We start from the raw sequence: 114,053 nt of genomic DNA on the forward strand, positions 1-114,053 counted from the left end.
ATCATTTATTATGAGTACAATTTAGCTATCTTCAGGCACACCCGAAGAGGGTATCAGAACTCATTACAGATGATTGTGAGCCACCATGTGGTTGTTGGGAATTGAAGTCAGGACCTCTGGAAGAGCAGTCCACTGAGCCATCTCTCCAGCCCCCTACACTAAAATTCTTACTGATGAATAAACACAAAAAAAGCAAAGGTTTCAGAAAGGAAAGAAAAATAAGCCTGGGTATTTATTTCCATGCACCTACTTGAATGCAGTGCCTGAGGAAGCTGGAAGGTGTTGGATCACCTAGATCTGGAGTTACAGATATTGTGAATTGCTATGTGGATGATTTTAATGGAACCTGGATCCTCTTTGGAAGAGCAGTGAGTGCTCCTTAACCACTGAGCCATCATTTCAGCCCCATATTCTCCCCTTCACTCCCATGGCATGGTTGTACTTGCCTGTAATCTCAGTATTTGAAAGGTAGAAGTAATAAAATCAGGTTCAAGATAGCCATAACTTAATAGTGATTCAAGGCCAACCTGGGCTATGTGAAATCCTAACTCAAGGAATTGAAAACAGAAACAAATGGAAATTCTCTTTTGAAGTAGAAAATCTGTAAGGCTGAAGTCACTTGCTCCACATAGTGACTTCCAGGCCAGCCTGGACAATGTAGTGAGACTTAAATGTAAGGGTGCTGGTGGGGTGGCTGAGCAGTTAAGAGCACTGGCTCTCAACTCTTAAGAGAGATCCTGAATTCAATTCCCAGCAACCACATGGTGGCTCACAACCACCTGTAATGAGATCTGATGCCCTCTTCTAGCATGCAGGTGTATATGCAGATAGAGCATTCATATACATAAATAAAAAGTAATAAATGGGGGTTGGGGATTTAGCTCAGTGGTAGAGCGCTTGCCTAGCAAGCGCAAGGCCCTGGGTTCGGTCCCCAGCTCCGAAAAAAAGAAAGAAAAAAAAAACAGTAATAAATGTAGGCGAGGCGTGGTGGTGCACACATTTAATCCCAGCACTTGGGAAGCAGAAGGCAGGTGGATTTCTAAGTTCCAAGGCCACCCTGGTCTACAGAACAAGTAGGGCTCTATAGACAGACCATGTCTCAGAAAACAGAGCAGCCAGTGAATCTACACGAAGGTGGTCATGCTTGGTGGCTGCACAATAGAAGCCACCTGGGCAGTCAGGCATTATTAGCTTGCAGGGCCCTCTGGGAGAAGTATGAAATAAACTAGCCCCATGTGTAGCCATACATTGTCAAAAACTCCATAAATCATTCTTATGGGCAACCTGGATAGAACATGGGCTGGAAAAAAGAGACTTAAGTAGTAATTCAAGAGGCATCCTTGAACCAGGATACCAGTGTCCCCTATAGCAATCAAATTAATTGGTTGAGTCATATGATTCCTAAGATCCATTCAACAAATAAAAGGGCCTATTTTAAAAGGATTTCAGCCAATAATATGGTGCTTGCCTAACATGTTTTGTTTGTTTGTTTGTTTGTTTGTGTTTCAGAGCTGGGGACCGAACCCAGGGCCTTGCGCTTGCTAGGCAAGCGCTCTACCACTGAGCTAAATCCCCAACCCCGCTTGCCTAACATGTATAATGTACGGAGTTCAATCCCCAGAGCCACCAAAACATTTCATACAGTAGACGGCACACCTATTTTCTTTTTTGTTTTAGAATATTTTCTCGTTTGATAATTTCATATATGTATGCAATGTTTCTTCAAGTCCATCCCCAGCCCTCTCCTCCCACCCATACTTGGTTCCATTTTTAAAGGAGTTTGTTGGAGCTGAAGACATGGTTCAGTGGGAAAGCAATGGCAAGAGCCAGGCAGTAGGGCCGTACACCTTTAATCCCAGCACTCCAGAGACAGAGTCAGGTGAATCTTCCTGAGTTCAAGGCCAGCCTGATCTACAGAGCAAGTTCCAGGGCAGCCAAAGCTACACAGAGAACCACCCCCGCCCCATCTTGAAAAAAAAACAAAAAACAGTTAAAGAACCCTAGTTCGGATCCAAGAAACCATGTTTAAAGTGGGGAGAGTGGCTGGAGAGATGACTCAGCCATTAAAGGAAAGGCTCATTATCCAGTGGGGTAGGGGGTTGGGGCTGGACAGAAGGCTCAGCAGTTGAGAACATTTGCTGCTCTTCCAGACAATGCTAGCACCCAAGTTGGGCAGCTCACAACCACCTAGAAGTCTAGTTCCAGGCAATCCAACACCGTCTTCTGGCTTCTTCTGTCATCCACACAGGAATGCTAGCAAGACATACATATAATTTCATTTTTTAAAGGAGAGGTTGATTTTTGCAACACCGTTATTAGGAAACCATACCCAGGGCCTTGTACATGCCAGGCAAGCTCTCTACTCCAAAAAGGTAAGCGTATGCATTTATCTCCACTTACAGACCCCCAATATATGGCAGTAAAGGGAGAAGAGACGATGTAGGTTGGAGGATGGGTCACCAACCAAAAAAGAAAAAAAGAAAGAGTGAGTGAAAAAAAATCTGGAGCCAGCTACAGCAGGCAAGATTTTTTGTTCTGAAGCCTAAAAAGGCTTAGGAATTCTGGAGGCACACTGCTTCTGTCCCTATACTTTTATAGCTACATGATGTTGGAATAGCCACTTACTGACTCCACTGAAATCCAAAGAGGAAAACCAAGGGTGAAACAGAGAAGCTAAGAGGTGAAATGGCTCCAGGGGGCTGAGAATTCCAGGGAAGACAATGTTACAGCTCTGTTTTAAAAGCTTTGTGTGATTTGACTTCTACAACTATGTGTATCGTTGATTTTTTTAGTTGTTTTTTCCCTTTTAGACAGGATTTAACTCTTTAGCCCAGGCTAGCCTAAAAGGCAATTTTGTGTATTTTGCTTGTGAGTATACCGGCACCACATATGTGTCTTGTATCCAAGAAAGCCAGAAATGGGCATTGAGTTCTCTGGAACTAGAGTTACAGATGGTTCTGAGCTACCGTGTGGGTGTTGGGAACCAAACTTCACTCCTCTAAAAGTGTAAGTATTCTTAACTACTGAGCCATCTCTACTTTTGACAAAGGTAGGAGAAAAAAAACAGGTCTAAGTGAGGTAGCAAATGTTTATAAATAACCTAGCACTCGGGTAGTGTGTGCTTTGAATAAAAATGGCCCACATAGGCTCATAGGGAGTGGCATTAGGAGACAGGGCCTTGCTAGAGGAGGTGTGCCACTAGGGGTGAGCTTTGAGGTTTAACAAATGCTTAATCCAGGCCCAGTGTCACTCTTCATGCTGCCTGCAGATCCAGATGTAGAACTCTCATCCACTTCTCCAGCACTATGTCTGTCTACATACTACCATACTTCCCACCCGAATAATAATGGACTAAACCTCTGAGTCGTAAGCCAGCCCCAAGTAAATTGTTTTCCTTTATAAGAGGTGCCATGGTCATGGTGCCTCTTTACAGCAATAGAAACCCTAACTAAGGTTGCTTAGGTAGAAGGAAAACCAGTTCCAAGGAAACCTGCCTTACACAGTGAAACACTGTTTTAAAAAAGTTGGGGGACAGGGAGGTGGAGATGTAGCTCAGTTGGTAGAGTACTTGCCTAGCAAGTATGAAGTCTAGGTTTGACACCCAGCATCACATAAGCAGGGTGTGGTAGCATATACCTGTAATCCCAGCAGGAAGATCAGAAGTTCAAGGTAACTTTTTTAAGACATAGCAAATTCTATTCCAATCTGGGCCACAGGAGAGCCTGTTCAAATACATTTATTCAAATTAAAGATACCCCAGCACTCAGAAGACATAAGCAGGCAGATCTCTGTGAGTTCCAGGACAGCACGGTGTACATAGTGAGTTAAAGGACAACCAGAGCTCCAAAAAAAAGAAAAAAATTAAAAAAAAAACTATCCATTAAACAAATAAAAGAAGATCATGTCTGGGAGATAGCGTTCAGTTACAAACATGAGGACCTGGACTTAATCCCTAGAACCCACATAAAAAAAAACTGAGCATGAACAAGGTATGGTGAAGCACACCTTGCACACCTTTAATCCTAGCACACACAAGACAGAGAGAGGCAGGTGGATCTCTGAGTTTGAGATCAACCCAGACTACTTAGTTCCATACCAACCAGGGCTACATAATAAGGCCTAGTCTCAAAAAAGCAGTCCCTGCCCCAACAATAAAAAAAAACTAAAAGACCTGGGCATGATGGCATACTGTTTAACATTACTGCTGTGGGAATGGAGACAGGAGGATCCTTGGGGCTCACTGGCCAGCAGCCTAGTCTCCTTGCCAGCTCCCAGTATGTGAGAGAACCCATCTCAGATAACAAAGTGAATGAATGTTGCCTGGGGAATGACACCTGAGGTTGAATTCCAGACTCAACATAAATGTGCACCTCCCTCTCCCTACACACACACACACACACACACACACACACACACACACACACACAAACTATTGTAATTGGGAAAGTAAAACTATTCAGCGTCTCCAGACAGCAGGAAGGCAGTATAGATGGAAAAGTGAAATGTACACCTACCACAGTCAAAATATTAAGTGTAAAAATAGCAAAAGTGACTAAGTGGCCCAATCGAATGTCTCAGAAGATAAAGGCACTTGCCACCGAGCCTGTCAACCTGAGTTCAACTATCAGGACTCACATGGGAGAAGAGAACCTCTGCCCTCCACAAGCACATGATAACTCAATACAAACAGGATGAACGCAACTTTTAAAAAAAAAAAGGTAACTCAGTATGTGAAATGACAAGAATATTTGATATTCTGCTGGTGATAAGAAAAATCGGGGGATTTCTCTTTGGGAAAAGTTAATACTGAAACTCTGAATGTTAATTTTATTTATATAAGTAGCTGTCTTCAGACACACTGGAAGGGAACATCAAATTCCAGTAGAGATGGCTGTGAGCCACCATGTAGTTGCTGGGAATTGAACTCAGGACCTTTAGAAGAGCAGCCAGTGCTCCTAACCGCTGAGTCATCTCTCCAGCCCAATACTGGAACTATTTAAATGGAAAGTTGAATATGTACCTCTCTTGGACCAACAATTCCTCTTTTGGGGACTATAAAACTATAAATAAATATAATAACTATAATAATAATAACTATATAAATAAGAATATTTATATAACTAAATATAATAAACTATAATCACCTAAGAGAATAACTATGTAGTAAAGTTAAAGACAAATCTATTCTGTGGCAGGTGTACTGGATGGCATGTGTAACCATGTTCACAGTGGTGATGTTCTAATGACCTCAGTCTGCATCCAAACACAAAGTCTATCACCAGTAGAATAGAGTCATAATTACACTATGATTTTTACCATGGAATGCCAAAAGCAAACAGCTGCACACAGTGATGGGAACAAGCTCAATTCTCATAAGCATAATCTAGGCAGAACCAGGCATGGTGGAGCATGCCTGTAATCCTATGGTTCAGTAGGCAAAGGTAGGCTGAGATAGGAGGATTGCCTCAAATTGGAAGCCACCCTGGAGTATATAATTCCTGGTCAACTTTCAACTTGAACTACAAAAGATCATCTCAACGCACACGCACACACACACACACACACACACACACACACACACACTATATTGTTTGATTTGTTTTTTTTAAGATATAATCGCATATAGCCCATTCTGACCTCAAAAATTCTATATAGCCCAGGCTGTGTTTGAACTTATAATCCTGCTGCCTATGCCTCTAAGTGCTAGGATTACAGGCATGTAACACCAAAGTGACCAAAGTGCTATTTTGGTTCTTTTTTTTTTTTCCGGAGCTGGGGACCGAACCCAGGGCCTTGCGCTTCCTAGGCAAGCGCTCTACCACTGAGCTAAATCCCCAACCCCCAAAGTGCTATTTTGAAAAGTAAAAAATAAAATCCGGTACCAGGAATTGTGGTACATTTCTGTTGAAAGACCCAGAGTTGGGGTCAATCTGGGGCCAGTGGGAAAATTCCCATCACAAACCTCCAAGCACAAGGACCCCTCCCTTCCTGGAAGAAAAAAGCTGTTTTTGTTCCTGGAACAGCTACAAGCCAAACTGTCACACAAAGCTACCTGTGGCTTCTAACCGACACCCCACACACACTTTGGAAAGTCTTGAATGGTACACTGAGTCGATCTGAAAGTTGTTTCACTCCACCAAATGTGCATTGTACCCTGCCTAGTTACCATTGTGAAAAGTCTGCCCCAATTGTTTGCAAGGTATATAACTCTCTATTAAAAGTCTGCTCAGGGTCATCTCCCCTTGAAGTGGGATGACCCCAACATGTCGAAATTAAACTCCTCTTGCTTTTGCGTCAATCACTTCCTCCATGAGTCTCATTCAAGAGATCCTGGAAGAGGTTCAATTCGGACCTTACACTGTGAGTTCAAGACCAACCTGCTCAGGGTTGGGGATTTGGCTCAGTGGTAGAGCGCTTGCCTAGCAAGCGCAAGGCCCTGGGTTCGGTCCCCAGCTCCGGAAAAAAGAAAAGAAAAAAAAAAAAAAAAGACCAACCTGCTCTACGTAGTGAGTTACAAGACATGATGAGGCTTTGTCTCAAAAACATACACACCAAAAATGTTAAGTAGGACTTAAAAAGACAGAATGACATCACATACACAAACTTCAAATGCAGGCAAAACCAAGCTGTGTGGTTAGTTTAAAATGGACATAGCTACTATAAAAAGGCATTCACTATGTATACACTGCTGGAAGTACACACCTGCAGTCCCAGAAACTTGGAGGGCATAGACTAGAGGATCACAAATTCAAAGACAGACTGGGCTACATAGGGAGTTCAAAAACCAGCCAGGACAACTTAGCCAGACTATCTAAAAACAAAACTTAAGAGTGCTTGTTTAGCAGCACATACACTAAAGATTGGAACAAGGCAGAGAACATGAGCATGGTCCCTGTCCAATAACACCACAGTTCATGAAACAGTCCATATTCTTTAAGTAAGATTTTTATTTTTATTTTTATGTGTGTCTCTATGTTAGTTTGTGCATGTGAGTACAGTGCCCACAGAGACCAGAAGAAGGTATCAGGTCTCCTGGAGCTGGAGTTGCAGCCAGTTGTGAACTACCTGATGTGGGTGCTGGGAACTGAACCTATGCAAGAGCGAAAAAGTGTTCTTAACCACTATATCATCTCTCCAGCCCCTAAAAATTTGTTTTTTTAAAATATTTTATTTATTTTATGTATCTTCGGACATACCAGAAGAGGGAATTGGATCTAATTACAGATGGCTGTGAGCCACCATGTGATTGCTGGGAATTGAACTCAGGACCTTTGGAAGAGCAGCCAGTGCTCTTAACCACTGAGCCATCTCTCCAGCCCAAAGGAGTACTTTTTTTTTTTTTTTGGTTCTTTTCTTTCGGAGCGGAGCTGGGGACCGAACCCAGGGCCTTGCGCTTCCTAGGCAAGCGCTCTACCACTGAGCTAAATTCCCAACCCCTCAAAGGAGTACTTTTTAAATATACATATTGGGGTTGGGGATTTAGCTCAGTGGTAGAGCGCTTGCCTAGGAAGTGCAAGGCCCTGGGTTCAGTCCCCAGCTCCACTCCGGAAAAAAAAATTTAAATATACATATTATATATAGTACATGTTTAGAAAAAAAGAGAGAGCTGTATCATATAGAATGAAGAAATTGAGATGAGAAGGTAATAGTTACTCCAAACAAGGAAAAGAATATCTGCCACACTATTCGTAACAGTTCTGGCTCAAACTTGTCACCTGCCCCAGAAACCTTTGGCCAAACACAAATGATCTGTAGGTCCTGAGGGGTTCGTAATAGTCAAAGAACTCTGGAAACACAATTGCCAGGTAGAACTGTTCCTCCAGGTCCATTGAAGGTGATGGCAAACAGACCAACATTTGCAGCACACTTCCCACTCAAATGTCTAAAGTTTAGCCTTCCAAAGCATACACTGAAGGAAACCTACAGCTGCTAATGTAAAACTCAATTGCTTGCACTGTGTCATGATTATGTAACTGGAGACCTGAGTTATTGCCTTTCCTATTAAAGTTACTGCCCCATGTATGACTGAGGCTAGCCTACCAAAGCAAGGCCCAATACAGAATCTTTCTGGAAAATAAAGTTAGATTGTTTTAAAGACAAAGTCTCTATGTATCCCTGGCTTTCCTGGAACTCGCTAGACCAAACTCAGAGTTCTGCCTTGCCTCTGCCTCCCAAGTGCTGTGATTAAAGGCCTGTGTCACCCTGACAATGATTTGAGAGGAACAATTATATTAAGTGCTTAAAATGGCTCAATGGCTCAATTGGTGCTAAACTTTCAGAAAGCACTGGGTTTAATCTCCAGCATCAAAACAAAACTCTATGCCTTTAATCCCAGCATGCAGGAGGCTAAAGCATGTGCTTGCTTCACATTTATATTTAGTAATATCCATGGGACTGGTTAAGAGCACCCCCTGTTCATACAGAGGGATCCACATTCTGTTCCCAGCACCAACAAGGCAGCTCCTGGAGATCCACCATCTCTTCTGACCTCTATGGATTCCTACATGTACATGACATACCTGCATACACTCAAGAACATACATATAAAATTACTTTTAAAAAAATTCACATACCATGGCACATGTGTGGAAGTTGGAGGATATCTTGTATACACGTAAAATTAAAAAATTAAACGCCAGAACCTCAGTTCCCCAGCAAGGTAAAAAACAAAACACACACATACACACACACACAACCTCAACAACAAGCCTTGAACGGCATGCCCAAGGTGTTAACAGCAACTATGCATTTTATAAAACTTCTTTTTTATACTTGTAGAAATGTCTACATTTGCTAAGGATGTAGCACCGTGGTAGGGTCCTTGCCTGTCCACCACAAGCAAGGGCCTGTATTTAATCCCTAGTGCAAGGGAAAAAATGTTCAGTTTTGGTCAGGTATTAGTGGCTCAAGTCTATGATCCCAGCTCCCTGAGACAGATATAGAAGCATTGTCACAAGTTCAAGGCCAGCCTGGTCTACATAGGGAGTCCCAGGCCAGGACACATCAAAATACAACTGAGAGAGTGAGAGAGTAAGAGGGGCCAAAAGCCTGATGTAGTATACACAGCTTTAATCCCAACATTCTAGAGGCAGAAGCAGGCAGATCTCTAAGAGTTTGAGACCAACCTGGTCTTCATACTGAGTTTCAGATAAAGGGAAACCTTGTCTCAAAAGGGGTTGGGGGAGAAGGGGCAAGGAGGGAGGGAGAGAGGAAGAAGGAAAGGAAAGGAAGAAAGGAAAAATGGGGGCTGACAAGATAGTTTCATGAGTAAAGATGTTTGCTGGCGGGGGCTGGGGATTTAGCTCAGTGGTAGAGCGCTTACCTAGGAAGCGCAAGGCCCTGGGTTCGGTCCCCAGCTCCGAAAAAAAGAACCAAAAAAAAAAAAAAGATGTTTGCTGGCAAGCCTAAAGATTTGAGTTCAATCTCTGGGACCCTATACGATGGAAGAAGAAAAGTGACTTTCATAAGCTGTCCTCTGACCTGTATGTATGTACTCTGACATACAAATGTCTCCATATATACAAATGCACCAAATAGCCAAGTGTAATACAGAATGTTTATGCTGATGTTTGTGTGTGTCCATAATCATCCCACAAGCAGGGGTTGAGACGGGAGGATCAATGCACCTTCCAGGCCACACCCCTACACACACACACACACACACACACACACACACACACACACGTAAAACACACCTAAATAATGAAAATCTGTGCCCTGGACCTAGGTGGTTCAAGTACTTGAGCTATGTGGAGGAAAGGAAGTTACACTGGAGGTTTTTCTTGTCATCCCTAGTGTAATGTCTTCCTATTTCCCAAGCCACCTAGCAAACAGTGCCTATGATAGAGGTGAGTATGCTCAAACACATATGCAACTCCCAACAAACTAACAGAAAACAAAGTCCAACAGAAGTAAAGGAAAAAGCAGAGCTTAGGATCTAGAGAGATGCTCAGTGGTTGGACAAGCTTGCTATGCAACCTCGAGGACCCGAGTTTGAATTCCCACACCCACATAACAAGCCTGGTGTAGTCTCTGTACAATTGTAGTCACAGCACTGTAGGGTAACAAAGCCAGAAGCACTACTAGCTCCAGGTTCAGAAAGCTCCTGCCTCAAAGGAATAAGGTAGGTGGAGATAAAAGATACCCAATGTCCTCATCCAGTGCAGCTCTAAAATGCACAAACAAGCACACTACAGATCACACACACACACACACACACACACACACACACACACACACACACACACACACGACTGGAAATGGAGCCTGTTGCTCTTGCAGAGACAAACTTTGAACATGTGGATAGTCAGTGCCAAGGACATTCTGATGGCACATATGATGTGTCCTAAACGGGTCAGTGTTTTTTCTTCTAGAAGAAGAAATAAGACAAGGTATTCAAAGTCCATTTCTGAGATTATATTGGTAGTGAATGATACTCTCCTGGTTTTGTACCTAACCTAGCTCTGGAAAATGTGGAAGGCCAGGTGAAGAATATGGATTTTACAGAACAGGACTTGTGAATCTGGGGAGTGACACCAGTGCCTTTTAAAGAAAGCCATCTATCTCTGTTCTCTAGCTTCCCAACTGGCTAACTGATTGGTACCTGGGAGGCAGAATACTGGAGACAGCATTTATGAGGAGTCCCTGATGGGAGTCTAGAGCTTTATTTTTGGGCTTTATCACACCTTCCTAATTTGCCTATCTCCATTTAAGTCTAACCCCTTTTCCTACCAAGGAGATGAGCTGGTTCAGAGGCAGCAGGATCCTAGGCTAGTAAAAAGAGTGACCCTTATAATGCCCTTGACCAGCAGCAAAAGAACCATCATCTGTCCACTGTTGGGATCCTACCACCTCTTGGTGCATCTTTTGAGGTTTCAGGCAATAGTGGTGCACTCCCATGAAACGTTGCCTACACTTATGACATGTGGTTGACATACAACATGTGACCACATATGTTGTTCATATGTCAGATGGAGGAAAGGTTCTGTACAGTCTTTCCAAAAGCATTTGTAGGGCTTCTTGCCTGTAGACTGGAGTGTCTCTGAAGGTCGGGAGGCTGGGTATCAGCATCTCTCCAGTCGCCATATTGGCACAAGTGTTATTTTGTAACTGTGGGTGCCCCTCCTTGGACCCTGGAGTCTTCTGTATTCTGTGAAGTAGTTATGAGCTGCTTAGGTAAGATGGTGACTTTCCGGCAGTCTGAGAGGCTGACAAGCAATATTGAGATTTTAAAGTCTGAAAGATGAGAAGTACCTAAAGAAATGTTCAACATCCTTAGTCATCAGGGAAATGCAAATCAAAACAACCCTGAGATTTCACCTCACACCAGTGAGAATGGCTAAGATCAAAAACTCAGGTGACAGCAGATGCTGGCGAGGATGTGGAGAAAGAGGAACACTCCTCCATTGTTGGTGGGATTTCAGACTGGTAAAACCATTCTGGAAATCAGTCTGGAGGTTCCTCAGAAAATTGGAAATAGATCTATCTGAAGACCCAGGAATACCACTCTTGGGAATATACCCAAAAGATGCCCCACCATGCCACAGAGGCGTGCTCCACTATGTTCTTAGTGGCCTTGTTTGTGATAGCCAGAAGCTGGAAAGAACCCAGATGCCCTTCAACAGAGGAATGGATACAGAAAATGTGGTACATGTACACAATGGAGTACTACTCAGCTATCAAAAACAATGACTTCATGAAATTCATAGGCAAATGGATGGAACCTAAGTGAGGTAACCCAATCATGAAAAAACACACATGGTATGTACTCAGTCATAAATGGATATTAGGGGTTGGGGATTTAGCTCAGTGGTAGAGCGCTTGCCTAGGAAGCACAAGGCCCTGGGCTCGGTCCCCAGCTCCAAAAAAAAAGAACCAAAAAGAAAAAATAAAAATAAATGGATATTAGCCCAAAAGCTCAGATTACCCAAGACACAATCCACAGACCATATGAAGCTTAAGAAGGAAAACCAAAGTGTAGATGCTTCAATCCTACTTAGAAGAGAGAACAGAATAGTCACAGGAGGTAGAGGGAGGGACCTGAGAGGGAGAGAGAAGGGGGAGGGAAGACAGAGGGGGCAGAATCAGGTATGAGAAGAGACAGGAGAGAAGTATAGAGGGCCAGGAAATTGAACAGAAATATGTAGGGGGGATGGGGAACTGGGGATAGCCACTAGAAAGTCCCAGATGTCAGGGATGCGAAGGGCTGCCAGGACCCAATGGAGATGAAATTAGCCAAAATACCCAACAAAGGGGAAATAGAACCTGTAGAAACCATCTCCAGTAGATTGGCAGTCCCCTAGTTGAGGGATGGGGACATCCACCCATTTCGGAAATTTTAACTCAGAGATGAGCGGATAAGGGGTGGTGGAGGGGAAACTGGGAAGGGAAATAACATTTGAAATGTAAATAAATAAAATAACCAATAAAAAAATTTTTTTAAAGATTTTATTTATTTCATGTATGTGAGCACACTGTAGCTGTCTTCAGACACACCAGAAGAGGGCATCAGATCCCACTGGATCCCAGATGGTTGTAAGCCACCATGTGGTTGCTGGGAATTGAACTCAGGACCTCTGGAAGAGCAGTCAGTGCTCTTAACCGCTGAGCCATCTCTCCAGCCCACCAATAAAAATTTTTAACCCAGAATTGTTCCTATCTAAAGGAAATGCAGGGACAAAAAAATGGAGCAGACACTGAAGGAAAGGCCATCCAGAGAGTGCCCCACCTGGGGATCCAACTCATATTCAGATACCAAACCCAGACACTATTGCTGATGCCAAAAGTGATTGCTGACAACCTGATATGGGTGTCTCCTGAGAGGCCGTGCCAGAGCTTTACTAATACAGATGAGAATGCTTACAACCAAACATTGGACTGAGCATGGGGTCCCCAATGGAGGAGTTAGAGAAAAGAGTGAAGGAACTAAAAGGGTTTGCAACACTGTAGATAAAACAATATCAACGAACCTGACCACTTAGAGCACTCAGGAACTAAACCACCAACCAAAGAGTGCACATGGACAGACTCATGACTCCAGCTGCATATGTAGCAAAGCTTCATATGTCAGGCATCAATGGGAGGAGAGGCCCTTGGTCCTGTGGAAGCTCAAAACCCCAGTGTAAGGGGATGCTACAGTGGTGAGGCAAGAATAGGTGGGTGGCTGGGGGAGCACCCTCATAGAGGCAAAGAGGAGGGAGGGTGGAATGTGGGGGTTTGTTGAGAGGAAACCAGGAAGTGGGACATTTGAAATGTAAATAAATAAAGTAACCAATAAAAAAACGTCTGGGGCTGGAGAGATGGCTCAGTGGTTAAGAGCACTAACTGCTCTTCCAGAGGTCCTGAGTTCAAGTCCCAGCAACCAGGTGGTGGCTCACAACCATCTGTAATGGAATCTGGTGCCCTCTAATGCTGTGTTAGCAACAGCATATGCATATACATGAAATAAATGTTTTTTTAAAAGTCTGAAATACCTGGAATTCAAGAGGGGATATATAAAAGCTACAAGGATCACTGGGGTTCAACATCTGACCCATAAAGGGAGACATAGCCTGAGCCTCAGAGGAAGGCGTGTACAGGTAGCAGTCCATGTGTCAAGGAGGTTATGGTGGGAGACAGTGTTGGGAACCTGGACTCAGACACTGTTGTTGCATTTGTGGAAGGCATCAGTGAGACTCCACTATAAACTGAGCCTGGCAGATCATTGCTTCTGAAAGATGAAGGGGAATCCAAGATTAACAGCAGCCTCTCATCATCCAGGGAGTGCTGGTGTGAAGCCTGCTGCTGGATCAGCTCCCCGGCCTCTTTCTCATTCATGTTGAGTTGAGCTCAACTGAATATTGGGACTGTGGAGTTCCACAGCCAGGTCAGATCATCTGTGAACTCTGTCAGTGCTGTCACAGACATATGTTCCAATACCACTACCAAATAAAAGGTTTGAAAAGGTTATTAGGTAATGGTATAGCAGCACTCAGAAACCTGCAGCAAGAAGGTATGCATTCTAAACATAGTGTGGGCTACATATCAAGACCCTGTCAAAACAAGCAAAAGTTGTGTATATAGTTCAGTGGTAAAGTGCTTATCTAGTATACATAAAGCCCAAAGTTCAATTCACAGAACAAAAACGAAAAAAAGGATGGGAGGGAGAAAGGGGGGAAAGTGTGGTAAACACCTGTAATCCCAGCAATGTCGAGGTAGAGGCAGGAATATTAAATGGCCGTGGTCATCCTCACTATGTAGTTGAATTGGAGGACAGTATGGACTAAATGAGATCTTAAACTATAAACAATGTATTTGTGGCAACAAATATAACAGCAAGTTGAAATGACGACTTCCAAAGAAGTGAAAAGAAGGGCTGGAGAGACACCAGCAGCAGTTAGTGAAGAGCACTGGCTGCTCTTGCAAAGGAAGTGGGTTCAATTTCCAGCAAATACATAGCAGCTCACACGAGAACTGATACCCTCTTCTGAGCTCCTTGGGCACTGCACAAATGTGGTACACAGGCACACATGCAGACAAGATACCTATAGACATAAAAAACTTGAAAATTAAAATAAAAATAAAAATAGTGGCCTTTGCATAGGAATGTGAGGAATGGATGTGTGGAGCAAGCAGACTGATTTTGTTTAAATGCTTTTTTTGAAAAGTAGACAATCTGAGTCTGAAAGGATGGGTGGGGGGCAGGGGCTGGAGAGATAGCTCAGTGGTTAAAAGCACTGACTGCTCTTCCTGAGGTCCTGAGTTCAAATCCCAGCAACCACATGGTGGCTCACAACCATCTGTAATGAGATCTGATGCCCTCTTCTGGTGTATCTGAAGACAGTTACAATGTACTAACAAATAAATACTTTTTAAAAAAGGATGACTTGGTGGTTAAGAGCACTTGCTGCTCTTGCAGAGGACCTAAGTTCAGTTCCCCATACCCACATCAAGCAGCTCAAAATTGTAATTCTCATTCCAGAGGATCTGATGTCATATTCTGGCATCTGTCAGCCCTGCGTGCACAGGGCACACATGCAGACAGGTGCACACACATGTACATAAATGGAGGATTTTTAAAAGGAAATTGTAGAAACTATCTCAACACTATTTTGTATATTTTCTTTTTTTTTTTTTTTTTTTTTGGTTCTTTTTTTCGGAGCTGGGGACCGAACCCAGGGCCTTGCGTTTCCTAGGCAAGCGCTCTACCACTGAGCTAAATCCCCAACCCCTTATATTTTCTATGCTAGAGATTAAAGCCATGGCCTTACACGTGCTCAGCAAGTGTTCTACCTCTAAAGTATGTCCTCAGTCTAACCAAGAATAAAAAGAATGCTCTGGAAGCCACAGTAAAGATCAAGAGACCAAATGTTGGACTAGAGATGTAGATTGCTTGGTAGAATGTTTGCCTAACACTCAGGAAACCCTGGGATCCATCTGAAGCACAGATGTACAGGCTATGGTGGAACACGCCTGTAATCTCAATACTTGGGAAGTAGGGCAGAAAAATCCCAAGTTCAAGTTCTTTCTTGAATACAGAGTAAATTCCAAGCCAGCCTGTGCTACATGATACCTGGGCTATCGTGAGACTCTGCCTGTCTTAGTTTGGTTCTCTGTTGCCATGATTAAACCCTGACCAAAAGCAACTTGAATGAGGAAACGATTTATTTGGTTTACAGTCCATTCCAGGGCAGCCAAGGCAGCAACTCAGGACAGGAGCTGGAAGCAGATACCAACAGAGGAACACAGCAGTCTTGGGGTTACTATTGTGATGAATTGCCATGAGCAAAGGCAACTTGGGAAAGAGGGGGTTTATTCACTCACTGTGGGACATTGGACCATGCCACCAGACTTGGTAAGGTCAAGTGGATTCAGAAACCCCGACAATTCTCATATAACTGTTCATCACCAGCAGTGTTGGCATAGGCCTTTAATCCCAGCACTCAGGAGGCAAAGACAGGCAGATCTCTATGTTCAAGGCCAGCCTGGTCTACAGAGGGAGTTCCAGGATAGCCAGGGCTATACAGAGAAACTCTCATCTAGAAAAACAAAAACAAAACAACAGTTCATCATCAACAGTGGAGAGAGCAGGCACTCACAAAGGGTGGGAACCTGGAGGCAGGAACAGGTGCAGAAGCTAGAGTGTTGTACTCAGATTGCAAAAACCCACAGAGAGACCAACAGGAACCACAACTCTGATGCAAGTACATGAGAGTCTTTATTCAAGCTCTTGAGCTTGGGCCAAAGACCTTCCTGATCCAACAGGATAGGAGAGTGACCCCCAGGTCTAGGTGAAGGGCGTTTGTAAAGGAAAAAACTGCAAGCAGAGGTTTCCAACCCTAGGCATTACATGAGAGGTAAAGGAATGTTGGCCTTCAAGCTATTTGGTTTACAGCATCTGGTTAAACCATAAGGAGGGAGCCTGCATCAAAAAAGGACTGTCTTGGCCTGGGAACGACTTGTTTTCTAAGGTTACTGTTAGCAGCTAGCTGTAGCTGCTGTGTCTATTTTGCTACTGCCAGGGACATTTTGTGATTCTTCTCAGACCTCAAGGGTGGGGGCCATACCTCTCTAAGGGCAAGAAAACTTAGAATGGGGTCTTGAGAACCAAATGGAGGGCCATTTTAGGTGGTCAGCAGCCATGCCATTAAAGGGAGGAGGAGGCAAGAGTAACCGCTCCTACTAAATCTTTTTTAGTGTAGCTGGGGACACAGAGTGGGAGGCGAGGAGGACTGGCTGGAGAGAGGCACATGTGCCTTGTCTTGTGTGCCTTGAGAGGTAGAGCGGGAGCATGGTTGGCTCTGAGGTACACCAAGGAAGCTGAGGGTGCCAAGATCAACACTGGGAGGATGAAGGCCATTCAAGCTCCTCCCCAGGACACACTCAAGCATCGATGGCATATTGGGAAGATTGGAAAATGTTTATAGGAGGCCTTAGCTGGGACACCACAAAGTTCTCAAGGACTACTTTTCCAAATTTGGTGACACTGTAGACTGCACTCTGAAGTTAGATCCTATCACAGGGCGATCACGAGAATTGACTTTGTGCTATTTAAAATGTCAGAGAGTGTAGATAAGGTCATAGATCAGAAAGAACATAAATTGAATGGGAAAGTCATTGATCCTAAAATGGCCAAACCCATGAAAACAAAAGAGCCCGTCAAAAAATTTTTATTGGTGGCCTTTCTCTAGACACACATAAAGAGAAAGTAAAGGTACTTTGGTGGTTTGGGTGAGGTTGAATCCATAGAGCTCCCTATGGGCAAGACCAATAAGAGGCGTGGTTCTGTTTTATTACCTTTAAGGATGAGAAGCCAGTGAAGACAATGGAGAAGAATACCACAAGGGGGGTTGGGGATTTAGCTCAGTGGTAGAGCGCTTGCCTAGGAAGCACAAGGCCCTGGGTTCAGTCCCCAGCTCCGGAAAAAAAAAAAAAGAAAAAAAAAGAAAAAAAGAAAGAAATACCACAATGTTGGTCTTAGTAAATGTGAAATAAAAGTAGCCATGGTAAGGGAACGGTATCCGAAACAGCAGCAGTAGGGATCTAGAGGAGGGTTTGCAGGAAGAGCTCGTGGAAGAGGAGGTGGCCCCAGTCAAAACTGGAACCAGGGATGTAGTAACTATTGGACTCAAGTCTATGGCAATTTTGGCTATAGCAGCCAAGGTTACAGTGGTTTTGATTATAACTACACTGGTTACAACTACTACTATGTATATGGTGATTATAGCCATCAGCAAGTGGTTATGGGAAAGGATCCCAGAGAGATAGTCATCAAAATAGCTACAAACCACACTGAATTATTCCATTTGCAACTTATCCCCAACAGGTGGTGAAACAGTGTTTTCCTATTTGAAGATTCATTTGAAGGTGGCTCCTGCCACCTGCTAATAACAGCTCAAATTAAATATTTTTCTATCAAGTTTCTGAATGGAAATATGACCTTGGGTCTCTCTAAAATTTAATCCTGAATTCTCATTAAAAGAATTTGCTTTCGGGGTTGGGGATTTAGCTCAGTGGTAGAGCGCTTTCAAAAAAAGAGAACAAAAGGGAGTTTATTCTGCTACCTCAGTGCCTTCAAGAGGGGTGCTGCTTACTGGCTTGCTCCCCATGGTTTGCTCAGCCTGCTTCTTATAGAACCCACAATCATAAGCCTGGGGTGGCTTCACCTAGAATGAGGTGGACCACTCTTCATCAGTCACTAATTAAGAAAATGCCCTAGAGCTGAATCTTATAGAAGCATTTTTCTCAATTGAGACTTCCTCTGATGACTTTAGCTTGTATCAAGTTGACATAAAACTAGCCAGTACAGGGGTTGGGGATTTAGCTCAGTGGTAGAGCGCTTGCCTAGGAAGCGCAAGGCCCTGGGTTCGGTCCCCAGCTCCGAAAAAAAGAAAAAAAAAGAAAAAAAGAAAACTAGCCAGTACAAATGGCCCCTTTTCAACTTGACACACAAACATCACTTTTCAATTGCGATCTTTTCTTGCTCATTTATCCCCAAGATGGAGTATTAATATTACAATATAAAACAATTTTTTTGAAATAGGGTTTCTCTATGTGGCTCTGACTGTTTTGGAACTTACTCTGTAGACCAGACTGGGTTTGAACTTACAGAGATCCATCTGCCTCTGCTTCCCAAGTGCTAGGATTAAAGGTGTGCGCCACCACTGCCTGGCCAAAACATAAATAACTTTAAAAGTCCCAGTCATTACAAGTTCAAACACATTAAAAGTTCAGTCTCTAAAACATCCAATTTCTTTAAAAATCCAAATCTCTTTCAAAAGTTCAAGGTCTCTCAACCTTGAGCTCCTGTAAAAATGAAAGTTAAATACTTTCTTCAACAGTGAAGGACCAGGGAACCGTCACAATCTGAACAAAAGAAAACTGAACAACAATGTAAATAACTTAATGTCCAATTGCCTGGGATTCACTCACGATTTTCTGGGCTCTGTTAAGGGTCTTGTGTCACTTCACCTCTGCCTTTGGCTGCACACATAATTTTTCTTCTAGGTTCTGGCTGGCTCTACTCCATTGTTACTGCTGTTCTTGGTAGTCATCCCAAAGCACTAGCTCTCCAAAACTGTTGGGGTCCCTTACTGCAACTGGGCTGCCCTTTCACTGATAGCTTCTCCTCGGCTCTCTTCGTGGTGCCAAGCCTCAGCTGCTCTCCTCACCCTTCACACCTTCTAAGCCAGCACCACCTGGGTGACTCTTACACCACCAAGTTCAGCTGACACACAAGACACAACTTTGGCCAGGTATGGAACACAGCTTCTGTGTGCTATCAGGAAACACTTTCCAGAAGATTTCACCTCAAGGACACTGGTCCCTTCCCAATCACCATTAATACCTCAGCTCCAGCAAAGCAAAGGTTTCACTTTGGAGGTTCTAGTATCTTGTCAGCCACAGCTGGTTCTTCAGCCCCAGTTAACCAGAACCACAGAACCACACCAAAAGCCCAGTGGTCTTTGCATCTCTCTGAAACTTCATAAACCAGGCCACCACAGTCTGTACCACTCTCAACTTTCTTATCTTCCAAGCTACCACAGAGCAGATCACCAAGCTTTCAATACTCAATGACTTTTCTAGCCCAAAGTTCCAAAGTCCTTCCACAATCCTCTCAAAAACACCATCAGGTCTAGGACAGCAATACCCCCTCTCCTGGTACCAACTTGACATAAAGCTAGCTAGTGCAGCACTTACTGGCTTGCTTAGCTACCTTTCTTATACAGTCCTGGCCTATCTGTCCAGGGATGACGCCATCCACAAGGGGCTAGGTCCTCCTACATCAATTAACAGTTAAGAAAATGCCTTATCAACATGCTCAGAGACCAACCTAATGGAGGCGAATCATGAATTGAGAGGCCTTCCTAGTAGGTGTTTCAAGTTAACAACTAAAACTAACTGCAATAGAATAGTGCCTTTAAAAAAAAGAAAAGGAAATTCCCATTAGGTTTTCCATTTGGGAACTTTTTTTTTTTTTTGAGCTGGGGACGGAACCCAGGGCCTTGCACTTCCTAGGCAAGCGCTCTACCACTGAGCTAAATCCCCAACCCCTGGGAACATTTTTTGAGCAAATCTTTATCCAGTTGTTACTTTATATGTAGATGGTTCTAGAATACTGACTACTCATCCCATTACTCCCATGTTCTTATTATGCAGGGCTAAAAAGCACAACTGGATGCCCTTGAGAAAGGGCTATTTTCAGAGTGCCTGGATGGACAGCAAAGAAATCAAACCAACCACTTAAATAAAAATTTATTGACAATAATAAAAAAAAAAGAAAAGAAAAGGAGGGAGCTGGCACGATGATTCAGTAGTTAAGAGCATTGACAGTGTGCTCACATACATAAAATAAATAAATCTTGAAAAAAAAAATCTCTGCAGAGCCCTGGCTGTCCCAGAACCCAGTGACTACCAGGTCCCCACCCTGTCCTTGCTGCATATTAAAGTATGTAAATAAAACATTAAAATAAAATACACAAACACCGTGTCTACATCCGGCTCCACCCCAAACTTCAGATCCTAGATGTCCTCTTTTCACACAGCGGGAAGGTCCACAGCAGCTCTGGACAGGCTCACCCGCTTCTTGCTGCCTAAGGAGCCACCTTCTCCACCTCTGTCTCCAGAAAGTCAGCACCTTTCTCCTTCACCCGCAGCAAAATGAGTCCATCGTCCACGTTGATCTTACTGCCCACCTCCACCACCTTGCAGATGTTCTTATAGTCCAGCCAGAGGATGCTCTCGTCCCACTTCTCCATGTAGGCGTTGTCCAGGGTGATCTTCAGAGTGGCTCCCTTCCTCAGCTCCAACTCTGCAGTACCGCTGCCCTTGATGAGTCCAGTGGGGATCTCAGGTCCCTTTGTGTCCAGAGCCACCAAAATGGGACGGTAGAGAATGGGATCAGATGCAAAGCTTTCTGGGCTGCATGGACATTCATGATGGTCTCTGCATGGTACTCATGGGTTCCATGAGAGAAATTCAGCCAAGCCGCATTCATTCCAGACTTAATCATCTCCTTCAGCATCTCCATAGACCGGGAAGCAGGGCCAATGGTACAAATGATGCCAGTGTTGCTGGGCGTGCTCCAGGAAAGTAGGTGTCAGTCATGGCGGCATGGAACTGCTGGCTCTGAACTTGGCCATGAATGTTGACAAGACCCAAGGCTTCTACAACAAGGAAGATATGGTCATTGTGCCGGCCAGGTGGCGCCCTGGCTCTGGCTTCACCAACACCATGCATGTAGTGCCTGTACCTTGAGGACCTTCTGGAGCCCCTTTTCTAGCCCCCGTCCCTTCCCCTCCCCTGTCCTTTCCATTAATCCAGCAATGCTTGTAGTACTCACTCTGGACCATAGTGTGGCGCTGGTGGGCTGGGACACCAGGGAAAATTGATGTCTGAAACATACGATAGAGCCCAGCTATTTCTTTTAATTAATTAATTTATTTAATGCATGTGAATACACTGCAGCTAGTGTAGCTGTCTTCAGACACACCAGAAGAAGGCATCAGATCCCATTATGGATGGTTGTGAGCCACCATGTGGTTGCTGGGAGAGCAGTCAGTGCTCTTAACCTCTGAGTCATCGCTCCAGCCCCGAGACCAGGTAATTTTTATGGCCCTACCTGAGCCAAAGGTGAAGGAGGAATGCAGGATTGGAAACCCTCTGACTTTATCACAAAAGGGCAGCATCATCTCTGTGTACTATGCTCTTGTAGAAAGTTGTCCAGAGAATTCCCAGCCCTGGCCTGGAGTCAGGAGACAGCAAGAGCAGGGTTGAGGGCGTGGGGCCCAGGGTTCCGGTGTAGATGATTTTTGGCCCTGGCCCTAATTTGCTTTCCCAACAGCTTTGCCCCCCCCCAACCCCCCAGTGCATCCACTGCTGTCACGGCAGACACTCCATTCTCCACCTTGTATTCAGTGCAACCTTGTATTCAAGTCCTGTTGCGCTAGTGCCCACCTGACTGTCAATAAACAACAGCTGAAGCATAAATAAATAAATAAATAAATAAATAAATAAATAAATAAATGGAAAGTGAACCTGAGTTCGAATCCCCAGCTGGCTATAGCCATACCCTCCCCTCCCCGACATGTAACTTTAATTTTTTCAATGTCTACTTTTAATCATCATTAAACACTAAATTTTTAAACCCTTTAACCTCCCTTATAACTCACCACCCACCAGAGGTATTGGGAAAGAAAGTATATGGCGGAAGTGGACCTGTTTAGAAAGGTTCTTTGGAGCGATTCCCATCTGTATTGTCTGGAAATCAGCAGTTCAGCTCACAGGTTAGCAGCAGCAGCTTGATCCACTCACTTCACGGATATACCAGCAGTTCAGTTCAGTAGTAAACACAAATCAACAGTGGTGGTATGACCTAGCAGAGAGCCAGGCCTTAGCTTCAGCGCAAGTTAGCAGGAGGGACCAGGAGGGACACCAGGAGAAGTTCTCGACTATGTCTCTCTCAGGGAAGCAAAGACTAGAGACCAAGTGTCACACAAGCAAGCCAAGTTCAATCTCCATCACGAGCCTTCATGAGTCCTTTTATACTCCCTCCATGGGCCTTGCCTCACCTGTGTCTTGCCTCAGCATGTGAGTCTGTCTCAGCTGACATCACTCTGCCAGTCAGCTGAGTCTATGGAAGTGGCAAGAAACTGAGGTATATCACCAGACTGTGGAGTCCTGACAATGGAGCTCATCTATGCATTGTAGGGTAAACCAATACATGCATGTCCTTATGGAAGAATCCTTCATCACGTCTCCTTTCTTGTGCTTGCTTTAGCAGAACATCCTTTCTCCTGTGTCTGCTACAGTGAAACGTTCCTTTACGAGTCTGCCTTAGTCTTTCACCTGTGTCTACTTCAGTGCAACGTTCCTTCATGTGTTTACCCCAGCAAAGCGCCATCCAACACAACTGACTCTCCAAAGAACCCTTAAGTTTCCACTTCTCACATTCACACATTCACACATGCGCGTGTGCGCACACACACACACACATTATATATATATATGTATATATATATATGTATATATATATATATATATATGAATGATTGATAGGCCTGGCAAGATGGTAAACACACTTGCTAAACAAGCCTGATGACCTGAATCAAATCCCTGAAACCCATGGTGTAAAGAGAGAACCAATTCCCATAAGCTGTCCTTTGACCTCAACATATTTGCTGTGACACACACATGGCCACATATACAAAACACATCATACAGACACATACTAATGCAAGGATCCATGATTTGCTGAAGAATGACACCCGAGACTCAGATAGTATGTAAAGGCAAAGAGACATCACTGAGGTGAGGTGATACCTTCTGGGGAGTGTTTTCTGAGAGCACAAAGAAGCTGTGTTCCAGAGATAGCCAAGGTTGTACCTGCTGCAGCAGCTTTATTTGGTAATGTGTAAGAGTCACCCAGGTGATACTGGTTTTAAAGGTATAAGGGGGCCATGAAGAGCAGCTGAGACTTGACATTGTGAGAGGCCATGGAAGGCCATTGGTGAAGGTACAGCCTCACTTGCAGTTAATGGCCCAGGACTGAAGGGGTCATGCAAAGGAGTCGAGACTTGGCACTATGAAGAGAGCCTATAGAGGCTTACAGGTGCAGTCTAGTTGCAATGGAAACCCCAGTGTATTGGAGAGGCCAGTCCCATGGGATGACCACTAAGAACAGCAGCAGCAGTGGAGTGGATCAACCTGAGCTTAAAATGCTACAGAGGGCAGAGATGAAGAAGTGACACCAGCCCTTTGGAGGAGCCCAGATCATGTGTAGATTCCAGACATTGGAACAAGAAGCTGTGAAGCTGAAGTTGCCTTGGAGACCCCAAGATGTTCAAGATGCCAGAGCCATGGGCTATCTGCTGAGGAAAACTGCTAAGAGGAGAAAGAAGTGTATTGTAGTCAACAAGGATGAAAAAGGAGCTGGAGATCTGAAGACCGCTTTGACGTCAGAACTCAAGAGCAGTTTGGAGTTTGCGCGGCTGCTTTCCTCCCTTGCTTTGGGGTTATAGTTTAGTGATTGGATGAATCTCAGAAAAGACTTTGAACTTTGGACTTTTAATATTGCTGGGACTGCTGTAGACTATGGGGGCTTTGGAATTATTTTGCATTATGCTATGGGTAGGTACAGCCCCAATAGACTCATGTGTTTGAACAAGTCTATGGGTGCTAGGGAGTGGAATGTGATGGTTTGTATATGCTTGGCCCAGGGAGTGGCACTATTAGGAAGTGTGTGACCTTGTTGGAGTAGGTGTGTCACTGTGGGTGTGGGCTTAAAACCCTCATCCTAGCTGCCTGAAAGCCAGTCTTCCACTAGTAGCCTCTAGATGAAAATGTAGAACTCCCAGCTCCTCCTGCACCATGCCTGCCTGGATGCTGCCATGTTCCTGCCTTGATTATAATGGACTGAACCTCTGAACCTGTAAGTCAGCCCCAGTTAAATGCTGTCCTTGTAAGACTTGTCTTGGTCATGGTGTCTGTTTACAGCAAAAAAAAAAAAAAAGAAAGAAAGAAAGAAAAGAAAAAAAAAGAAAAAAAAAAGAAACCCTAAGACCCTAAGGCCCTTTCAGTAATGGGCCATCTCAAATCCTCGAGATGTTTCTGAGGCCCCTACACTAGCAGCTCCAGCCAGCTCTATGTCCTAGTAACACAGTGGAAATGGCCACCCTTTTAACCTGATTGTTTGGAGGTGCTAGGTGGTTGATGACATTCCCACCAGAGTAATAGGTCATTCTAGGTACAGGCTGAACTAGAACACAAAAATTCTCAGTCATTTACAAACCAGGCCATAAATGCATGGAGTAAGCCCCAAGGTACAAGCCCACCAAGCATTCTCTGGGGGCAGCATATGTCCTGCAACAGTAAGGGTTACAGTGCAGTTGCAGAGGTGGGAATTGTCTGGGGGTACCTTATTTCCAATGCAGACTTCTTGTCCAGTAACCAACAGTTCTGTGGTAGTCCGGTGGCAGAGGAGTTAAGAACTGGCAATCCAAACAGCCTTCTTGCTGGCCATTTTGAACTTGACGACAAGGTTGTTGCATCACCCTCTTGGAGGACACAGATAGTAAGGGGGCTAGTGGCTGGTGCAGCAAAGAGTAAGCAGCCGGCAAGCAGGATCAGAAGCATGGGAGCAAGCAATTTCAGAGGATCAACAGGGTATGGGGTGACCTTCCATCATTCCTGTGGACCTCAACTGTTGGGTCCTCTTTTCTAGCAGGCTTAATGTGGGAGTGGTGTGTATCCACGTCCTGATGCCGTCTGCCTTAACAGCCATAGGTGTGGTCGGGATCATGGTGTGAGGTCCTTTCCAGTGACGTTCCAGAGTCTTGTGGAGCCAGTTCAATGAGAAACCCAAGGTCACCCTTGGGTACTATATTACTGAAGCTTTCTCTAGAGCAATGGTTCTCTAGTAACATCTGCAGCTCTGCCATTTTCCACCCCTTCTCATCGCTTCCTCTCATGTTAAAGAGACAGAGGCAGATGAGTCCACCAGGGACTGGAGCGCTGCCGCTCAGATCAGACACTAACCACCCAGCCACCTGCCCTCTGCCGGGTATTGTGTGACTGCACCTCCTCCTCTTCCTTCTAGAGCAGTGGTTCTCAACCATCCTAATGCTTTGTTTGACCCTTTAATACAGTTCCTCATGTTGTGCTAAACCCACTCATAAAATTATTTTCATTACTACTTCATGGCTATAATTTTGCTATGGTTATGAATTGTAATGTAATGTATGTAGTTTTGGAGAGAGAGGTTTGTCAACAGACTGACAGAATGAGTATATATTGGGGGGTGGTCTGGAGGGATAGTTCAATGCTTAATACCCTAGTTCTTTTTTTTTTTTTTTTGGAGCTGAGGACCGAACCCAAGGCCTTGTGCTTGCTAGGCAAGCGCTCTACCACTGAGCTAAATCCCCAACCCCAATACCCTAGTTCTTATTCCCAGCACCTACATGGGGCCTCAGAACCATCCATAGCTCCAGTCCCAGGAGCTCTGACTCATGGTGCATAAATACACATGCAGGCAAGACACCTATACCTATTAAAAATATTCTTTTTTAAAATAGGGATGAGTATTCCATTGGCTTACATAACATGGTCTGGGTAGTCCAACACTAGTGGTCCTCACACTGAAGAGATACAATCTACTGCCTTAGTGATTCCAGTCTGGAGCTGAGGACAGGCCACTGGGCTTTAATTCATATTGCAAAGCCAAACAAGCTGAGTTCTAATGACAGGAGAGAGTGGCAGCAACAGAGGCAGAAGCAGCGGGAACAGGACTGACGACATTCTTGTCAGCAAAACATGAACAGGGTAGATGAATTCACCAGTCTAAATGCCAACAGGACAGATGAACTGGGCAGCAAGACGAAAAGGCAAAGAGGCAACAAAACAAAACAACAACAACCAAAAAAACAAAGCATCCTCTGCCTCAGACCATATTACACGTGGGCTGCTGACAGAAAGCACTCTCCACAATTAGGGTGGGCCTTCTCATGCCAATTAAGGCAATCAAGAAAATCTCTTTCAAGTGTGCCTAGAAGCTCCCTCATGGATGATTCTAGATCTTGTCATATTGACAATCAGTATTGACCATCACAACTACACTGTGAGCTTGAGGGCAACCTGGGCTACATGAGGCCTGGGATATAGGAGACCCCGTCTAAGAAACAAATGAAGATAATAACAACAACTGGGCTACATGAGACCCAGTCTTAATTTTTTGAAGAATAATTTAGGAGGAAGGAGCCTTAGATATGGAAGAGATTGAACATTGCAGCTTTCATCTAGATAGTACTAGTTGCATATTCAAAAAGCAGCTCAGTGAATAATTTTGCCCATGCCATTTCCTGGAATTTTACAGCTGGAGTCCAAGGCTTGCTCCAGCTCAAAAATGTTGCCTTTAGGTTTTCCTTTCTTTTTCTATTGGTATGTATTCATTATACTTACAGGTTCACAAACATATATTTAACAAGGCATCGTAATCCCAGCACTTGGGAGGCTGAGGCAGAACATGTGCCATGACTTTGAGGTTAGCCTCAGCTACATAGTGAGTTCCAGGTCAGCCTAAGCTACTGAGTAAGACCTTGTCTCAGAAGAAAATGAAGAGGGTCGGGACTGGCAACATTATCATTTCAATTTTTTTTAAAGTTCCGTTTTACAAAAAGAAAAGGGAAACAAACTGGCCAAGATGGCCCAGCGAGTAAAGGACTGGCCTGATGATCCGAGGCTAGTCCCTGGCACTCACACAGTGAGGGGCAGAAGCAACTCCTGAAAGTTTTCTTCTGACTTCTACACGAGTGCTCCCCACTCACAAAGAAATAAGTAAATGTAATTATAAAACTATGAATGGTATATTTTCATAAGGATGTTCTACATTTTGATCACATGCATCTCCCTTTTTCTTTCCTTTCCCATTCTCTTTCCGCAGAGACCCTGCCTTTACTTTCCTGTCACAAATATACAAATGATTATATATGCACATAATGTGTATAAGTATATATATATATATGTGCGTATGTGTATATGGGTAATATGTTGACTATAATGGTTCATACCTGTAATCTAAGCATTCAGGAGGCTAAGTGGATCCCTGTAAGTTTGAGGCCAACCTGAGCTACATAGTGGGTTAAATACATAAATAAAATATAGGATCTACATATAGGAGAAAACATAAGAGATTCTGTATGGGCTTAGTTTATTTCCATTAAGATGAGAATTTCCAGTTTAATACATTTTCCTGCAGACAACATATTTTCATTCTTTTTTAAAATGGCTAAGTGATTCTCCATTGTATGCACATGATCGCTGGTACCCAAGCACAGGTGGTGGCTATTTCTCACCAGGACACAAAATGCTTGCAGGTTTCCCACCCACAGAAACTAGAGGTCTTTTGATCCTCATATTCATGCTTATTCGTTTATGGAGGTGCACTGTGATGTCCTTTTTCTAAATGGTTAGAATAGTAAATTCTGTAATAAAAAAGATGGATTCATGCATGTGTGCTATTTGCTGGTGTGTATAAAGGACAAAGAGTAATGATGTGTTAATAATGGCTATGTCTTTTGATAAGCTTATAGGTGATCATTTCTTACTGTAGCTGCAATTCTTTTACTTATTATAGTTTCATAATAGGAATCAGCAACAAATCAGTTTCATGATGGAGCAAAAAAAAAAAGTAGAAAAGAGAAAATAAATGATAGTAGGAACGCATTCATGAAAATAAGCCAAAATTAGCCTCAATGGGTGAGGGATGGAAAAGCTTATCAGGAAAGCAAAGAGAGAAGGGGAGCTCTGGGTTTAATAATATTAGAGATTAGAAAATGTCACAGTTGCTGCTGGCTGCCTTTCCAGTATCATCAATTTTATATCTGTATATCTGAAAAACATTATGCTAAGTGAAAGAAACCAGACACAAAAGGTCACATATTGCATGATTCCATTTCTATGAAATATTCAGACTCTGTAAATCCATAGAGACAGAAATGCAGATTGGTGGTTGCCAAGGACTCGGGGTGGGGGCTGGGGGGAGGGGGGAGTGGGAGAAACTGCTTAATGGATTTTTATTTTAGAATGATGGAAATGTTTTGGGACTAGACAGAGATGGTGGTGACATAAAATTCTGAATATATTAAAGGCACTGAATGGTTCCCTAGAATGGTTAATTTTGTATTATGTAAATTTCACATCTCAGTAAATTTTTAAAAATTGGTTATGAGTCTCATACATTAAGTACATAAAAATATATACATATATATGTGCTTTCTCTTTCTGTGTATATATATATATCTAGATATTCTAGAGACAATAAGTTTGAAAATGGACTGGTTTGTCAGTATTATCAAAGAATTGTTGTAACAGATTTGATGATGACACTGGAAGAATGTCCCTCTGTTATTTTGGCCACTCAGACCCCTTCTCTGAGATGCCTGCCCAGGTTACCACAGGATCCAGCCATTAGGATTGGATGAGCTGGATGAGGGCGTGCCTCTAGGACACCTTGGTAAGTAACCACGAATGGTGGCAGCTCTTGGTTCTTAATTATTATTATTTTAATCCAAGACAGGGTTTTACTTTGCAGTTGAGTCTGGCCTGGGCTGGAACTTTTGATCCTTTTGCCTTAGCCTCTCAAGAACAGGGGTTAAGGGAATTTGTCACGTTATTGGGATCCCAACAGCTTCCACAGCCAGCAACTTCCCTGTGCTACTCAGTAAAAGCCAGGTTGGGATTCTGCTCTAACTCTCGTCTTACTTGCTGGCTTTTTCCCCCCACAGGAAGCTGGAATATCGGGAGAGACACTAGAGAGAAATGAGAAGGCAGGAAGAGGGGAAGGAGTTCCTTTCTGGGGTTTTGTGAGCATATGGGCAGTGGTTGTCACCTGGCTTTTGTGGGGATTAATTGTGATTTGCAGCTTTCCCCAGGATGAAGGTTCTAGAGAGTCAGTATTAACAGCACTTCCTTCAGAGAGGTCTGGGTCTCCACTCCTCCCTACCCAGTGCTAGAGTGAACCAAAGATTCTCAACACGCTAAGCAAAAACACTACCACAGAGCTAGCTACACTTCATTCCCCAAACTTAGCAGTTTTAATTAGTCCGCCCTCTCCTCTCCTCCTACAGTTCCATCGATAGTCCTTGTTTCTAGAAATTCCTGCACAGGAGCTACTTATTCTTTCTGTTTCTTTGCTCTGAGTTTTGAGACAGATTATTACTATGTAAATCAGGTTGGCCTAAAAACTGTGGCATTCTACCTGTCTTTGCTTCCTGAGTGCTAGGATTAGGGATGTGTGTTACCACACACCCAGGACTGTATATACTGATTAGCAAGCAGTTCATGGGGATTTTTTTTTCCATTGTCTTTTTATTTTTTTAATGCAGTTCAGGCTGGCCTTGGACTTCTTTTCTGATCCTCCTGCCTCCACCTTCCAAGTGCTGGGGTTACAGTATATTAATCTTTTCCACTCTTTTCATTTCTTGCCTCTCCCCATCTCTCTCTTTCAGGATCTCTTTAGAGTACTTGGCTCACTTTGAACTCAAGACAATGCTGCCTAAATCTCCCGGATACTGGGATTACAGGTTTAGTGAGAGATTATTGCAGAGAGAGAGAGAGAGAGAGAGAGAGAGAGAGAGAGAGAGAGAGAGAGAGTGCAGGTGGGCAAATATGGAGGCTAGAGGGCAACTTTTAGAAGTCAGTTCAGTCATTACATCATGGGTTCCAGGGATAGACTTCAGGTCACCAAGCTGGCATGGCAGGCCCTTTTACCTGCTGGGCTATCTCACTGTTCCTTTTTTTTTTTAAGGCAGAGCCTCACAAAGATCGAGTGGGTCTTGAACTTGAGATACAGAAGAGGATAAACTTGAACTCCTGATCTTCCTCTCTTTATCATTCCCCAACACTCCATGCTGGGAATCCAGGTTGGTACCTTCATACCTGGTTTGAGAACCCCTTATTCTAAAGAAAGCGGTGCCCAGTGCCCACTCAGTCACTGAGATGTGAGAGGTGCTCAGTGGGTGTTCAGTTAATGAATGTAAGCACAGAGCAGCTACCAACAACAACCTATGGTGAACTTGGAACTCAGGCTGCCTGAGGTGATACAGAGGAACATCACTGCCCAAAACAATCCAACAAGTCACAGGAAAGGGACTTGAGGAACGATGTTCTGGCCCTCATCTGAACAGATTTAGAAAATATGGTACCATTGAATCTTACTGATTCAGGGGACCCAGCTCTCTTTTTCTTATGTGTGAGGGGTGTGTATGTGTTTGTAGACCAGAGGACAACTTTGGGGTGCCATTCCTCCTTAGGTATCCTCATCTTGTTCTTTGAGTCAGTCTTTCACTTGAACCTGAGACTCACTGAGAAGGCTAGGCTGTGCCGCTTAGCCAGCGAGCTCCAGGATTCACCAGTCTCCTCCATCACTGGGTTTACTGACATGTGCTGTAAAGCTTGGCTTGCTTTATTTAGATTTAGTTTGTTTATATATATATATATATATATATATATATATATGTATATATATATGTATATATATGTGTGTGTGTGTGTGTGTGTGTGTGTGTGTGTGTGTGTGTGTTTTCCCTGTGAGTCTGTATCTGTATCACATCAGTGCCCGGTGCCCTTGGAGGTCCAGAGAGAGCATCAGGTCCCCAGGAACTCGAATTATGGATGATCGTGAGCTGGAAGCCCAACACATAATTCCTCTATAAAAACAGGAAATAGGGGCTGGGGATTTAGCTCAGTGGTAGAGCGCTTACCTAGGAAGCACAAGGCCCTGGGTTCGGTCCCCAGCTCCGAAAAAAAGAACCAAAAAAAAAAAAAAACCCAGGAAATGTTTTTAGTAGGTAAGTCATCTCTCTAGCCCAAACCTGGTTCTTCATAAGGATGTTGGGGATCAAACTCAGGTCCTGTGTTTGTGGGTTTGCATAGCAAGCACTTTATCAACTGAGCCATCGCCTCAGTTCTTCCTTTCCTCCTGCTCCTCTTCTCTGTCTTTCTTTTTCCTTTTCCTCATCTTTGAGACAGAGTCTTACTTTGAAGGCAGGACTGCCCTCAAATTTTGGGCAATGCTCTTGCTTCTGCCTCCAGAATACTAGTATTAAAGACATGTCTCACCATACCCAAGTAGAGGAAATCCTCTCCACTCCCCACTTTCTCAGCAAGTATGTGCTGAGAGCTTTCATTGTGCCTGGCATTTTGTAGGTATTGAGGATACATACACCCCATGCCCCATCTGAGCCCTCACTATCACAAGAAGTCCAGAATTTGTAACGAGCACCTGGGACACTCAGCCTGCGACTTGGGCTTCCTGGAGGGGAAATCTAAGTTACCCTTTTCCTCTGGGCAGCTATCAATTACCCAAGTCCTCAGATATGACATATAAATAGACAAAATCAGAACGAACAAAAATGGTTCCTTATTACTAACACATCTCACAGAATAGAAATCTCTATCTCTCTCTGTGGTCAAACCCACACAGCTAGCCCAACGCAATTTGATGAGAAGTTTAAAACTAGCTGGGTATGGCGGTACATGCCTTTAAAACCAGTGCTTGGAAGGCAGAGGCATGTTGATCACTCTGAGTTTGAGGCCAGCTCAGTTTACAAGTCAAGTTCCAGGCTAATCGGCCAGGACTACATAGGAAGATTCTTTATAAAGAAAGGAAGAAAGGAAGGAAGAAAGGAAGGAAGAAAGGAAGAAAGAAGACCAAAACAAATGGTAGGTATGGAGGTGTGGTGTGTTTCGTGGCTATAGTCATAGCACTTGGGAGGGGGAAGTAGGGATATTGTTGCCACTTTAAGCTAACTTGGACAATAGAGGGAGATGGTATATATTCAAATATATCTCTTTTTTTAATTTTTTTTTAAGATTTATTTATTTATTATATATATAAGTACACTGTAGCTGTCTTCAGATACACCAGAAGAGGGCATCGGATCTCTTTACAGATGGTTGTGAGCCACCATGTGGTTGCTGGGAATTGAACTCATGACCTCTGGAAGAGCAGTCGGGTGCTCTTAACCGCTGAGCCATCTCTCCAGCCCCCAAATTGAATTTTGGTTGTATTTTTTTTTTTGGTCTTTTTTTTTTTTTTCGGAGCTGGGGACTGAACCCAGGGCCTTGTGCTTCCTAGGCAAGCGCTCTACCACTGAGCTAAATCCCCAGCCAAATATATCTCAAAAGTTAAAACGTTAAAGAAAACCATGCAAAGAAGGATACCATAGTCTAAATCTCTTAATAGTCTTGCCTCCAGCTATGAATTCTGAGGGTTTCCACTGCCTAGAAATTCACTGCAGTAGCAACAGAATGCTCCCTCTGCAGTAGTGGTGAGTCTGTCTAGAGCACTTCATGGTTCCCAAAATGATGACTAGAATATCTGAAAGCTCAGAGCTGGGCTTCAAGTCACAGGAACAGTTTTGTGCTACATGCACAAGACTGTAATGAGTTTCTGAATGGGCCTGGGACATGGATCAGTAGTGGAGCCCTTGCTGGCAAGCAGAAGTCCTTCTGGGTTCCATCCTCACCACTGGGGGACAAAAGAAAAGAAACATTCAAGATTTATTTTATCATGATTAAAACTTTTTTTTATGAGTACTTACATGTGGGTGTGGGTGTGTGTCCCTGTAGTTAGCATGTGCATATGCATGCAGATGCCCTTGTAGGTCAAAAGAGAGTATGTGATGCTCTGGAAGTTTAGTTACAGGTAGTTGAGCGGCATGTTGTAGGTGCTGGGGACCTTACTCCAATCCTCTAAAGAGCCTCAAGCACTCTCAACTGCTGAGCTATCTCTTCAGCTCCCTCCCCAAAGAAAAACAATACAAGTAATAAATAAGGTCCTTGGAATAAATGGACTACTTACCGAGGTCCAGTCCTCAGTGAGCTAGGAGAGAATTCTGCCAAGCTTGCAAGCCTAAGTTTGCATGGCCTTTACCCTATTGTCAAGCAAATTTACAGGCTCCGTGCTCTAAACGGATACTTCCTGGAACAAAGGTGAAAACAATCAAGGAAGACTGCAAGGAGCACCCCTTAAAGACTCGGAAACAAAGACCGGAATGTGTTAGGCCTGGAATTCGAGCTCTCAATAGAATACATTAGCAGTCCAAGGCCAGCCTCAGTACCAGAGTGGGGGGGAGGAAACCCGAATTGGAAGGAAAGCAACTTGGGGTAAATGGGAAGTTTTGAAGGAAGGAAAGGGAAGGGAGACATTTTGTAATCAAATTATAATTTCAAAAATAAAAAAGAAGCCAAGTGGCAAATGCCTTCAATCTCAGCACTTAGGTGGCAGAGGCAGGCAGATCTTTGAGGTCTAGTCTAGGTCAGCCTGGTATCGGAAGTTCTGAGACAGCCAGAGCTACAGAGAGAACCTCCGGTCTCAAACAAAAAGATATCAAAACAAGTTGGTTTGATTCAGGAAGGGTGTGTGTGTGTGTGTGTGTGTGTGTGTGTGTGTGTGTGTGTGTGTACCTGGCAAACGCTATCTTTCTGTATAGTTTTATGTTATATTATTTCTGCTACAATGTATTTTTTTTGAGCCGAGGTCTCAAAATGTTACTTTATCATTTCTGCTTCTGCTACAGTGTATCCTTCACACACACACACACACACACACACACACACACACACACACACACACCCCAACACACCTCTTGAGCCCAGGTCTCAAGAAGTTACTTTATCATTTCTGCTACAGTGTATTCTTTTTTGAGTAGTGTGTGTGTGTGTGTGTGTGTGTGTGTGTGTGTGTGTGTGAGAGAGAGAGAGAGAGAGAGAGAGAGAGAGAGAGAGAGAGAGAGAGAGAGTCAGTCTTACTGTTAGAGGTCTGGTTGGCCTGGAACTTGGTATGTAGTTATTAGACACTGCTAGTCTTGAACGCACCAGACTGCCTGGTCTTGTTGTAACTATGTATACAAGGATGAGCCTGAATCTCTGATTCTCCTTTCTAGTTGTAATTTTCACTTCCCCAAAGCTGGGATTACAGGCATTTGTAACCATGCCTAGTTGACATACTCAACACCTGAAATCAGAAGTAACCATACTCTCAAATATTTTCCTGACTGGTGACTCAGGAAAAGAATTAACATATTGAGGAGTAATTTTCTTTCCTTTCTTTCTTTTTTCTTTTTGTTTTTTGAAATAGGGTTTCTCTATGTAGTTCAGCTGTCCCATTGCACACCAATGCAAGGCTTATTTTCTTATTTTCTTTTTTTTTTTTTTTTGACAGGGTCTTACTCTGCAATACTGGCTGGGCCTGGAACACATTAAGTAGGACAGACTAGCCTCAAACTCACAGAGATGCACCTGCCTGGGTTTCCTGAGTGCTGGTCTTAAAAACTTTCACCACCACACCAGGTTAAGGGGTAATTTTCTGACATCTGTTATAAATGTATTAACATGTTGTTCTGTGTAAACGAGATCTTTTTCCTAAGTCAAAAAAGAAAACTTTTCAGCTGGAGAGATGGCTCAGTGGTTAAGATTACTGACTGCTCTTCCAGAGGTCCTGAATTCAATTCCCCACAACCATATGGTGACTCACAACCATCTGTAATGGAATCTGATGCCCTCTTCTAGCGTGTCTGAAGATAGCTACAGTGTACTTACATACAGGAAATAAATAAGTCTTTAAAAAAATGTAATTTTGGTAGCTATGTTATTTTATTTAGTAGTATTTTTATGATTTAGTATAATTTAACTGTGGTACATTTTGTCACTCAAAGCCATGGAGAATTGTACTACTAATGTATTTATTCTAAGTCTTGCTGGGATAGCTTTCTTTTTAGAAGATGAAAAATGCAGTCTGGCTGTGTCTTGAACAATGCTTTTGTTTTGAAATCTCAAACCTGGACTGAGGTGTCTGAATAATGGTATTTTTCTTAAATTAATAGTTAAAATTAAGAATTTCTTCAACTGAACTGAGCTGGAGTGTAGTTCAGTGGTTGAGTTCTGGTGTTGCATGCATGGGATCCTTGGTTTGATGACAAGCACCACAAAACAAGAATAGAACAATTAAACATTAAAAATGCCAAAGCACACCAATACCAAAACCAACCCTATTTTCTCCTAAGAATTTGCTCAATTGAAATTTTCTATCACTCGAGTTATTTACGTTTTGGATCCTGCTATCATTGATTTGTGTTCAACTGTAGGAAAAGTATGTTTGCACAGATTTTCATAGTGAATTATTTCAAATAATGTTTGTCTAGATGTCTAGATTTTGTGATAGTCTGTGACTTCTAGACTCTAGACCACTGAGGATCTGGTTTCATTAAATAGAAAACAGGGGATATTTCTGTGAGTGACCTTCTCCAACATATCAAGAAAAAAATAACTGTTAGTAAACAGAGTTCATAATATTTTTAACTAGCAAAACATATGGTGGGAAAAGCAAGACATTTTCAACACGAATTAATCTTGAACTAAGTGTGGAGAACTGTGCTTGAAGCCAGAGCAGTTGAACAAAGGTGATTAGGCTTCCAGCCCAAAGGAACTCTGGACAGTTATACCTTGGTGAGAACTCTGGTAGAGAGGCTGTCTGTACTCTGGGCAAGTGTCCAATGTCTCAAATTCTGAGACTGCATCTCCCACCTCAAAAATAGCGAGGTTAGAGTCTCTTATTCCCAAATTATACTTGTACAGTTCTGAAGAGCAGCAATAAAAGCAAAACCACAAAAAAATGTGTCTCTAGTTCTATTCCTTCTCAAACTCTGGAAGATTTTAAAACTTTTCTTATAAGTTAATAATGACTGCTTTCCGGTACCGCGACATTTCCCCTCAGAGACTACAAGCCCCAGAAGGCTGCACACTCAGCACAGTGGGTACTCTTCCCCGCAACCTGGACGCTCCTATCCGGATCCTAGGCTGGACGCCTTGGCCGCACATTCTTCTGGGACTTGTAGTCTACTCCCTCTCCCAGTCCGCGCAGACTCCAGCGGCCTCTGCCTGCCCTTCGGCCCCAACAGAAGCCCAGCCCAAAATTCTATGCTCCCCACCCCCATCAAACTGCCTTCTTTCAGGAGCCAACCTCCTCCGGTCACGTGGAAAGACTCTCACGCTACGATTGGTTGGTGTGTAAAAGGGGCGGGGCCGAAACCCCTGAGAGGTTCCGTGCCTCTGGTCCAGCCGCTTGTTTGGCTGCTGCCGTCACCTCATGGCGACTCGGCTTGAGGAGGCAACGCGGGGAAGAGGCGGCGGTACTGAGGAGGCTATTGAGGGCGGACCGGGCGGACGGGGCGGACGGCGACGCAGCCCCCCGGAGAAGGTCAGTGGAGGAGACGCCTTCGTTGTGGTTGGGTCGCAGGGATGATTAGGTTACCCTTTTTGGGGTTCACCTCTTCACTTACCCCCTTTACCTTAAGCTGTGGGACGAACATCCGGCCCTTTCCCCCTTTCCTTTCAGAAGAGTGACGATAGTTGGGAGCAGGTGGGGGGGCGGTTTGAGAGTGAAATGGATCGGGTGAGAAGGGACGACGGTTGGGACTTGGGAACCCTAGGCGGTAGGGGGCTGAGGGAGGACAGGGTGGCCCTGGGACTGAGAGGGTGAAGGGGTGCTAGGCAGGGGCGCCCCAGGTGTGACAGCCACGTGCGGCAGGCGCTGCCCCGGGTCGTCAGGTGTTGTGTCTCAGCCTGTGTGGTCACTGTGACTGGGACTCCGCTGTCCGAAGAGGTGGCGGTGTGGGGGTGGGGGCTTACCGGGGTACAGGATCGCCCTCCTGGTGTTGGGCAGGTGCGTAGGGCGCGCGCTGCGGGGTGCTCCCTGGCCTCAGAGCTGAGGCTGTTGCGCAGTAAGATAACAGCGCAGGAGTCGGGGCTGCCTTTCGCCCCTTCCCCCCTTCCCCTTGCCCCCGGCCCCCCGCGACACTGCGCCGGTGGCTACACGGAGGACGCCTCGGGGCTCTGGGGACTCATACCTGGGCTTAGTCTCTGGGCATCACTGACCTGCCATGAGTGTGAGGTTGGCGATGAGTTGGTGATGCTAGGGAACCAGCATCATCGTCTGGTAGCCGTCTCCCGGCTCCTATAACTACCCTCTCTTTTCTTTCTTTTTAATTTGGTAAGTGGAAACTTGAGTGCCTCCTGGGCTTCGGTTTTGGTCTTTCTTAATCTAGGAGAGGAGCTGGACCGCTGTTCCCCCTTGCCTTACTTGACTCATGTCAAGGAGTTTTCAGTGGCTCCTTGGATACAAGAAAATCGAGATCTCTTTCAGAATGGGAGAAATCCACTTGTTCTGGAGCTCAGTGGGTGGAGTTTTGACAACGATTGCACAACGAGTAGGGTACAGGGCTTTCGGGCCCAGGAACCAAGAACTGGAGTGTATGGTATTGAAAAGGTGTAAATTCCGTCCCTTTGCCTTGCAGGAGAACATACTGAAACCGCTTGACTTGTTGGACACCCTGCTTGACCACTGAGAGCTATTTAATATTACTTAATTATGTATTTGACTAATCTTAAAAGCCACTCCTGTATGAAGTTACGAAATAATATTTTTCTAATGCGATTCATGAACTTCAAAAGGGAGAACAAAGGTCTGGTTTACATTTGAGCAGTGTCAAGGATTGGCTTTTGGGGGCCTGTTTCTTTTCTCCCTCGTTTTTTTTTTGGGGGGGTTGTCCTGTAGCACTGACTGGCCTCATTTGACTATGTACCCCAAGTTTGTCTTGAACTTAGCATTTTCCTCTTGCCTTCGTTTCCTGAATGCTGAGATTACAGCAATGAGCCACCACTCTGGCCTGGGGTGCTTTTTTTCTCAGGTCGGGTATTTTCCTGTTACCTTCTGTCTCACAAAAGAAGGACCTACTGCTTGGAAGATGGGAAAAGAAGCCGTGGCCGAAGAGTTCTTTATGGATTCAACACTGTCACTTTGGACATTTATTCCCTGAGGGTGGGGAGCCAAACTCAGTGTTTGATTTCATAGGTTCCCCAGGGGAGAACTCTGATAAAAAGCCACTGCAATTGAGGACATAAGTTCCCTTTTATGCCACTGGAATAAGGACAAAAAGTCATTAAATTAGGAAGTAAGGTTTAATCAACTAGTATTTTAAACTACAAGGGTAAGAGGTAATGACTCTTGGAGTTCAGAGCTTTGATTAATGGCTGGATATGAATAGTCTTGTATGTCTGTTTTAATTTTACTACCTTTATATTTCTTTGTTCATGTTCTTTTGGGAAACTTTTGGTTTCTATCTAACTATAAAATGGAATAAAAATTAACCTTACTTTTTGAGTCATCAGTTGAAAACTGGGTGAATATCTTGTGTCTGTAAACATTAATTTTTAATTGCTCATTCATGATCTTCAGTTTATTGATTCTAGGTGAAGAACCTAATAAAGTACTCCTTTTTCCAACTTAACCTCTATATTTTTGTCTTTCAGGAAGCAGAAATGATGTTAAACAATTTCAGTTGTTTTTTTAAAGTATTGAAGGAATTGAGAAATGTGATTTCTTATTATTTATATTATAGGACTTGAAGGGAAGAAAAGTGGAGACAGGCTCTGTAGGTTCCTGGTTCAAATCATTTTTATTTTTCTGAGGTAGTGTCTGGCCTCCAAAGTGCTGTGCAAGTGAGATTACTACACTCACTTTTTCAAAAAAGAGACAGAATCTTGCTTTGTTCATCTGGCTGGCCTTGAACTCCTCCTGTGCTTAAGTGCCTAGTCACTCTTGACCTGCTCAGTTAATTATAGCATAGTTTCATAACTATATTCACTTGAACAGGCTCTTGAGGTGACTTTTCTCTTCTAAAGGTACTATTGCAGTATATTTTTAGGTGTCATTTGAGAAATTGCCTTAAAACTGCTGGTATTATAGACACTAACCACATGTAGAGATCTAATTTGCTTATTTTTTTAATACTAGGGATTGGGTGGTAGGGATTACAGGTTTGTACCATTGGGCCCAGCTTCAATTTGTTAAGGTTAAATAAAGTTTTAAACTTTCTTTTTCACTTATACTAGCCTAACTTCAAGAAGGCAGACAGACCTCTGTGAGTTCAAGCCCTGCCTAGACTACAAAGTGAGTTCTAGGACAGCCAGAGAAACCCTGTCTTCAAACACAAAACAGAACAAACAAACAAACACTAGTTATAAGGGTAAAGTACAGAGTTCTCATATTCCTGCTCACAAATACCCTTTCACTTATTTACATGTTGCAGTAATGTGTTACAATTTGTTAAGTTGTTCAGACACCACAGATACATTATTACCTACTAACCCCATCATGTTCAGGGTTCAGTACTGTTATATAATGTATGAATTTTGACAAGTATATAATAACATGTGTCTAGGGTAGCCTGTGCTCTAACTAGTCATCCTTCCCAACTGTTGACACCAACTGATTCCCCCACCCCCACCCCCCCACCCCCCGGGGTTGAGGACCGAATCCAGGGCCCCAGGGCCTTGCGTTTGCTAGGCAAGCGCTCTACCACTGAGCTAAATCCCCAACCCCCCAACTGATTTTTTTTAAACTTTGTTGATAATTATTTGTGTGTGTCTGTCTGTCAGTGTCAGTCATAATACGTGTATGGTGGTCAGAAGACAACATTTACCATATGTGTCCCTATAAATCAAACTCAGGTTGGCAGCAAGTGCCTTTACCCTCTGAGCTATTTTTGCCAGCCTGTGGTGTGTTGTTTTATGGGATAGTATTTCACCATATAGCCCAGGCTGTCTTAAAGTTCTGATTCTCACACCTTAGCCTCCTGAATGCAGGGATTACAGGCATGTGCCATCATATCATGTCAACTTGCCACTGTGTGTATGTGTTTATTAGCAGACAGAGTCTCACTATGTAGTTCAGAGTGTCTTCCAAACTGGTCATTTAACTGTCTTCATAGTTTAGTCCTTTCTAAAATGTCTCAGTGTTTTTGTTTTTAACTAAAGTTTTGCTTGGGAATGTTAATAGATGATTTATCACCATTGAATAAAACTCTACTGGACAGACCTTGGAGAGATGTCTCAGCCATTAAGAGGATAACTGCTCTTATAGAGAACCAGAGTTCAATTCCTAGCACTCATATTAGGTGACTTACAACTCCAACTTCAGGGAACTCTTTTTCTTTTTTTTTTTTTGTTTTTTGTTCTTTTTTTCGGAGCTGGGGACCGAACCCAGGGCCTTGCGCTTCCTAGGTAAGCGCTCTACCACTGAGCTAAATCCCCAGCCCCTCTTTTTTTTTTTTTAAGATTTATTTATTCTACATAAGTGCATTTGCTGTCTTCAGACACTCCAGAAGAGGCATCAGATCTCATTACAGAAGGTTGTGAGCCACCATGTGGTTGCTGGGAATTGAACTCAGGACTTGTGGAAGAGCAGTCAGTGCTCTTAACCACTGAGACATCTCTCCTTCAGGGACCTTTTAATGCCTCCATGGGTACCTGCACATACCCCCCACACATAAAGATAATTAAAAATAAAAATCTTGAACCATATTAAACTATTACTAAATTTGCTTCTAGATCTATAAACCATCTTGAAGACAAAAATATGTTTGGATTCACCTTAACCAAATCTTACATTTATATAGTGTCCTATCATTTTTATAGCATATTTGTAAATGCATTAATTCTTTTAGCATCACTCAGATGCTGTAGAGAAGGTTGGGCAGCTGACATTGCCCTCATTTACTGATGACACAGTGCTAGGTAAGGTCAGGTGATTTGCCCAAGGGATGAAGCTAAGTCTGGAACCCAATGCCCTTTCATCTATACTATGGTAATAAGTAGTGTAGCAGTGGGTAAATAGTATGGGTTTTAGAGTCAAGACTCTTGGCTCTCTGCCACTTAACAGCTCTGTAACCTTGGGCACATTTCTCATGGTACAAGCCTCGATTGGATTGTTGAGAAAGTGGGGTTGCTCCTCTCTACACCATATTAGCATTATTGTGAGGAGTGAGTTGATGTGACATTTGGCCTAGTGTGGAGTAATATAAGATTTTATATACTTTGGAAGGGATAGCATATGGTAGATGAGATTCTCTTGCTATTCTGGGTGCTATTCATTTTGTAATCCCTCTTCCAGGCTTTGTCCTCACTCCCATTCCCAGAATGTCTGTAAGAAAGCTGACAGGGCTCCGCAAGAGTACAGTTCAGAGAGGAATCATTTCTGTTCATTTTTTTCTCTTATTTGCCAAATGGATTAACTTCCATTTTTCTGGCATAGATAGTAATAAGTAAGTTGATCTAGTTACATTAATTTAACTATTGCCAAGGTTATATTTAAAAAATTATTTTTAATTATGTCTATGTATAGGGCTATGTGAGTGTCAGTGCTTGTGGAGGCCAGAAGAGGGCATTGAATTCCCTGGAGCTGAAGTGCCACCACATCCAGCTTCCTGTACATTTCTTAATTTTTCTTCAGAGCTGGGTAGCATTCCATTTTTAAAATATTCATTTTCCATTTCCAAAATTTCATTATCTATTCATCTGTTGATTGACAACTAAATTGATTCCAAGTCTTTGCTGCAGTGAATAAAGCAGTAATAAACATATACAAGTAATCTTCAAATTGATTTCCACAATGGCTGTATTAATTTTTACCCCACAAAATTTAACATCTACTCACAGTTGACCTGGATGTGATGGCAGAGACAGGCAGATCTCTGAATTGGAGGCGAGCCTGGTCTACATAGAGAGTTCCAGGATAGCCAGGGTTTCATAGTGAGACCCTGTCTCAAAACAAAACAAAATAAATTTGGACCACATTTTTATGATTCCTAGTTGAAGTACTGTTTCCACTTGCAACTAATTAAACTATTAGTTGTGAAAAAGGTACATAAAATAATCAGTGTATCCTACATTGTCAAAAATCTTTTTATTAGAATTTATTGTCTTGAGTGTTGATTTCTATATTGTATTTCCAAAGTGTCTAAAGAATGGTCTTTATTATCCCTTCTGTGAATAATAACTATTTATAACACTCATACATTTTTACCTATCTAATAGAAAGTCAAAGGAGAAAGGAGAGAAAGATAGAGCAGTAGTTTAGAAACACCTTTTCTTTTTCTGTGCCATACCATGCCAACCTCTCCATAGGGTCCCATACTAGCCTAGGCTGTCTGAAAACTCAGGATGTATGTAACCTTGTTAGCCTTAATCTTGTGGCAGTCCTGCTCCGCTGCTCTGGCTTCCCAAATTCTGGGATTATAGGCTTGAGTGACTACATACCATTAACAAGCACATTTCTCTAAAGATTGTTTGGATAGAAGTGTGGGCCTTGTTAAAAGTGAGAATATATGCTAAAAAATCTTTGTGTGTGTGTGTGTGTGTGTGTGTGTGTGTGTGTGTGTGTGTGTGTATACATACACGTGTGTGTATAAGTAGTTTTGCCATGACACAACGTGGATGTCACAAGACAGCTTGCAGAGTTGGTTGTCCATTTTTATTAGATTCCAGGTATCAGACTCAGATTGCTAGGCTTTGAGGCAAGTGCCTATATATCTCCTGGACCATCTCACAAAGCCGCAGGTAATGCTTTTGGTAAAATATCCTTTATTTAAATATTATATTTTTCTTTTTTTTTTTCCGGAGCTGGGGACAGAACCCAGGGCCTTGCGCTTGCTAGGCAAGCACTCTACCACTGAGCTAAATCCCCAACCCCTAAATATTATATTTTTTAGAGTTATTTATATTGTTTTGGTGAGGGTTCAGACAAGGACTCACTGTGTAATCTGGCCTCTAATTTACATAGATCCATTTGCCTTTGATCCTCTAGTGCTGGATCAAAGTGTGTACCACCATACCCATCTTTATTCATTCATCTATTTTTTTAAGATTTCTTATTTATTTTATTTATGAGTACACTGTAGCCATCTTCAGACACACTGGAAGAGGGCATCAAATCCCATTACAGATGATTGTGAGCCACCATGTGGTTGCTGGGAATTAAACTCAGGACTGCTGAGCCATCTCTCCAGCCCCCTCATCTGTTTATTTTATATGTTAGTGTTTTGCCTTTATGTATGTGTGCACTCATGTATGTGTGGGACAGAAGAGGACATTAGGCCCCTGCAAATGGAGTTAATGTTTATGAGCTGCCTTATGGCTCGATAGCCATTGTCTATATTCTATGGATCTTGGAGTTTTCCCCATTGCTCTTTTTTTTTTTTTTTTTTTTGAGATAGTCCTAGGTATAGCAGAAGATAACCTTGAACTTCTGGTCTTCCTATATTCATCTTCCAACTGTTGAAATTTCAAGTTACTATGCCTGGCACTTGTGCTCTCTTAACACATTTCTTGAGGATAATGAAGGTTAAAAATAAAAAATTAATGAAAAGACAAGAGAAGGAAAGAAAAGAAGTGAAAGAGAGAGATACATTGTTTCTCCTTTTTAGTTTGGAAAAGCAGCTGCTTTTTATTTTGAAGGAAGATCATTTGAGCTTAGCCATTTCGCAAATTGATACCAACCTTTATAACACTGCAAGACTGTCAAGAGAAGACAAAGTGGGAAACTGAAGGAGTGTAACTTCTAGATTACAAGACTGCCTCTCACATCAGCGCTCCTTGGCTCATGCTAAAGAAGCTGGCTATCATGTTTTTAAGAGGCTGATGGAAAGACCTATATGGCAAACAACCAAGGAAGGTCTTGGGCCAACTGCTCAAGAGGAACTGAGGCCTCAATCCAACAGCCCATATGCAATTGAACCCTGGCAACAGCTGTAAGAGTAAACTAGGAAATGAATCCTTCCCAGTCAAAGCTTCAGATAATTTCAGCCTATAGGACCCTGTAAAGGACCCAGTCAAGTCACACCCAGATTGCCAAACCATGGTAATTGAGATCATAAATAATTTAAGCTACTAAAGTTTTGTCGTAGTTGGCACAAAATCAGTTTTCCTTTTAAATAAATTAAACTTTAATTTTAATTTTTCTGGCATAATTTATAATATGGTAAATAATAGGTATAGCCCATGGCAACAAAAGTGTCTTGGTATTCTTAGTCACCACTGCCCACCCCAACCCCCCAGTGCTGGGATTAAAGGTATGCCACACAATGCCTGACTCTGTTTTTAATGGTTTTTAATTTACACTGATGTATTCATCTTGTACTGGATGTTTTTAGTTATTTATTTATTTTTCATATTTGATTAACCTTGGAGAGCTAATTCTTTTGGCAAGTGTATTCAAATTATTTCAAAGACTTTTTGTTGTTGGTGGTTTTTCAAGACAGGGTTTCTTTGTGCAGCCTTGGCTGTCCTGGAACTCCTAGAGATCTGCCTGCCTCTGCCTCCTAAGTCCTGGGCTAAAGGTGTGTGCTACCATTGCCTGGCTTTCTTCCTTTTTTAGAAAAATTGTGTATGTATTTGTTGTGTATTGCATGTGAGTATGTGTTTTGTGTATTTGGTACATGTGTATTGTGTGTGTTTGACCTTTTTTTAAAAGATTTATTTATTTAATGTATTGAGTACACTGTAGCTGTCTTCAGACACACCAGAAGAGGGCATCGGATTTCATTTACAGATGGTTGTGAGTCACCATGTGGTTGCTGGGAATTGAACTCATGACCTCTGGAAGAGCAGACAGTGCTCTTAACCTCTGAGCCATCTCTCCAGCCCCCAGCCCTCTTTTTCAAAGAGAATTTAAAATAATTTTTATGTTAGTGGGTTGTGTGGGTGTATGTGTAGGAGTGAGTGTGATTGATATAGAGGTCAGAGGACAGCTTAGAAGAATCCATTTTCTTCCACTATGGGTGATCCAGGGATCATCAAAATCAAGTTGTTAGGCTTGGCATCAATGCCTTTACCCACAGAGCTATCTCACTGGCTCTCAAATCTTATTTAGAATAGTGACATTCTTTTTTTTTTTTTTTTTTTTTAGTATTTTTTTAGAATTATTTATTTTATGTATATGAGTACACTGTAGCTGTCTTCAGACACACCAGAAGAGGGCATCGGATCCCATTACAGATGGTTGTGAGCCACCATGTGGTTGCTGGGATTTGAACTCAGGACCTCTGGAAGAGCAGTCAGTGCTCTTAACCTCTGAGCCATCTCTCCAGCCCCCGAATAGTGACATTCTTTTTGTCGTGTATGGATTGTCATTATTTATTTAGCTATGTTTTAGATTGTTTCCAGATTTTGCATGGTACAAAGTAGTGGTTTGGTGAATATCCTTTTGGATTCCAGTGAAAATATCTGTATCTGCTTGTAAATCAAGCAGAATTGCTAGGTGAAAGCGGATATGTATTCAGATGTTGGTAGAGATTGTTTACCTCTACAAACCTCAGAAATACTAATTTAGATATTTTGACAGTTTATTGATTGTCCTATTTGGGCACATTGGGATTTGTTTTATTTTTTTTTAATCTTTAAAATTTGGTAGGTATTAGCTGGGTGTGGTATAGCATACCTTTAATCCCAGAGGGAGGGGGTTGGGGATTTAGCTCAGTTGTAGAGTGCTTGCCTAGCAAGCGCAAGGCCCTGGGTCCTCAGCTCAAAAAAAAAAAAAAAAAAAAATCCCAGAGGGAGGCCGACCTTTGAGTTTGAGGCAATCCTTGTCTATAGAGTGAGTTCCAGGATAGCCAGAACTACACAGAGAAACCTTCTATCTCAAAAAACAAACAAATATTGGTAGGTAAAAGTCAATACCTTACTTTAATTAGAATTTAAATTTAAAGATCAATTTATTATTGTTTATGCATGTATGAATGTCGTGCATGTGTGGGAATCACGAGAATTTCTGGAAGTTGGCTGTCTCCTTCATGGGTTCAAAGAATTGAACTCAGGTTATTAGGCTTATGCAGCAAGTTCTTTTATCCACTGATAGATCTTGCAGGCCCATTCATTGGCATTTAAATATATGTTTATCATTTTATATGTGTGTGTGTGTGTGTATACACACCTACGTGAGTTTGTGTGCCTTCTGCTTGTGGGAGCAGTTGGAGGCGAGAAGACAATTGTTCTAGAGTTACAGGCAGTTGTGAGCTGCCCTGTGGGGGCTGGCAACTTCACCCAGGTCTTCTGAAAGAACAAGTGCTCCTAACCGTTGAACCATCTCTCCAACCCGCCTGACATTTTATTCATAATTCTTTTATTATGAGCAAGGTTGAAATGTTTTTCTCTATTGGACATTTTTAGTTTTTTAGTTGTGATATACCTATTCACAAGCCCTTGAAAACTAGGGCTTTCTGTGGCTTTTGGGTTAGTCTCAAGTTTTCAGTTACCATTTCGTGACTTGACTGTACATCCCTCCTCTCCGGGGTTGTTTGTGGTTGACACTTTTGATGATTCAGTTTTGCTTTACCTGCAGGTGTGTGAACACCACTTTGTCTCCCTCACTCCCTCCCACTCCCTCCTAATATGGTTTAGGCTATGTCCTAAATCATTTGTTTCCTTTACCAATTTTAAGTGACTCCAGTTTTAATATTTGTGTGGTTTATACTTAAACATTGTGCAATATAATTAGGAACTCTCAGATAAGTATTTCATGAGTAAAATATAAATTAAATATCACCAGTCATTTTATATTTTGAGAGGAATAATTTTTTAAAATTTATTTTGTGTTCAGAAGTTGACATCAAATAATATCTGTGATATTCTTCTATCTATCTATCTATCTATCTATCTATCTATCTATCTATCTATCTATCTATCTATCCTCTTTATGTAGCCCTGCCTGTCCTAGAACTCACTTTGTAGACCAGGCTAGTCTCAAACCCCCAGTGTTGGGATTAAAGGTATTTGATATTATGCCTCACTGGAACCTTAATTTTTGAGACAGGTCTCTCATTGAATCTGGAGCTCATCAATTCAACTAAGCCATCTGGCCAGTGAGGTCTTAAAGGTCTGCTTTTTTCTCTCCTCCCACCCCTGATCTCTAGTGTCCATCCCTGTTCCTATTGAATGTGGGTGCCAGGAATCTGAACACAGGTCCTCCTATTCATGCAGCAGATATCTTACTGACTGAATCACCTCCCTACTTCCTAATGTGTTGTCTTGTGAAGAATATAGGTATAATCTGGGTGTCGTGTGCATTATAATCCCAACACTTTGAAACCTGAGGCAAAGAGGGTTATAATAAATTTAAGGTCACCTGGTATATATAGTGTATCCTTGTCTCAAAAGACAAAAACTGACAAAATAAGCAAAAAATTGGCATAAAAATTATACAGATATATACACCAAAATTTAATAAATACTAGTACATAGTAGCTATCATTTGATGTGTTAAAAGTAAAAGCCATTTCATTTTGTTGTTCTGTTCTAACACAGAAAAACCTGGAATTGTTAAAGCATCGATGCTGGGTTTGGTGGTGTACCCCCGTAAAACCCTGTGTTTAAGAAGCAGAGACACATTGATCTCTGTGAGCTCAAGGCCACAGAGGGCCACATAGTAAGAACCTGCCCCACAAAAGGAGACACTTAGTTGGATTTTACACTTTCTAAAATATTTGAGTGGGGTGGGCTTTTTTCTGGGAGGGGGAAGGGATAGTGGTGCATTTTGTTTGGTCTCTGGAAACTAGATATGCATGTAGAGGGCGTTGGATCCAGTCCCTAGAACTGGAGTTAGACAGTTGTGGGTTCTGAGAATGGAACCTGGGTCCTAGGGAAGAGCAGCCAGTGCTCTTAACTGCTAGGCCATCTCTCCAGATCCCTAATTTTTTTTAAAGACAAGTGTCCTGGTATACAGCTGAGTAGCTTGGAATTAATTAACTTTGTAGTCCAGTCTAGGCTACTCAGATTCAAAGTGATCTTGTTTCCCTCAGCTTCCTGGGTGCTAGGATGGTAGGCATAAACTACCATGCCTAGGAGCTTTGTTTTTAACATTTATTTTTAACATTTTCATTTATTTTTTAATTTTTTTTATTTCTCATGTGTCCATGTGTGTGAATATCCATATGCCATAACACACAAGTGGAAGTCAGAGAACAACTTAGGAGAATTGGTTCTTTCTTTTACCATGTGGATTCTGGAGATTGAACCCAGGTTGTCACTTGGAAACAAACACCTTTACTTAATCTTTTTTTTAAAAATATTTATTTATTATATATAAGTACATTATAGTTGTCATCACTCACACACACACACACACACACACACACACACACACACACCAGAAGAGGGCATCAGATCTCATTACAGATGGTTGTGAGCCACCATGTGGTTGCTGGGATTTGAACTCAGGACCTCTGGAAGAGCAGTCAGTGCTCTTAACCACTGAGCCATCTCTCCAGCCCAATCTTTTTTTTTAAAGATTTATTTATTTATTATATATATAAGTACACTGTAGCTGTCTTCTGATACACCAGAGCTGTCTTCTGATACACCAGAAGAGGGCATTGAATCTCTTTACAGGTGGTTGTGAGCCACCATGTGGTTGCTGGGAATTGAACTCATGACCTCTGGAAAAGCAGTTGGGTGCTCTTAACCACTGAGCCATCTCTCCAGCCCCCCTTTACTTAATCTTAACCTTACGTAGCTGATTGGTCTTAAATATTTAAAGTTGATCTGCCTAAGCCTCCCAAATGGTTCAGTGCAGATGTCCACTATAATGCTGTGCAGAAATAACCATTTTAAAAATAATTTCCTTTCAACATTTTATTGTGCTTATATATATTTATATATGAACATCCATATATAATGTGTATAAAATATAAGACATACTCTTTTGTGTTTTTATTTTATAAGATTTATGTATATGAGTACACTGTAGCTGTCTTCAGACACACCAGAAGAGGGCATCAGATCCCATTACAGATGATTGTGAGCCACCATATGGTTGCTGGGAATTGAACTCAGGACCTCTGGAAGAGCAGTCAGTGCTCTTAACACCTCTCCTGCCCCTTGTGATTTTTTTTTTAATCTTGGTATTAGGATTTGAACCCAAGTCCTTGCACATAGTAAACCAAGTGTACTACCACCAAGCTATATCATGCCCATCATTTGTCTTTTAAGTATTATTTTCAGATCATCTCCATTATTTTTGATTTTTGTTGTTTGAGTCAAGTTCTCATTGTATGTCTTCTAAGTGCTGAGATTACAGCTCTGTGCCACCATGTTCAGTTTCTCTTTATTACTAAGTAGACTATGCTAAGACAGCTAGGACACAGTACAAAGATGTTTGTTTAGAAGTAGATAGAGGATAATTACAAAGTAGTCAGTTGTTGAGGTTACAAGCATGGACTGAGAAACTTAAATTGCTAGGGTTCAAATCTTTGACCTGCAATATACAGTGACTTTTGGCCATCCACTTTGCCAGGCCACTGTTTGTTTATCTGTGTAAGAAGTGATCAAACTTTCGTCCTGACCTTGTGTAGACGAAGTTGGTTACTAGGAGGTGCTTACCACGGTCCACGGTTGTAGTATTCACTATGTTAGCTGCTATAGCTCTAGGCCACATGGAAGAAAACACCTAGAATGCCCAGGAGACAGGAAGAAAGCAAGTTCCTTTTATGTTTTATTTTAAATATGGGGTCTTATGTATCTAAGTTGACCTCGAACTCCTGATCTTCCTGTTTTCAACTCCCAAGTGGCAGGCATGTATGGACCTTCATGCGAAGTTTAAAACAGTCCCAGGAACCTAACCCAGGACTTCCTACAAACTTAGCTACAACCCCAGCCTCTGAAGTAAGAAAATTCATTGACTACATGATCCAGAATACTCTTGAAAAATAAGAAGGACTAGAAAATCATTCACTTGTTGGCATAAAAATTTGTTTCCTATTTAATGGTCTAGTATAGAAGCTGAAGAACACTGGTAAGTAGAAAATGCACTTGCTAGTTCAGTAACATGTGTTGATTTCAACCTTAGTGGAACTAGGCTTATTCAAAACCAGAAAGTAAGTTGTCTTCCATTAGCAAATAGGAAAAAAACCACCACAATACTATTGCATCTAAATTAGTTACTAGGAGACAAGGGAGAGATAATCCTGCCTTGTTTAAAACAATAATAGTGGCACATCTTTGATATCACAGGAATTTAGAGATAGAAGTAGCTACAAATATTAAAAAATCACTGGGCAGTGGTAGCGTAGCACTCAGGTGGCAGAGGCAGGGGATCTCTGAGTTTGAGACCAACCTGGTCTACAGAGTAAGTGTCTTTTTCTTTTTTTCTTTTTTTTCTTTTTTTTCTTTTTTTTCTTTTTTTTTTAGTATAGAATAGAGTTTATTTGGGGGCTTAGAAAGGGGAACTGAGAAGGTCGTAGAAGCAGAGAAAGAAAGGAGACAGAAAGAGAAGAGGCCGGCAGGAATACATGGAGAGAGAGGGGGGAATGGGAGAGGGAGAAAGGGACCCCATTCTTTAATTTAAATAATTTAAATGCCCATTAATTGGCAAATGGATTAATAAAATGTGGTTTGTGTCTGCAGTAAAGTAGTGCTCAGCCCGCATAAAGGAAATACTAATAGGTGCTGCAGCTTGGAATACGCACATGTTAAATGAAAGAAGTCAGAAAGGACTGTGGACTTGGACTCCACTTACAGAAAATGTCCAGAATAGACTATATAAATAGAGAAAGTGTAGGAAAGAGGATTGATTACCTAGGCTTGGGGTTAGTGGGGAAGGTAAAAGACTGATAACTAAAAAGTATAAGGGATTTGTTGTTACTTTTGCTGCTGCTGCTGCTGCTGCTGCTGTTTGTTTGCTTTCCGTCTTTTTTTGAGGAAGTATTTCTTGTAGTTCAGGGTGGCCTTGAACTCCTGACCTTCTACTTCCATTTTCCTTATACTGGGATTATACATTTGTGCTACCACACTGGGCTCAATGTCTCTAAAAGTCCATCTTCGCTACAGATTGAAAAGGAATAACACCACAACGTGTTTATAAAGACACTTTGAATTGTCTTCATATTTTCCTAAGTGCTGTTCTCAAAGGTGCTCAAGCCTCTACTCAGTTGGGATTGCTGGGGGGAGGAGGAGGAGGAGAGAGAGGACATGGCAAAAACAAAGGGGCTTCTCAGAGCAAGCTTCTGACTCAAGGCCATAGCTAGCCTCAGGTGGAGTCAGGATCAGAGGGAGTACAGTAATGGGAAGGCAGGACTCCCAACAGAATTGCAGAGGACCTAGGTTTGGTTCCCAGTACCACACGACAGCTCACAACCATCTGGTTTGATATTCTCTTACAACTTGTCATGGGACTCTGCCAGCTCAGCTTGTTCCACTGTTCATCTCCCTCAGTAGTCAGCAACATACAAGCCACCTCTCCATACTTCATAGTTGGCTCCCCTGCAGTGGGCTTACTATTTTGGGCTAGATTTTGTGAAGTTCCATTGTCTTATGGTTTCATGGCTGTGAAGAGACACCACAACTGAGGCTGGCTTACAATTTCAGGGGTTCAGTCCATTATTGTCAGGGTGGGAAGCATGGCAGACTGCAGGAAGGCATAATACTGGAGAAGCCAAGAGTTCTCTACATCTTGACATACAGACAGCAGGAGAAGACTGTGCTACGCAATAGTGACACATATTCTTCAACAAGACCACACCTACTCCAACCAGGCTCTACCTCCTAAGAGTGCCACCCTGTGGCTGAGCATTTAAACATGTGAGTGTAAGAAGGCCATACCTATTCAAACCACCATACCATGGGACCTTGACCTAGTGCTCCATCTCAGCCATGGTGCACACCAGCTGCTCCTTACACTTAGGTACCTGCTTCTTTCAGCATTATAGCTGCTTTTCATAGGAACGGATTTTTAATTTCCTTAGGGAAAAAGATTTGTTTCTTATAACTCTTTAAGTAAGCTGGTTATGGTGACACATGCCTTTAATCCCCAAACTCAGGTGACAAATGCAGGGAGATCTCTGAGTTCAAGATCACCTGGTATATGTAGTGAGTTCCAGGACAGTCAGGCTACATAATGAGACCCTGACTCAATAAAACAAAACCAAATAAGTAGTTTGTAGTGTGTGTGTGTGGGGGGGGGGGATGTGTGAGAATGAGAGATAGAGAGAGCGAGAGTGCACATACCTATAGAAACCAGAAGAAGGTACAGATCCTCTGTAGGTGGAGTAGCAGGTAGTTGTGAACTATCTGCCATGGGTTCTAGAGGCAGAACTCAGGTCATTTGAAAGAGCAGCACATACTCAATAATTGTTGAGCCATATCTCTAGCTCCTCGTTGTAAAACTCCTCTCATCCCCAAACAGGATCTCATCTCATTACATAGTCCTCCAGAGTGCTGGGATTAAAGGGGAGTACTACCACACCTAGCATACTTGTGCAACTTTTAACAAACTTTGAAGTTCAGAAAAGTACAAAAATTATGAACACTTGGACTTGATAAATTTTTTTCTGTTGCTATGTTTATTGGATAGTTTATGTATTTACATTTCAAATATCCCCTTCCCTGGTTCCCCCCTCTCCCATCCCCTTCTTCCCCTGCTTCTCTGAGGATGCTCCCCCACCCACTCCTACCTCAATACCCTGGCTTTCCCCTGCACTGGAGAAAAGAGCTTTCACAGGACCAAGGCCCTCTCCTCCCATTGATGCCAGACAATGCCATCCTCTGCTACATATGTGGCTGGATCCATGGGTCCCCAAATGTGTACTCATTGGTTGGTGGTTTAGTCTCTGGGAGCTCTGGGATGTCTGGTTGGTTGATATAGTTGTTCTTCCTACTCCCTCAGTCCTTTCTCTAACTCTTCCATTACTGTCTCCAGTCTCAGTCCTATGGTTAGCTGCAAGCATCTTAATCTGTATCAGTAAGGCTCTGACAGAGCCTCTCAGGAAGGCTTTCGTCCATATCAGGTTCTTGTCAGCAAGCACTTCTTGGCATCAGTGACTGGGTTTGGTGGCTGCATATTGGATGGATCCCCAGGTAGGGCAGTCTCTGGATGGCCTTTCCTTCAGTCCCAGCTTCATTCTTCGTCCCTGTATTTCCTACTGTGAGTATTTTGTTCCCCCTTCTAAGAAGGGCTGATGCATCCACATTTTTAGGAAGTGAACATCTGTGCTATCCCATCTATGTCAACAAATATTACCAAAAATCTAGGAAGCTCATCCAATGGCTTATTTCTAGTAATATCTATTCACCTAGCTTCTTTTTATGTATAAATTGCTCCCTTCAGTAAGTATTCTTTGAAGCCTTCCTCTTGACGTTAAGTCTCTGGAAGCCATGCTTCCACATATGTGTTTGCATTGTGTTCATTTTCATGGCTCAGTGCTCTGAACATACTGCAATTGATAATTCTTCTATTCAGTTGATTTAGTTTTAGGACCACTCCAAGTAGTGCTGCTTTAAACATATTTTGGCCTTTCAGTGCACCTATGTTCACACTTGGGCGAAATCCTAGGAGTGGAATTAAGTGGGTTAGAAGCTATCCATATTGCCAAAGAATTGCAGTGCCAATTTGTTCTCCAGAGAACATTGTCACTGGCCTGCAATTCCAACACTTGGGGCGTTGTATCTGGAAGACTAGGAGTTCAAGGCCTTTTTGGAGATATAGTCCATGCTAGGCCAGCTTGAGTTACACATGACCCTGTCTTAAGAGGAAAACAGCACCATAAAAGCACAGAAATTGATTTATATCAATCGTAGATCATACAAGATAAGTAGTAGTGACCTTAATGTCTTCATTCCTGTCTACACCGACCCTTCAATTTTTAGTTCTTCAGTTTGGATATGCTACAATTTGAAATACATTTTATTTTATTTTAATTGTGTGTGTGTGTGTGTGTGTGTGTGTGTGTGTGTGTGTATAGGTATGTACATGTAAGGGCGCTGCCTCTGAGCTATGCATAACATGACCCTGCCTTGAATAAAGATATGATAAAAGAATATAAGGTGGGGTTGGGGATTTAGCTCAGTGGTAGAGCGCTTGCCTAGGAGGCGCAAGGCCCTGGGTTCGATCCCCAGCTCCGAAAAAAAGAACCAAAAAAAAAAAAAAAAAAGAATATAAGGTAAAAACAATGATTGAAGGGAGAAGAAAAGCAGAGTAAATTCCCTTTTGGTTTGTTTTTTATGGATGCTTCCATATTAGTGATAGAGCCATTTAACATACCTGTCTCAATTCCTAGGGTATAAATGATAGAAGTTCATTATTTATCCACCTAATGTTCCAGTGTGTGTTTTTTTGCAGGGAGAATGGCTTTCCTGTATGTGCATGGAATTTGAGCTAGGCCGCTTGTGTCCTCTGACCCCGCCATCTTACAGCACCTTGGTGACCTCGTATTTAACCAGAGTGGGGAAGAGATGGAGGACCAAGACCATGTCCTTCTAAGAATAAAAATCTGATTGCTAAAGTGACACTCACAGCCTGGACTAACATGGAGGTCAACAGACTGGGGGATATATAAGTGGCAGCCTGGATGCTGCCACATGTCCCTCAGTTCCTACTGCACTAGATACTTTGGGAGATAGTTTTTGGTGGATAGCCACCTAGTGAGCTAGCTGCACTGTCCTGTCATCTTTAAGATAACAGGATAGTTAGCATTTTGCACCTCGGGACAGTGCACTGTTTAAAAGACATTAATTATGTTTAAATCATGAATTTTATGGGGAATAAGTTTAGATTTATTACTAACTGGCATTCTTGCCTCCTTTGGTAGTGCATGTATATTTAGGCTTAGTTTTAGCTTTAGCTGTTGGCAGTGCTATGGATGAGACCCAAGGGCTCTTGAAGCAAAGCACTGCTACCTCAGAGTATGCCCAGCTGCTTTTCTTTAATAGCCTCATGTTTAACAGTTTAGATCATGTCTCAGTGAAACTCAAACGCTCCCTTATTTACATGGAAAACGCAAACCACTGAGTAGAAGAACCATTAAGCTATGGCATGCCATTGATTATAAATATTGATTCCAGTCAATTTAACTCTTTCCATCTTTCTCCTCTTTCCTCCAGTTTGAAATTGGTACAATGGAAGAAGCTAGAATTTGTGAGTTAGGAGTAAAAGCAGACATGGTATGTAAGTCTCAAGCAAATGATATTCTTCAGCATCAAGACTCCAGTTGTGGTGGTACAACTAAGAAGCATTCACTGGAAGGGGATGAAGGCAGTGACTTTGTAACGAACACCAGAAATTTGGTGAGCTCAGTATTCTGTACCCAGGAGACAAGAGAAGAAATTCCTGGACGAGAAGCTCGAACAGGTCCTCCTGATGGCCAGCAAGATTCAGAGTGCAGCAGGAACAAAGAGAAGACCTTAGGTAATAAGTCTGGTCATTAGTTGCATGTTTCACCTATTGGTCATTTTATTCCCATTGTGTCCCACACAGGTGATCATGAACACTGCTAGGTTGGTTATGCTTAACTAAAACACCTGTTATGGGCCAGTGAGGTAGCCGGGTGGGTGGAGGTACTTGGTGATAAGCCCTGGGATCCCTGGGACCCACAATTGTCAAACACAACTGCTACAAGTTGTCTTCTAACATCCACACATGTACTGTGACACACACACACACACACACACACACACACACACACACACACACACACACACACAGAGTCAGTATAAAACCCCTGTTACCTCAGGATAGTCAGCTTGCTTGCTGCAGTTAAGTACAGGAGGTGGAAAGAATAGGAGGCTTAGTTATTTCTCTATATAATCAGAATCAACTCTTGATAAAATTTGAGGATAGAGTGGCATTTGACTTGCATTATTTGCATCTTTACTAGGCTGATCAAAAAGTATGGGGAAATCAGTTTAAGACTAGACATTCCAGCACTCAGAAAACAGAGGCAGGTAGATTTCTGTGAGTTTGAGGCCAGCCTGATCTAGAGTTCCAGAACAGCCAGGGATACACTGAGAAACCCTGTCTTGAAAAATAAAACAATAAAAAAGGACCAGACATAAAATTCTATAGGCAGTATGTTAACTGTATTTCAGAAACTATACTTCAGGTTTCAAAGGTATTTTTTGCTTTCTTCTACATAGCTTGTGATTTAGATAAAAAATTGTGATGTGCTTAATCTTTTTTGGTTTTTTGAGACAAGGACTTCATATAGTTTGGACTGACTTCAAACTTTGTATCACTGAGGCTGGCTTTTAACTCCTAATCCTCTTGACTTAACTCCCAAGTGCATCAAGGCATGCGTGCCTGGCTGAACGTTAAACTGTGTGTTGTTTATTGTGTCATTGTCCTCCATGCCAAGGATTGAACCTCATGCATGCTAGGCATCTTGTAATATGCTGAATCTCAGGAAGATTGCAATCTCCTTTGAGTCTCACTGGTTACCCCTTAATTTTTTTTGAAGGTCTCACTATGTAGACCTGGCTGGCCTGTAATTTGCTATGTAGACCAGGCTGCCTCAAACTTATAGATAACCACCTATTTCTGCCTCCTAAGTGCTACAGTTAAGTTTTCCACCACATAATTTACATCCATAAGAGGTGTTTGTTTTTGTTTTGAGATGGCCTCACTATGCCCTGGCTGATGTGAAATTTAGTATGTAAACTAAGCTGGCCTTGATCTTCCCTAAGGTTTGCCACCACACTCAGCTCTGTAGGTGTTTATATGTTTAGAGTTACCTTTCTGTTGGGAAGGGGTTTTCTTTTTTGTTTTGTTGTTTTGAGACAAGGTCTTGTATGTAGCCCAGGCTAACCTTGAACTCAGTCTGTAACCAAAGATGACTCTGACCTGAATCTTTTGTCTTAACCTCCCAAGTCAAATTGTGGCTATAAGTGCATGCCACCATAGCTTGCCTGTGTTTCCTTTCTTATTAACATACTCTCCTTTAAAATGTAAAAGTTAAGGAATATGAAAAGTAATTTTAATTCCTTAGAAATGGCACCTTTCCTAAATCAGTACTCGCTATATGAACAAGCAATTCAGCAATTCTGTTTCTAGGCATATATACTCAAGAAGATTAAAAACTTGTATACACAGAAGTTTGTAGACAATGTCAATCTATATGATCCAATACTGCTTAGCATAGGAGGGAAGGGAGCATTGGTACAGTCTTCATGGAGGAATATAGCAAACTGTTTTGCATTGTAAAAGGAGCCAGACTCAAAATGCTCTGTATTGTATATATTCTCTTGTATGAGACATCCAGAATTGTGAAAGTTGTGGAGACAGAAGGTAGATTTGTGGTTGCCAGAGCTGAGGTAGATAGAGGTGCAAGGAGTAACCCTTACTGGGTATGGTTTGTTTTAGGGGTAATAAAAACACTTACCAATTAGATAGTTGTCATGATTGTACAACCTTGTGAATATACTAAATTGTATATTTTTTTCATTTCTTAGCTTTTCTCTAGACAAAATTATATATTTTGAAAGTGAATTTTATGCAGGTGAATAGTACACTTACCATTCCAGCTTCTCTGGAGGCTGAGGCAAGAGGATTGTTTGAGCCTAGGAGTTCGAGACCAACCTGGGCAGAGTTTCTCTAAAAACAAAAAATTAAATTCAAAGTAAAATTGTTAAAGATTTATTTTATGTGAGTACAGTGTCTTCAGACACACCAGAAGAGGGCATCGGATCCCAGTACAAATGGTTGTGAGCCACCATGTGGTTGCTGGGAATTGAACTCAGGACCTCTGGAAGAGCAGTCAGTGTTAACTGCTAAGCCATCTCTCCAGCCCTTTTTCTTTTTTAAATTAAAAGTAAATTAAAAGTGAATTGTATGCAAATTATGTTTCACATAAATAAGTTCTAGCACTGAAAACAAACAAACGTAGGACAAAAGTGTTAGAGTTTACAAATTCTCACAATGATATTATTAGTTTTGGGCCAAATGGCTTTTGGGTTTTACTAATAAAATTTTATGTGGATAGAAAAGTTTTCTCATTTTTTTTTAGAGGTAGACAAAGGCATCTTACTCTGTTGGGATCTTTCATAGGCTCAAACCACCACTGTGCTCACATTAAAAAGTATTCAGTTTTGAGGTCATTCTGGTTTCTTCTCCCCATGAGAATCTGTATACCAGTCACTGATGAGATAGCTCATTTGTAAGAGTGAACATTTTTTTTTCTTTTTTCTTTTTTTCGGAGCTGGGGACCGAACCCAGGGCCTTGCGCTTCCTAGTCAAGCGCTCTACCACTGAGCTAAATCCCCAGCCCCAAGAGTGAACATTTTTAAAAGTGAAAATGGTGTCTTGGGGCTGGTGAAATGGCTCAGTGGTTCAAACTAATGCAGATGATCCAGGTTTGGTTCCCAGCACATCTGTAACTCCAGTTCCAGGGAATCAGACACACTCTTCTGGCCTCTGTGGGCACTAGGTACACATGTCATGCACATACACACAGGCAAAACACTTACATACACAAAAGCAAATCAAAAGAAAGAAAGAAGGAAAGAAAGAAAGAAAAAAGAAAAGAAAAGAAAAAGAAAATGGTTATTATTTTTTTTTAAAGCCAGGCATAGTGGCATACACCTTTATCAGTCAGTACTCAGGAGGCAGAGGCAGGTGAGTTCAGGGCCAACCTGGTCTATTACATAATGAGTTCCAGGACAGCCAGGGCTATTGAGAAACCACTCCACAAAAGTAAAAATTAAAAAATAAAAATATCACCCAAAAATATTCTTTGCCCCCCTTTTTTTTTTTGGAGCTGGGGACTGAACCCAGGGCCTTGCACTTGCTAGGCAAGCGCTCTACCACTGAGCTAAATCCCCAACCCCATCTTTGTCATTTTGAATCTGCCATTTGTCTTAGCATAGACACCTAATGGTTAGACAGGAGAATATTTAGCTCTTCCATAAGGATTCTTAGCTGGCAGTGCTAGTGAGTGTAGAAATCCAGGATGGGAATGGAAGAGGAACAGAGGAGGGTCTGTCAATCCAGAATGTAAAAGTAGCTCCTCACCTTCCTGAGAATTCAACCCAGGCCACAGTAACCAACTGTTGTTCCACTTAGCTGTGTCACTAAAGAGTTTGTTTGATTTGGCTGTGGTTTTCTGATACAGGGTCTCACTCTGTGGCCCAGGATGGATGGTCTTGAACTTGAGGATCTTTTGCATGTCCCAAGTAATGGTTTAAGAAAACACACCCAGCTCAAATACAAAATTGAACTGGCAAATACCATTATTTCTTGTCGTAGGTAGAAATTATTTTGTTCTGAGATTAGAACATGGGAAGTATTGGTGACTTCAGAGGTCATATTTTCTCTTATTATTATTCAGGACTTATTTCTTACCTTGTTAATCATTAGGAAAAGAAGTTTTATTACTGATGCAAGCGCTAAACACCCTTTCAACCCCAGAGGAAAAGCTGGCGGCTCTGTGTAAGAAATATGCTGATCTCGTGAGTATTCAATCATAACTTTAAGGGCCATAAAATATAACAATATTATGTGTGCTCGATAAGCTTTTTAAAATATAATTTTGATATAGCTTAAAATGCAAAATATTTTATTCAAAAATTGGAAGAGAGAATCTGATCTATTGGTCTTTCATGGTTTTCATGATTCTGTTTATTGATTGATTGATTGATTGATTGATTCTTGGTTTTTACAGATAAATTCTTGCCATGTACCTTGGCAGGCCTAGAACTTGCTATGTAGACCAAGTTGGGATTAAATAACTCCTAGAAGTTAGCCTGTCTCTGCCTCTGCTTTCCAGTGCTAGGAATTAAAGGTATATGCCAGCATATCCAACTGATTTTTCTAGCACGTAGAGAACAGCATAGTGCTAAGCTGTGGTGTAGACTGTTTCCTTTCCTTTGTATTTGAGACAGAGTCTGGTTTTATTGTAGATGTAGTCTTCAGCTTCTGGGCTCCTCTGATCCTCTTGCCTGAGTCTTAATATTAATAGTTAAAATTATAAGCATATACCATTGTACCTAGCTAGAATAAATTTTGTAAAATTCAGTGTTAGGAATTATTTATTTAGAGAGTGTTTGCGTGTGTGTTTGTGTGTTTGTATGCACATGCGTGCATGCATGTACCCACATACGTGTGTGTGCCATGTGCCTATAGTGCACCTGCATGTATGAAGCTTGGGTTTCATTCCCAGCACTGTATAAAACAATATTGTAGTGCACACCTGTACTCCCAGGACTTGAGGGGTAGAGGCAGGATTAGCAGTTCAGTGTCATAGTGTCATAGGCAGTTTGAGACCAGCCAGCCTGAGATATAAGACCTTGTTTCAATAAAAATCTTTTGAGATAATATTTAGATTTGTTAATAGTTAATATTTTCCTAACTTTGGAAGAAAAGATCTAGTTTTCTTTTGTTTTTGTTATTGTTTGAGATAGAGTCTTATGTAGCCTTAATTGTTGTGGAACTTGCTATATGGACTAAGCTGGGCTTGGATAACTCCTTCTGTAACCCATTAGTTGAGATAGTAAGTGGTAAGGCTCTCATCCTCTCCCCTTATATGTGGGGGTGGTGCTGGGGGAATGATACAACTGTGGCAAAAAAAAGTTAGTGGAAGGTCACTGGGTCTTTCCATCTTACTGTCTTGAGAGGGTTTTTTTTTTTTACTAAAGTTGAAACTAGTGGTCCTTATAACACACACATCTCTCCCCCAAATGACACAGGGATAACATGTATTTATATAACTATGCCTGGCTTTTTTTTTTTTAATTTTTTTTATTTATTCATTTATTATATATAAGTACACTGTAGCTGTCTTCAGATACACCAGAAGAGGGCATCAGATCTCTTTACAGATGGTTGTGAGCCACCATGTGGTTGCTGGGAATTGAACTCATGACCTCTGGAAGAGCAGTCGGGTGCTCTTAACCGCTGAGCCATCTCTCCAGCCCTATGCCTGGCTTTTTATATAGGTATTGGGGATTTGAACTCATATACTCAAGCTTGTCCAGAAAGCAATCCACTGAGTACCTTTGGGATGGGTCTCTTACACCGTTAAAAAGCATTATCAAAATACACAAGTTGGGCTCAACAGTAGACTGCGTACTGCTCTGGCAGAGGACCTGGCTTGGATTCCTAGCACAGGTCCCTCAGAACTGCCTGGAATTCCAGTTTTAGTATTGGGTCTGATGCCCTTTCTGACCCTAGTGGGCTCCTGCATTCTTGTGCAGGAACTCATACACCCACTCAAGCATGCATAGAGACACACAAAATTAAATAGTTTTAAAAGAATTAAAACAAATTGTCTAGGTTTGGTAGTTCACATTTGTAATTCCAACACTTCGAAGGCTGAGGCCAGAGGATTGCTGTGAGTTTCAGGTCAGCCTGGGATATACAACAAGACTTTGTCTGAAAAAAACAAAACAAAACAGGAAAAAAAAATGGGCCAGCAAGATGACTGAGTTGGGGGCTGGAGAGACGGCTAAGCAGTCTCTGCTGCTCTTCCAGAGGTCCCGAGTTCAAATCCCAGGAATCACATGGTGGCTCTCAAACATCTGTGATGAGATCTGGGGCCCTCTTCTGGTGTGTCTGAAGACAGTGGCAGTGCACTCACATACATAAAATAAATAAATAAATGTTTACTAAAAAGATGACGGAACTAGTAAGGGACTTATTGCCAAGCCTGATGGCCTGAGTTGGATTGCTAGAGCTCACATGGTAGAAGGAGTGAACTGATCCCTAGAAGTGATCTTCTACCTTCCACAGGTGTGTCATGGTATATATACATACAATAAATAAGCAAATAAATAAAGAGTGTACAGACTGGTCTACTGAAGTCAGTATGTGCATCCAGTAAATACCTTAAAGACTGGGGCCTATTAGTGCAGGCCTATAATGCCAGCTATTGAGGGGCTGAGGCAAGAAGATAACTAGTTCGAGGCTATATGGGCAATTGGGTGAGACCCTGCCTTAAAATGAAAAGGGCTAGAGATACATCTCAGTGGTAGGTAGTGTGCTTGCCTAGCATGTGCCAGCCCCAGATTGAGTATATACCAGGAAAAAAGAATTCAACGTACCTTGAAAGATGACATTGCAAATCTGGGACAATGTTTCCAACAGAGTTAGATTTAGTATCAAGAAGATGGAAATGGGGCTGGAGATGGTTTAGTGGTTAAGAACACCTAGGTGCTTGTCCAAAAGACTTGGGATTGGAGTCCCAACACCCACATGACCGCTAACAACCTACTATAATTCCAGTTCCAGGGGATCTGATGCCCTCTCTGGCCTTTGTACCAGGAAAGTGCCATAATTGTGGGATATGTGCAGGCAAAATGCTCACATGCATAACATTTTTAAAAGATACACCTGAAAGAACAACTAGCACATTTATCTTTTTTTTTTAAGATTTATTTATTTATTATAGATGAGTACACTGTAGCTGTCTTCAGACACACCAGAAGAGGGCATCAGATCTCATCACAGATGGTTGTGAGCCACCATTGTGGTTGCTGGGATTTGAACTCAGGACCTCGGGAAGAGCAGTGAATGCTCTTAACTGCTGAGCCACCTCTCCAGCCCAAGCATTTATCTTATATGTATAAGGACTTAGATTCAATTCCTAGCACAGTAAAACAACAATATGGAAAAATAAAAGAATTCTTACAAACATGAAAGGAACAGACAAAAACCAGTGGAAAGTGCGTCATAAGATAGGAAAGAGGCATTTCATAGAAGTACAAAACTTAGCTTAACGACCCAAAAAAGACATATAGAGTTATTAACTTCGTATACTGGTCAGAGAGGAAGATCACAATGAGATGCCATTTTCCCTCCCTCTCTCTTAAAGACAGGGTCTCACTATGTAACCCTGGCTGGCCTGGAATTCAGCAAAGATCACCAGTGTTTGCCACTGCCTCCTGCGTGCTGGGAATAAAGGCTTGCACAACCTTGTACCATCATGTCTGCTTCTTTTTTGTTGTTGTGTTTGTTTTTGAGACAGGGTTTCTCTGTGTAGCCCTGGCTTTCCTGGAACTCCTTCTGTAGACCAAGCTGGCCATGAACTCACAGAGTTTCACCTACCTCTGCCTCCTGAGTGCTGGGCTTAAAGGCTCATGCCACCACCACCAGTCTGGCTCTTAAGGTAGCATTTTTACAACTGCAAAACCTTTTTGAAAATTTATTTAAATATAGGAATGCTCTGTGTGCATATACACATATATGCCAGAAGAGGGCTTCAGATCCCCTGGAGCTGGGATTATGGGCAGTTTTAAGCTTTCCTTACATGGGTGTTGGGAACAGAAAACTTGGGTCCTCTGCAAGAGCAGTATGCAAGCTTAACCACTGAGCACCTCGACAGCTCCTGCATGACCTTTATACACTGCTACTGGGTATACACATTTGCCATCAACTCTGGAAGAAGTTTAGTAATGTCATATGAATTGAATATCTAGAAGCCAGCACTCTGGAGAATTTCATTTATGTGTATACCAGGAAAATACATGTATTATGTAGCTTGTGGGCTAAATCCAATTAAAATCTGTTTTTTTCTGAACTGTCCACAAGTAAGAGTGGGTTTCTTTTCTTTTCTTTCTTTCTTTTTTCTTTTTCTTTTTTTTTTGGGGGGGGGGAGGTTGGATGGCTGGTTTCAAGGCAGAATTTGGTTTCTCTGTGTAACCCTGGCTATCCTGGAACTCATTTTATAGGCCAGGCTGGCCTCAAACTCTGTCTCCCTTGCTTTCTGAATGCTGGGACTAAAGGTTTAGACCACCACATCTGACTAAGAGTGGGTTTTTAAATACCTTTTAAAAGTACATGATGGCTGGTGTGGTGGCTATACCTTTAATCCCAGCCCTTGGCAAGCAGGTGAGTCTATCAGTTTGAGGTCAGCCTGGGCTATATACCAAGACTTTGCTCAAAAAATAAAAAAATCCATGGCAAACTTTGAAAATGGCAAGTGGCTTGTAATTAGCACTCAGCAATTCTGATACTGTCCAAAACCTATACCTATTTGTCCAGACATGGAGCATGTGCCTTGTACTATGTTGAGTGTAAGAAGTAATCAGAGGTCTCCACAGAGGAAGAATATAAGCAGATGTGTGGGATGTACTTTTGATTCATTTGTTAGTGTCTCTGCTAGACATGAAGCATGGCTTTCTGGCTTTCCAAACTAGCAGTTAGAATCTCCGTTACTATGACATTGTCATGAGTACTACTAATTTGGACGTGGGTTCCATCTGAGATGTGCTGTGCCACATCTACAGTGTGCTGTATGGAGCTGATCTAGAAGAATCCTCTATGTCTGCTAGGACTAACTGCAAAGTGAACTCTTGTTCCTGGGTAGCTTCTTTTGTCTGCTCTTTGCCCTTCTCATTTGGAGCTGTTGAAACAACTACATCACTCCCAGAAGAATCTCTCTGTCTGCCTAGGTGCTTCTTGGCTTGTGGCATTGATACCTCCCTCCCTCCCCAGATTTTCAACCTGAAAGTCCCTACTTCTTACCTTGAAGTGATCAGAATGAAACACATAGGAGCCCTTTCCAGTTTTTATCTCCATCTGACCCTTTGAGAGAAGCATAGAATAAACCTTTTTATATGACAAAGCCTATAGCCCACTGTGCCCCCAATAGTTTCTGATTAGTAGGTATATACCAACAATTTTATTGAGTTGTAGCAATATAATCCAGAATTTGACATCCTGGGGTCACCATGTAGTTGCTTAGTGTAAATTAATAGAGATTATTAGGGCTGGAGAGATGGCTCAGTGGTTAAGAGCACTGACTATTCTTCCAGAAGTCTTGAGTTCAATTCCCAGCAACCACATGGTGACTCACAACCATCTGTAATGGGATCTGATGCCCTCTTCTGGTGTGTCTGAAGACAGCTACTGTGTACTCATATAAATAAAATAAATAAATCTTTAAAAATAAATTATTAAAGCAAAAATACCAATTCCTTGGTAGTACTAATGTCAACAGTGAAAAGCAAAAAGGGTATTTGCTTTTTAAGAATTTATTTAGGAGTATACAAATGAAATAACATAAAAGGGCTCTTCTCTCTTACTCTTTGTTCCTCTCTGATTTTGCCCTCTCACCCCTCCCACCACGTGCCCATGGCCAGCTGCCTCTCCTCTCTTTTTCTATTCTTCACTCATTAAATCTCTCCACGTGGAACCCTGTGGGTGTTAGTTTGGTGTGCTTTATCCAGATGGGTGCTGGCCGATATTTAACAACAATATTCAGCTTCCCCCTCCCTTTTTTCCTTCTTTTTATGATAAGAAAAAGGGAGGCATGTTGGTATCAGGAATTGCCTTTACCTCCAACAGTGACACCATTTGGTCACTGTTGCCATGGCAACAGCCATACATTCCCAGTGTTCCTTTGGTTCAATTCCCAACTCCATCCGGGAGTAGTTACGTCATATTCCAAATAAAAGGCAGACTTTCTCAGCTCTCTCTCCTCTTCTCTCCTCTTCTCTTCCCTTCCCTTCCCTTCCCTTCCCTCCCCTCCCCTCTCCCTCCCCTCCCCTTCCCTTCCCTTCCTTATTTTCTCTTTCACCCCTTCCCCTTGTCTTGTTCTTCCATTAAATCTTTACACGTGGGGGAAAAAAAGAAATAACATAAAAGGGACAGCAAAGGATTAGTGAGCACAGGAACCCTGGAGCAGAGTAGTTGCAGCAGTTCAGTCTGACTCTTTAGCTCCGGAGTTACATTGCCATGCCTAGTCCAAGCTTGGACAACTTCACATATTCAAGAGTAGCAATTCTTCCCATAGGAATTTCTTTTTTTTTTTTTTTGGTTCTTTTTTTCGGAGCTGGGGACCGAACCCAGGGCCTTGCGCTTCCTAGGTAAGCGCTCTACCACTGAGCTAAATCCCCAGCCCCCCCATAGGAATTTCTAAAGAAGTGTCTGGAAATAGTTTGGAAAGTTTTTGTTTGGTTGGTTTGGTCTTTTACAGACAGCTTTATTTGTCCCTGGTCAGTCTGAACTCATGTTGTCAATTATGACCTTGACCTCCTGATCTTGCCTTTATTACCTTCCCAAGGACTAACTGGGATTGCAGACATGACCTCCCATATCCTCCTCTGTGATGCTTTTGGTGTATTTTGATGGGCCACAAGGTGGCACTCTTGCTCTTTGTGACTCAGCATCAATTTCTTCAGTAAAAACTGTTCAGAAAGGTTGGTAAAGTGGCCATCTTATCTTAGTATAGATGTTACCTTGAAAGGGATTCATTTGCTTCTAACCTAAAATTGCAGGATCCTTGAGTCCTAGTTAGTTAAAAAAAAGTTCTAAATTTAGTTCAGTGGTTTGTGTGTATTTTTAGAAAAATAAGGTTCAATATTAATTTCTAAATAACACACATTAATTCCGACTTTTATATGTATGTTTGTGTGTGAGAGAAAGAGTGCTGACACTTGAGCCCCACAGTGTGGATGTGGATGTCAGAGGACAACTTCTCAGAGTAAGTTCTAGGGATTGAACTCAAGCCATAAAGTTTGCGTGGCAAGCCTCCCCTTAAGCCATCTTATCTTGTTAACACATCATCTCCTTTTATAATAAAAATAAAGACAAAAGCTCAGTAAATCAATTTTTAATTAAATTTCTTTTATGTATGTGGGTATTTTATCTACATGTATGCCTGTGTACCATGTATGCTTGTGCTGTCGGAAACCAGAAGAGGGTATTGGATCCCCTGGGACTTGATGGAGTTACAGACTGTTGTAAGCTGCTTCTACATGCTAGAAATTGAACCCAGGGAGTTACAGATGGTTATGAGAATCATGTGGGTGCTAAGAATTGTATCCAGGTCCCCTAGAAGAGTAGTCAATGACTTTAACCACTGAGCAATCTCTTCATTCCTAATAATCCTGTATTTTATGTTTGGATTTCATCAAATCTTAATAGCCAGAAAATAGTCAATAGACAGCTAACCAACAAAGAGAAATTCAAGAGATACTGGTCTTACTAGTTGAATTAGTTCTGGTCAGGATAGGGGCTAGCTCATTTTACAAAGGGTTAAACCCAAAAGATGAAACTCTGGGAGGAGAAATATCAAGTATATCAGTTCAAAACACAGGATTACAGCTGGAAAATTAGGAGCCTAAATTGCCAATGAATCACTGATTTGAAACAAGAGAGAGCTATAATTAGTCTCTGAAGTCAGGCAAAGGTGACAAATCAAGGTCACCAGGTCAATGTGGAAGGTTTTAAGATTCCAATCTCCATTTTCCTCTGTATTCTTGGGCAATTCTTGGCCTGATAATAGTTGTACAAATTTTTTATAATAAAGTAGAACTTGAATAATTAAAAGTTGTTCTGAAGATAGATATCTAAGGGGCTGAAGAAATACTCAGGTCATGTCTTCCACCCACACCAAATTGCATACTTTCCTTACAACCAGTACAGGGAGGTTGGTGCTTTCACATAGCATGAAACAGTTGGAATAAAATTATACGATGCAGTATTGGTCTCTCCCTGCCTCCCTTTAGTCATGCTAAGGATGGGATCTTCACTCACCCCAAGTGTTACTTGTGGGAGGCAAGTGCTCTATCACTGGGTTGAGGGTGGTGTGCTTATAAATGCATTATCTGAGGAGGCTAGAAGAGGGCATCAGATCTCCCGGAGCTGGAGTTACAGACTTGTGCTAGGACCTGTACTCTTTGTTCCTCTGCTTAAGCACTGCTCTCTAGCCTAATAGTTAGTTGGTTTGTATATTTAAAGACAGGGGCTCATATTGTAACCCAGACTGAGCTTGTACTCATATAGCGCTAAGCTGACCTTGAAATCATGACAATTCTCCTGCCTTAGCCTCCTGAGTGCTGTGATTACAGGCTGAGGCCATGACATCTGAATATTCATCTTGATTGATTCTGGGGGTGGGGGGAGAAGTATTGGATCCTTTGAAACTGGAAATTACAGGCAGTTCTGAGTCACCTGATATGGGTGCTGGACCCCAAAATGGTCCCCTGGAAGATTAGTAAGTACTTCTAGCTGCCTAGCCATCACTCCAGCCATAGCTCTTAGCTGGCTTTAGTGCCTGTAATTCCAGATTTCAGGTTGAGGAAGGATTGAGGGTTGTAGGCCAACCAGGCTACATAGCAAGACTGTCTCAAAAAAAAAATAGGAAAATCATATAGCTGGTAGCTGATTGTTCTAGCCTTCACTTAGGGAATGGGGGCTTTTGCTATGTTTTCTGAAAGTAAAGTGCTTGCTAATTTTAGCTGGAAGAAAGCAGGAATGTTCAGAAACAAATGAAGATTCTTCAGAAGAAGCAAGCCCAGATCGTGAAAGAGAAAGTTCACCTTCAAAGTGAACACAGCAAGGCCATCTTGGCAAGAAGCAAACTGGAGTCTCTTTGCAGGGAACTTCAACGTCATAATAAGACCTTAAAGGTTAGTTGATTTACTGTTTTGAAGTGATGTCACAAAAGGTTATCTTGTGTCAATTTGAAATCTGCCTATCTAGAGACCAGATATGACCCTGTTTCTGGTTTGCTTGGGCTGATGTTGTGAATGAGGCAATATAATGTGAGACTGATAGAACACTTGTCTTTTGAATTTGAGTTTCCTGTTCAAAAGAGGGATTCCCTCATATTTGGTCACATGGAGTAAACATGGAACTCCCAACTTTCTTTTTAAAAGATTTTTTATTAGTGTATACCATGTTCATGTCTAGTGCTGGAGGAGGCCAGAAGACAGTGTCAGTCTCCTTGAATTGAAGATGCTGATGGATACTTGCTAGGTGCTGGGAACTGAACATGAGTTCTCTACAAGAGTAGCAGTGCTCTTTTTTTTTTTTTTTTTTTGGTTCTTTTTTTCGGAGCTGGGGACCGATCCCAGGGCCTTGCGCTTCCTAGGTAAGGACTCTACCACTGAGCTAAATCCCCAGCCCCAGAGTAGCAGTGCTCTTAACTACTGACCTATCTCTCCAGTCCTCCCTCCCTCCCTCCCTCCCTCCCTCCCTCCCCCCCCCTCCCTCCCTCCCCCACCTCTTAAAGCCATGATTTTAAAAAGCTCAGAGTTGCCAGTTTTCATTTTGTCTTGCTTTTTGTTTGCAGAGCACTAAAGTAGCTGTCATAAAATGAGAAGCTAGTACATTTAGAGTTTGTGAGAAAGGAGCGCTGTCAAGTATTCAGGTGGATGGCTGCACTGCACTGCCCAAGTTTCCTGGCTAACTCCTAGCTCTTGGTTACTGAGCACTTTTGGTGGTAGCATTTAGATCTTAGCAAATTTATGTAGGAATAGTAAGCAGGTATGAATTGGTATCCAGGGAAAAAGAGAAAAAAAACCATGAAAAGAATCTTAACTTTGTAACTAGCCTATCCTTCTGTCCTTCTGTATAATAGGGTAGGACACTGAGCAAATGTCCTCTCTCCCATCTACATCCCAAGGACCTAGACACAACAGCATTTAACTTAGGACATGGTTTTCTCGCCAGATGGGAGTTATCATTTGCTTCCTTAAAAAAAAACAATTATTTATTTTATGTATGTGATTACACTGTAGCTATTTTCAGACACATCAGAAGAGGGCATCTGATCCCATTACAGATGGTTGTGAGCCACCATGTAGTCACTGGGAATTGAACTCAGAACCTCTGGAAGAGCAGTCAGTGCTCTTAACCACTAAGCCATCTCTCCAGCACCCCTCCCTCTTTTAAAGATTTATTATATATACAGCTTTCTGCCTGCATGTATGCCTACAGACAAGAAGAGGGCACCAGATCCCATATACAGATGACTGTGAGCCACCATGTGATCACTGGGACTTGAACTCAGGACCTCTGGAAAGCAGTCAGTGCCCTTAACCGCTGAGCCACCTTTCCAGCCCCCTTGCTTCCTTTCTATTTTTTTAGAAAAAAAGATTTATAGTATGCTCTTTTTTTTTGGGTTTTTTTTTTTTTCCGGAGCTGGGGACCGAACCCAGGGCCTTGCGCTTCCTAGGCAAGCACTCTACCACTGAGCTAAATCCCCAACCCCTATAGTATGCTCCTGATGGGAACCTCAATCCCTTGCGGTTACAGGTGGTTTTGAGGCAACTGATTTGGATGGTGGGGTCTGACCTTAGGTCCTATAACTAGTAAATACTCTTAATCCCAGAACCATTTCCTCAGTTCCTTCTTTACTATTGGTCATTCATATTTATTAATTTATTTAAAAAGATGTATTTATGTGTATGAATGTTTTGCCTGCATGTATCTGTGCTCCTGGCTGTAGAGGTCAGAAGCAGGCATCAGGAATTGGAATTACCCTGAACAGGGAGTTAATGGATGGTTGTGAGCTACCATGTGGATGCTGGGAGTCAAACCTCGATCCTTTGCAATAACAAGTATTAACCATTGAAGTATCTTTCCAGCCCTGAACCTTTATAATTAGATCTTAAAGTAGGTGGTACCTAGGTTAGGGACACAGGCCTATAACCACAGCCAGTTAGAAGACTGAAGCAGGAGAATGCAAGTTCAAGACACTATTGAGTAAGTTCAGTGTCAGCCTGGACAACTAAATGAGATCGTGTCTCAAAATGAAAACTAAAAAGTGGGCCAGGGATTTAGCCTATATGGAGAGCACATGTCTAATGTGTTCAAGGCCCTTGTTTCAATCCCAGTTAACCTACTCCCATCCCAACCCAACTAATGCATTAATAAAATATACTTGAAAATTTTAAAGTTTTAAAATAAGGATGCTATTGGTCTCTTGACCTCTCAGGAGTTAGAACTTTGATCTACAATGTAAACTGAAAGAGGGGCTGTTTGCTCAGACTGATCTGATTCTTTCTGTGGTTATTAAGAAGCCTGTTCTAGTAGAGAGTCATATAATCCTCAATTGATATAGCTCAGTGCTCTGTATGCGAAAGAGAAAAGAAGTGTGCTTTCTGATCCTAAGTAAGGGGGACAAACTACCTTGGACAGAATGTGCCAGGGCAGAAGTGTAGTGAACATATACCACAGCAAATTTTTTTCTCCCCATATGCCAGACAAACAATTATTTCCTTTTTTTTTTTTGGTTCTTTTTTTCGGAGCTGGGGACCGAACCCAGGGCCTTGCGCTTCCTAGGCAAGCGCTCTACCACTGAGCTAAATCTCCAACCCCAAACAATTATTTCCTTGAGTTGCATCTCCAACCTTTTTTTTTTATTTTGGCATGTATGTGTATGTGTGTCCATCTGTGTGTTGGGGTGGTGCTGTGGGTGTGCATGTGGAACACCCCCCCCTCCAGAGCTAGGATTATAGGCACAGACTACTATGCTCTACTTTTATGTAGGTGCTAATTTGAACTCAGGTCTTTAGGCTTGGACAACAAGCACTTTTCTCCTGTATTTTCCTTTTTGCTTGACACAGGGTCTCACTAAGTTGCCCAGACTGTTGTTCTTTAACTCATTCTGTAGGCCCAGGCAGGCCTTGAACTTGCCATCCCCTTCTCTGGCTCCTGAGTAGCCTGCACAGCACCTTCTTTGAGCATTCCGTCCATAGGTCTCCTATTAACAAACTCTTTTGGGTCCTAAGGAGGAAAATATGCAGCAGGCACGAGAGGAGGAAGAACGGCGGAAGGAAGCAACAGCACATTTCCAGATAACTCTCAATGAAATCCAAGCTCAGTTGGAACAACATGACATACACAATGCCAAACTGCGACAGGAGAACATTGAACTGGGAGAGAAGCTGAAGAAACTTATTGAGCAGTATGCGCTAAGGGAAGAGGTAATAGCACTAAGTTGTTCTGTACTGCTTCTCACTGTTAGTAGCGACTTTGTTCACTGCTGCAGGATACTTTAATCTTATGTCCATGTGTAGCAGAAGTGTGGTTATTGACTAGGGAAAGAATCAAACCACTGCATAACCAGAAGGATTGAGAATCTATCTGCATGAATAGGTAAGGTAATTCCAGGTTCCATGTACCTGGAATTAAATACCAGTTCCATGTAATACTAGAAGATGGCGATTCTTATAACACAGATTGTTTTCTTATCTTGACTAATAACCACTAAATATTTGGCCCTAGAATACCCTGCTTCTCAAACATTTGAGATTATACAGTATCTGTAGCTATTTTATTATGTCTTTGTTTCAGGGTTTAGCTTAGTTGTTTTTTGTTTGTTTGTTTTATTATTCAGATTAGGTTTTGCTTATCACCATGGGTGGCTTCTAGTTCATGGACTTAAATAGATCCTCGTGTTTGAACCTCCCAGGTAGCTGACTACAGGCATGTGTAAAATATGCCCAGCTTTACATGTAAAAACCTAATTTCTTTTTTACTTAGGTTTTTGGTTAATTGCGCCATTGGTTAAATCCAGGGCCTTGGCCATACTCTGAGGGCTTCTGCTACTGAATAGCTTCTTTCGACCTTACTTTTTTATTTATTTTTAAATGCTGAAATCAATCCCATGGACCTTGTATATGCTACATATGTTTTATCATTTAACTTATACCACAGGCCTCTGTCCCTTTTTTTAAAAAAAGATTTATTTATTTTATATTATGAGTACACTGTTGCTGTCTTCAGACATACCAGAAGAGGGCATCAGATCCCATTACAGATGATTGTGAGCCACCATGTGGTTGCTGGGAATTGAACTCAGGACCTCTGGAAGAGCAGTCAGTGCTCTTAACCACTGAGCCATCTCTTCAGCCCCAGGCCTCTGTCTTTTATGAGGTTCGTTTTGTTTTGCAGGAGTTGAGAGGGTTATTTTAAGACAGGGTTTCTGTGTGTAGTCTGGTTGTCCTGGAACTCAAGTCTGTAAGACAGATCTGCCTGCCCCTGATTCCTGAATATTGGAATGAAAGGCATGTGCCACCACTCCTGGCCTTTTGTGAGTTTTATATTGTTTTAGGTATGATCTTTATCTGTGGCCCAGGCTGGCTTGAAACTCACTGTATCCCTGGCTGGCCTGGAACTCACGGCCAATGTAGTCTTTGTTTCCTCAGTGCTAAGATTTCAGGTGTCTAGGATTTTTTTTTCAGTCAGTGTCTCACTATGGCCTTGAACACTTTTTAAGTTTTTAAGTCTATTTTAAATCATATGTTTGTCTTTGTCTGGTTATGGATTTGGAGTGCAGTGGCTACAGTGGCCCAAAGAGGATATTAGATCACTTTCAACTGAAATGACAGGTGCTTGAGATATGCCCAAGGATCTGCAATCCAAGCTCAGAACAGTACTTGCATTTAATTCCCAAGCCGTTTCCCTAGCTCTTGTCTTGAACTCATTGAAAAAACTTATTTTATGTGTATGGATGTTCTGTTCACATGTGTCTGTGCACATGTGCCTGGTGCCCAAGGAGGCAAGAAGGGTATCAGATCCTCTGAAACTGGAGTCAGCACATGGTTGCAAGCCACCATGTAAATGCTAGAATTCAAACCAGATTTCTCTGGAAGAGCAGCAGTCTTAACCACTGAGCCATCTCTCCGGCCCCATTTGTAGATATTTAGTGTATAAATCAGAAAATTCTTTTTGACCATGTCATTTTCTCATCTAAAAAGTGGTTATTTAATGCTCAATCCAATCACTGCTAGAATATATCTGCTTTTCTTTTAAAATGTTATGTGTGTGGGTGCTCCAAGAGGTCAGAAGAAGATATTGGAGTCCCTGGAACTGGAATTATATGCAGTTGTGAGCTGCCCATTGTTGGGTCCTCTGCAAGAGCAACAACAAGAAGAGCAGCAAGAGCTCTTAACCATTCCTATTTTTCTGTTATTAAAAACAAAGAATTAAGAACCAAATAAAGCCTATCTGTTTATTAGTTTATGTCTCATCACCAAAATCTAAGATTTCTTGTCCTGTTTTATTATTGAGAGCTTATTTTGTGGTTTTGTTGTCATACAGGCTAAAATTTATTATTAAATTATTCAAGACCTGGTTTTCTTTTTGCATTTCTCTGTAATCCTGGCTGTCCTGGATGGAGTTTGCCATGTAGAGTAGTATGGCCTTGAGTTTACAAAGATCCTACTGATGGTATTAAAGGCATGGGCCTAGCCCTAATTTTCTTTTTCTTTTTTCAATTTCATATGCATTGGTATTTGCCTGCATGAGTGTGTGAGGGCATCAGAGACTCTGGAACTGGAGTTCTGAAGTTATAGTTATGAGCTGCCATGTGGGTACTGGGAATTGAACATGGGTCCTCTGGAAGAGCAGCCATGTGCTCGTGTAACTGCTGAACCATCTGCCTAACCCTCCCCCACCACCATTTTCTTCTGATTCTTTCAGTTTTATTAATGGGCTGTCTTCTTCCACATAGATGTCCTGTTATTTGTGATTAATACCATGGCATGTTCATATTCATAAGGGAAGAAATCATCTGCCATGTTCTTAATACCTAGGCTACCTCATCACCCATTAGCATTCTCCCTGTCACATATCAGTATCCAGCTCCAGAAAAGGCATGCATGTTTTGATGGCTTCAGTGTATACAGCCAGCCACTTACCAGTTCTCAGAAATGCAAGCTTTTGCCAAGTGTCTATACGGCACCAAGCATCTTATGTGGTTCAACTACCCAGCTCAGCAAATCTGGGTATGATCATATCAGATACTGGACAGAAATTTGTCAGTGTCACATATTAGCTTGGTTTTAACTGGTATCATTCAAGTTGTCAGATGCTTTCAACTGATGAATTTAGCAAAATTGGGGGGGGGGGACAGAAAAAGCACTGTGTCTACAGATCTATTAGTTTGATCTTTGTCTTATGATGATGCCTAGCTCTAATAGGGCTGACCAAAGAGCAGTACTCTTGCAGGTGATGTCAAACACTGCTTTAGGTGCAGAGACAGAAAGACCTAGAATTCCTAACTGTGTAGTATTAATAGGTGTTGTAACATCTTCTATCTCCTCCCCATTGTGTTTCTGTGTTCATGAAGTGATGGAAGGAATTCTTTTTCCATAGCATATTGATAAAGTATTCAAACACAAGGAATTGCAACAACAGCTTGTGGATGCCAAACTTCAGCAAACAACCCAGCTGATAAAAGAAGCTGATGAAAAACATCAGAGAGAGAGAGAGTTTGTAAGTTCTGTTCCTTAAAAAAAAAAAAAAAAGGAAAAGGTATTGCCAGTATTTTAAGTAAAACATTATTTTAACTAAAACATTCAACTCCTAGGGTCTGATAAGAAAAGCACTACTTATTTCTGTTCAGAGATCCACATGCCTGTCTTTTGAGTACTTGGATTAATAAGGCATTTATTACCATACCTTGCCCTTGTTTTGTTTTTGAACAAGTTTACACTTGGGACATGGTTTATTTTCCTTCGTGTAATTTTAATTTTATTGAGTCAGAGTCTCCAACAAGGATATACCCCCTTCATTTTATTTTTGTTGAGTCAGGGCCTTATATTGCTGCCCTGGCTGGAGGAGGACCTTGAACTCCTTGAACCACCATACCGATTTCAGGAAGTTCTGAGGATTGAATCCAGGGCTTTCTGTCTATAAAGCAAGCATGTCTTCTCCCGTTTTGTTTTAATGCTTAGAAACCTGTTCTCTAAACTTTACTGCTTTTCTCCATACCCTCTTACCCCATCTTATCTTGTTCCTTGGGTAATAGAGAAGCTTTCTTAGCCATGTCTGAGGTACTTTGCTATTTTCTGTTAAAAACATCATCCATCCTTAAAACCTGAAGGTCTTTAGGTCTCCATTGTACCTTTTTCTACTTGAGCAGTAAAAGTAATAAAGTATTCAAACATTTCTCCTTCTTTTTTTTTTTTTTTGGTTCTTTTTTTCGGAGCTGGGGACCGAACCCAGGGCCTTGCGCTTCCTAGGCAAGCGCTCTACCACTGAGCTAAATCCCCAGCCCCGTACATTTCTCCTTCTTAATGATGGACGGTGTGTGTAAATGGTAACTGGTGGGAAAAGGGTATTCCATTTGTAGGGTAGTCATTTTTGCTAAAAGAGTGAGCGGAAGGATGTGGAGTAACTATGGTGTTTGACATTATATACATATTTGTAATTGCTATTAGTACTTTTGCAAGGATGTTTCTGTTTTTTAGTTATTAAAAGAAGCAACAGAATCCAGGCACAAATATGAACAAATGAAACAGCAAGAAGTACAACTAAAACAGCAGGTAACTTGATAGTTGGGCATAACAGAATGTGTAAGAAAAATGACTCATTTAATACATACCTGGAAACTCCAGGTAATGTAATGTGGTTTTGCTTGTTCCCAGCAAGAGCTGACCAATGCTGAGGGAGCAGTCTTGAATGCAACCATCCAAATTTGAGTATCCTTAGTTTTAGGACTAAAAGACCTGTATCTTAGTAATAGTGGTTCCCACTCTCAGATCTCACCCGAACTGGGATGGTTATCATACTTACCCTTTTACCCCTTCTTAGTCCTCAGGCAACAGAAAAGCTTTCTCAGCCATGTTTGAGGTACTTAACTGTGCTTTCTGCTAATATTGGACATGTGACTATTTTCACCCAAAATACCATCCTTAAAATCTGATGTTTGTGAATTGCTTTGCCTCCACTGTACCTTTTTCTATTTAAGCAGTAAAAGTAATAAACATTTCTACTTCTTAATGATGGAAGGTGTGTGAATGGTACTGGGACTGTCAAGTATGTTCTCTTTCAGTATATTCTGAAGTATATTCTTACTTATCTCATATCCCACACTAAGGGAAACCAGCAAGCTTCCAGGTTTAAAGAATGTTATAGTTTCACTTACCTTAACCTAGTTATACTTTTCTGCTAATTTGTCACCCAGGCTGTTTTTTAACTGCTTGTAATCATTTCCACCTAAAGGTAGATTTGTGACTTTTTTTTTTTTTGGTTCTTTTTTTCGGAGCTGGGGACCTAACCCAGGGCCTTGCGCTTCCTAGGCAAGCGCTCTACCACTGAGCTAAATCCCCAACCCCACTGTGACATATTTTTAGCCAAGGCTTTTCTTCCCTTTTCATTCCACACTGTGAAGGTGTTCTAGTACAATCTGTTTAGAATACCTGTATTGTATATCATCTATTTTATTACTTGAAAAGGTACAACACTGTCTTAGTAGGTAAAATTAAATGCTTTTTAGCTAGCTAGGTTCTACTGAAAGAAACTAAAGTTGATGTCTCTTTAAAATAGGACCCTAAGTACACTAATACACTAAACCTGACATGAATCTTTATAAGTACTACTACTTTTTTTTTTTGGTTCTTTTTTTCGGAGCTGGGGACCGAACCCAGGGCCTTGCGCTTCCTAGGTAAGCGCTCTACCACTGAGCTAAATCCCCAGCCCCTACTTTTTTTTAATGTATTGAATGTATGAGTGCTCTGCTGCATATACATCCACAGGCCAGAAGAGAGCATCAGATCCCCTTATAGATGGTTGTGAGCCATCATGTAGTAGCTGGGAATTGAACTCAGGACCTCTGAGAGAGCAACCATGGCTCTTAACCACTGAGCCATCTCTCCAGCCCATTAAGTACCACTTCTGGATACTAATTTTGAGAGGTAGGGTGGGACATTTTACTGTATTGGTGATACTAACTTCCTACAAAGTTACAAATTTTAACAGGTGTTGATCTGAAGTCTCTGAAACTTTCACTGTAGGTTATGATCATAGCCAAAAGGCTAGCAGGAAATTCAAATCCATTATTGTCTTTCCTATACATTCAGTTGTCCAAGTGAAGGGAGACGAGACTCAATATGGATAAGGTATAAAGTCTGTACTTAAATGGTGTCTGCAGGTGCTATCTGGGCCATGTGCCATCTTACTGTTTCCTTTGCTGTCATTTCTTTTTTCTGTTACCTTTCCAAAAGTGGATTTTATTTCCTGCTCTGTCATATTTCCTAGTACTTGCCAGTACACTTGTCTACTACTGTACTACCACAGTACTACTGTGGACCAGCATTAAACTCTTAATGATACAGCCTTTATACGGATGTCCCATCTTCAGTTAGAATAGGCCTCACTGAAACGACTCGAGTATCTTATTATGAGTGCAAAAGTGCTCTGTATTTGAGTACCACCTTTGCCCAGCTCAGGCCATCAGCCTCAGGTTAGGGTGGAACACTTCATCCCCTGGCTTTTGCTCTATCCTAAGAATTCTATTGCTACACTTTTCTGCAGGTACTGCTCACTGCCTGTCTCCCAGTGATTACTTCTAGCCTGATGAACTTTGCTGCTGCTTCCCCCATAGTAGCACCTGCTTCAAGTGCTTCCCATATGATACCAACCCGGGAACTGTGTGGGCGGGCCATCTTCCATCATACCCCCCAGGCTCCCACATTTTGTTCCATGTTTTCTATGATACTCCTATCATATTGCGGATTAAATGGGATTTTTGTTGTCTGATGAATTGTATTCCTCTTCCCTTATTTGGCTGCTTTGCCTGCTTGTATGTATGTGCCTGTTGCAGAGATCAGAAGTTTCGGATAGTTGTGAGCCTCCATTCAGGCACTGGGAACCGAAACCCAGGTTCTCTCCAAGAATGGCAAACACTCTTTACAGCCTGCCACTATATTTATATTTTGTGCTCCTGGGAGGAGAAAAAAAATCCTCTGAACGTGTTTCCTTATAATGAATGACATTAGACCATTTCTGAAGGGTTCCTTCCTGGAACTTAAAGCTTTTCCTTTCTTCTCAGTCTTCTCTTTGGATGCTTTTTCTACAGAGGGTGGAGGGTTTGGGGGCTGTGACTCTTATATATTGTTATTTTTAAATCCATCTTGAATACAAACTCCTTTAAATTAAAAGGAAAACCAGTGTTTCCTAGTTTTTGCTCTTCCTTGAGCATCTCACTGTCAGCAACTACCTCCATGTCTTTACTCAGAAGATATCCTCAATAATAAGCTAAGTGCTGGGTCTTTTAGTTTTCAAATGTAAGTAGGGGTTAGATTCAAAAGATTTATTTGCAAGGTGTGTGAAATTTTTAACTACCCTATCCATTGGGTTTTAATTAATTTATTTAATTAATTAATTTAATTTAATTAGCACTGTTTCTACATTTTAAAATATATTAACAGCAATAAGCTTCCCAAGTACTAGATCTGAGTTATTTTAACTTTAGTCATCACATTTTGCCCACATCATGTAGAGTTTGAATTGTTTACCTAGAACTCAGAATAACTGACTTTCTATTTTGTTCTGTAGCTTTCTCTTTATATGGATAAATTTGAAGAATTCCAGACTACTATGGCAAAAAGCAATGAACTTTTTACAACCTTCAGGCAGGAAATGGAAAAGGTATTTATATATTTAGTAGACTGAAATAAAAAAAAGGGGATCTTATTTATTCTTTTAATTACTACTTGGGTAAGTTTATATTGTTAATGAGATTGTCTTTTTATGTATCTTTCCAAATCGAGGGCTCTATTTGGTTACTTCATTCCTTAATGTATTCCAAAATAGCTAATCTATACTTTTAGGATTCTGCCTTAGTTACTGTAAATTTTTAATTTTTAGAAATGTTTTAATTTACAGGCTTCCATTCCTTTTACAAAATCCTTTTCTTGCCTGCATTAAAAAAACAGATCTTGGGGGCTGGAGAGATGGCTCAGCAGTTAAGAGCACTGACTGCTCTTCCAGAGGTCCTGAGTTCAATTCCCAGCAACCACAATGGTGGCTCACAACCATCTGTGATGGGATCCGATGCCCTCTCTTCTGGTGTGTCTGAAGACAGTGACAGCATACTTACATATATAAAATAAATAAATCCTTGAAAAAAACAAACACAGATCTTGTAGTCCAGACTGGTATAGCTTGACATGACCTTGAACATCTGATGCTCTACAGTTTTGCACTACCACAAGCACTTTTTTTCTCCCACTATGATGCTAAAGCTGGTCTTGTATTCTAGGACTCAAAACAGTCCTCTCACCTCAATCCTCAGCCTTCCCAGCTTAGGTAACTAGGCTACAGGTACACTACAATGGAGCATATTCAAAAGTGGTGCTGAAAAGTACCATAATGTATGGTGTAAGCCAAGAATGCATGCTCTGGGTCCTCTCCATTACATCAGCACACTAGTGGCTGTGTTGGGTGGCTCACAACCATCTGTAACACAAGGTGATCTTATGCCATATACTCTGGTGTCTGTAGGCATTATGCTCCTGTGCACATGCCCCTCCCCATGAATATAGTGTGCCTGCTATGCTTCCAGAGGGTGGAGTTCAGTTCCAGCACCCATGTCAAGTCACTCATAAAATACCTGTAATTCCAGCTCCAGGAAATTCATTACCCTCTTCTGGTCTGCATGGGCACCAATGGCCACATGCATACATCCACATAAATAAAATATAAATCTTAAAAAAGTGTGATTGTAGTCAAGTTGCTGACTTTGTGCATCCCCCACCCCCATTTACTTATTGTGTTGTACACGTATGTTCAGGACAGAGGACTACTTTTGTGAGTAGGTTCTCTCCCTACAACATGTAGGTTCCAGGGAGGTCCATCAGGCTTGGTGGCAAGCACCTTCTCACTGGCCTTCTATCCCTTTATGATAGTAAAGACGCACCAATTTCTGGTAGTGTTTTGTCACATTATACATGTGCTCAATTACCATGAACTAAATAAACTGCTCAGATTACCACCTAGAGGTATTTTTAGACGTAGTAATCTGGAGAATTCCATGAGCAGCAGACTTGTTTTGCCTACCAGTTCTCTGAGTTGATAATCCAATCGAGGGTTAACTGTTAGGCACAGTAAGTATTAGCTGAATTCCAGCACATGCTCACTGTTGAAGTGGAACACAGTTCAAGACAGGGACTCCCCAGATTTGCTATCCTTCTGGAGGATCCTGTGGGATGGAAAAATACAGATCACTGTAGGTCAGTATTCAACTCAGTTCTAGGAGTTCTTTCCACGGCCTTTGTCATAGTTTGTATTAGCCACAGAGCAGAAGGTGTCTGGTTTGTCTTATTCTGTTTCACTTGCACCTGGCTTAATGTCCTGACCACATTCATAGCTGGTGTGAACTCAGTAGACAAAGGAATACTGAGAATGTCTAATTGATAGTCATAGATCAATTCATTCTCAACTTCTAAAACTTGAGTTCTTGTAGTAGGGCCCAGGCATTCCTTTAACCTCAACACTTAAGAGGCATAGGCAGGCAGATCTCTGAATTCTAGGTCAGCCTGGTCATACCACGTTCCAGAGTAGTCACAAACAAACCAACAACCAAAAAAAGTTGCTTTGATTCTTTAGCAAACTTCAAGGTAGAAGTCTTATATAAGTCGTAAATATAACCAAAAACATAGCTTTAATAATACTCTAAAAGAATTAACAATGTACTGCCTCTAGTTTTCAAATGATTGGATGTTGTGGTAGGGACATCAATATTTAATCTTGGAAGGCAGAGACAAATACAGTGATAGAGAAAAAAAGCAACATTAACCCTGTTCGCTAATTGGACAGCCAATAGAAATAGGATGGAATTAGGGACCAGAGAGAGAAGAGTTCAGTTAAGTTACTTATTCTTGCAGAGGACTGGAGTTCAGCTCCCAGCACCCACACAAATGGCCTAACCATCTGTAACTCCAGTTCCAGGGGATCTGATGGCCTCACCTCCTGAGACCAGATGCGTTACACACACACACACACAGAGCCAAACATTCCCACACATAAAGAAAATTTTAACTGCTAACTTAGGATTTTAAAGTTGTAATTATGTTCATTCACAGATGACAAAGAAAATTAAAAAACTGGAAAAAGAAACAATAATATGGCGTACCAAATGGGAAAACAATAATAAAGCACTTCTGCAGATGGCCGAAGAGGTAAGATTAGGGTCTGTTGTTAGTAATGCATAGAGTATGGAAGTTACTGAATAGACAGCCTTTTCTGGTAGCTGGATCGAGGCAGAAGGCCTTCAATGAAGGATCAAGCATATTTAGTACCCAGTTAATTTGAACATCTTCTGATGTCTTCTCAAACTTGAATCGCTAACAGATTCTCGCCCTTAAGTTACCAGCCAGAGACGTTAGATCAAGTGCCTGCATCTAAGCTATGGCTAGGCTTGGTAGTGCATGCCTTAACAGCACACTCAAGAGGCAGAAACACAAGTTCAAGGCTGGCCTGAGCTATATAATTCCCAGCCTGCTAAGGCTACATTGTGAGGCCTTGCCTTTAAACAACCAAGAGATGATAAAGTTGAGTCCAGGCCTAGGAAAGTGTGTTTATTAGATTTCCTAACAGCAAACAATCTCAGTAACACTTTACCTGAAAAAGGGTAACAAAATACATTTTGTCCGTGTTACAAGGGAAAACTTGCTTGCAGTCACTACACATCTTAACTAGTTTGACATGGTTGCAAAATTTTGGAGCATACATAAATAAAAATCTTATTTTGCCTGGCAGTGGTAGTACACACCCTCCATCCCAGGGAGGCAGGTGGATTTGTGAGTTCCAGGACATACAGAGCTATACAGAGAAACCCTGTCTCAAAAAACAAAACAAAACCAAAACCCAAAATCTCATTCTGATCAAGCTCTTAAGTTTTGCAAGTCTTTTGACTTTAACATGACACTTTTATCATCTTTAAGGGGATTTTACCTATTTTTAAGAGACAGGGAATTTAGAACATGTTAAATAGTAGTCCTATACTTAAGATGCATATGCAGTCAAGGTAAACTAGATTGGGTATTAGGTTTCTGAGGAAACTAGATGTGTGTATATATATAGTAGAAAATGACAGGTTTCCAATATGGTTCAGCTCAGTTATTTTGTTTACAAACAATACCTGATTTGTATTTAATGAGGTTATGGAACTCTCGACTGGTTTTGTTTTTCATTTTAAAAAAACACACAACAGAAAACTGTCCGTGATAAAGAGTACAAGGCCTTTCAAATAAAACTGGAACGGTTAGAGAAGCTGTGCAGGGCTCTTCAGACAGAGAGAAATGAGCTCAACGAGAAGGTCGAAGTCCTGAAAGAGCAGGTCTCTATCAAAGCAGCAGATGGGGACTTGGTGTCACCTACAACACAGCCCTGTGCTGTCCTGGATTCCTTCAAAGAGATGAACACTTCAAGAGCCCTGGGAATGCCCTTGGAGGCTAGGGCCAAGACCAAGTCAGTGAGTGAGAGAAGTGCTGCACAAAAGCCCTCATCTTCAGGTTCTGCTGCTCAAGGCATTGAGTCAGTTGACTAGCGTGAAGTATGACCACTGTATTGAGAGATATATTTTGTGTATAACTTCCTCTGTTAGTAGTAACTATTGGTTTTGTGGTGAAAATTTTCTTACTTTTTCTACCATATCTGTATTTTCTTAGAACTACTGGACTTATGTGGTACAGGAGGCTGCTTAGCAGTTTGGAATAGTTTTACTCTATAAGTTTCCCTCAACTATGTTGCACATCTGCCTCATTTTCCCCCTTTGGAGTGCATGCCTTCAATTCTTTGTTCTCTCTTCCTGCTCCCTGCACACAATTTTCCTAACTAAAATAACATTTAAGACAACAGGAATTATATTCTCTTCATGGTTCTTCAATGTAAAAACAATTTAAAGTATCCTGGCCCATTAATATTAGTCAAAGGACAATACCTTTAATAACCCACTTAAATACAGTGTAATGGGGGAACTCATCAGAAACAAGCTTAGCATTTTTCATTCAAGTCAGCTTTTCTTGATTCACTTGACAAAATGAAATGACCACATAACCTTGAAGTTCTGACAAAACATATAAAGATGCTACTTATAAACTAGTCCTATTATGCTGACTTCAGGATAGAATGTACATGTCAAATTTGGACTACCTGACTGTAGAGGATGGTGGCTAATTTTCCCACTTCCCACAAAAAAGATTATTTCTTGAGAACTTTTTCATAAGAGCCCCTCCCCCATAGAGAATTTAAATTATAGATCGGCACTAACATTTAATTTCCAAAGTTAAAACACTGGAACCAGCATTGTTTTTTAATCTTGGGAAAACTTGGCAGATTGTTTACATAGTCAAAAAGATGTCTAGCTTTCTGGTCTATTTCTTTGAAGCTGTACTTAAAACAACAAAAACCAGTATTATTGTTTCTACACTTTGAATTGGGGAATTTCAAAATTGAGCATGTAAGAAGTTTTAGTTGTGGCTCAGTCACGCAAATTAGTATAATTTACATGGAAATGCTTTAAGTAAAAATTTTAAAGGTTCAAGTTATCCCAATGCACCAAATTCTACTGAGCAAAACTATCAGACTGACACTTGCTAAGTTGGTTACTGCTAAAAATTTTATTTGTAAACGGTCACATTTTATGGTCAAAACTGGGTTCAAAGAATTGAAAAATGTTCAAATGACAGAAAACAGAGTCCCTGGAGTAGGAAATTTTTTTTTATCATTGATCATGTTATTCAATGGGTCACAAAATGGAAGAATAAATTCATAAAATAAGTTGTAATCTTACTGCTGTCAAAGTCAGAAACAAAAAAATTCCTTTCAACAGCCTCTTTATAAATACCTTCCCCGCCTTCAGTTACTAAATGAAATACTGGACTCATTTCCCACAAACGTGTATTGATAATATAATCTACTTTGAAATAATTACTAACAATCACATTTCATAAGTCTGCTGGATACACAGCTCTTAACATTTTATTAAGCCATGTGTGTAGCCTGCCACATTTGTGGTGCTTGTCCTGTGTGGAAGACTGTAATCTTCGACCTGTTGCATATTTTCAAGGGCTTTATAAAGCAATGTGATTAACAGTCCTGGCCTGCTGCTTTTGGCTTACATGCATTTTTAGCTAGATCTTCAGAGGATAGGGATTCTGTATGAGATACATGCAGAATCTCTCCTCCTATTACCCTGTGAATAAAAACAGATGGGACCTCAGAGAAGGATACCCTCCCCCTAAATCGATCACCTCACCAGCCCAGTGTTGTGGCTTTGTAGCACGCCCTCTATCTACCGTATTCTAGAACACTGTAATGCTACTTTGCTGGCCCAGAAAAGATTTAAATGTTGAATTCACTTACTGCATATGGTGCACTACCATGCAATCTTGATGTATATTTTTAGTGGCAGTAGACCCCAAAATGTAGCGACAAGTTGGGTCTTGGGTATCAGGCCATTTCATCCTCAGACTTGTAGAAGTACATTTTCTGGTCTTGAGACCTGTATTTTTAGTTATGTATGCAACTGCCTTTATTACACACCTGGTTATCACAATTCAATTCTCAGGTGTTGCAGAAAAAAAATCTACCTCTTTCAGACTGTAGATGGAAATAACTGTGAAAAAATGATGCAGATATCTTCTAGTTTGTGCTAAACACACTGCTTTATTTTTACAGCCCACGTCTTTCATGAGGATATGAATTGTTAAGAGGCAGTCTTGTTTTGCTTTTCAAAGACATTTTGTAGAGATTTTTCACTAACGTGAATCTGATTTTATCTACTCAATTCTGTAGAGATTAAGTAAATATGTATGATGAATTTAACAGCTTCTGTGTATTCTTTGGTTGCTATGTGGCCTTACTTACAAATCTGAAAGAACTTTACCTATCTTTCCTACCAGATAAAGGAGACATGGGAGCATGCACACCTACCCACCCAACCCTCCCCACCTTCTAAAAGAACAAAACAAACTTTATTTTAAAACTTTATTTCTGCAAAGCCAATCAAGAAGTGTTGGAAGGAAAAAGTGTAAAAGTTATCCTCGCATATTTGGGAACTTGAGCAAGCACTTAAAAGTTTGAGAAAATGACAGTTGAATCAAAGGCAATACCCAGCAATGTGTGTTTAAAACAATGATGTCCATTCTTAAGCAACATTCCTTTTTGTTCCCCTAATAGCTACAATATGATACAGTACGCAACAGCTCACTTGAAAGTGCTAGAATCAGAGGGTAAAGAATGCCAGAAGCCATCCCACTTACATTTCCTACTATACAATGCCTTTTTGGCGCTTGACAAATCAAGCATTCGTGTAGCAATACATTCAATAGAAACAACTCATACTTTGGGTTTAAGATCCTTGCCCCTCCAGTTCCGATGTCGTGACATCTGACTCTTCATCATTGTAAATATTTTCAGCCTGGAGATAACAACCAAATAAATTCACAGGTAAAAACAGAATTTACTGTCAATGTGTTTCAGTGACCCTTTAATAATTATTTGCCAGCATGTAGTTGTCTACACATAGTCACCCATGCACAGTCACTGTTCAGAATTGGCTTCCTGAAAGCACTTCAAGTGTCACTGAGGGAATAATGCAAGTACTTTGCATTATTTTATTTTAACACCTTGGTATCCCCCTCACTATCAAGATCCCAGCTGATAGTGTGATGAGAAATGTCAATATAGTGCATGTGTTTATGACGGTGGATAAAATGATACTGAGCTAAATCTCTTTATTATTATCAGAAGACAACTTTGGTAAGTTGGTTCTTTCCTATCACTTTTACATGAGTTCCAGATATATTGATCTTAAGCTTTGGTTAAATTGCTCCCACCCCCACAAATTTTAATAGTCACCTAAATTACATACTTTTATTACATTCTATCACCAGTGAAATGGTTTTACAGGAGTTATGAAAAATTCCAACTCACCATTTGCCATATCTGCATGATGTTATCTTCAGACACAGAGCAAATGACCCAAGGTTCATTGGGGTTCCAACTGAAGTCAGAAATCTTGGCAGTGTGTCCTCCATGAATAAACTTAATAGAAAAAAAAGGTCTTGATTTCATACGCTTTCTAGTTCTAAGACTTCCAAGAGTTTCTTGAACAGTCTTCTTAGCCTGCCCCATCATTTAGAGGTAGAGTGACATGAGCCCCAATATTCTGAATTCTGAACTTTGAGAAAAAGGATTAGAATTCTCATACATTAAGTTCTAGGTAGGGTTTCTTCATCCCTATGTTCTCTGGCCTCTGCAATGAATAATAACCAAGCATTTCTAACATGTCTGGTCATATGCTCTTTCATGGGCCTGACTGAGGAAATCTTCCTGGTTCTTTTCTCGCCTTCTTTCACAGTAGTCTCTTCTCAATAGTCCTAAGACATAATATAGTAACTAAAAATTAAGAAGTTTAAGGTGTTTAAGGTAACACAGACACATTCACTCACTCACCCCACCCCAACCCGCGGTCTTAAGACTCTGCTTGAGCCTCCTGGGTTGTAGAATTAGTCTTTTAAGCAGCAATGATATAAATGCCAAACGTGCTGGTCTGTCTAAAGCTCCTTTCTGCCTGGAGCTGCCGGGCACAGAAACCAAAGGGGCTAGGGAGCTTACACAAAGTGGATGTTAGTGAACACCTTCTGTGTAACTCAAAGGTTTTCTTTATACCTTAAAATTCATGCACTTACACATTAATACATAAGTGCTAAGACATACATTAGAGACAATGACCAAATGATTGGAGGAGACAAATGGTGAACAATTCAGAAAAGGGACAAAGAACCATTATTAAGCCTGTCAGTATTTCATAGAAAAGTGATTATAAGTTTTTCTGTATTGTTAGTAAGTAATGGTAATCAGATAGCAGTAACACTACCCCCCAACCCCCCACCCAAAGACTAAAAGGAAACCATTATACCTGAAATCAATAGCTCAAGTCACCCTTAAGCAAACATTTCCAAAAACCTTTTGGGGCTTCACTTACTATAGGTGATAAATGTTAGAGGCTAATCACAAAAACTTCCTGGACTTCCTTTTTTGAAATCATTGGCAAGCTAACATTTGAAGCTCTGAGGGACCCAATTCCTAAGATCAACTAGTAAAAAATAAGTGTGCATGATATTTAATCTAATGCATACCAGGAGCTCTGGAGGCCCATCCTCTGCATCTTCTGCTGATTGTTCTTCTCCAATTTTACTATTAAGAAAATAAAACTTCCATTAGAGCAAAATCTTAATCACACAAATGTATGCTTTATCAACCCATAAATTATTTCTCTATAAAAAATACAGTAGGGTTCTCATCCTATGGGTCACAACCCTTTGTGAGTTAAATATATTCACAGGGGCTGCCTAAGACCTTATGAAAACACATTAACGTTATGATTCATAACAGCAGCAAAATTAGTTATGAAGTATCAATAAAAATAACTTTATGGCTGGGTGTCAACACAACATGAACTATATTTTAAAGGGTCCCAGCTTTAAGAACGTTGAGAACAGGCTTAGTGTTTTTTATAATTGTGAGTTGTTTATTTTCTAAAAATGGGTTGGAGCCACTCATAATTAAATCTGCAGAATGAAGAAATATTCATAATAAATATTAGCTCAACTTATAACTGACATTAATGAATTAGAATTGTAAGTCAAAGAAAGGTATGTTATGAATTTTGGGATGGGATGGGGAAGGGGGCTAGGTTTAAATTCAGAATCCCACACATGGCAGGCAAAGTCTTCTACTAAGTTAGCCTCTCCCTGTCTGCTCCAAATAAATTAAATTTTGTTGGTTTGAGAAGATAGCTTTGAATTTGTCCACTGCAGTACAGGTCCTAGCACTTGGAAAGGCAAGAATACCAGGAGTTTGAGGCCAGTCTGATCTGAGCTACACAACACAAGACTGTGTGTCACAAAAAATGAAAAACAAAACACCCAAATCCAACAATTTTGTTATCTATGTTATATGCTATTCCAAGGAGACACCAACAGTATTTTAATGCTTGCGCTGTTAAGAGACTGAACCCACACACAGCCTTTTGTATGCTAGCTCTATCATTGAGCTACATCCCTAGTCAATTGTAGCATAAAGGTAGATGGCTCAGCAGTTAAGACCACTTGTTGCTGATGCAGAACAGGGACAAAATACATGACCAATTTATGTTATTTGCTGACTTACTTTTATATTACAGAACAGAAACTATTAGGTAGCTAATAGTTTATTTAAGTTGGATCAGCAAATTGCTTTCCTGGTATAATGGATATATACCGTTAGATTGGCACATTTATGTAGTTCCTTGTCACCAGATCCTAAATTACCTTAAATCCCACACATTCAGGCGGCGATCAGTACCACTTGAAGCCAGAATAGTTTCATTATGTGGAGACCAGTGGACCTAGCAATAGATATTTTGAAGATTTAAAGAGTCAGCTGTACCTTAGTTTGTAAGTATCATTCTAATCTGCATTTTCTTACCTCACATTCTATATCCACTTAGCCTAGAGACTTCACTGTTCAAGGCTTTCAAATGACCCCCACCTACCAATCCACCTTGAGGGTGTTGAACCAAACACTTTGTGCTTTGCTCTACCACTGAGCTGCATCCCACAAGTCCTTAAGCACTCCATGCAACCCGAATTTACAAGCAGAAAGTTCTCTACTACTGAAGAACTCAGGAACCCCAGAAAACTTTAGGCCTACAACCATCCATAAAACCTTTAAAATTAGCTTATTCTAAAACTATGTATAAGATCTTTATTGGGCTGGAGAGATGGCTCAGTGGTTAAGAGCACTGACTGCTCTTTCAGAGGTGTTAAGTTCAATTCCCAGTCACCACATGGTGGCTCACAACCATCTGTAATAGGATCTGATGCCCTCTTCTGGTGTGTCTGAAGAGAACTACAGTGTACTTATGTATAATAAAGAAATAAATCTTTAAAAAAGGTTTCTTTTACAGTACACCCACCATATTAGCACTCTTAACAGAAAAATCCTTGAAAATGTGTTTTAAACTGATTCTATTTTGGAAGAATGTTTCTTTCTTCTGGATGGGAGGGGCCTCAAAAACAACAACAACAACAAAAAAAAAAATCCATCATCCTGATAGATTTATATAGTAGAATCAAGAGAAGCTTTCTAAAAAAATAATGTCAAATCCCACCAAATAAAAGAAATATCTTCAAATATTCTCCCCTCTCATAAAGTCCTTGACAAAGATATCTGAAAACTGGTACAGCAAGACAGCTTAATAAATAAAACTGCTTGCCATAACAAAACCTGACAATTTTGAGTTCAGCCACTAATCCCAAGGTAGCAGGATAAAACTTATTCCCAGAACGTGTCCTCTAACCTCCCTCCACATGTCTGATTCAGCATGCATATGTTTATATGCATACACACAACTATAAATAAAACAAAGACACCCAAAACTGTCACATACCTGAAAAATTTCATCCTTATGGGATTCAAAGGTGTGGAGTTTTAGTTTCAGATTACGCAGGTCCCATAAAGCTACAGTCTATATGGAAAAGAAACCAAATGAAAATGACTTCTATACTTTATGTATGATCTTTAAAGAACAAAACAACAGGACTTGGAAAGAAAACCAAACTATGAAACCTTATCTGCAGAGCCAGTTGCCAGAATAAACTCGCTGTAGGGATTGAATGAGAGGCAGTTGACCTCCGCAGTGTGTGCATCCACCAAATGGCTGGGCTTAGAAGTAGTATTGGATCTGGTGTCCCATCTGAAACACAAAAAGACAAGGCATACATACAGCACCTACAGCTCCCAAGAGCTTTGGCTCAGTAGATGTTCTTTCTTTCTATATGAAGCTCTGATATGCTTACCCATTCACAAATACACAAACCACACACAGACAGCAATTTGGGCTTTTGTCCATTAAATGACATGTTTTAAACCTCCAAATAACTAGGACAATTAGTCTAGTTCCTTTTATTGAATTTCTATCTTAATTATATACCATCTTAAAGGTACTCAAAATACAGACTACAGCATTTCCTTATTTTACCTATAATTAGCCTTGTCAAATTTCGATACATTGTTCTCCTAGTCTCAGTAGTACAATAGTTACTTATAAAGCATGAGTTCAGTTATTTTAATGCAGCTCTATAGCCACACCATCTAATGGAAACACTCTTCCTCCCTGAGCTCTAATCAGTTAACACTGGATCACATTTAGAATTTATCACTATTCAAGCCTTTTTCTTCACATTCTTAACAATTTTTCTTCATTTTTAATGAAATAAACTGTTCACTACATACATGCAGCTAATTATCAAGTATAACTCACAAAAAGCTATTTCTCATTTTAAAACTGTAACATAACTTTCAAGAGCCAGAACTCAGTCTGCCAATCACTAATGGTCTGTCATTCAGATTACCCATCAAGGTTCCACTGAACCTTCCACCTTACATCATAAGTTTCTGATCATCAGCAACAGATCCAAACAAGGACTCATGCAGCAGATGCCAGGCCACATCCTCTACAACAGCTGAGTGGCCAGTAAAGATTGCTTTAGCATCCACAATTTTGCCTTCCTTTGGTCCTGCATTTATATCCCAGAGGCAGACAGTCTAAGGGAGAACAAAAAAGAACAAAGGCTATGAAAATACCAGATTTAAAAGGTAACATCTTATTTAGGAACATGCTCATCTCCCTAAAGCAAAATAGACAATTGCTACTGTGGTTGTCCATCAGAACTAGATCTTTAGGATCCTATTATTGAATACAATACACCCTATGGTTGCAGGGCAGTTACATGTTTTTACCACTTGCTGCACCCTTCCTGGTACCAGAAGGTGCAATGTTGGTAGCTGGGGTAGAGAGGTCATTAACAATTTATTCAGCTATAAACTCTACATACTAAGGCAAGATAAGATTTGCACACTGGTGCAATAGTGACAAGACTGTTACAGAAAAGACTAATCTCTTTCTTATTTGGATGTGAGAGGCACACCCAAAGCAGAGAATCTGGTGGTGTTAAGCCCACTTTAGGATACCATAGGCCATAATCAGCTAGCTATAGCTATTATTAGCAAAAGGAAAGCAAGGAGTAATTGTTTAACATCTGTGGAATTTCATTTTCAGACACCTAATGAAAATAATCTAAAATTAGTGGCAACAGATGCACAACTTTTGAAATAGAGCCTGTTGGAATTTACACAAATAATAAATGAAAAGGTAAATCTAGCAGTATTCTTTTAAACAATGGTAATCCTCCAATCTTCAAAAGAGCTTTGTAAAATCTTAAGGCTCTAACAGAGTAATCTGAAACTAATTGTTTTAAAGCTCAGGAAAATGTTAACACAGCAATCTATGTCATCTTAGAAAATTTTCAATCTATACAGAGATCCTGTAGCTTAGATCTAAGACAATTTTATGCTCAGTATAATATTAAGAAAGAATATCAGCTCTTACATGGTCATCAGATGCACTCAGGAGATGTCCACTCAAATTAGAATTCCAGGAGAGACCATAGCCTTCCTTTTGGTGACCTCTTAATCTAAGATCAGGATTACACTCTCCACTTGGATCTAAGAGGAAAATGAAACATATTAACCACTAAGTGATCCGTTTATCAGAATTGGTTAAGAACCAAGCTTCAGACTCCTTTTATTATTGACCGAATCAAATAGCAATTCTACACTGAACCCACAAGCGCATTGACTGGTTTTGGGCTCAATACTATCACTAATACAGAAATGTTGACAACTATAGCTGTTCCATAAATCTGTGTAGTAGCTACCCCATCATCTCATCCCAAGGCAATTTTTAGAAATAGATCCAGCATATCTGGTCATTCAATCCTTACATACCCTGGGTAGCCTGAAACCATGGATGACCCTTGGCCATCCTTTCAGAATTTGACATGCTCAGACCAATGAAAGCATGCTTTAGCAACTTCTTGTAGTACAGTTTATCAAGGATTCATCTAACTTCACTATTGAAGCTGTTGGTTTTCATTACCATGAGTGCATATGGAACTTGTGACCAGATTTCCATTAGGAACTCCAGACCTTGGGCCTCAAACAGGCTTCTCTGGACAGTCACTTAGTTTTCTGCTATAGAAAAACCATCTCCTGTTTGACTCCAGAAAGGAGGTACTCAGAAGCCTGTATTCGTACCCTGTGGAGACCTATCTACTGCCTATCTGATTGATATCTTTATTTTCTTCTGCTTTTGTTCTGGATCCTTTGCTTCAGTAAACCACATCTGCAAGTATAATTTGCTATCAGGTTCTAGTGAATCACCAAGCTTAGAGGTGGTTATGAAATCCCTCACTTTGTGAAGTTTTAAAAGTTATACAGACTACTTTAGATTTTACAAATTTATTTTGAGTAAATGACTTCCATATTTTCTACAAAAACACATACAAGTGTTTGACCTGCATGAATATCTGTGCACCACATACATACATGGTGCCCACAGGCCCAAAGAATTGGAACTAGAGTTACAAAGGCCTATGAGCTGCCATGTGGGTGCTGGGAATTGAACCCACATCCTATAGAAAAGCCAACAGAGTTTCTAACTGCTGTTGAGCCGATTTTCCAGTCTTAACAGTACAGTACTTTAAAGTATTTTTAAAATATTATCTCTAATCAAGAAAAATGTGTGATGGCCTGGCTTTATTAATACATACCTGGTTTTGCAGGGTGTTTTGTATAGTCAAAAACCAAAACATCAGAAGATGGTGTTTTTGTGGCAATGATGTGTGGGTTCTGTGGCATATAACGAGCGCGATTTACTTCTCCTTCATGATTAATTTTAATTTCACATTCAATTTTTCCTGTTACAGAACCAAAGCCACCAAATTCTAATGTAAGGAGACAAACAAAACATTCAGGATTAAAAATCACAAGTCATTTAGTGCATCAACCCAACCGATTTTACCCTGTCAGAGTAGAACACAAATTGAAGAGAAAAAGAAACTCTCCAAAATACAGGTTACCTGCTATATGAAATTTATTCTCAAAGCCCATTTTCAATATAATGGATTGCTTACCATGCTAAGTTAATAGTTTGTTCTACCTTGTGTATTAAAAAAAAACTAAAAAATTAGCCTTTTTATAGTTAAGATCTGATTATTAACAAAAATCTCACCTTCCGTACTGGTGCATATAGTTTTTCTTTTCATTCTTAATTGCTGAGAATATTATAAACACACTATATTGTGCTTAAACAATTTCCTATGAACCTTTCATTTCGCTAGACTAATCCTAATTTCTTGGTACTGTAAACGTTATTGTGAAAACCTCACATGTTGTGTTACTAGTTCTTTAAAAGTCACATTGCTAAGCCAAAAGCTAACTACAATATATATGCCAAGATGAATACTCCCTTTGACATTAATATTGAAATACACAGTATACCCACCTCCCTTGTCACTGTCACAATGGGAAGCATCAAACTGTGCATCATCATTGGGAATATGAACTCGAGCAACCACCAGATGATTCTGCTCATCAGATGTATGGGTACCCAGCACTAGCCAATGAAGGGCATAATCCTTTCCTTCTGGTCTGTGTAAGAGAAAAAAAGTCAAATGACTCCTATAAGAACTTTGAGCTGCTAACAAATTCAGTCTGGTTCCCTCCAAATTAACATGAACATTTCTTTAGCAAATATTTACTTAACACCAACCATAAACCTGCTTCCCATTTAATTACCAGGTTTATTATCCCCATACTTTCAAATGTTTTTCTTTCCTTCCTGAAGAGTCAGTCATCTTCCTTGCCCTCAATTATCATTGTAAATGCTACCTTTCCTAGGACAACTCACCAAACACACTAACTAGAAACCCATCACTGATCTATACTCATATCTAGACTTCTTAAATTGTACCTTCAGCCCATAGCTGACATTTTAATATAGCCAACATTTTAATATGTTAGATAGATGTTTCTGTTTTCCCAGTAAGAGGCAATGAGGTAAAATGGAATGAGTGAAGTGTTGAGGGAAAAAATGGGGGTTTATATCCTGGTGCAAACTAAAACTAGCTATATGCAATTATACGCGCAACCTCTCCAGTCTCATTTTCTTCACCTAAAAAAGAGGTTAAGTGAAATGACATGATATAAAAATCACTTATTTTTGTTTATGATACCTATGCAGTGAACATTCTCAATTTTAAGTGTTTCCGTTACCTTGCTCAACAGAAATTCACCTTGAAGCTGAAAAACTTGCCAGTGCCCCTTGGCATCATGGTCCAAACAGCAATTTTTGCACTGCTAAGTATCAACAACGCTTTCCCATTGTCTTATTAGAACAATTTTCAACTGTGCCCCACTGTCCCACAGAAAAGTAGGAGTCTACGTCCCAATACCAGACAAGTTAGGTCATATATGTTTGTTCCTAAATTTCACTTTACAAAGGAATCAGTGACTTTCTAAAATAGCAACCAAAAGAGTTGGAGATTATTTTTCTTCCCCCGGGAGCTGGGGACCGAACCCAGGGCCTTGCGCTTCCTAGGTAAGCGCTCTACCACTGAGCTAAATCCCCAGCCCCTTAGAGTTGGAGATTATTTACATGCATGTCATTTAGTAATAATTTACAAAATTAAGTTCTATCCAGTTAGGGTTTGGCTTATGGTAAAATAGAACACACACAACTCCTGAAAGGGATAGATAGAAGTGGCTAGCAATACTAGGTTTGAAAGGTAGGTATTAGTTCATGCATACACAGTAAGCCAAAAATATATGGCTTGGGGGGACAGGCATATCTATATTTACTCAGAAAAATTAACTTGGAAATTTTAGGCTTTGGCTGGGTGGCCTACATCTATAATCTCAACTATTCAGGCTGCTAAAGCAGAAAGATCACAAACTAAGGCCTGACAGGACCACGCCCTACGTTCAAGGCCAGTGTGCACAACTAAGCAGAGACCCTGACTCAAAAAAAGGTAAGAGTATTATTGAGAATATAGCTTGGTACTATAGCATTCAACTCTCATGCATGAAATCCTGGGTTAATTTCTAGTGTTGGAGAGGAAAAGGCCATAAATAGTGAACTTTAGAACTTGGACAAACCAAAATGTTTACAGGGAACAACAGTGGCTTAAAAATGAAAGGGATCTTAAGTATATCTCAAAAGAGATTATAGGAGAGAAAGTGACTAGGAAAATGAAGACCAGTAAGTATAATAAAAGCAGGTAGACAGTTTATTATAGGGCCTTTCTAAGAAGCACTGTACCAGCTAAACTGGGGGAATCCTAAAATTCAATTCAAATTCAAATATTCCGGTTTCACATGACTTGTTTCTCACATAAAGATTATTTTTACATTTTACTAAAAAGTCCTTTATCTCCACCATTAAATCAAACCTACTTCAGACCATGGTGGCATACAACTTTAATAGTAGCACTTAGGAGGCAGAAGCAGGTAGAGATCTAAGTTTGAGGCCATCCTGGTCTATAGAGTTGAGACATCTAAGGCTACACAGAAAAACCATATCTCAAAAAACAAAAACAAAAAAAAAAAAAACAAAAAACAAAACAAAACAAAAAAAAAACAAAACAAAAACAAACAAAAAAACCCAAAACCCAACCTACTTTCCTGAACTCATGATATTTTCCTCAGTATTGGACACACTGATAAAAAAGGCACTGATAAAAATAACAATCTAAGCTAGGCATGGTGGTACAGACCTTTTTTTTTTTTCTTTTTTTCGGAGCTGGGGACCGAACCCAGGGCCTTGCGCTTTCTAGGCAAGCGCTCTACCACTGAGCTAAATCCCCAACCCCCAGACCTTTAATTCCAGTACTCTGATGTTGAGGCAGGTAGTCAATCTCTGGGAGTAGACCCCATACCTGATCTACACAATGAGGTTCAGGTGAGCCAGAGCCACACAATGAAATAGACCCTATCTCAAGTTTTAAAGACCCCCATTATTAGCCTAGTAAGAGTACCAGTGGAAGGGGAAGCCCTTGGTCCTGCCAAGACTGAACCCCCAGTGAACGGGATTGTTGGGGAGAGGGTGGTAATGGGGGGAGGATGGGTGGAGAACACCCATGTAGAAGGGGAGGGGGAAGGGTTAGGGGGATGTTGGCCCAGAAACCGGGAAAGGGAATAACAATCTAAATGTAAATAAGAAATACTCAAGTTAATAAAGAAAAAAAAAAGACCCCCACTTAATCTCTATTACCAAAGTCCTTTTACTGTGTAACTGCAATGTTAAAGAAACTGACCCAACAATCACAAAAATAGGCTCTATTATAAGACTATTTCCAGTAGCACTGTTTATAGCAGCAAAGGTCCAAATACCACCTAAATACCCATTAACAAAGTTAACTGTGACACAAATTGTATTCATAAGTAGGACTGTGTGTGGCATCTTCGTAAAGAATGGGTGTGACAGCATACTGATAATCTCCAATATATTCTTTTGTTTGTTTTGAGAGACAGGGTCTACGTAACCCTGGCTGTCCTAGAACTTTGTATGTAGACCAGGTCCTGCTGTCTATCTCCCAATACTGAGATTAAAGTTATCTGCCACCACAAATTGGCAACAACTTGCTATCATAAAAACATCCCATGAACTGAAATGCAGAGGTCAGTTGGTCTCAAAATAACAAACAAAACAAACTTAAATAAGGAACCCAGGTTTGATAGTGCAGCATCGTAGTTACTCAGAAGCTAAGGTAGAAGATTCATGTTCAAGGCCACTCCCACCAACTAAATCTTTATTTAAAAAAAAAGTGTTTTTTTTGTTTGGTAATAATGCTTGGTGGTAGAGTGCTTGACCACAATTATGAGGCTCTGGATTCAATCTTCAGGACAAAAAAAAACTAGTGCACTTCTATATTCTCTCAAGATGGGCCAAAAATTTAAAACTGCTTTCACTAGAGCAGAGGGAATTAGGAGTACTGGCATGGAAGGGAACTTATTCTCTGCGCCGTAGACTTCTGTACTGACTGTTACTTAACAAGGAACAGGAATATAATCCAGTGGCAGAATGCATGCCTTGAATGCAGTTGTGTTCACTTTCCAGTTTATAAAAACTTAAAAAAAAAATCGCTGGAGAGATGGTTCGGCGGTTAAGAGCACTGACTGCTCTTCCAGAGGTCCTGAGTTCAAATCCCAGCAACTCATGGTGGATACAACCATCTGTAATGGGATCAGATGCCCTCTTGTGATGTGTCTGAAGACAGCTACAATGTACTTATAAATAAATATTAAAAGACTAAATCAATTGTTCAGACACAAGTCCAAGTAATTATTCGAAAATATATTAAACATAGTCTTGTTACTCAAAGACAGGCGTTTTGTTAAAAAAAAATCAGCCAATATTTCCATGACTGTATATGGTAATAAACTACAAGTCACTCTATACCCTCAAAATAAAACCCAACAAAGGACCATGGTGCTCAAGATTCAATATGTACTTTGTGATTTCTTCTTATAATCTCCAAACCTCTGAACCCCCCACAATTTTATCTCACTTTCTTTGTATACAAGTTAACATTTTCAAGGTAGAACATGGTGGTGCATGACTTTCTTTAATCTCACCCATTGGGAGGCAGAGTCCTCTCTAAGAAAGGCCAGCTTATTCTGCATAGCAAGTTTTAAGCCAAGAAGAGCTACAGAACAAAATAACATGTCTCAAAGTAATTAAATATGTAATTTATTTATCTTTGGTTAAGCTAAATGTTAAACCTCACTTCTCAAGACTGAACCCCAGAACTCACATGGTAGAAGGAAGAACTGACTCCTAAAAGTTGTCCTCTAACCTACAAAACCATGGTGCATCCATCACCATATAAATGTGAAATTAAATGCTGAGGGCAACATACAAAATTATAGGTTGAGCTTCCCTAATTCAAAATGCTCCACTTATCTGATATTTGTTGAATACAAGGCTACTGGTGGAAAATTCCACACCTAACCTCATGGTGACTATTTAATCAAAGTAAAAGTGCAATTGAAAATACAGTGTAAAATTATTTTTAGGGTATATATAGACTTGGGACCTATCCCCAACACATTAAATATATGCAAATAAACTCTACAAAATGCAGATTCTGCTCTCAAGCACATCATAGGGGACACTCAGTCTGTGTTATTTTTTTCAAAATATTTATTGGGTTTTTTTCTCTTTTTGATGGCATTGGGTTAGAACTCAGGGACTCCTAACCTGCATTCTCAGCCCTGTTGAGTTTTGTTTTGTTTTTTTCCGGAGCTGGGGACCGAACCCAAGGCCTTGCACTTGGTAGGCAAGTGCTCTACCACTGAGCTAAATCCCCAACGCCCTGTGTTATTTTTTAAAAACTTTCAAGTAAAATACATCAGAGATAACATTAAAAACAGTTTTTACTGGGTATGAGAACATATAAAGCCTTTCATCTCAGCACTCTGAAGGCAGATCTCTGAGTTTTAGGCTAGTCAAAGATACATAATAAGACCATGTCTAAAGAAAAAAAGCTTTCATTAAAGCCTAAAAAAAAAAAAAAAAACCATGGTATTTCAACCTTTAAAATTACTTCTGAAGAGGCCTGGCATAGTGGCACACTTTTAATCCCAGTACTTTAGACGCTGAGGAGTAACAGTTCTAGGCTAGCCTTATGTACACAGTGAGCTCCAGTCCAGACAAGGTTACATAGTGAGACCCTGTCTTTAAAATAAACAAATGCTGGAGAGATGGCTCAGCGGTTAAGAGCACTGACTGCTCTTCCAGAGGTCCTGTGTTCTATTCCCAGCAACCACATGGTGGCTCACAACCATCTGTAATGTGATCTGGTGCCCTCTTCTGGTCTAAAGGCATGTATTCAGACAGAATGCTGTATACATAATAAACCCTTGTGTTTAAAATAGATAGATGGATAGATAGGTAGATAGATTAAAATCATGGTGAGGTAGGAAATCAGTATGTCATCACTTAACTGTGTTTTCACTCTACACAAGACACTTACCATGCAGGAGCTTATTTCCCCAAATGTACATAAAACAGTACTACTAACAACTTCAGTTATCTGTAGATGAGACAACTAAAAAAGACAAGAGTCCTGCCTGGGGCTGGAGAGATGGCTCAGCATTAGAGCATTGACTGCTCTCCCAGAGGTCCTGAGTTCAATTCCCAGCAACCACATGGTCACTCACAACCATCTGTAATGAGATCTGAGGCCCTCTTCTGGTGTGTCTGAAGACAGCAACAGTGTACTCACATACAAAATAAATCTTAAAAAAAGAACAGAGCCTAAACTCTGCCTTAGCATGCAAAGCTAGTAAGAAAAAAAAGCAAAACTCAAACCCCAGTCTCTGACATCCAAGACCCCACTCTTCTATTATACTTCAGTTAAGTAAAAAAGATTTCAAAAACCACAAACTGTTAGTAATTTTTTTTTAAAGATTTATTTATTTATTACATATCAGTACACTGTAGCTGTCTTCAGATACACCAGAAGAGGGCATCAGATCTGTTTACAGATGGTTGTGAGCCACCATGTGGTTGCTGGGAATTGAACTCAGGACCTCTGGAAGAGCAGTCGGGTGCTCTTAACCGCTGAGCCATCTCTCCAGCCCCCCGTTAGTAATTTTTAAGACCTGATTAACAGAACTTGAATAATCTTATCAATAGATAGGTTCATGTTTTTGTTATTATTTAATTTTTTTTCAAGACTTATTTGAAACATAGCATTATTTTCCCTGCATGTACGTATGTCTTATCACCACATGAATACCTCATGCCCGTGTAAGAAAGAAAAGAGCATCACGGGGCTTGGGGATTTAGCTCAGTGGTAGAGCGCTTGCCTAGGAAGCGCAAGGCCCTGGGTTTGGTCCCCAGCTCCGAAAAAAAGAACCAAAAAAAAAAAAAAAGCATCACAGGGCTGGAGAGATGGCTCAACAGTCAAAAGCACTGACTGCTCTTCTAGAGGTCCTGAGTTCAATCCTCAGCAACCACATGGTGGCTCACAACCATCTGTAATGAGATCTGATGCCCTCTTCTGGTGTGTCTGAAGACAGCTACAGTGTATTCACACATAAAATAATTTTTTCTTTTTTTCGGAGCTGGGGACCGAACCCAGGGCCTTGCGCTTGCTAGGCAAGCGCTCTCTACCACTGAGCTAAATCCCCAACCCCAAATAATTTTTTAAAAGAAGGAGCATCACATCTCTTAGGACCTGAATTACAAAAGGTGAGACGCCAGGTGGGAACTGGGAATCAAAAACCCAGGCACACTATAAGATCAGCCAGTGCTCTTAACCACTTAACTTTTCTCTTGCCCTTTGGATTTTTTTTCTGGGAAACATGGTCTTACTAGGTGGTGGTTGGGTACATCTTTAATACTAGCACTTGCGAGCAGGTGGGTCTTTTTGAGTTAGTTCCAGGGCAGCCAGGGCTACACAGAGAAACCCTGTCTAAAAAAAATTTAAAAAAAAAGAGAAAAGAAACATGGTAATTAATAAAACTCAGGCAAGCCTGTAACTTAGGATACAGCCGTGTGCCACGGCACCCAGCTCAATATATTTTTTGTACTGTTTACTTATTTATTCATTGTGTGTGGATATGTATATTTACAACAGTGTACATGTGTAGATCAGAAGAGTTCTTAATACCATGTGGGTTCTGGAGACTGAACTCAAATTCTTAGACTTGAAGACAAGTGCCTTTACCATGCTGGGCCACCTTGCCAACCCTCAGTCTATTTTAGAATTTGCTCAAAAAACAGCTTAGCCACAGAGCACATGCCTACCATGCTGAGGCCCTGGGTTTGAACCAGTGCTGAAAAAATAAAATCAATGCCTATAAGCCCCCACTATTTAGCCATTTAAGACTTCTCACTGTACACTTAGATTTTTAAAGAGGCATTTTAATGTAAAAAAAAACCTGCAAATAAAAAACATAAGATTTTTTGAGACAACAGAAAGTCTGTATCTGGGAAGTCAATGTTCATATATGGAATTTAGTCCTTAGAAGTTACTTTGCTTAAAACTGGCTTCCTTTTATCACTGGTCACAAAATCTCCCCTGTATATTAGTTTTATTTAACCCTAATTATAGGCTCACAATACAAAAATTCAATATACTTTTAAGGTATGTGCCCATATTCCTATAGAAAAGGTACATGCCTAGATGATAAAGGTAGTCTAATGAAGGAGGTGCCTTGACTTCTGGAGTCAACCGGTTTGGGTTGGTTGAGCCCTAGTTGGTAAGCTATGAGATCACCAGTAGTGTGTGCTGAAGCATTGCTTAAAATTCTCAGCCCTTCTCCTCACTGCTAAATTTGTGAACCGCAATTGTAGTTCTGAGGCTTAAACTCTTCACATGTTAGTTCCTATTATTCTAAGTGCTTAAACCAAATTTATATGCCAAATGTTACAAATATTCAAGAAAAATCACTTAACAAAAATCGCAACCTGAATTATAAACTGAAACCAAACGACTCTTTTCTTTGACTATTGCCAAATTCTTTTTCCTTTTGCTAGTAATTAAATATATGTTTAAGTGTATTCACATTGTATTCAGTTACCAAAAATGCATCAAGCTGTAATAGCTTTTGTTATATATGTAATCTTTCCTCTTAAGTTTGAAAATAATGTTTTGATCTGGAGTCGAGATGCTGGTCTAATAGAGTTCACGGAATGGCAAAATATTCAGTATTTTCTATACACACCATTGGTATCACAATAATATTCTCTCCTCTCAACACACCTCTATGCTTGAAACGATCTTAAGTTTTGAACATAACCACTTGCCGCCTCACCCTCGGCCTAACCAATTACACATTTACATTCTGTGTGTAAAATACCATTATCAGTAATACCTAGCAATTTAAAACGGTACTTAAATCTACACAAAATAAAAGTTGCCAGAAACCCTTACTTAGTCACTTCAGGAAGCCACTGAACGGTAAGACTGGGCCACTGAAGAGCATGGGTCATAACCAGGTCATACAGAAACGGTGTATTCTTCTTCCAGATTTTATATTCTTCGTTGATGACACGCTCCTCCACAGTATCTTCAAACACTGAAATTTGGAGAAAGCCCACAATTAAGTGGCTGAGAAGGGTCGGAGTCAAAGCATGGAAACGGATACTGGAGGTCACCTCGAAAGGGCCACACCTTATCTATTCTTTCCTTTTACCTTTTATGCGCACACAAACCGCTCTCCCAGAAAGTGAGGAGACTAACATCAGGAAGCATTTTCACCTCCACTTTCAAGATCAGTATCTCCTGCGCTTACCGAATTGGGTCATTAATTGCACTAACGTCGAGATTTTCAGCCTTTTTATAGCTGTTCGCACCTGTCTAAGATGACCTGCATTGTAAACGGGCGCCACGACCCACACAAATAGATAAAATCCACGTGTAGCAGCAGCCCATAGGCCTGCTTCCTCCACCCCCCCCCGCCTCAGAGGAGGCCCCAGCTCCCACCACGCCAACATCGGCAGCCATAGTCCGGCGGGCTCCAGATCCTCCCCACCCCCCCTCCCAACACGGACGAAGGCCGCGACCCCGAGACGGACTAAGAACAGGCGTAAGAAGAATCCGCTGCGTTTACTTCTCCACCGCGACCGCCTGCGCCCCCAGTCAAGGGCGTCGGAGGGAGCTAGGCCGCAGAAGGGGGGAGGCGGGTGGGGGAGGGGGCCTACCCCTCGGCCCCGAGCCCGGCTCCGGAAGTGCTCTCAGCCCTCGGCGAGCAGGCCCTGTCCCGCGCAGGCCCCCTCCAGGCGCGCGGCTAGCCTCGCGCCCAGCCCCGCCCCCTGCTCCTCACGCCAATTCGCGCCTTTCGTCGGCGCGTGCCGCGGCCTCGCGCGCCCGCCGCCCCCCGTAGCCCCGGCGCGCGCCCGCCGCCCCCCGTAGCCCCGGCGCGCGCCGCCCCGCAGGGCCTCCTTACTCTCTTTACTCGCCATCTTGCGTCGGGTCGTTCGCCCCCCTTTGCCGCCTCGGACTTCTCTCGCTAGTCAAGAGCAGCCCGATCGCAGGCGCTCCTGCCTCTCCCAGGCACGTCACGCACTCCTAGCTCGGAAAGCCTGAGCTCGGTCTGGCTGTCTGGGTGCTCCCCAGACGCCGCGATCTTCTCTTCTGCCTCCTCCCCGCTTGCGGGTAGCGAGGTCTGAGACGCTCTCCTCTCTCTCCCTCTCTCCAAACTTGGAACGAGACTTTTCAACCCGCGCCTCTCAGCCCGCCCAGGCAGCTGAGCGCAGGCGCATCCGCCCTGGGAAACTGGAGAGGCGGTGAAGAGGCGGGTCTGGGAGCCAACGGCTCGGATACCTCGACCAATAGCGTGCAACGGGTGGGTCTTTCGCGATCTTCGGAGGCGGGCTTCTTAGGAGTGGGTGGGGCGTTCCGCGGCAGGAAGTTCGTGGGGCGCAGGCGCAAGGCGTCACTCGGCGCTCCCCAGGCTGGCCGCGGGGGCGGATGGGCCCGCGCGGGGGTGGGGCGGATGAGAGCGCGGTGTGCAGGCTGCGCGGGGGCTGCGAGCCCCAGGGCCAAGAAGCCTGGGGCCCGCGGGGCGTGGTTGCTTAAAGCAGCAGCAACGGCAGGGGGTGCGAGGGGGGCAGGGAAGCTGCAGCCGCCTTAGCAAAGCAAAATCTCAGAGCCAGCAAGGAAAATGGTTTCCTGTTCTCGAGAGATTACGGTGCCCTCAAAGTCTCCCAGATAATCACGGGCACGCAGTTTTCTGCACCCCCTCCAAGGCTCCCACCCAACCGTTTTGAGGGCCCAGTCGAGCCGTACTGACATTTGTCATGAGCGAAAGGGACCTTTAGGAGAGACCTTGGCGTTTTTTTCTGCCAGAAGCTGGGCAGGCCTCCTTTATTTAAGGCCTGCAATGGCCCAGGCCTTCAGTCCGCCCAAGGCCTAAAGTTGACTTAAATTACTTTTTTGTTTATTCACTTATTTGCGTCCTTAACGTACTGGTTTGTTAGCTTCCTGCTGCAGCAGGGGATTTTGTGCCTACCAGTGCTTCCCTATCTCAGTTCCTGCCTAGGCCCCTGCTGAGTCATTCTTGTCACCTGAAGGGGTCCCATTTTGACCCGGCAGCTGGCTGATGAACTGGAGAGAGCTGGGCTGGGCTAATCTAGGCCAGCATTACCTGAGCTCTGCTTTTCTCTGAAGCTTTTAGCCTGGAGAAAGAGTGGGGGTGGGGGAGGAGGTTGAAGAAAAAGAGCCACATGATCCCAGGGAGAAAATGAGGGCCAGAGCAGAGGGGCCTAAGCGCCGATGCTTAAAGGGAACCACAGTCTGCATCTAAACTCAGAGGCTCTCCTTGCAAAAACACCCCCGGAACATTTGTTCCCTTGATAGCTTTCCAAGTGCCTTCATGCTTAAACGCAGCCATGCAGAGGCCGCGATGATGCCCTCTTTTCTGATCGGGAAACAAACTCAGACGTTACTCTAGTATGTGACAGAAACAGTCATGTTCCCTTATATAGAAATTTACTGTCTTGGGTCTCTTGTTTTCCCATGTGGTACAATTCATTACTATAACGCCCTTCCATGTCAGCTCCAAGAATCTTGCTGGTGACTAACGCTGAAGGGGTGGCTGGAGGCGGGAGGGGGGCGGTTAGAAGGGTGTTACAGCATGGGTCCTCTGTGTTCTAGAACACTGGTGGTCAAACTTTTTTTTTTTTTGAAAGGCGCCAGGCAGCCCTCCGTATTGTAGCGCAGCAGCCATAGAAAATATGGATAAACCTGGCCATCTTCCAGTAAAACTATAGTCACTGAAATTTGAACTTCATGTACTTTGCACAGGTCACAAAATATTATCATTTTTTTCAATCACTTAGAAATGGAAAAATCATTCTCCGCTTCAGGGTCATGCAAAAACCGGTTGGTGGGCGAGATTTAAAGGACTGTAGCTTGTCCTCCTTGTTCTAGGATAATTGTGTCCAACAGCTCTGCTTCAGTGGGAACTATGTGTACTCAGAGAAGACTTGAGAAGTGATTTCATGTCTCTAATATAATTTGTTCATTTTGATGGGTAGTTATGATTTCCAAAATAAACGTTTAAAGGACTGAGCGAGCCTGGTGTGGTACATGCCTGTAATCCCAGTACATGGAAGCTGGAGGTAGGAGGATCATTGTTCAAAAGCCAGCCTTGGAATGCCTAGGGACCTTGTCTTAAAAACCAAGTAAAGCTTCCCAGACAATATGAATTTAGTTTAAGCTGTGTACACCCGGGGGGTTTTAGGGGGTAGGGGAGTGTGTGTGTGTGTGTGTGTGTGTGTGTGTGTGTGTGTGTGTCAGTCCTGGATATCTAATCCAGGGCCTTGCACATGGCAGACAAATGTGCTTCCCCTGAGCTTCCCAGGTAACTAAATTCTTTATACTGTTTATTTGACCTTCATTGAGAAGGTAAGCTTGGAGCAGCAGACATTTCAGGAATTTTGAGATTATTCACATTCTATTGTACACTTAATCTGAAAGGATCATATAAACCATTTTTATTAACTTTGGAGTTTGGGGGTTTTTGCCTGTTCTTTTAGGACAGGTTGTCCACCAAATTACTTTGTAGTCAAGGCTAGCCTTGAACTCCCGAATCCGCTGTTTCTATTCCCCCAAATGCTGCAGTTACAAGTGTGCATCGCCACTTCCTGCTTGGACTTTTTACTGTTTTTGTTAAATTGAATTCATTGATACTAATCTATTTTTGTGTGTGTGCTTTTTTTCCATAAAATTCTAACACCAGTTTTCTCTTTTGAGTTGCTTCACTGTTGGGTTTTGTTTTGCCTGTCTCCCCAAGCTCTTAGCTGTGGTCTCGGTCTTCCTTGGCCCTTTTTCTGTGGTTGTTTCCTTGTTTCTCTTGTGTCTGGTTAAGTCCCACTGGAAAGAAAGTACAACTAGTTTCATGCATGAGCCATGGGTTATCTTAACTAAGAAAAGTCCTGTTTAGGGAGCTTTGAAGATGCCTCAGTGGATAAGAGTGTTTGCCGTGCAAGAGGACTTTGAGTTTTAGTCTGCAGCACTCTGACTCATGTCTTCACTTGCCCTGTCACAACAATGTGGGGTGGGGGACTGCAGTGACAGATAAATCCTGGGAGATCCCTAGCCAGCAAGCCAGCCTAACTAAAACAGCAAGCTTCAGTTCAGTCAGAGTTCCTGCCTTTAAAAAAAAAAGTACAGAGCAATAGAGAAAGACAGCAACAGTCCTCTGGCCTCTTTGTGCACGTTTGTGCATGAGTGCATCCGTGGATTTAGGTACCAGTCCTCCGTACTCAAAGTTGCCATAGCATTCACCCCATTTTCTTCAAGCTTGACTGACAGTACATTTTGTAGACTGGTCCATGTGTATATAAACCAAAACAAACGCTGACAGGAAACAAATGCTGACCTTTGATATTGGGATGCACTCTGGTATTTTTATTTCATTTTTTAAATATTTATTTATTCATTATATATAAGTACACTGTAGCTGTCTTCAGACACACCAGAAGAGGACATCAGATCCCATTACAGATGGTTGTGAGCCACCATGTGGTTGCTGGGATTTGAACTCAGGACCTCTGGAAGAGCAGTCGGTGCTCTTAACCACTGAGCCATCTCTCCAGCCCTTTATTTCATTTTTTAAAACGGCAGCTCCTCTTCCACATTGACTCCGCCACTGCCTTGAGTCATTGAGTCAGAACTTGAAGTTTGGGAGATATTCCCATAGGTTTTGGACCTTTCACTGTCCCCGTTACCCTTCATAAAACAGCACCAAAGCCTAATGTGTCTCCACCAGGAATTGTTTTCGAGCCAGTTTAGCGGTTTGTTTTGTTTCTCATCACCTGACAAACATTGGCTCCTGTGTGAGCTCTACACAGGACCATACATTTGAGAACTTGGTTCTGTTAAACCCCTAGCTCCTGGACGAGAGTTCACCAGATGAAGAAGGTGAAGCAGAGCGAGCATAAGTTTTTGGGCTTTTTTTTGGGGGGGGGGCTTGTTTTTGGTTCGCTACAGTTACACTAATAGCTCTTGAGGGTACGACTTGCTATTTGAATTTAATCAGTCTTACACCAAAACAGTGTGTATGTTAGGCTGAAGTGCTTACTGAAAACACGAGAGAGCAATGATAGCAGAAGGGAACTTCACGATGATTTTATGTTTATCAACAACTCTGTCTCCCCTAGCTGAGGGCATAATTATTAGGCATTCAGAAGTTGCTTTGGAATCCCTACTGTGTGCCAAACTTTGCTGTAGGCATTTGAGGCTTCGGAGAAAAGGAAATCCTGAAATCTCCCTCTTTGTTCTGTTGGTTCTTGTTTGTTTTTCTGGGACGGTAACCCTGCAGGGGAGCAATTACTTAGCATGTGAAAGGCTCTGGGTTGCATCCAGAGCACTGAGGAACAATAGCAACAACAAATAAGCAAAGCTCCTTTGCAGAAAAGTCTACAAATCACAAAAACAAAAGAGCAGCATTAAAGAACACCTATTTCGATTCAAGCTAAATTGTTTTCTTTCGGTTGAAAAGTCGGCTCAGTGGTTAAGCTGTTCTTCCAGAGGCCCCAGGTTTGATTCCTAGCACCAACGTGGTGTGACTCACGACTGTCTGTAACTCCAGCTCCAGGGACACTGGCCTCTGAAAAACACCAGGCATGCTTGTGCTGCACTTGCATGTAGGCAAACAACCCATGCACATTGTAATGGCTGTTCCTGGCTGTCAACTTGATTATATCTGGAATGAACTACAATCCAGAATTGGAGGGCTCACCAGATCTTGAGGCTGGGAGATACAAGTTTCTGACCTGGCTGTTGGCATGGAGATCTTGAGGCATAGTGGCTATGAAAAGCTTAGGGCCAGGCAAGGTAGTACAGACCTTTTAATTCCAGGAGACTGAGGCAGAGAGATCTCTGAGTTCAAGAAGAGCCTGGGACAAAACAAGTCCCAGATCCAGGCATGGTGATACACATCTTTAATCTGAGCCACACATTCTGCTGGAGACCTACATAAGGACATTAGAAGAAGGAAGATTCGGGGTTGGGGATTTAGCTCAGTGGTAGAGCGCTTGCCTAGGAAGCGCAAGGCCCTGGGTTCGGTCCCCAGCTCCGAAAAAAAGAACCAAAAAAAAAAAAAAAAAAAAAGAAGAAGGAAGATTCGCTCTTCTTCCCCTGCTTGCATTTACTTGCCAGCACATCTGTTGGAACCTACTTCTACAGAAGACCAGCTGAAACAACTAGCCTTGTGGGACTGAGAAACTACTAGGTCCTTGGACTTCCTATTCACAGCTGACCATTGTTGGGAAGTTTTACTACAGACTGTAAATCATCATAATAAATTCCCTTAATATATAGTGACTATCCATAAATTCTGTGACTCTAGAGAGCCCTAATACACACATAAATTTTTTTTTAAACTTTAAGAGGGATTTATTTAAAAAAAAAAAAAAACAGTTCTCAAGCTGGGCATAGTGATGCAGGGCTTTAACTCCCAGCACTTGGGAAGGAGTGGGAGGCAGAGCTCGGTGAATTCCAAGCCAGCCTAGGCTACATATTGAGTTTTAGGATAGTCAGGACTACATAGAGAAACTGTGCTTTGGAACAAACAAACAAGAAGAGTCCCCCAAATTCAATTTTCACCCAAATCCTTAGGAGCAAATAAAAACTAATATATGAAGTCTCTTCATTCATTCTCAGACAAAGGTTTGTTCGGTTTGGTTTGGTTTGTTGGTAGTGGTTGTTGGTATTATTTTTTATTTTGCAATACCAGGGAATTGAACTCAGAGCCCCACACACGCTAGGCAAGAACTCTACCACTCTACATCTGTAGCTCAGGATGATGATGATTTTAGCCTTCATATATATTGCCCTATTTTCAAAATTCCTCCAGTGGACACACTGTGCTTTTGGAAGCAGAAAAATAATGCCATGCTCCTTTGAAAAACTGTAGAAGGGAATGGCAGGGGAGTGATACAAATGAGAAGAGTTGTCTTTGTGTGACAGAATTCCAAGTAATTATCATCAATATGGTTTAATGTCATTATGCAAGAGAGTTGAAGAAAAATGATTATGATTGAAAATACATTGTGCTCCTTTGAACTTTATACTTTCATTTACTGTTATGATCTTAGTAAAAGTAATTGTTTTCTATGCATACATGTATTAATATTTAACTTGTGGGGCTTCCTTGTTGGTTCTAAAAGGCCAGCTTATCCCTTTGTGCTAAGCTGTTAATGTTAAGCAACCCAGAGCTTCACACTGGTTCATTGGTGACAGCAAATAAAGGAAATGACCTAGATGGCAATTACTGGGCCTTACACTTAGAATCATTGGGGCGTAGTAAATAAATATTTGTCAAACGAAAAATAATGAATAAGAAACTCCTCCTGGGTTTGTCCCATCCAGTAAGCAGTGATAAGAAGGAATCACATGAGAAATGGTTTGGGTTTATTTTATTTTATTTTATTTTCGAAATAAGGCTTGCTATGTGGCCCTGGCTAGCCTGCCAGTCATACAGATCAGGCTAGCCTCAGACTTTTGGCACTCTTCCAGCCTTACCTCCTAATGTGGGATCATAGCCATGTGCTACCTTGTCCATCCCATCCTTGTTTGTTTGTTTGTTTGTTTGTTTGTTCATACAAGGTCTTACTATAACCCAGGCTGGCCTTTGAGTCTACGATTCTCCTGTCTTAACCTCCTGAGTGCTGCTGGGATTACAGGCCTGGACCACCAATCTCAGATAAAACTTTGTTTTCCTTTTTATTTTAATTGACAGATGATAATTGGGTATCTCTATGGGGTATAATGTGATGTTTTGATATATTTGTGTTATGGAATGATTAAATCAAACCAATTAACAAATCTGTTGCATAGATGCCATTTTTGCAATGAAAACATTAAAATCTATTCTTTTTGCAATTTTGAAATTCACAATGAATAGTTTTGTTTGGTAGATTTCCTGTGTCGTTTAAATTACTGCAGCTTATTTCTCCCATTCAACTATAGAATGTTTTAAAGCATGACTCTGAACTTTCTAACAGAAGCAGATTGTATATAATACATTCCTTTTTTTCCAGCACTGGGACTTGAACCCAGCCCTACACATGGCAAGCAAGTAAGTATTCTTTTACTGAGCTATGTCCTCAACAAAAAGGCATTCTTATTTATGACTGAAGACCTCTTCTGAAGTTTACTAAGGGAAAGCCTATTGTCTTTGCCAGCCAGTTCTTCCTACATGATATATTTCCTTTAGGTGAACTACTCCTCTAGAACCAGTTATAGTCTAAGAAGATTTGTATATCAGGATGTCCGGATCTCCACCAGCCAAGGTGTAGGCATCTGACTCGAGCAGGTTCCACCCTTCCTGGAATGTATATTTGATGGATGTAAAAAGAAGAAGGGCCCTCTAGGCTGTGGGGGCCCTCTTTCTAGGTCTCTGGAATGGCTCTGTCTCCCACCCTTTCCAGATCAACAATTTCAATTCTGTGAACTGCCCACCTCCTTCCAGAGATTTCTCCTTTTCCTGAAGTTAGCCCAAGTCTCCATTTCTTGCTTATTGATGAAAAGAACTCCTGGATTTGCCTAGACTTGTCCCTTTCTGACTTCAAGCACATACCATCCCGCAGAAGGATTTTGACCCTGCTAGTTAAAGATATAGATAAGCTTTGGGGGCAAAAGTTTCCAGCTAGGCATGGTGGTTGTGCTGGCTTGCTTTATGTCCTCAGAGAAGAGGGAGCCTCAAATGAGAAAATACCTCCAGAAGATCAGCCTGCAGGCAAGCCTGGGGAACAGTTTCTTAATTGCTGATTGACAGGGGAAAGCCCAGTCCACTACGAGTGGGGCCACCCCTGGAAGGGTGGCCCTGGATTTTGTCAGAAAGTAGACTGGACAAGCCATGAGGAGCAAGCCAGTAAGCAGCACCCCTCCATGGCCTCTGCATCAACTCCAGCTTCCAGGTTCTTGCTCTATTTGAGTTCCTGTCCTAACTTCCTTTAGTGATGTGATGGACTATGATATAGAACTATAAGGCAAATAAACCATTTTCTCTCCAACTTGCTTTTGACCCTGGTATTTCATCATAGCAATAGTAATTCTAACTAAGACAGTGATGGCAAACCTATTATCCCAGAACTTGGGAGGTGGAGGCAGGAGGATCAGAAATTTAAACTACATAGTGAGTTTGAGGCCAGCCTGGGCTACCTGTTTGAAAAAGTCATTTTAAATGAGAAATTTGCAAACTGTGTTTGTAATTGTGTAAAAACAGTTATCTTTCTGGAAAAACAAAAGTCATGTTGAATATTTCCAATGGTGCCGATTCCATACAGACTGTTGGGGTTACATGGCCTTCTAATAAATGCTCAAAGCAGGAACAGAAAGGTAACCCACCACTTTCAATTCCCCTAGGACTGATAGTAAGTTCAGGAAGGAGCTACCTTGCCTGACTGTCTGCTCCAAGGCCTCACTGGAGACACTCCCGTGGTCATACCTCAGATGTCTATAGCAGCTAGTACTCAGCTCAGGTTTTGATCGCTAAAGGCTGTGGGTGTTTCTAGCTCTATGGTACCATGGCATGGGGAAAACAATGGAAAGAAGGCCAAGTCTAGAGCCTTGGGGGTTGGGAACCTGGCAAGTAGAAGCACTTTTTCCTTTGCTCCAATATCCCAGCAAACCCTTGTGTTAATGGCACCTAATGAGAGGACAATCTGCATGGGAATTTGGAGAAAGCAATTCACTGCACCAACATCTCTGAATGAGATAAAAAAATGGTTATCTGTGAGCTGACAGGATTGAGGCCAAAAACCACCACAAAAACTCACCTCATTTTTAGGAGGATCAATAATAGTTTTTGAAAATACAATCCTCGAGCTAATTGGAAAATCTCAATGGAACCCTGGTTGGATAGAAATTATGCTGATATTGGACTTTGCTTAAAGACCTAAGGGCACAAATTTGGAACCCGTCCATTTCTAGCATTTAGTAATGGCATATGGACATCTCAGTTGGAAAACTTGTCTCCCCATGAGGTGCACGAGGTTCAGCAAGCTTGTTTCGCTTATTTCAAAGAGGAAACTAGCATTGATGGAAAGCTGTCATAGTCATCAAACGGTCTGCAATTGTAAGGTCCTTTACAAATTACTGTTGGAAAGTGATTTCAAAATATGTTAGGAAAGTTCTGGGGATGTAACTTAGAAGTCACCACTGCCTGCCTAGTTTGAACAGGTTCTAGGTCTGATTCCCAGTGGACAAAATGAAGCTATTGGAAGAAAAAATACAGAAATTCATTATGATAATTGAAAAAAAAAGTGTGTTGAAATGTTCTAAAGGAACTTATGCATACATCAGATGTGTAAATCTATCAAGCTAACAGAGTTTCTTTGGAAAATTTGCAAAATTACTAAAAATGCTGAGATTAATCAATACAAGGTTAATGTTTGGTGTGGTTTTCTCTTGTGCCCGCATGAATCTCTGTGCACTACGTGCATGCCCAGTGTCCTTGGAGGCTAAAAGAGGGTCTAAGATACCCTAGAACCAGAGTTACAGAAGGTGGTAGTTGCCATATGAGTGCTGGAAATCGAACCCAGGTCTTCTGGAAAAGCAGCCAGTGTTTTTAACTATTGAGCCTTCACTCCAGTCTGAAAAATAAGTTTGTTTGTTCCTCCCCTACCCTCTTCCTTCCATCTATCTCTCTATCTCTCTCTATCTATCCATCCTCCCTCCCTCCCTTTCTTCCTTCTTTCTGCTTCTCCCTCCTCCTCCTCCTCCTCTTCCTCCTCCTCCTCCTTTATGAGACAGGGTCTTTCTATGTAGCTCTGGCTGCCCTAGAACTTTTATGTAGACTAGATCAGGCTAGCCTCTAACTTACAGAGATCCACCTTCCACTGCCTCCAAAGTGCTAGGATTAAAGGTGTGTGTCCTATGCCAAGGCTGGCTGTTTCCTTTTACTAGGGAGAACTTATATTAGCGACAAAACAAAACATTGGATGAAAAATGTCTCTATAGGGTCTGTGAGACAACTTGTTGCCCAAGCATTATGACCTGATTTCAATCTTTGGAACACATGATAGATACAGAAATCCAACTTTTGAAAGTTTTCCTCTGACTTCCACACATATATCACAACACGCACATGTCAGCACAGACACACACACACACACACACACACACACACACACTAAAAAAAATTAAAAGAAAAGTGCATCTATGAATGTTCACAGTAGCTTTATTTATAATAGCCCCAAATTGGAATGAACTTACTGTTGAACTGGTGACTGGTGACTAGTTTAACCATGACACACACACACCATGTATGCCACTCAGCAAGAACCAGGAGAACACTGCTGGAGATGTGGCTCGGCTGGGAGAGTGCTTGCCTATTGAAATCTGAATTGGATAAGTGCAGTTTATAGTTTTGTTTGTTTTTCACACTGTATGTGCCAGGCCAGCCTAGGCTCTCCAGCCTCTGGGATTATCTTTTTCCCATTCCCACCTCCCAGGAGTGCTGAGACAAAGGGTGTTCCCCGAGTTCTAGGAGTTCAAACTCAGACCCTCAGGTTTTCATTCCAAGTGCCTTACTTCCAGCCCTACATACCTATTTA

At 41.5% G+C, this 114,053-nt stretch overlaps 2 protein-coding genes, 1 non-coding gene and 1 pseudogene across 6 annotated transcripts; 3 read left to right on the forward strand and 1 right to left on the reverse strand.

Annotated features, from left to right (window-relative positions):
• The first annotated feature begins 6,830 nt into the window (after nt 1-6,830).
• On the forward strand, nt 6,831-6,934 carry LOC120099424 (U6 spliceosomal RNA). Its single transcript, XR_005498609.1, has one exon. It is a non-coding gene; the product is annotated as a U6 spliceosomal RNA (small nuclear RNA).
• A 6,311-nt stretch (nt 6,935-13,245) lies between these two features.
• On the forward strand, nt 13,246-19,183 carry Hnrnpd-ps1 (heterogeneous nuclear ribonucleoprotein D, pseudogene 1; annotated as a pseudogene).
• Nucleotides 19,184-36,513: 17,330 nt separating this feature from the next.
• Txlng (taxilin gamma) lies at nt 36,514-85,408 on the forward strand. Of its 4 annotated transcripts, XM_063279937.1 has the most exons (11): nt 36,714-36,730; nt 37,827-54,177; nt 54,294-55,537; nt 59,480-59,571; nt 68,302-68,472; nt 71,581-71,775; nt 74,951-75,070; nt 76,048-76,122; nt 79,136-79,228; nt 81,664-81,759; nt 82,794-85,408. In XM_063279937.1, exons 3-11 carry the CDS (start codon nt 55,249-55,251, stop codon nt 83,127-83,129), a joined length of 1,467 nt encoding a protein of 488 aa, XP_063136007.1. In that variant the 5' UTR covers nt 36,714-36,730; nt 37,827-54,177; nt 54,294-55,248; the 3' UTR covers nt 83,130-85,408. The 4 variants fall into 4 exon arrangements, with proteins under 4 accessions (XP_063136008.1, NP_001385711.1, NP_001032264.1 ...); NM_001398782.1 differs by lacking the exon at nt 37,827-54,177 and having other exon boundaries at nt 36,594-36,730; nt 55,234-55,537; XM_063279938.1 differs by lacking the exons at nt 37,827-54,177; nt 81,664-81,759; nt 82,794-85,408 and adding an exon at nt 79,516-79,718 and having other exon boundaries at nt 36,514-36,730; nt 55,234-55,537.
• Nucleotides 85,409-85,564: 156 nt separating this feature from the next.
• Rbbp7 (RB binding protein 7, chromatin remodeling factor) lies at nt 85,565-103,722 on the reverse strand. Its single transcript, NM_031816.2, has 12 exons — nt 103,433-103,722; nt 102,418-102,562; nt 93,978-94,123; nt 93,244-93,417; nt 92,022-92,137; nt 91,017-91,177; nt 90,200-90,326; nt 90,021-90,098; nt 88,900-88,976; nt 87,727-87,784; nt 86,519-86,629; nt 85,565-86,003 (listed from the first exon to the last, which is right to left on the reverse strand). Exons 1-12 carry the CDS (start codon nt 103,446-103,448, stop codon nt 85,935-85,937), a joined length of 1,278 nt encoding a protein of 425 aa, NP_114004.1. The 5' UTR covers nt 103,449-103,722; the 3' UTR covers nt 85,565-85,934.
• Between the last annotated feature and the right edge of the window lie 10,331 nt (nt 103,723-114,053).

Source organism: Rattus norvegicus, chromosome X (genome assembly GCF_036323735.1).
Source record: "Rattus norvegicus strain BN/NHsdMcwi chromosome X, GRCr8, whole genome shotgun sequence".
Classification (NCBI taxonomy): Eukaryota; Metazoa; Chordata; class Mammalia; order Rodentia; family Muridae; genus Rattus; species Rattus norvegicus.

Excerpts from the sequence above, each read along its gene's own strand:
- Rbbp7 (NM_031816.2), bottom strand. Across the intron at positions 91,178-92,021 it reads TGAGTGCATCTGATGACCAT|ACTGTCTGCCTCTGGGATAT; the intron begins GTAAGAGCTGAT and ends GTTCTCCCTTAG. Across the intron at positions 86,630-87,726 it reads ATGGGCCTCCAGAGCTCCTG|TTTATTCATGGAGGACACAC; the intron begins GTATGCATTAGA and ends TTTTCTATTAAG.
- Txlng (NM_001398782.1), top strand. The coding sequence starts at position 36,620 with ATGGCGACTCGGCTTGAGGAGGCAACGCGGGGAAGAGGCGGCGGTACT. Across the intron at positions 71,776-74,950 it reads AGTATGCGCTAAGGGAAGAG|CATATTGATAAAGTATTCAA; the intron begins GTAATAGCACTA and ends CTTTTTCCATAG. Across the intron at positions 79,229-81,663 it reads TCAGGCAGGAAATGGAAAAG|ATGACAAAGAAAATTAAAAA; the intron begins GTATTTATATAT and ends GTTCATTCACAG.